Below are 144,179 nucleotides of genomic sequence, written 5' to 3' on the forward strand. Positions count from 1 at the left end.
GGATTTTAAGGATTCATTCGTGATTGGTGAGTCACTTTGAACAAGATCAAGATCAAGATAAGATAAGGAATCTTGTCGTGGATGTGTGTTGTTATCAAATGAAGATAAGTGATGTAATTTCTTAGTTGTAAATAAGTGACGTTATTGTTTTGAATGGAAAAGGAAGATATATTAGTGGATAAGGATTCGTAGCGTGATTGGTGGGACACTTTAAACCACAGGGGTAGGGTAAATGGGGGAATCGCATACATGTCGTGGATGTGTGTTGTTATCAGATGAAAATATGTGATGTAATTTGTTGGTAGTAAATAAGTGACATAATTTGTTACTTGTTAATAAGTGACATTATTGTTTTGAATGGACAAGGAAGATATATTAGTGGATAAGGATTCGATGCAGTTATGAGCCGCAGATAAGTAAATGGTTTGTGTATGGCATTATGGGTGATGGTTAGTGATAAGATACAGCTTGGAATGTTTGGAATTTTGCTCGGGAGCCTCCTTCTGTCAGCGACATCACGTAGTGTGTTTGGTACGCATTGAGCATTGTGTGTGATTTTAGAGATAAGACATTCTGACGTTATGTGTTTGGAAATTTCTGGGGAACACGTCTCTCTGCGACATCACGTGGTGTTTTGGTTTGCCTATGGAATAGTGGGCAATGTTTTCAGATAAGATATCTTGGAATTTTCCCAGGGTGACATACATTGTCATTGTCATCAAGTTTTGTCTTTGGTTGTCTATAGATGCCTGTACTAATTTTCCAATACATTTTGGGGTATCTTTTTCCTGTTAAAGGTTGGGAATTCTTAGAGTACAGTTGTGATGGTGGCAGCGTTAAGGCTTTTCTGAATAATTTAATTATAAGCTGGTGTCCCCTCAATCACACACTTTTTTTATCTCATATACATAACTCATCCGAATATATTGATTTGTCTACATTTAAGAACTTAAACTTCATTATTTTTCTAATTAATTAATTATTATTATTGTTATTGTTATTATTATTATTATTATTATTATTATTATTACAGGCAACTCCAGAAAGTCATTAGACTCATCGAGGGAGGCCCCAAATCATATTCATCACAACTATTCGACATTCATACAGCATCTATCATACCACGCCTTAAACTCATTCACTGTCACAGCATCCACCACAGACTCTGGGAGCGCATTCCACTCATTCACCACTCTAAAAGTAAAGAACCCAGCTCTAACACCTTTACTAACCACACTTTTGCCCAGTTTCCATGAATGTCCCCTAGTCCTCCCACAACCAGCCCTGTTCTCAAATATATCTTCTGAATTAATTTTAGAGAAACCCTTCGGTATTTGAATGTCTCAATCATATCTCCCCCTTCTCCGCCTATCAACCAATTTTTGCAACCCACAAATCCTCAACCTGTTCTCATAAGGTTTATTCCACAGACCTGCTATCATCTTGGTCACTCACCTCTGGATCCTCTCCACCTCCTCCCCATCAAGAAGAAACCTAGGTGACTCCAAATCTGGGCACAGTAGTCGAGATGGGGTCTTATCAAGGCTCGATACAGAGGAACAATAACCTGCTTGTCAACGTATTCTTCAGCAACCAAGTGATTTGATGAGCTGGTTTGGCCACTATTGCAATGTGCCCCCTAAACTTCAACTCCTTATCCACCAACCCTCCTAAATCTCGTGCCTCATCAATTTCCTGGAGTACAGTTCCACCAATGTAGTAAACTGCTGCTAATCTTTTCACCCCAAAATGTATAACCTTACATTTTGCCACATTAAATTGACATCCATTCTCCTTAGCTCAGACCTCCAGTCTATCCAAATTATCTTGCAAAATTTTAACGTCATCTGCATTCACTATTGCCCCAACTTTGCATCATCTGCAAACAAATGAACTGTTCCTCTCAGATCCTTTCCTATATCATTAATGAATAAATTAAACAGCAGCGGTCCAAGAACAGATCCTTGTGCCACACCACTAGTCACAGGCCGTCTTATGGACTCTACTCCTGAATAAACCATTCTCTGATATCTCTCCATCAACCACCCTCCTATCCATCTCACCAACCCTATATCCACCCCAATATGCTGCAATTTACTGATTAGAATTCCATGTGGTATCCTGTGAAAGGCCTTAGCAAGGTCCAGTAGAATCACTGTAATCCCATTACCCTTATCCAGTTCAGCCATCACTGTGTTATAATATGTGAGCAAGTTACTGAGGCATGACCTACCCTTCACAAAACCATGCTGTCCCCGATACAGTATCCCATTTTCATCTATCCAATCCTGTATTCTTTTCTTGACTAATTTCTCCAAGACCTTGATAATGATTCCTGTTATGCTGATTGGCCGGTAATTTTCAACAGCAGCCTTGGAACCACCTTTATGCAGCGGAACTATTTTCCCCTCTTTCCATCCCCTTGGGACTGACCCAGACCCGAGGCTCAAATTAAACAAAATGGTCAAGGGCAGTGACAATTCTTTAGCCGCTTCACGTACGACACGAGCTGGTATGCCATCCAATCCCACAGACGTATTGACATTGAGGTTCTGTAATAGACTACTTACCTCTACTTCATTCATCACAATTCCAGTATAAGCTGTTGGTTCTTCTATTCCTGCAATATCACCACCTGGATGATATACTCTCGCAAAGTGCTCGCTCAGTAATTCCACAATATTGACTGATTCGGTTACCTCCCTACCCTCAGCATTTTTTAAAATCATTCTACCATGAACATTTTTCCTTTTACTTGCAACATATTAAAAAAACTGTTTGGGATTCACTTTAGCCTGCATGGCCAATTTTCTTTCGTAATCCGCTTTTGCTTTTCTTACCGCCCTTGTTGCCATCCTGGCCTGAGCTTTATACTGTTCCTATGCCTGCTGGTCACCTCTCTTCTTAAATTCCCTCCACAATTGTTTCTTTTTTTGCAGCTCAAGCTTAATAGTGGGTTACAGGCAAATTCATCGAAAAACAATTAATCGAAAGACAATTCATCGAATGCAATTCATCGAACAGCAATTCATCGAAAAAGCAATTCGCAGAATAAACAATTCGCCGAACGACAATTTAACGAATGGCAATTCGTCGAAAAGGCATTTCATCGAATGATCAATTCCTCGAATGATAATTCATCGAACGACAATTCGTAGAAAATGCAATTCATCGAAAAAACAATTCACCGAAAATTGTTCGATGAATTCTTTCATAATTCATCGAAAAGTCATTTTTCTTGCAAACTATTGTTTAGAAAATGCTCAGTAACAATACGGAACGTTACTCATGATACTGACAACACATGAAAGTGGTCATTGAAACGTCATAATTATTTTCTTGCATTTTAGAGCATTCAATGTAAGTGTACACCCTGCTTCATTGAACAGTTAGCTATTTATCTGTGGGAAGACAGGAGTACCACATGCATTTATTTCCCGAATAACCTCGAAAACATGTAATTGCAGTTAATAAGGGGAGGAATAGGCTAAGAAATTCGTTCTACCAAATTTTGTCAGAATAAGTCTAGTCGATTGAAATTAAAAATTTCATTAAATTTCATCCAGCCATTGCGAAATTGCTAATATCATTTAGGAACTTCTTTACGGAAATGTCATGATAAAAGTGATCCATTACGAACTAAAACTGAACCGTGCATTCAGCTTCTTGTTCTGAAAACTTCTGCGAATTCTGCAAAGTCTGCGAGTTATTGTATACATAATTTCGACACTTTTCTTTGTATCCCCGAATATAGCTGAACTGAAAACTGGAACGGTTCGACATTTTTTTGTAAAAGTTTCAAATACGGAATCCAAATAAAATTTTTTCATTAATAAATGTAATAAATAAATAAATTTACTGAACGTAAGTTAGTAGGCCTAACACTGAGATGACTAGGCTTTTCCTCCTGGAAATAGACAAATCGGACAAGAAAGATAATACGAATCCATATTGTTCTGTAATTATTCCTTAGTAAAGCAGCATTGCTATACCAACAATCATTATATTGAGGAGGATGAGGGAAAATAGTATTAATCATTAATATTACTACTACTACTACTAATAATAATAAATTGATTATTTGATGTAAATATTTTTCACAGTATAATAATAAAATATACAGGAATTCAGAGTAAAAATATTGGAAAACTTGAAAAAAATTCATTCCTGAAGATTTTTCAATCATGTTTCACTTATTTACTCCTGTTTCTGTCACTCCTCAACGACGGGAGTGCCACATTCACTTATCTCCCGAATAACCTCGAAATCAAGTAATTGCAGTTAATAAGGGAAGGAATAGGCTCAGAATACTGAAGAGTATATGTGTGGGTATATTTCTGGGTTTTGAGGAGGTGATCGGTGCAGTTTGTTAAAAAAAAAGAGAAAATGTTAAAATATTCTCTAGGAAAGGAAAATAATAAAATAAGGAATGATGAATAAAGAGTCTTAAAAAACAAACCTGTAAACCTTTTAGAAGCATACTCATTTGGTGTTATATTTAGATGAGCAGCGGTTGGAAGTCTTATTCGACTTTTGCAGGATGCCAGTGGTCGGCAGATTACAGTTAGAAAACACAGTGCTAAAGGAAATTGGAATCGGGTTGAGTTGTTTTGAATTAAGGAAGAAGCAACTGGCCTTAAATCCCTGCGTGTTTTTCCAATTCGGTTCGCTTGTTTTTCGGCAAGGAAAAAACCAAGTTTCAGAGAGGAAAAACCTTACACCCTCGTATGAGACAGGCTAACTCACCTTCAGGTTAAACGCCCTGATAAATGCGCTTGACATCCTTGATAAACGTAGGATGCTATAAATTCTAAATGCTGCTATTTAGAATTTATGATCAGAGATGTTGAAGCCTAGATTAATATCATGACTTTTAAGACGTCATTAAAAGAGTTTTTTTAAGGGGAAGGGGCGGAAAAATATGCTACTGCACGTGGCGACAAAATTTCTAGGGCCGGCCCTGGGGACAGTCTGAGTTTTAGGATCCATATCCTAAAAGGCAATGGCAAGAACTTTCCATGCTGACTGTTTGGTTCGAAACTTCTTTGGCCATGAAGAGCCTTTGTGCCTCCACTCCATTGACTGTTTGGTCTCTGGTCATAGTGACGAAGCTATGTTTCATCAACGGTTAGAATATGAGCTAAAAATTTTCACGAGGATGAAATCTCTTTATGAAATGTTCTTTTAACATCTTAAGTATACTCGCCCCAGTGGATATCATTCACTGCAAAAAGTATGCCCCGCCAAAAAATCGCTTTCCGACGAAGTAGGATAAATAGTAGTTATAAATAGTAGGATAATAAAAAAGATATATACCTCTCAAAATAATCCAAAACAAAAAAAAAATGCACACACATCTTCGCCCCCCCCCCACATGCCTTATAATTCATTTTTCGGTGAACTGTATTTTCGATGAATTGTTGTTTTCAATCAATTGCGTTTCGATGAATTGTCTTTTCGATTAACTGCTCATCGGTGAATTGCTTTTTCGGGGAATTGTCTTTCAATGAATTGCTTTTTCGATTAATTGTTGTTCGATAAACTAATTTTCGATGAATTGTTGTTCGATGAATTGCCTTCGATGAATTGTCTTTTGGTAAACTGTTTTTCAATGAACTCTCCGGATACCTAATAGTGTTATTCATCCATTTAACCCCCTACTTGACTTATTATTCGGACTCTTGGTAAACAGTCAACCATTGCCTCCTGCAAACACTTCTTAACCACCTGCAGTTTTACATGCCATGGCACTGAGCCAAGCACACACCTAAGCTTATCATACTTACCAGCCCGGTAATTCCACATGTACCCTGTCTTAATTGTAAATTCCACTCCTTTAGCCACCTCCCAAGTCATGACCTTATGGTCGCTCTCACCAATTGGTGGCAACATGGTCATGTTCGTTACAGCCACATTCTCAGATTCTCAGTTGCAATTACTAGGTCAAGCACTCTCTACCCCCTGGTATTTTCCACTACATGCTGCCGCAGATAGTTGTCCCTTAATAACCGCATAAAATTCAATTCCTTCCTCCCATGTGCCCTCTCCTCTTTCCAGTCAATGTTACGATAATTGAAATCACCCATAATTAATGTTATGTTTTTTGCAAAATGTTTGGCTATTGGTATTTTTTAGTTTTCAGTCAAGAGAAAAACCAAACGGCATTTAAAAATTAATTAAAATAATCGCCACTTAAATGGATTACAACACCGTTTGTATGGTGTCTAGAAATTCTCATGATAATTCAAATTACTTAGTCTTTCCAGAATGGCTCTTCTAAAATAGCTGAATTTAATATCCACAGCACAATACACACTCACACATGAGTTGAAAGAATAATATTTTTGTAAATAACCAGAAAACTAGTTCTCGTTTCCGTTAGTACCAATTGACTATTGTCATCTCAGCCCAATATTTTTTTCACAGTAGGGATATTTATATAAATATATATATATATATATATATATATATATATATATTAACACAATTAGTTTTACATTTTTATTTTTTTAAATCAATACATATAATTCTAAGCAGAATAACTGAACAAAAAAATAAATAACTATTTGCCCTTCTCTGACTATTAATTTTACCTTCGATTCCTTGTGTTCTTAACTTTTTACTGAGTACGGGCGTTACAAACCCGAGGTACCTGATGCTGGACCATGCCTTACTTCATCTGTAGACTGGTCCCTCCTCTTTCCCCCCCTTGCTTCTTTCTTTCTTCTCTTCTTGCTCCTTCCCCTGAATGCTATTAGAGTATTCGATGGGAATCTTTCCTATTTTGCTGTGTCATTTCGTCTGGTGCTAACAGGACATTATCAAACACTGCAACATGATCAGGCCATCAAAAATGTTCATACCGTATCGTCCGTCGCGCTGGTTACCAAGGGATGCGTTCGGATTTTAGGCAGAGGGAACCCCTTCGAAAAATATGTTACAGTCTCCCTTAGACACCACTCCTCAGCACTCTGCTAGAGGAAACTTCATCAATGGGCCTGCTACCCGTTTGGGGAGGTGTTTAGGAACAGCACAAAGAAATGGTTCTGCGAAAGGACGGAAATGGCAATGACAACAGCACCGGCTAGACTTAGTCGGGCTTTCTTCGACCAAGAGCAGAGGCTCTGGAACTGTAGACCTGGATAAGGGGTGGAAGCTCTACTACTCTGATGTGAGCCCAACAATGTCTGCTCAGGAGGGTGTGGGGATATTCACAAGCCCCCAGCTGTAAGACTGTGTTGCTGAGTGAATCCCATTGGGGTAACGGGTATGTGTATTAAAGCTTCAGATGAAAACCACGATTTGGCTGTGGTGCAAGCCTATGCACCTAATATGGCATCAGAATACTCTGCCTTCCTAGAGGAAGTGGATTCTGCTTTTGACAGGGTGGCAGACATGGAATCAGTCCTGCTAATGGGTGACTTTAATGCACATGTTGGAACAGATGACCAGACATGGAGGGGTGTAGTTGGGAGGAACGGCGCCCCTGACCTTAACGCGAATGGGTAGAAATTATTGGACAGCAGGTTCATAATGAATGTCTTCTTCCAGCATGTGTTGGACGCTCATGTGAGAAGAGGGGTAGAACTGTCAACTGACCACCACCTTGTTGTGTGCACTCTACGGCTTCAGAAACCAGATGCCACCATCAACGCTGGTAGGCCTATGCAGCTATACTGCGTGAAATGGGAGGCACTGGAAACTGAGGCTGTGAGGAAGAATTTTGCAGATGACATTTCCTCCAGGCTTAAAGAGATTCCCAAGCATACTTCAGATGTTGAGGAGGAATGGAAGCTGTTCAGAACAGCTATGAGAGTGCCTCTGCACTCTCATGCTGTGGCAGAAAGCGGCTCGGCGTGGCAATGGGCAGTGAGAAATGACACCTTGGTGGAACCAAGAAGTCCAAACAACTGTCCGGGCAAAAAAGGAGTCCTACCTAACATGGCTTAGGGTCAGGTCACCTGAGATGCGTTTGCGGTATGCTGAGACACGAAAAGCTGCTGCTGAGCAGTAAAGACAGCAAAGCAGAAGGCTTGGGAATCCTTTGGAGAAAGATTAGACTCATCCTATGCAAATGTAAACAAAGTATTCTGGCAGACCATCCACCGCCTTCGAGGGAGGAAATCGTGCACAGCAAGGGCAATTAAGGCCTCTGATGGTGCACTTTTAACAACCGAGAAGGATATCCTCCACAGATGGAGGGAATACTTTGAGAGCCTTCTTAACCCCGGTGGCCCAGCAGTTGTGGACATTCAAGAGGTGCAGAGATCGGGATAATGACTAGTCTCACAGCAGAAGAGGTCCATTTAGCAATAAAATCGCTAAAATCGGGCAAGGCTGCTGGCGATGATGAAATTCGGCCCCAAATGCTAAAAGCCTTAAATCGAGACGGTTTTCTCTGGCTGATTCGAGTGTGCCAGGCTGCTTGGATATCTGGGCGAGCACCAAAGCAATGGCAGACAAGCATAATAATACCAGTCTTCAAGAAGGGAGACCAGAAGGATTGCAGTAACTATCGTGGCATCTCTCTGCTCAGCCTGCCTGGGAAAGTGTATGCTAGGTGCTTGGAAAGACGGTGCAGGAGTATAGTTGAGTCAAAGTTCCAGGAAGAACAATGTGACTTTCGTCCTGGTAGAAACACAACTGACCAAATCTTCACTTTAAGGCAAGTCTTTGAGAAATCTTAGGAATATGCCAAGAATGTTTACACGTTTTGTGGACTTGGAGAAGGCATATGACTAGGTTCCTCGGGATAAGCTTCGGCAAGTAGTACAGGAGTATGGAGTGGATGGCCAACTATTAGCTGCTATCAAGTCCCTGTATGAATGCCCAGAATTTTATGTCAAGGTAAACAGCACAAAGTCTGAACCTTTCACAGTCTCTGTTGACCTCTGCCAAGGGTGTGTTCTGTCACCCCTCCTTTTCATAATATTTATGGACTGGGTTGATAGGCACAGCCGAGGCAGTGAGTGTGTCAGAATTGGAAGATGTAGCATTGGACGTCTGCTTTTTGCAGATGACTAGTTCTGCTTAGCTCTTCCACAGATGAACTCCAGCGAACCCCTGGATAGGTTTGTAGGCTGTATGTGCAGATGCCGGAATGATGATCAGTGTGGCCAAAACTGAAACATTTGTGGTCTCAAGACAACCATCCCAGTGCACTCTACATGTAAGTGGAGTCCCAATGAGGCAGGTGGAGAAGTTTTAATACCTTGGGTACATATTCACGAATGATGGAAAATGCGATGTAGAGCTAGATACTCGAATTGGCTTATCAAACTCAACATTGCAGGAGCTTGGCCATTCGATAGTATTGAAGCGGGAGTTAAGCCAGAAGGAAAAGCTGGCTGTCTTCAATACAGTGTATGTCCTCATCCTCACCTATGGTCATGAGAGTTGGGTAATGACCGAAAGAATGCGGACATGAATCCGAGCAGCTGAAATGAGATTTCTTCAAGGGGTTGCATGGCTGACAAGACTCGACAGAGTCAGAAGCTCTGCAATTCGGAAAACCCTCAATACTCAACCACTGCTTCTCCGTGTTGAGAGATCACAGTTACGTTGGTACGGGCACCTGGTCAGAATGCCACAAGAGAGGCTCCCTCAACAGGCCCTCTTTGCCAAGCCAGAGGGTGGGAGGTGATGCGGAAGGCCAAGGACTCGCTGGATAGATTATATCCAAAACCTTGGATGGACACGTTTGGGAATCCAACCAGAACACCTGAGTTTTGTGGCAGAGGATCGTGACCATTGGAAGTTCCTCTTGCAGCTGTTGCCCGCACAACCCAATTAGGAAAGGTGGGCCTTGAAGATGTGTGTATGTAAACATTTTTTCTTTACAATTTTTCTTTGTTTATTTATTTTTTTATTTCATTTTTATTTTTTGATGGTTTACATTCTTGCATATTGTTGTCAAGAAATATAGTAACCCTACTTACAGACACTGGTTAAGTATGTCTTAATTTCTGTTTAGTTAGTAATACGAAAAACCTTGTTTGTCTCATTTCTGTTTCATAAACTTAATAATGCAAAAGAAAAGAAAAAAAATTAACTTGTGTTCTTAACTGGCTTGAGATGAGAAGAGGGAAATTGTAATTATCAGAGATCCCTGTTTACATCCCAGGCCACCTGCAAATGCCCATAGAGGGTGCACCATCTAAATAGGACTTTAGTTTCACTCTGAATTGTATTTGTGTGTGTTGTTACAAAATGTTTTTGTAATCCCCGAAGCTGTCACTGTAACGGAGACGAATTATTGGAAGTATTAAAATTAATTTTAATCCTTTCTCAGTGCTGTTAATATTCCATTAAACATCTAACATGAATATATTTTTATAAATATCCCTACTGTGAAAAACATGTTGGGCTGAGAGAACAACAGTCAATTGTTACTAACAGAAATGAGATAAACAAGGAGCTGATGGTAATTGTTGTCTCTCCTGTAAAAGTCATAGTGCAAATTGTATTGAAATGTCACATGAAGTAGAATCACGTGAATTACACATACTGTCTAAACTAAAGTTCTAAACATTGAGAGATGTGAAATTACCGATAGATGGCAGATATTAGTCAGGAAAAGACAGTTTGAGCTTACACTCACCACCTTGGGAATAAAAACACAGCATGACCCCAATGTGGAGGAATTAATGGAGTACCAAATGGACGGAAATCTAAAGGATGTAGTCAACTAGATTTTCTGGTTATTTACAGAAATATTGTTCTTTCAACTCATGTGTGAGTTTGTGTTGTGCTGTGGATATAAAATTCAAGTATTTTGGAATACCTTTTTTTGGAATATTCGCACTTAGAAGAGCCATTCTGAAAAGACTAAGTAATTTAAATTATCATTAGAATTTCTAGAATACATACAAAAGGTGTTGTAATCCATTTAAGTGTCGATTAATTTAATTTATTTTTTAATGCCGTTTAGTTTTTCTCTTGACTGTGAACTATAAAATACCAATAGCCAAACATTTTGTAATGTTTGTTAGTTAGATCTTAGTTAGTTAGTCATTTAATATCTTAAATGTAGACAAATCAAAATATTCGGATGAGTTATGTATATGAGATAAAAAAAGTGTGTGACTGAGGGGACACCAGCTTATAATTATATTATTCAGAAAAGCCTTAACGCTGCTACCATCACAACTGTACTCTAAGAATTCCCAACCTTTAACAGGAAAGAGATACCCCAAAATGTATTGGAAAATTAGTACAGCCATCTCTAGACAACCAAAGACAAAACTTGACGACAATGACAATGTATGTCATCCTGGGAAAATTCCAAGATATCTTATTTGAAAACATTGCCCACTATTCCATAGGCAAACCAAAACACCACGTGATGTCGCAGAGAGACGTGTTCCCCAGAAATTTCCAAACACATAACGTCAGAATGTCTTATCTCTAAAATCACACACAATGCTCAATGCGTACCAAACACACTACGTAATGTCCCTGACAGAAGGCGGCTGCCGTGCGGAATTCCAAACTAATATATCTTCCTTTTCCATTCAAAACAATAATGTCACTTATTTACAGCTAATGCATCTTCAGCAGTGTACTGTATGGATCTGAAACGTGGGTAATAAATAAAGAATCAAGAAAAAGAATTTTGGCATTTGAAAGAACTTGTTACAGGAAGATTCTAAAAATAGGATGGGTACAGAAAATCACTAATGAAGAGCTCTATCAGAAGATACAACCAGAAGAGAATCTAATGCAGAAGATTATAAATCGGAGGCTGCAATTATTTGGACACATCTGTAGAATGAGTGAGGACCATAAGATAAGACATTTATGTTTGGTATTTTGGATGGTTTAACACTTTCATTGCCAAGCTGAAAATTGGAATTTCGTGTGGTAGCCAAATTGTTTTTATTTTTTTATTTAGTTAGCGATGTCCACGTGATATCGCGTGATCGCGCGATATCGTTCGCTGCCAAGCTGAAAATTGGAATTTCGTGTGGTGGCCAATTTTTTTTAATTTTTTTATTTAGTTAGCGACTTATTGCCAACACTCACACACCATTCCGTACACGAACAAAACAAACAACGTGACGTCACACACACAGATTGCCCCGAGAAAAATTCAAAACATTCCAATCCCATGACGTCCCGATTCCTTATCTTATCTTGATCTTGACCTTGTTCAGAGTGTCCAGTATACTACTAAGCCCAACTTGAAAAGTCACTGCTCCCTAGTCAAGAGGCCACGTATTTGAATCCACCGTGGATTGGGATGCTTGTGAAGGTCTTCGGTTGATAAATGATTTTCATGGCATGGTTTGAGACCTTCGCCTACTTATCGGAGGCCTGAAGGATATGAATTAAAAGAAAGAAAATGTGATTGCTAGATCGCTTCAACAATATCGAATGACCTATTACGCAGTTCTAATGTAACATTCTGTAGGTTTAAAATTATCGTGATGTGGACTTCATTCTGTATCACAAAACCGGAAGTCTCAATTTTGAACCTGTCTAACCCTTAGATATTCTCTTTGGTGTGGTGGATCGGCCGCTTGCTTTATCTCAGCTGGATGATGCTTTAATTTTGACACATTCCGTTCACAGTGTGAAACCGAGTTGATCACTCGGTTTGGCGTCGGGGTTGGTTCCGAGGTCTTGCAAAGAAGTCGTTTACTGATTGACAACCCACTGCCAGGGAAGTAGCTGTCCGAAATCTAAAACATAAAATAACGAAGTTGCATTATTCTATTCAGCGATAAACCAAAAGGGTCATATTAACTTGTGCTCGTAAACTCCTCGGCCACTTCCGACGTGAGCGCTCCCCAAATCCCTTTCGTCACGAGAAAATCTCCGAACAAAGAATTTTTTAGACGAGCGAAACCCAACCCTTGAGTCGAGTTGCTACGCTGTTTGTTCCAGAGCACGTGAAAAGTTCTTTTTCCAAAATTTCATCTTTTTTTTGTTGCTGTCAAGTTTTATCTCAGCAACAAAGAAATGACGCATATAAGGTGAAGTTCTTCGTTTTGACCTGCGTGTTATTGCGATGATGAGGTCGCCTAATAAAATTAAGGTTTTTAGTTGGGAAAAATGCGCGTTGGTAATCAGGGATCATTTATAAAGAATGCATCCTGTTATGGGGGAACTTAAACGAATGTGTCATCTTATGGATCGGAAGGAGGACATCTTTAGAAGAATCACGGAACTGATAGGCGGCATCTCAACACATTTGAAAATTCAAAAAGATCGTTTAAAAAATTTTAAATGGCTGAACGTTAACAGCCGTTAACGGTACAAAGTTAACGAAAACTTTATATATTATTAAGGTACAAAAACAGGATAAAATTAATCTGGAGATTATAAAATTAATGAAATATCTTGAAATATTTTCATCAAACTTCTGTATGCCTTCTGTTCAGATTTTGAAAAATGATAGTTGCTCAGTTGCGTTTGTTCGAGCAGACTGATATGCCGAGTCTCAATACCGATCCACGTGTGCTAGTATAAGTGATTCTCCTTAAGTGTAACGTGTTATGCCTTTCGATCGACTGAATTGTGAAAAACAATCTAAAAAATATTGTTGTGATCTGTAAATAAACCCAAATGAAGAAGGAAAAGCTTAGTGATGAGCAAGTTGAAGTGAGTTTAGAAGTCGTCTGCTCATTGGAGTAATGGTTTGCATCCGCATGCCAGACAGACAACGCGATGGTAAATAATTTGCTAAATTATTTAGCATCGCTAAATAATTTCTAAATAAATAATTTCATTAAAAGCTGAGTGAATCTAATTAATTAATCCACGCCGCACACATCGTACGTTTCATATTGAGTTATAACGCGTCCACTATACAAAGATGCAACGAAATCATCTCTCGAACAATTTTACTCGTAATCATGGACTGATGGACATTTTGCCAACAATCGCCAGTTCAGTTCAAGGGCACATGTTGCACTCGTATCCAACAGCTACAAGCAAAAACAAAAAATAGATTTTCCTTCGGACATACACAGCGGAAATGTGTATACTGGAGATTTTGTCACCTGGTGGATGCAAGCAGAACATACAAATTTTGATTAAGACATGCTGAGGGAGGATTTGTGCTTTAAGCACCATAAATCACGTTTCCATTCGTTAGTTTCTCTTCGGGGTGGAATTCTTTCTTTAACTTAAATGTCTCCGTACCTTAACCACAAAAACGAGGTGCGCTTTACTTGAAAAGTCCTGGTTCGGAACAAGAAAAATAATTCATAAGAAATTTCAATAGGAAATGAGCTAGCGGGAAATACACAAACATAATGCAACGCCCTAAGGCCTTATTGTTCGCAGCGTTAGCGAACCAACCTGAAATAAATGTATTGTTATTCATTTTTTCAGAATTTCCACGCGCTGAAAGTTGATTGAAAATAGTATGTTACCGTGAAAGAGCCAATGCTAGAAAAGCCACAAACTATCATCTACCGGACAAATATAAGGTTTGATGCCGCTCGGACCTTCAATCAGCGTGATGGAAAACAAATTCTGAAGAAGCAATTTGCGTTTTAGCTACACATACACACACAGAGACGTTTCCATAGAGTGGAAATATCCGCTCCGACAGCTCACCCGACGCATCTTGTCCATTACAAGATTGATGAGAATGCATCAACATTATCAGGATGACGACAACAAGAAGCACAAATGAATCAAAATTGAATTTTGGCATGAATTTAGCTTTGCATCACGAAAATTCACGTCTCAATAAGGTGATCTAAAATCATGCAGAGCGTTCAGTTGACAGTAGAAATATAAGAATGGCGATCCTTGGACGCTTCGGTTATTTACAGAAATGCGACCAGAAAGCCACCCGTTCCCAGATAATCTAAAATGCATTCCAATCATCTTCACGTTTACTGAAGGAGGGCATTTATACAAACACGAAAATTCTATTTTATTGAAATATTTTTTGCTCATCCCATGAATCGGAAGGTCACGTGAATCCAGGGTGCTTTAAGTGCGCAGTCGGAACCGAATATTTCCACTCGATGGAGGAGTTTCTTCGCGTAGCTAAAACAGAAACGACTTCTTCTGAGCGCTTCTAATTTGCCGTCTCACATTGCCTGACCTTTACAAACCTGTCCAACAACTCCGCTTTCTTACGCATGCATATGCAAACACGGATGCTTATTTATTTTTCCGCCAACTACTGAAGGTCTACTCGCTCAAATAAACAGTAGAAAGTAACTTCTGCTCATATCCACTGCTTTATCCTGAACGAGAGAAAGTAACAGAAAAGTTTTACTTAAAACAATAAACTAAGGAACAGTTCTTTTCCGCTCAGAGGAGAGTCGCAAAATTCGGTTTTTCTTGATAAAACGTGGGCTATCATTGTGTACTATGCACATCTGGAAATCTTGTCTTATCATTCAGCACCGATCGCAAATATATTTTGTGTATTGCGACCGCTGCCTACGTCCAAATGACAGACTGATGATAACAGTTGCTTTGTTCTCAGATTAAACGAGCTGCAGGCATTCTCATTGTTTCTATGGCGATCATGCGAGTACAGCCCATTATCTGATCAGGAACAGATACGATAAGAGAATCACTTATACTGCATATACCGTACAGTTCTCGATCATCATTAGTGGGACACTATTGAAGACACGACGATGTCTTCAATAGAGTTATGACGATGTTTGTTTTATGCTACTTCATGTTCGAGAATGTATCAAAACGGATACATTTAATGATAAATGTGGCGCCATCTGTTGACAAGAAATATATTATAAGGATAACGGAGGAAAGAGTTCAAGCAATTTTCGCATTTGGTTTTTCGCAGTTTAATCTTATATTATTTTTTTTTAAATAATTCAAGATGCACTTTTTTTTTTTTTTTACAAAATAAGTGTTTGTTACTTATTTTTTTACATATTTTGTGGGAATCAACCCACACTGTCGCTGATTTAAAAATTGTCAACACTCCTTGATGGATTTCAAACACATTCATGTTAGTACTTCTGCATCTTGATATTGTCGCCTCATAATTTCAAAAAATAAATAATGAGGGATAACTAAATCGCATCTAAATCCAATTCGGTATACTTTTTAAGAGAATATAATTTACTAAATGTGTACAGGAACAGAACGTGAAATGGGAAGATAAACATAAACAACTCGTGCATTTCCTTTTTTCCGGATAAAATGAATGAAAAACAAAAGTGGAGAGAATGCAATCTGCAGATTGGAACGTCTTAACTTGTTTTGTGCTTTTCGAAAAACTGCTTGACGTTGAGAATAAACATAGCGCTCACATCAGAGAATATTTCATAGACAACAGCGCATAACTGTCAGCGTATATCTGCCAAAAAGGGACATTACTAGTAATTACTTGCCGGGGCAAAAAAAAAGCAATATATAACGAAAACATATCACAAACAAGATTCTTACTTCGCGATACCAGCAGCAAAAAAAAGTCTCGGAACAGAGAAAAATCGATGACATATTTTACATTGAAGACAAACAACAAGTCTGTCAACATCTGAATTATAAGACTTTAACAAAATGTTCAGAATTTAACCCCATGAATTTAGCACAAGTTCAATTTGTACATGCTGGAGTTGTTCATTTTCTTTCTCACTTGCGCAGAAGATCGGCATGAGATTTCTCTGATAATTTTAGCAATAATAAAATAGTCCATAACTTGACCTCGGTTAAGTATCCTTTCTTAGTACATTTTCTTTGTTTATTTTATGCTCTATTTTTACTGCAGATGCTTCACATGACTTTTAAATAACAAGATATAAAATTTCCAAGACTGTTGCGGAAGAGTTCAATACCTAGTCATTTAACCATATTTCTTTGCAACATTATTTTGAAAAATAAATGAAATAAAAGCAGTTTCTCGATGTTTATTACTGCGAGTGCGCGGGGCGAGTGAGCTCTTAACGGGATTGTTATTTTGCCGCTCAGAATAGAAAGCGTGAAAAACACCAAGAAAGTCCAAGAAAATTGACTCGAATAACTGAAGCAGAATAAGAAAGAAAGATTCCTCTTAACAGAACTCCCCAACCTCTCCAAAGGTTCCTTGACCTTTTGGATCACATGAAGAATTATTAGAAAGTTTACGAGTGGCATCTGCTTTCGGTGTGCTCCGGACTAATTCTGTTTTACGACTGCATGTGCTGCAGAGTTTAATTATAAGCCATCGGGCGAACACGTAAAGTAGCAAACTGTGTATAATTTGGCGCGGAGGGGAGTGAGACCTAAGATTCCTTTCGTCAACGCTAAGATTGACTTATTCTAAAACAGAAACATTAAAGTACAGATCACGTGCCAGAAATGTATTGTAAATAGCTTTAATCCCTTGAAAGCGCGACATGGCTAAAATCTAAAACACTGACGTCCACCAATAATTAACTTAGAAAATTACGTATCAATTTGTTCGTACCGTATTTATTAACCTCTGGTCTCGGTAATGAACTCGGCTACTTGTGCAAACTGCAGCTGTTATCAGAGGGAACGGACATAGTCGAACGATTAGCAATCTGTTTACTTTGGACTTTTATCAACAGACACATCACATGGCAAAAAGCTGATACTTTTGTAGGAAATGCGTCAGCTGGTGGCAGCAGTTCACGCCGCCGCGTTAACAGAATTGTGGTTTGGTTAGCTTTACCAGAGGAATTAAGAGAAAGGAGCCCTCGGAGAAAAGAATATTACAAATATGACTTCGCTTCTGCTGTTTGCATGTCTGTTCGCAACGATCGACTTAGGAACCAGCTTTCCTGCAAGTAGATGGAACGATGCCAAATGCAACTACCAGGTAGATAATTGTTTTCTGAAATAAAATGTTATTTATTATAAGTTAATTATTTGATTATGCAAAAGCTGTTGTCGACTTTCTTCCTTCTGTTTCTGGACTTTTATTTTTTAAATTTGTTTTATTGGAGCCGCCATATTTAAACTTTGAAGGACAGTTCTCCATAAAATACAGAATCGTAGACCGATTATTGTTGCTTAGACAAAGGAATAGGAATGGAATAATAATAATAATAATTAAATTTTGTGTTCAGAACACCTTGGATAGGATCTCACTTTGAGAAAATTAGAACAGAGCTTTGTGAAAGAGAGGAAAAGATTTTAACAAATCTGCTAACTTTGTAAGGACTTCCTCTGCAACCAGAGAAATAGATTGTTGTGATGTAATTGATTTGGATTTCAAGAAGGCGATTGATGGTAGTTCGCATTCGATCCTGCTGGTCAGAGTGGAAAAATCGATTATTTGGCTCTCATTCTAATCGACGATTACTTCGAAAAAGTACTCGAGTAATAAGTTGAGGCAACCAGTAACCAACCAAAAAAAAATGTTTGGAGAGGAAACTTCTATAATCAGGTGAAAAGGAGCGGATTGGCCCAGGATTCAGTTTATTGTTAACCAAGTTATTTAATATATTCACCAATGATTTAACCCAAATCATTGATGTAGAATGCGAAATCTCCAGGTACTCCGGATTTTCTTCGAAATATAAACGCCACCTCGAAAGTATTTTTGCAGTATCCGAAAAACAACAACAAATTATGTAATAACAAATTACACTTTTAGCGCTACTCCCGTTTATATAATTAAAAATTTTTTATTTATTTTTAGTGCTACTCAAAATCAGAAAGTGCAATGAAGTGTAATAAACAATTTCAGGATCGATCGTCTGAAGAAAGGTATGAAATATATAAAAACTCTAAGAAAACACACAGAAAATGATCCTATGCGATGAAGGTATTCCTGCCCTTCATGATGTTACGTAAACAAGAAGTCGGGCAAGTGTAAGAGATCTTAAAAATGATCTCGTGCGTACTAACTGAGAGAAAGCGCGATCGAATGAAAGAAACCTCTGGAATGCACCAAATGTTTAATCCTTAAAATTGCAGCCCAAACTTTTGAATCAACAAAGATCTTATTTTAGACACCTTCCCCCTGAAACCACACTAAGGAAAGTTTGAGAAATTCTAAGTCTACACTGTCAGCTGGCCTCTAGCACCAAATAAAACTGAGTCTGCTTTTGTTTCACCTCCCCTTCTGAAAAAAAAAAAAAGCTTGCTACGCCCTCAGTCCTGCCGCCGTTCTTACAAAGTGTTCATAAACAAAACTTCTCATAAAATCCACCCATCAGGATGGGACTTGAACCTACTTTTCTTGTCATCTACAAAAGATTCTGGCGAAATATTGTAAAAAAAAAAAAAAACTGCTAAAAATATCACTTTTTTATAGATCGGATGCATAAAATTCCTTAGGAAGTCATAAATCTCAAAAAAACATATGTGAAATGCTCAGAAGATATAAATAGACTCTCAAAGTGAAAACAAAGGACTTTCAACCACGTTATGAAGAAGACAGCAACGCATACCGAAAATGAGACTTAATTAGATATCAACGAAACTTTAATAAGCTGACGAATTTCTGACTCGCTCAGTGCGTGAAGCAACCTACTGATCGATTTCTGCATGAAGTGGGGAGGGGGGGGGGCTGACTATTCTGCTCGTGAACATCGGGGAAGCATTCGAAAATATTGACTTACATTACGGGCTTATCTGAAGTATTCGCTTTTCGCGTTATTGATATGTCGATTCTAATGGAGTACTCACGGTAAGGCGATTAACTGCTACATTACAAACTTCTAACTACGTAAACACTGCCGCAAGATAAACCGGGATTGCGGAACACTAATATAGCCAAAAATTAATAGCGAAGGAAATTGATTGAAGTTTGAACATGGTGGAAATATTTATATTCAAAAATAATTAGTGTCGCTAATCAAAGGCACTCTCCGATGTTAAATGCTATTTCAAGAACAAAATTTCTACTTGAAATTTTGGCTTTAATAATATTCGTTATATTAACATTAACTAAAGATATCATAATAACACTGTACTTAGACTATGTTTAACTTAATAGTGATGCAGAGTTCTTGTACAGCCCTCATAAACATTCAGTTCCCCCCCCCCCCTAAAGAGTTATACAAGAAATAATCATAAAATGTAAACTAGCAGATCGATACTTCGTTGAGCAGATGCAATACAGAACAGAATCACCATCGTTAGTGCTCTCAAAATCAGTGCCATGAAATAAAAAAGAGAAGGAGGAACAGGAAACGCTGCCGGGAAACAAATAGCATAATCGAACTCGGTAGATATTGGCTGACTGAAATATTCAAGCTCACACTACAGAAAAGTGAAAGATGTAAACAAACCAAAATACATAAACCATAATTTGAGGTATGCAAGGAATGATTACTTTATGGGAATAATTAAAGTGATACCAAATAACTTAGCTTTATAAGCTGGATATAAAAGAAAACGGTAAGAAACGGGGGGGGACAAAAAGTCACTGCCTCTAAAAGTATGAATAAAATCTTGGTAGTTGAAAGGTCACAGTAACCACCCCAATATACAATCCAGGGGAAAGAAATTCAACCGGACCGATAGCTGCACTTCCAGTCTTAAATGAAACTGTGGAGATTCTGCATAACATTACAATACATTTTTACTCAGATGACCAACGGGAATTTAGAGAAAAAATAGACCAAGCACAGATGCAATATTTCCACTAAAGGAGTTAACAGAAATTATTAGAATATTTTATATAATTAAAATTATATTAAAATCGGTTTGAAGCACTTACACACAAAAAGTATACGATTTTTGATCATCCAGTCAGTACATCAGGTGGAGTTAAAATATCCTATTTAATAAGAGGTTAAATATTGCGGAAATTCCTACAAGGGAACAATGGAGTTCATTCATAAGGAGATTTTTATCATAGCGCATAATTGACGATTCCATCTGTTCCGGATATTATCTCCCGAAGAGGACTGCAATTCGTATAAGCCACTGAAAATTGTATTATCACCCACATCGAGATCATCGCACGTTTTGGCATATAAACTGTTTAGAAAGAATCAAATCGTCACGTAAAAAGCGAAAATCAAAGAAACGCTAGGACTAATATTTAATAAGAAAGTCCAAATAAGAAGAAAATGCAGATAATTAATAATAAAAAGAAAAAAATTGATGTTGAGAAATATCCCTTTGAGGAAAGGCAACAACTCTTATACGCCAACTTAACGCACTTCAAATAAAGATACCGAAATAGACAAAAGTTTTTATTTCGTGGTTTAGTCTTTAATTCACCGAGCAGCTTCACACCTTTTCTGAACGGGGCAAGTTGATGGTTTCAATTGTTTTAAGTGTTCGCCCTTCTCTCGGGAGCGTGTGGACGGGGGGGGGGGGGGGGTTTGACAACACGGCGACTTAAATTCGTAGAATTTCTAAAGATCTTAAATGGCCATTTGGATCTCAGTAAATATGTAAATTGGACACTTTTTGGTTGATCCATGAGGAACAGTTTGGTGCAAATCGCTCCCTGGCTTGTATCATAACCATTCCACACATTTTCGCTGAAATGAAGCTGAATTGATATTATTTACGAAGTGCATTCTGGGTATCATTGAATAAATTCGCGACGTCAACAGCGAAAATTAAACATCAAAGCTAAAAACGAAACCCCTGATTTATTTATCTTACTAATATATCAAGGTTCTATTTTTTTTTTTTTTTTTTGATTTCTTCACTTTTATAGCATGAACCAACTTGTTGATACTGTCAATTACCAATCGGCTTTGCACATCTTTCTCTCTCTCTCTCTCTCTCTCTCTCTCTGCAATCATGTTAGAATAAAAGCCTGCCGCGGAAGATACGGGACTGAAAACCTCAAACTCACAAGGTGATTGCTTGAAGCTTATCGTGTTTTGCCATTGGTTTTGCGTACACGAGAGAAACGAATGTTTCATGACTGGATTTTATTTTATTTATTTTTGTAAATAGAACAAATAATCACCTTCGACCTCTATATTTCGTTCATTAATGTGTCTGGTTTCTATAGAAATCAACTGGGAATTTAGGGATGACGAATTCTTTGGGTGGTTTGTTTAAGTGACAGAGCCGTACTCATTTAGTACTTTGTGTTTAAGTATTTTTAAATCGGCGTGATTATATTTTAAAGCCATTTCATTTGCACCGATATTTTATCGAAGACCCTTGTTTCGCTTGAATAATGGATTCGTGATCTGAATCTGCTGAATAAATAACAGGTATGCCCTTATGGTAAGCACACTCGGATCATTTACACGCATTCCCAAAGTGAAATTAATCTGCTACCCGATTACAGTGAAAATCAACCCACAGGAATAACAATTCAATCCTACTCTCTGCCTTTGAACTAACTTTCTAACCCCCCCCCTTGGTCACTTAATGCAGCGTTCCTGCATTGTAAATAAGACCAGTAGCGAATATTTTACTAAAATCCAAATATATGTGCCGCCCAAACCAAGTGGCTTCGTCAATAAAAGTGTGATTGAATCTCCAGATTTCTTGCTTCCTCTGCACGGACAAAGTGATTCGAATCTTCCGTATGGTCTATTTTTTTTTAGATAATACAGTTCACAATCAGGAGTACTCATTATACGATTAATTAATACAAAACCATGTTGCGATTCGCTTATAAATTTAGAAAGAGCAAGAATGCAGGTTGAGGACAAAATTAACGTGTCCGCCTTCTATAGGAACTGATTACAATTTTGGAGAGGCGACCCAAAATATCTTCGCAGATCTCTTTATCGACATTCAGTTGAAAGTCTTTCAACGAGAATGGCAACCGTAATCGAGACCACAGATATGGACGGAATTGCATTCTACTTTGTGAAAATAAGTTCTTAAATCATCAAGTTTTCTACCGTATAATTTTTCAACTTGACGTGCATGATTATGTGCATGTATGAGTTGCCCCATCTTCATTTATTCTAAATTATATGAGAAAATATGTTGCATTTACTTTTTTTCGCTCAGGTAAAAGAGCAAAATCAGTGGATGTGTTTATAAGTGCGTTACTTACTTATGATTCCATATTAATCGATTGTTTTTAAAACATCTAGGCGCTTCTAAATGGTTTTCGATTCCTCAGCTGACCTCCCGTGAGAATTAATGCCCCAAAACAACCCGAGCATTTAGCCGAGGAGAAGTGACACTGCATGAAACCTGACACAAGCCCTGCGTGTTTGTGAACTAACTTGAGGAGTGCAATTATCAGGATGCGAGGTGAAATTTCCTCTTTAGACAGAGTGGAGTTGAAATATGCATAATTTTATCATCTCAATTTATCCACAAATTATGCCAAACCCTAGTGGCGACGAAAAAGCTGCCTTACAAATGCTCGGGATTATCAGAATCTACTTGGAGGGCTAAAGGCGCGTAGAGAAAAACCGGCAAGCAGAAGGCAGTCCATCAAAGGCAGCGAAAAACAACACGGTAAGTCACTTCCTGACTTGTTTTATGCTAGAATGCAAGATTTATTGAATTCACGCGTGGAAGAAATAAAGAAAATTTTCCAAGCACACGAAGAGTGTTTAACATGCTACAACGACAGCGTAGCCGAAGTACTAGAAACAGTTCTTGGCATAAAATGCAAACTGCAGACGCAGGAAAACATGAAACTACGAAACGAGGTAAACATCCTAAAAATACACATAAAACATATGATACAAAAAGGAAGGGAACAAAAATTATCTGCAGAGGGAATCCCAAGTGACACGACAGAAGCTTGTCAATAACATAGTCATACGAATTTCTACATTAGCGGTAGCCTAATGTGGGAATTCCTGTGACCGCAATCGATATCACTTCAGTCCGCTGTGGACCGCAACGCAACAAAGATAAACCAGCACCAATAGTCGCACGTCTCAGCAGCAAAAATCTGAGAGATCGTATTCTTATTGCATTCAAAAACTCAAGCCAACAACAGCAATCCCATACTACGAGAACCTGCTATTCCAAGCCATAAAGACGAAAAGAGGAAAAAACTACGAATCCATGTGCACTAAAGACTCGCAGTTATTTATGCGAAAAGAGAATCGGAGTCGAGCATATGTAATTGATCCGCTTCTGATCTAATCCTGTATAACTTAGTAATATCTTACCCCCATAATATAAGGCAACTGTAAGTATCTTAACACACTCTTAACGCAAACCCTGGTGAACACGTCCAGACAGAACTCACTGAGGGCACTTCAGTAGCTCACTTACGAGAGACACTGAACCCTTGGGAAGACGATCTGCATGCAGCCCCTGAACTCACCATTTTACATAACAACATAAGAAACACTGGCTTACCCTAACAACACAGATTAATGACACACACATAATAATTCTAACGGAAATTTCTATAAACGATACAGAGTCACATGTGCATGCAATATTAACAGTTTTCAATTGGTGTCAAAAACCACAAGAGGAGGTCGCATTATGGCCTTTATTAACGCGGTTGTGGAGTGTTGCCGAAATCCCCAAAAAACCTTGAACATGCGGAAACATTGCTATTAGAAGTCAGTGCTAACAAAAAAAAAAAAAAAAACACGAATATGTGTTATTAATATAATATATGGGCCTCTGACACAACCCCTCAAAATTTCCTAGGTGAACTAAAAACGTGGATAAACGTCATCACCATTCGCACAACACTTCTAATATGAAATCTGAACATTAAAATGTTTGATCTAATCTCAACAAGAGAAGAAATATTGAGAAATACTCAAAATCTTGCAGTGATGACATCATCATAAGAACGCCTACAAAGTCATACACATCATCATTAATAATGAAAAAACAGAGGATCATTACCACTTTCCACAGCACTAGAACCAGCTGCTCCATCAACACGAACAAAACAAACCAGTCGACTATCAATAGCAAAAACATTATAGACGACCTCATAAAAAAAAAAAAAAACAGAGACTAGAACAGACCGCGTAGTTTAGAGGATCTAATAACTTTGTATGAAAACTTTTCCAGCGTTTTACATAAATATAAAGAAATGTCAACACAAAGTTTTAAGAAAAGAAAGCAAAAAGACACAAATCCCCTGGATAAACAGAAATACTACATAGAATTTTCCTTAAGAAGAGATCTTTGAAGACATTAAAAACATCACCTAATCACACCCAAATACGAACACTATATTAACAGACAACAAATCAACTAACAGTCAAAATACACACTGCAAAAAAGAAACTATTACTTCCAGAAATTTTCTGCTGACAGGGGCAATATAAAAAAAAAAAAAAACATGGTCGACACTCAACGAATTGCTTAATACACGACGTAAAATATTCCCACAAGACTTCATCGCCAACAATTTTGTCAAGACAGAACCAAAACAACTAGCAGAATCCTTGAACCAAAACTTTGTAAACAGCATTACATTACTCAAGGCAGACATCCCTCCGATCATGCCCAATACCAAACCGACCTAATACAATCAGCAGCAAACTACCTTTTTTCCATCCGTCTCCAAACCCGAACTGAAAGATGCTCTCTCGCAATTAAACCCTAAATTCTAGGCTTAGTACAGCTCGTGACACTTCAGCCAATTATGCCCTCTTCGCGCGAATAAAACCAATGTGTGTTTATTGGTTTTTCCACTATGAATTTCCGCCATGCCATGGACAGATCACTCCTCACTTTCGCGGCCTCCTCTGCTTTTTATTTTTGACTGGGGTTTCTACTGGGATGATCGTCGGATCCTCACACACTTTAAGAAGTGAATATTTCAGCAACTCAGAAATGTATTTCAGAAATGAAAGCTGGTTTTATTCATAATAAATGAGGTGAAGAAGCCAAGCAACGTGGTGTAGTTTTAATAGTTCTATTGACTTGTAAAGGGTTAACTTAGCTAGCAGAAGTGTGATCGAAAAGTCATTTTGTCTGTTCTTCCAGAGGAATCCAATTACTTAAAGTACTTGCTTGATTCTGGCGATATTCAGGTTGGGGGGGGGGGGGTTCATTGCTTGAAGCGGGTCTAACTTTTAATTTCGTTTTCGGAAACGACCCTTTTAATGCAATTATGTTTCTTCCATTCTGCTATCGTGAGGACAATCGTGGAATATAAGTATGCGCGTGTTTCATTATGAAGTTTGAAAAATCAGATTGTTGCATGCTTAAGGTGACTTCTTTTTAAAAAAAAGAGAAAACAACTGAATGTGGTATTTCTATAGCCATGTTCAAATATTATGGCGATAACTGCCATTTTTTTTATCAGAAACGTCAAATGGCTTTTGTCAAAAAAGATAAGCCAAAGTTGACTTTTCTTTTAAAAGTGACTAATCTTTTAAGACGATAAATTTTAATTTATAGGTTAATTAAAATCTAATTTCAGGGGACTGTGAAAAAAAAATTTTTTTTTTTTAGTTTTGATATTAGATAGAACCTAAACGTTATATATAAACAGAATTACACACGCTTTTAAAATATACTTTTAGTTTCTACGTGATTGTACACCTTTGCCTTCTACTTGTGTTCGACGATAACCGTAATATCACCGAGTGTCAAAATACGGTTTGGCTAAACAAGTGATAGTTTGTTCATGCACTTGATTATTTTAAACACGTGCGGCTTCAGTCAAGGTTGGATGTCATATGATGGTTTGCGTTAATAAACAGTCTGGGACGAAGACACAGGTCAAGGGTTCCGTCGAGATATTATTTGCCCGGATCATCCGCACGAGCTAAAGATAAAGTGTCGCCTATTTCGAAATAGCAACACAGTTCGGAATACATCGAGGAAACGTACATTTCCTCGATGTGCAAACCTTATCCTCAATAGGAACTGCTGATATTCATCCATTCTCGCAAGCGTTTCCACTTTCTAGATTAAACATTTGTTCTGTGAAGCGAAGCGAAGGATGCGTTCTTTAAAATTTTCTTTTCCGGATAGTCGACAAATCTGAAATAGCAAAATTAAGTTTAATCGTTGTGCTTTGAAATTTTTTTTTTTATAGAAGAGAATCTCGTGAAGCCAATTTAAATCGCCACACACAACAGGTCGACTTTGGTCCAAAGTAATGCGATGGGATGTGGATGAATTTGTTTGGGAATCCAACTGCCATCATGATTGTTATTTCATCTTCTATGAAATAATAATCCCTAAAAAAGCTGTAAAGCGAAGATAGATGTCTCTGCCGGCTACTGGAAATGATTGTTCAAAGTCGAAATCTTCCGAGTAGGTATATATATCACAGCGGATTCATACTCGAGTAAAAAATAAATAAACAAAAAATAGGATAATTCTTTCCATTGAGAATTTGCCTTTTGGAGGATTATATAATCCGGAAACCGTGCTCTACGGAACAGCAAAACACGATATCTTTTCAAGCCACATCAGCTGCAGTAAACAGAGCGGATGTCGGTCTCAATCCAGGCTACGAAATCATCAATCGCCTAAAAACACATTCACAAATATCCACGCCAGGAGTAAATTTCAAACTTTTAGTCTGCTGAGTTAAGAATGGACACGCTACCCACTGCGAACCAATCAGGTTCGCAGAATAATCAAAAAGTGAGAACAATAACAATGAGTTTCAAAACAGATGCGAATCGCGTGCTACAGCTTTTGAGTTGCGTAAACGTTTTTGTTTACAAATAGTAAGGATCAAACGTTCCGAACAGTTGAGTGAGGAAATCCAGTCCTTCCGGTTGAAGTTAAGGAAGCATGATAGCTATTGGCACTCCCTCTTTCAATAAACAATACACCAGATTTTCTGGAATTTTTGTTGAGGATTGATGCAACCTCGTCTGAACAGAACGTCTGATTTGTCAAGAGTATGAGTTAAGGCAGTCCTAATGAACCTGGTAAATACTTCGGAAGGGGGGGGGGGGGGACATTCATTTTGGTAGAAGGCAACATGGAGGAGAGTGTATTGACTAAAAAGAAAGCAGATCCCAAATTTATATTTTCGAAAATCCTTCAAGTGATTTAGAGATTGCAGCATGAATGCGATTGGAACTCTTTGTAGGGATGCACTCAATCTCGGGTGTAAGTAGTTATATCGCGTAAAGAAGTCGTTTCCTGTCGTAATCAACGGTATGCATAACAGTTCTTCCTTCGTCTTTTTAATCGCTGGTTGCATTTTCCATCTCCGAGATTTTAAGGCTTTAAACTCGAAGGGAGGCAACTTCAAGTTTATTGGAATCACTCGAGAGAGGGAAATTACTCCCAGTGTTATGAAGGGAATCGAGAAAGGAAACATTTGTTTCCGTGGAAGTATGACGGCGTGTGGACATGTCGACTACCCATTTGTTCATGGCAAGGTAATCGAGTGCCAGTTTGTGCTACAAGGGAGGGGTCGAATTTGCGATCAAGTACGCGTCTGTGTTTATTAAAGAAGCGGCGGAGAAAATGTCTGGAGACACATTCAGTGGGTCAGCTACGGGACGGAAGGGAATGGTCTCTTATAGCTCAGAAATAGAACGAATGTTAAGGGAGAGAGATATCTTGTTTCGCCACTCGAAGTTGACTACGTAAGAGGAACTTACTGCGTTGAACTTACCCCCCCCCCCGGTCCTATCTAAAAATAAACAGAAGCAATTATCGAACGTTCCACTCAAATGGGGAAAAAATCGGAAGAAGCATCATGTGCGCATCGCTACTAAAAGTGGAACCTATTGTTGCCATGGAAACAAACGTCATATCCGATTGTTGCTACGAATAAAAGTTCATTATACACAACGAAATGCATATTCAGTCAAACATCATCGTGATTAAATCTCAGGAAGAATACGATACTGGAAAAGATAAAGAGGGATTATGCTAATCCTTCAGGTGGAGCTCATCTCTGAGGTTCGATGTTCGTCACACAAGTTATCTACGTCAAAATAATGCAGAGATCAGTTCCTGTGGGCGATTAGCACACAAATAAGTAATACAAAATACGTAAATAAGTATTATATACAAATAAGGCAGAAAATAAATAAATACGCTGATGACAAATGTAAGGAAGCAAGATCGCGGACAATCATTAAAAATCAATAAAACTTCATTTTGTAGTGAGTGTTTTTTGTGGGGCGACTTGAAATCGTCACAGCAATGGAACTCGGAGCTGGTTTTAGTTTTCATGTGCTAATCGCACTTTATTTATGGTCAGTTGGGAATTTCTTTTATCATTTCGAATCAATTTGACGTTTAAAATGTCTTAAACCAAAAGCGAGATGACTAATTTTAGTCGAGAAGGTGTAAAATGGGATTCAAAATAGCTGCGAGGGGTATTTAAATACTTTCCGATGGACAAGAAAAACAAACGTAATAGACGATGATTTGCATCGCCTGTTGTGCTCAACTAATGCGTTCGACCGTTGCGTTTATAACCATCAAAGTGATTACTTTTTTCCGCAGAAAATGCTTGCTCCTATTTTTCACAGGAGCGTTTTAAATATATGTCCCATCACGAAAAAATCACATTTTCCAGACTTCTCTGTCTTTCTCTTCTAATTTACGTGTGGCACCATTCATTTCGCTGCGTTATGTCATAATCACGAGGGTCTCCCTAACTTATCCTCCTGTGAAACAACCTGATGATGCTGCGGACGGTTGGTCTCCATTATAACTGATATATTAACGACTGCTTTGAAAATAATGAAGTTTTATTCGCCATTTTTCATGCACTTCGCATTGATAAACTGTGCAGCTAATTAATAACGAGAGCGCATCATTAATAAACATTCCTCTAACTGATCTGTTGGCGAAGACACAGCATGGAGCGCTGTGAGTTACCATACGGCTGATGTTATTTATAGCAGCACAGCCACTTAAAGACATTGCAGTAAACGAAATGGAAGACTTGACAGACAAGTAATAATATCGAACTACACGTTTAGCTAAGATATGAATAAAAGGTTGACTGGAAAAGATTTGCGGTGAAACTCGAGTGCAGTTATATTGTGGTTGCACTCCATCATCACTTACGAGAGATAATTCAGCGTAGTTGCGCCATCCTTTTTTTCCTCGTTGTAACCTTATAGCCCATTGGTGCAGTGGGGTAACTAACAGACCTGCTGTGAGAAACCTGCTCTACAGAGCAAACAGGTACATTTTCAAGCCACTTTAGGCTTGCGAATTTAAAGAACAGACTCTAAACTCGTCAAGAGAATGATTCCCGGGTCCCGTTTCACAGGAATAAGAGTTTCGTCCTACCTTTCACTGGAAAACCTTTTAGACGAAATCAGTGCAACTCTATCGTTGTTTTTGGCTGCTGTAATGGATAGCGGGGTGACTGACAAGCAGACATCAGAGAGTGGAATCAAGGCGAATGGGGGTGACTAGTGGAGTGTTCCAGGGCTCTGCACTAAGGCTACTACTCTAATTTTTATACCAATGTCATAGCGGAAGATTTAAGAGAGAATATTCAGTTGTTTGCTGAAGATGTAAAACCTTGGAGGGCAATAGTTGACAAAAGTGATCCTGCAGAATGATTTAAGTAACTTGACAGTGCGGGGAAAGGTTGGTAATTTAATGTTGTAAAATGTAAGGTTATGCACTTCTGGATGAAAAGATTAAACACTTTTTCTGTAATCATTTTAATGGATTACAGAAAAATTCACGATTGTAGAGATCTGAGGGAGAGTGAGAGTCGATAACGATTTGAAGTTCGGAGGGAATATTGCACAAGTTGCAGAATAGCTTGTATGATTATTTGGATGTTGAAGAACACATTAACAAGGAAAGGTTATGATCCTTCTTTTTTTAAAGCTATGGTTCGGTCACATCTTGACTTCTGTGCACATATTTGGTCGCCTCGGAGATCAGGGGGTGGTGGAGAGGATTCCGAGACGGGTGACTAAACTGGTGACAGGTTTGTGGAATGCTCTCTTTGAGGATAGATTGAAGATGTGTTGGTTGTAGAGTTTAACTGACAGGCGAAGGAGATGGGATACGGTAGAAACTTTTATACGCTACTAAAGGGATTCTATAAGATAGATACGAAAGAAATATTTCAATATATGTGTGCTAGGGTCAGAAAATGGAGTCACCCTTGGAGGTTGTGTGGTTAGTAAGGGTGTCAAGGACGTGGTTCTTTGCTTGGAGATTGGCGAATGAGTGGAATGGATTACCAGAGGCTGTTATGAGTGCACCAACGGTGAATAAGTTTGAGGAGAGGTATGATAGGTATTGTATGAATAATGGTTAGCACGGATTTCCCGTGCTAACCATTATTCCATGGAGATACCCGTATACTAATAATAATATTTTAACCAGAATGCACGTGATTATTTTGTATGCGATCTTAATTACCATGAGTGTCCGCTTTGCAAGGTTAAATTAATTTTTGCTAATTACTTAATTTTCGAAAGTCCTCAAATGTACGAACAGGTGGATGGTCAAAATTAGGTTTTTAGATCCAATTCTGAACAGGAAAAGAAGAACTAGTTTTAAGGTTGCCGACCGCAGCCTTAAAACTAAACTCCCAACGTATGTTAGGTGATTTTTCTTAGGTCATTCAGTGAATTGAAATGCATGAAACGCGATATAAGTGATTGCATTTACTTTTCATTTCAATAAAAATAACAAACACTTCGATAGATTTTCGGGATAAGACTTGCAAATTTATTCACTTCGTAGAAAGCACGACCTAAATTTTAGATAGCAGACAAAATACATCGCAATACCCATTCACCGCCACAGACGGAATACAAAACCGTAAGGGGGGGGGGGATAGGTTAATTTATTGTATTTATGGTTGTTTACAATAGTGGTGCGTTGGTAGCCGAGTCCAGTTATAACACGCAAGCCACCCAATCCTAACGAAGAACTCGTTTTTATAATAACAGCATAAAAGCAGAAGTTGAAATAAACTGCGCTTGTGGTCGATCCTGATGCTGCGTCCTCCGTTTACGGGAGGAAGCTGAGAATCATTACGCATTCGAGAACACACTTCAGTTTGACGACCGCTGGTTTACAACAGCAGAGCGAGAGGAAACATGCTATAAGGTATAAAAAAAGATTACAATTTAGAAACCCAGCGAAGACTCGAACTGCTTCATTATAATGATGCAGCGATAGTTCAGTCCGAAGAGACACATTCACCTGAATTGAATCCAGATTTTTTCTTAAGGCACTCCAATTCACGAAGGTTGTAAAGCTGCGCTATTGTAAGTGATTGTAATCTAAACACGAACTAATTAGGTAATCAGTATTGCGAAAAACCTAAGGGTAAGACAATCTGGTTTCCTTGCTCTAGAGAGGGTACACACAGAACCTTTTCAAGGCACTTCGGCTCTCAAATAAGAAGGCTCACACCGAGTGATAAAATTCATCTCCAACCAAACAGGCATTCAAGGACATCAGATGATTCGAACCGACAATCCATGCATTACTGGAGAGTGGAGGCAATATCCGTTCAGCTACCCACGTCAACAGAACATTTAGTGCGCGAGGATATAACGTCCCTTTAGTTGAATTGCTCTGCCAATTCTATACGATCTCATCGATTTCGCGTGCAGATGGTAGGACTTTCTTTCCAAGGATATTCGATCGATAGACATAACACGCTCGTCTCATGGCATTCGTTGCTTCAGCGTAATTTTAAAGAATCACTCGGTCGTACAGATCGGTCAGTGTCAAAGGTTATTGATTTATGACAAGAATCTACAAGACGTTTTTAATAAGTGTTGGTCAGATTTTTTGACCTGACAGACTGAATGTTAAATAGAACAGAAACTGCGTATTTCTACAAAAATACATTTTTATACTCAGTTATAATTAGTTACCTCCTTCCTCCTCAGGGGACTCATTCTTCGTCAGTCTTGGATTCAGACTCCTGACTCGTCAAATAATTTGCTTAATTTGTCACTAAAATGTTCAGTCAGTTTTATGTGCGAATATTTAATGAATTAACAAAACAAACTGTGGATACGACTTTATTGCATTACACGTACACAGTACAAATGGATAATGATCCATTTATAAGGACACGGGCTGCTATTTTATTCTGAGACTTATTCGATCAGTCACTTTAAATAAATTCAACTAACTGTTCTACATTTTCTCTTTCTGATGCATGTGAATAAAGTTAATAACTAGTTCAACTGAGTATCCCTTACAATTATTTCTGTGGTCATTGCCATAACAGGTATTCCGTATCCAGATGACGTTATAAACAAGGAACGTCCTTTATATCCTTTTGGTTCTTCAAGTTAGTTTCAACTATGCCGTGCAGTATCTGTAATATAAAAATTCTGAGCTATTCTTCATGAATCATTTAAATTCAAAATATTGCCATTTCGTAAGCTTTATTAGTCATTCACGAAAGATTCTCACGTGAGTTTAGTCTCCAGTTAGCCCACTGTGTTAGCAAATTAAATAAGGAGAAAGGAAGAATATCGATAAGTACCTGGATATTTTAACTTCTTGAATTACATGCGATTCACAGTCAATACAATTAATTACGCAATACATGGACAAATGTTTCTTTTTCTATTATTTTTTATTGTTATCGTAAATAAGTGGTCGTAGGCTCTTCTTTCGTAGCTCATTCGCTGTCTGCTATGCCCTTTGATCGGAACGACTTGGATTCGAACCTCGTTCTAGAAGGTGAGGTACGTTCGTTTGGGCTTTTGAGCTGACGATAAGTTAGCCAGGCTCATACGAAGGTGGAAGGCGAACTAAGTAGGAAAATCAGCAGTCATGTAGACCAGCCACCAGAACAAGTAGGTTGCGAAAATCAATCTGGGTAGGTCGTGGGCATTAAGGGTCTGTAAAAACTCCAGATTATTATTATTATACCCAGTTAATAATAATTTATTATTATTTATTTATCTTACATATTATTATTATTATTATTTATCTTAAAGTGCCGTTTGTAGCTTTTTTGTTTCTATTTATACAGGGTGGCCATAAAATAACTTTCCCTCTTTGGAGGCATCTGTAGCTAAAACCAATAAACGGAATGAGGCCAAATTTTATTTTGAGACTTCCTATCGGCGACTTTTGGTACTAAATCTGTTTTTCGCGTAAATCATCTCTCCATGCCTTCAAAACTCTCAATATAAAATTTGGTCTCATTCCGTTTATTGGATTTAACTACAGATGCCTCCAAAGAGGGAAAGTTATTTTATGGCCACCCTGTATATTCCTTTACTGACAAGATATTCATGGTTCTCTTTTCGATTCCTATAGAACTGTCCTCAAGGGAAACCTGGAATGATAAATGTCCACATAGTGAGTCACACACATAATGATGTTGGATGGCTTAAAACAGTCGACCAATACTTTTATGGAGGTAAAAGAAAGAGCCGATAGATTATGGTGCTTTAAGTAAATTATTTTGGTTTTAATTTCTGAATTCTTCTGCACTAACCTGAAGGATAAATTTAAAAATATCGCTCTATTAACATTAAATTATAGATTACTAAAGAAGAAGTGCACTCATTCAAACGTTGTCGTACTCAACCTTAATTTTCACACGCTCAATGTTCTTTCCAGCTAACCAATCAATCCAGAGAGCAGGTGTTCAATACATTTTGGATTCTGTTGTGGAAGAATTGCGTCACGACCCAAGAAAGAAGTTCATTTACGTAGAAACTGCCTTCTTTTGGAGATGGTGGAACCAGCAGCCGGATTACATCAGACATCAAGTACAAAAACTTGTATATAACGGTAAGTTCAATAACATTCAGTTCAAACAAGTTTAGTATGGTGTCAGCAACTCATAAATTATCCCTGTTATTTGGTAATGCTATGAAAAAATGACATAAGTCTCTAACCAATCGATGTTTGTTCATTCTTATACATTCTTTATTCTCAAATTCTTAATTTTCGTGTAACTTCTTTAGGTCAACTGGAATTCATAGGTGGAGGATGGAGCATGAACGACGAAGCAACAACCCACTACAGTTCCATTATTGACAACATGAGCTGGGGATTTAGGAAACTGAAAGATTCTTTTGGACAGTGCGGTGTTCCTCGTGTCGCTTGGCAGATTGATCCATTTGGCCACTCCAGGGAACAGGCGTCTCTCTTCGCACAGGTGACTTACTCTTAAACTAACCTATCTTAATCAATGTCGATAATCCTGATCAGGGATAACGATTTTTCTGATTTTAACTTGAAAATAAAAACAAAGCTTTCGCCAAAATACCCAATAAAATGTGTGTTTTGGAAGTGGCAGGAAATGAAAGGAGGAAATGCGACAGCCATTTTAAATTTAAATGTAAATTTCATAGCTCAGAACAGGATTTTAAAAGTATATTTATTCGTTCATGACACGACTTTTAAGGAAAAAGCCTTTGGAAAAAAGACGGATGAAAAGGATTAACAGTTCGTAAATATTTTAGTTGTGACAGAGTAGTGAGCCTGAAGATGGAATGGGATGGAGAAAATATTTTACAAGTGAATCGACGATGAAAGATTCTGTTTGGGAGTTGAAGTCAAAAAAGATTGCGACAATTCGATTGCAAAACGAAAAGCTGAGTGTTTTGCTCTGTATATGTTCAAGTGGAAAAAATTAAAATATTTTGAAAGAAAACTCGCAGGGAAAGGGACAAGAGTAAAACCAAAAATGACATACTTCGATGACGTAATGAGGGGGTTCAAGACCAAAATATGAGCCCTGAAAAAGAAAGTCCACGGAGAGAGCAAAGCAGAAAGCTAAGATGGAAAAACCAACTTTCCTATCGAAGATTAGTACTGATCTAGTAAGACAGTTTCTACCAGTCTTATCATATTTTCATGAAGGAATGTTGCGAGCAGCTAAATCTTCACAGGCTCAAAAATTTAATTCGGTATATCTCTGCGAAAACAAATGAGTGAATAAATCAATGATGCACAGATGAGTTCGGAAGAAAACTTCTAGGCGGTATGTGTATTATTGTTCTTTTCTTGCGCGTTTAAGTATTTCACTGTTCTTTATTATTATTTTAGAAATTTACAACTAACAAGTCAGTAAAACAATATCTTCTGCATAAGAAAGAGAGAAAGATTCTGTAGTCTGAAGATACGACATAAAGTGCTTCAAGGCTAGTTAGTACACTCTTCTTGTTGTAGAGAAGCATTTCAACTTATTTAAGAAAGAAGAAAAAATTTGGATTGATCTCGGGTTTGTAAGTAACCCATAAAGGATTATTACGCAACGATGAATCTACTATACATCATTATTTCGATCCTTATTAAGAGTCTATTTCGAGTGCATGACTATTTTTTTCTTTTTCGACATTTTGCTGGTCGTGCAATTGAACCCATGGCTGTCGTAAAGCTAATAACTGAATTTGTCAATTACGTGATTTCCCATTCCTGTTTCAAATAAAATAAAATAAGGAAAAAGAAAATCCTGCCTCCATCCTTACAAGATCAGTTAACGCTGGCATTTGAAATGTGCCTTCGTACATCGCGCACAAGACGAGATTCGAACTCAGAACTTCTTGGGAGGCGTCCTCCTTCAGAGGGTCTTAATGCCCCGCTCTGCGAGTGCACCAAAATCACTTTTCTGTCGTCGGTTTGCTTTGAAATGAAATTATTTTTGTGCTTGGTTTTGGAAAGGCTAAAAGACTCTGTTGTTTTCAGTTACTCAGCGACGTGCTTCGACACTAGCATCTTCTTAAGAAGGATCGCATCCTTAAGAACTCTTTTTTCAATGAAAGTAAGTCATTAAGGAAGTACATGTGACTTGTGCTCTCAAAGCAGTCTCGTCATTGAAATACGCTGGCGCTGTGTGTTTCAAACTGTAATATTTGGCTTCTCGATTAGTTTGTTTACGATTTCAACAAACATCGGCAATAATGAAAACGGGTTGTTGATTCAGACATCAAAGTTGAAAGTATTCGCTTCATTGAGTTTTGTATAAAAATTTTCCTCTTTCTTTGTTTGTTTTCTGTTTTCTAAAACGCCGAATACCTTGACTTTTAATATGAAGGACTGCGGTCTGCAGTTTTAACAAGATTAAATGACTGAAGGAAATCCATTTATTTCGGAGAATAACTAACGAAGAGGCATTAAAAGTACGGCATGTCCGTATGTGATGTATTTCCGCATATTTACTTAGCAAATATGGCCAAATATTGCAAATATAGTCTTATTTGTAATAGATTCGGATTTATCACCACCGTGATGAAGTTCGGAAGTGAGAATAGCATTAAAATTGTTGCAGTCAACTGTCACAGTGCGATGTTTTACATTCTATCTATCAACTACCTAACACACGATGCTTAACTTGGTCCTTTCATTCTAAAGATTAAAGATGCGCACCTGAATGAAAGCAGTTCAGCTGAGAATTATGAAGTCTGTAATATATTCGTGGGTATCTTCGTGCGTTTCGGTTCTGAGCATGAACTCACATCATCGAAATAAGCGAAATGGTTCTTCCCGACAGGGAGGAGATTTTCAGTGGTGCTAAAATTTTGAAAGTTTTTTTTTTTTCATTGGTTAGTGTAATTCGCCAAACCATTCATAACATACCCCTAATTTTGATGTAATTGATCATTTTTGTCTTTAGTTAACTAAACGAACAACCAAGCAAATAAACTTAAAAAAAAAAAAAATTGACGAACAAACTCGTTTCGAGATGTCATTCATTATTACCGGTATTAAACTCGTTTTCCTTTTTTTATTTTGTGTCCTCAGTCTAACAGTCCTGATAATCAATCTATCCATCAGCAAACTTATTTCCGGATGGATAGACTGACAAAACACACTGATCTCTACTTTTTTTGCAGCAATACTAAATATGGACTGCTTTAAACGCTAAATTGTGAGAGAAATCTTCCGCACTCAATTTCATTTGCTAGACGAGAATGCTACGCCTCATGTGCAGTTGTTGAATCCACTGAGTCTTTACAACTACAATCCACCAATGAAGGAACACTAAAAAAAAAGTGGTTTGAATTGCACAAAATCCCATCCTTTAATCATTTGAATAACCTTGATCATGTCAACATTAATGTGTTGACATGATCAAGTTGTGACATGAAATGCGTGGTATTTATGGAGATTTGCAATAATATTAATAATAAACCTTGGTATCCGCTCCGTAATCTGAGGATGAAGCGAAATTTCGATGGTAGCTCTAATCTCCCGAAGTGTAGTGCATAAAAGCCGCGCAAATAACATTCCTTCGGTGTTTACTGCATAATAAACAGTTTGAAAATGTCTGCGATTCAAACTGCAATGCTTATTGCTTGCTTCAGCAGCGTTTTTCAAGCTTCCAACTTTGCTACTTGCGTTTGAAAATTACGACCAACAAATTTAAGAAAAGACAAACTCGAGACGCCAAAGTTCTTTTGTTGAGCTGCGTTACAAGCATTAAACGTTTTCTTTCTAATTAATCCGAATCTTTCACTGACATTCGACTAATGAATCATCACCTGTAACGAAAGCAGAAATTATAGCTTAATTTTCCTTCCCTTGGAAACTGTTTCCCTTCCTTAATTAAGAAAGGAGAGATAAAAACACACAACCCTTAAAGCACAGAAGCTGCAGTGCGAACAACTTTTGAATCCTTGACTAGGAAGCGTATTTGTTCACGTACGAAGAGATGAAAAGAGCGTTTGCATCTTTTCACTGAACATAACAAAATAGAAGGTAAAGCCATTAGTTTTTTCACTATATATGTGTCCATTGCAGAAAACTTTTCGACATCAAAATGTCGGTTAGAAAGAGCTTGTAATATTCACATTCGTTTAGCCAATTCGAGTAATAATATACGAATGAGGGCTAGAAAGTTCTGATAAACACGTAGAACAAAAATTACATTAAAGCAACTGATACAACCACAAGAAAAAACATACGCGGATATAAGAACATATGTTACCTTCTTAGCTCTGCTATTAATATGTTCTTTCTTGTGGTTATATCAGTTGCTTTAATATTATTTTTTGTTCTACGTGTTTATCAGAACTTTCAGGACCTCCGCCCATGTGTGTGTGTGTGTGTGTACGTACACGTGAGTGGTTTGAAAAGTTCTCGGCCTTACACATTAAATTTAATAACTATAGTAAATCTGGCCTTTCTCAGCATGCCGTATTTTTTTTTTCAACATGATCTCGCTTAAGACTCATAAATTTATCCCAGCGATGCTCCGGCGCCATTATTCCGTAATAGGCGTAATATACCCTGTAATGATTTTCAGTAAGATCTGCAAAATACCCCTCTACAGCTGCAATCACGTCTTGATTTGAAGAAAAACGCTGACCAGCGAGGAAGATTTTTTTAGTTTTGGGAAGAGATAGAAGTCAGCGGGAGCTAAGTCTGGGGAATGGGGTGGATGTTCCAACAATTCATAGTGCAGATCCCTTAAGTTTCCCATTGGCAAAACATCTTTGTGGGCAGGTGCATTGTCCTGATGAAAGATGATTTTTTTCTTCTGCAAACCAGATCTTTTCTCACGAATGTTTTGTCTAGTCTGGTTAAAAGTTCAGAATAATATTCCTCGGTTATTGTTTAACCATTAACAAGAATAAAACTGATGATTTTGTGCCTTAATTTATTACTATGGATGAGACTTGGATTCACCATTACACACCAGAATCCAAACAACAGTCGACAGAAGTCGGTTGTTCAGCGCCAAAGAAGACAAAGTCGGTTCCATCAACAGGAAAGGTCATGGTATCTGTGTTTTGTGATACTAAAGGCATTTTGTTTATTAATTATCTTGAAAAGGGTAAAACAATAATCGGGGAATGTTATTCCGATCTTTTAACCAGACTAGACGAAAACATTCGTGAAAAAAGACTCGGTTTTCAGAAGAAAAAAATCATTTTTCATCAGGACAATGCACCTGCCCGCAAAGGTGTTTTGGCAATGGGAAAATTAAGGGATCTGCACTATGAATTGTTGGAACATTCACCCTATTCCACAGATTTGGCTCCCTCACTTGTATCTCTTCCCAAAACTAAAACTCTTCCTCGATAGTCAGCGTTTTTCTTCGAATCAAGAGGTGATTGCAGCTGTAGACGGGTATTTGGCAGATCTTACTGAGAACCACTACAGGGACGGGATAATGGGCTGGAGCATCGCTGGAATAAATGCATTAGTCTTAAGGGAGATTATGTTGAAAAATCATTTTGAAATTGTAAATTCGTTTTTTTTTTTTTTCATTGTTAGGCCGAGTACTTTTCAGGCGACTCACGTATGTATATATATGTGTGTGTGTGTGTATGTATGTATGTATGTATGTATATATATATATATATATATATATATATATATATATATATATATATATATATATATATACATACATATATATATATGTATGTATGTGTATATATATATATATATATATATATATATATTAATGTGTCTTAAATAAACATGTAAGACATTATCTATTCTGTCTCAGAATAGATAATAACCACAACCTTAAAAATATATTTTGAAGGCATCATCATTTTAAAAATATGAAACGGCATTACAGCACGGTTTGAATTAAGAGATAAGTTTATCTGCGGTTTCGTTGGAGAGGAGGTGAGTGAAAAGTGCCAAGTTCGAATTTCATTATCTCTCCTTTACAAGTTCCTTGAATTTAGAAGTTTAGACTCGGGCGAATGTGGTCGACTGTGCCCAACTTACAACAGTTCTGCAAGCGCAACAGCGGCTGCTTGCACAATACTTTACTGTAGCGAGAGGCATCGAATAAGTGCCGATATGATGGAAACATTTCTTAGTAACAGAAAGGAATTAATATCGTATCGATGTGCCTTCAGGAATCACAATGAGTCGCGAAAAAAAATTCTCAGTAATTCATTTTTGTAGATCTACCAAAGGTCTACCTAATTAGTTTGGTAAATCTATGGCGTTCTCTTTCCTCTCATCGTTTAAACCACTAGCACCTGCCAATAATGAAGCGAGCCCTCTGGGACCCCAGTCCTAATTTTGTGTTTTGTTTCATTCCACTGGTGTTCCATCAATTTCTCCAAGGGGTCTTCAAGGGTTCTGCTCTGCTCATTGAAGCAGCATTGGAAGTCAATCTGAATACCGATGTTATTCTTCTTGCGTCATATGTTTCCAATCTTGGCTCTGAAATGGGGAATTACCTAGTTGGAGGATGCACGGGCACCTGCCCAAAAATCAATTAGGAACTACCACTCATCATTTCATGGACTATAAATAGCGAATCTGATTTATACTACGGAAAGCCATATACATCTTTATACGGCCACCACCAAACCACACCGCACCCAGTTAAAAAAAAAGTTCTCTCGCATCCTCCATACCTAAACGCATCCACTAAACTGGATGAGTGTGTAGCGTTGCTTGTCACACCACAGCTCCGATCTACATTGATCTGTATGCCTTGCCCATGCGCAACGACGATATTTTGTTAACAACAACCAGTAATATGTGATTAAAGAAGAATTCATGAGAAAATTCATATGGTGAGAACACTCATGGGGGGACTGTTGTCGTCTCGCATCTTCAAACAAGATTCTGTGTGTGTGGTGGTGAGATGAGATGAATAGAAACTCTAAAATACTGAGTGACAGCATCACCATTTTAGGCTTTGCATCTGTCATTTTGGGTTATTTAAATGTGCATTCTTTCACAAAGGGTTGTAAACGTATTGTACATTATCATTTAACTAAGGTTTATTTTTCACGGTATTAACAACACCACAAACACTTTTATCCACAAGGATGTTTTATTAATGCTAATATTTCGCTGGTTTTTAACTCAGCATCATCAGAGCACAACACACATGTAAACGCGACAGTGAGTGAGTGAAACAATAAAATTGCGAAAGACAAAAGATCTAAAGTCCTATTTTTGGCGCCCTCTAACGAAAAAAAAAAAAAAAAAGGCAGCAGTTATCCAGGAGTTTTTCTTAGGATAACCGTCTCCCAAATTTTTGGCAAATTAATGCAACCATATTTGTTAAGGTTGGGAGAATTCTTCAAAGCCATTGCTGACTCAAAAAATAATCTTTCAGATCTATAACGACTCCTAAATAGCACATTCGTTTTCCTCCATCTGATCCTGTGTGAAGGAGTGTCCAAAGCGTGGTCTGCCAGTCCCGACTTGCCATAGTAATAGTAGCGAATGTATCTTTCATGTTCTTCCAGGCGGATGTTCACTGATCTTCCTGTTTGCCCATAATAGGCCAAGTCACAGTCCATGGAACTTCATACACTCCTGGGTGTACTAAAGGGTGAAGTTTATCCTTTGGCGAGCGGATCAGAGTTGCCAGCTTGACGTGAGGCTTGAAGGTGGTGCGAAGGCCATGTTTCAATAATACTTTGGCTATCTTTTCCGATGTACCTCTGATATAGGGAATGGAAATGGTCATGTTGTATTCTTGTGTATTGGGGGGGGGGGCAGAGTAATGGGCCTATGTAGTATTTTTTCTATTTTGTAGGGATTGTAGCCGTTGGCTAAGAACGTATGGCGTAGGTACTGGAGTTCAGTGGTCAGAGCTGTATCGTTAGAACAAATGGCTCTGGCTCTGTGTGTAAGTGTTTTTAAAATGCCGTACTGTTGGACTGGATGATGATGTGATTGTTTATGTAGGTATCTTCCTGTGTGTGTAGGCTTCCTGTAAATAGAAAAAGATAGTGATCCATCTGAAAGGCGGGTGACTAATGTGTCAAGAAATGGTAGACAGTTATTTGATTCTTTTTCCACTGTGAAGTGAATTTTGGGGTGTTGGCTGTTTAGGTAGGCGACAAAAGCGTCCAAAGTGTCTTGTCCATGGGGCCAGATGGCAAACACATCGTCTACGTAGCGCAACCAGACTTGTGGCTTGTACGTAGCTGTGGTAAGTACTTGGTTTTCAAAGTGTTCCATGTAAAAATTTGCTAATGGGGGGGGAGAGGGGGGAACCCATTGCAGTACCATTAATCTGTTTGTAGAATTTTCCCCCCCATGTAAAGTAACCTGCATTCATAGTAAATTGAAATAATTCAAAAATGTCTGGGGGAAATTTAGACTTGATTAAATCAAGAGTGTCTATAAGTGGTACATTGGTAAATAGGGAGGTGACATCGAAACTAACCATTATGTCTGAATTTTTTTAGGATTAGATTTTTAACCAGTGTTTTGAAATGGATTGAATTTTTAACAAAAGTAGAGGAGTTGCCAGTAAGTGGGGCAAGCGACTTAGCTAAATGCCGGGCCAGTTTATATGTGGGACTATCTATGCTATCAACTATGGGGCGTAGGGGAACGTTAGTTTTGTGGATTTTTGGTAATCCATAAATACGTGGTGTTTTAACATGAATTGGTTTTATTTTCCTGATGATTTCTTTGGGCCAAGATGTCACTTTTTTCAGTAATTTTCGGACTTTTTTCTTTTGCGACATTGTAGGGTCTCGATGTATACTTTGATACGTGGAACTGTCACATATCAGATCTTGCATTTTTTTGTTATATTCTTCTTTATTCATGATAACTGTTGCATTTCCTTTATCGGCTTTTGTAATAATAATATTTTTATTATTATATAACTTTTTTAGGGCAGTTATTTGCTTATGTGGTATATTACTTTTTGGCGGCTTAGCTTTGTTTATAATATTTGCTATGTCTAGTCGCACGTTATTGGCCATTGCTGGCGGAAGATCGTGAATACCCCGTTCTACTTTCATCATAATTTCGAGTTTGGGAATTCGTTTGGGCGCGATGGCAAAGTTATGTCCTAGACTGAGAGCGTTCTTGGCTTCTTCAGTGAGTGTTTCCGACGATAGGTTTACGACCACGTGGTCTCGTTGAAGTTGCGGTCGGGGCTTCGTATGTTGGCACTGTTGTAGTAGTTCAAATTTCTTTAGGTGCTTGCTTTTAACTTTTGTGAATTCTTTTTTTGCTGCAACTTCGGAGATCTGCTGTAGGACAGTCCATATTTCAGGATTTAATACGTTTATTAGTTCTTGTTGTAGAGCTGTGATAGAGCTGTTTAGCTTACTAAGCTCTATGCGAGTAGCGGCGATTTGTTCTCGAAGAAGCGCTAAACTCGCCCGTCGATAAATACGATGTGCCTTTGCCGATTGCAACTTTTCTTTGAATTTCAGAAACGATGGAATAATGTCGTTGTCGCGGCATCGTTTAAGGAAGGCTAACCGGTTCAATTTTCTGGACAATTTCAGTTTTAACTTACCGAACCGTCGCGCTTTGTAGACAATATCTTCTCCGTGTAGAATCATTAATCTAACTGATAAGCTTAGGCGTTGATGGTTATTCATGACTTATTTTTCACGGTATTAACAACACCACAAACACTTTTATCCACAAGGATGTTTTATTAATGCTAATATTTCGCTGGTTTTTAACTCAGCATCATCAGAGCACAACACACATGTAAACGCGACAGTGAGTGAGTGAGTGAAACAATAAAATTGCGAAAGACAAAAGATCTAAAGTCCTATTTTTGGCGCCCTCTAACGAAAAAAAAAAAAAAAAAAAAAAAAGGCAGCAGTTATCCAGGAGTTTTTCTTAGGATAACCGTCTCCCAAATTTTTGGCAAATTAATGCAACCATATTTGTTAAGGTTGGGAGAATTCTTCAAAGCCATTGCTGACTCAAAAAATAATCTTTCAGATCTATAACGACTCCTAAATAGCACATTCGTTTTCCTCCATCTAATCCTGTGTGAAGGAGTGTCTCACGCTTTGGACACTCCTTCACACAGGATTAGATGGAGGAAAACGAATGTGCTATTTAGGAGTCGTTATAGATCTGAAAGATTATTTTTTGAGTCAGCAATGGCTTTGAAGAATTCTCCCAACCTTAACAAATATGGTTGCATTAATTTGCCAAAAATTTGGGAGACGGTTATCCTAAGAAAAACTCCTGGATAACTGCTGCCTTTTTTTTTTTTTTTTTTTTTTTTCGTTAGAGGGCGCCAAAAATAGGACTTTAGATCTTTTGTCTTTCGCAATTTTATTGTTTCACTCACTCACTGTCGCGTTTACATGTGTGTTGTGCTCTGATGATGCTGAGTTAAAAACCAGCGAAATATTAGCATTAATAAAACATCCTTGTGGATAAAAGTGTTTGTGGTGTTGTTAATACCGTGAAAAATAAGTCATGAATAACCATCAACGCCTAAGCTTATCAGTTAGATTAATGATTCTACACGGAGAAGATATTGTCTACAAAGCGCGACGGTTCGGTAAGTTAAAACTGAAATTGTCCAGAAAATTGAACCGGTTAGCCTTCCTTAAACGATGCCGCGACAACGACATTATTCCATCGTTTCTGAAATTCAAAGAAAAGTTGCAATCGGCAAAGGCACATCGTATTTATCGACGGGCGAGTTTAGCGCTTCTTCGAGAACAAATCGCCGCTACTCGCATAGAGCTTAGTAAGCTAAACAGCTCTATCACAGCTCTACAACAAGAACTAATAAACGTATTAAATCCTGAAATATGGACTGTCCTACAGCAGATCTCCGAAGTTGCAGCAAAAAAAGAATTCACAAAAGTTAAAAGCAAGCACCTAAAGAAATTTGAACTACTACAACAGTGCCAACATACGAAGCCCCGACCGCAACTTCAACGAGACCACGTGGTCGTAAACCTATCGTCGGAAACACTCACTGAAGAAGCCAAGAACGCTCTCGGTCTAGGACATAACTTTGCCATCGCGCCCAAACGAATTCCCAAACTCGAAATTATGATGAAAGTAGAACGGGGTATTCACGATCTTCCGCCAGCAATGGCCAATAACGTGCGACTAGACATAGCAAATATTATAAACAAAGCTAAGCCGCCAAAAAGTAATATACCACATAAGCAAATAACTGCCCTAAAAAAGTTATATAATAATAAAAATATTATTATTACAAAAGCCGATAAAGGAAATGCAACAGTTATCATGAATAAAGAAGAATATAACAAAAAAATGCAAGATCTGATATGTGACAGTTCCACGTATCAAAGTATACATCGAGACCCTACAATGTCGCAAAAGAAAAAAGTCCGAAAATTACTGAAAAAAGTGACATCTTGGCCCAAAGAAATCATCAGGAAAATAAAACCAATTCATGTTAAAACACCACGTATTTATGGATTACCAAAAATCCACAAAACTAACGTTCCCCTACGCCCCATAGTTGATAGCATAGATAGTCCCACATATAAACTGGCCCGGCATTTAGCTAAGTCGCTTGCCCCACTTACTGGCAACTCCTCTACTTTTGTTAAAAATTCAATCCATTTCAAAACACTGGTTAAAAATCTAATCCTAAAAAATTCAGACATAATGGTTAGTTTCGATGTCACCTCCCTATTTACCAATGTACCACTTATAGACACTCTTGATTTAATCAAGTCTAAATTTCCCCCAGACATTTTTGAATTATTTCAATTTACTATGAATGCAGGTTACTTTACATGGGGGGGGAAATTCTACAAACAGATTAATGGTACTGCAATGGGTTCCCCCCTCTCCCCCCCATTAGCAAATTTTTACATGGAACACTTTGAAAACCAAGTACTTACCACAGCTACGTACAAGCCACAAGTCTGGTTGCGCTACGTAGACGATGTGTTTGCCATCTGGCCCCATGGACAAGACACTTTGGACGCTTTTGTCACCTACCTAAACAGCCAACACCCCAAAATTCACTTCACAGTGGAAAAAGAATCAAATAACTGTCTACCATTTCTTGACACATTAGTCACCCGCCTTTCAGATGGATCACTATCTTTTTCTATTTACAGGAAGCCTACACACACAGGAAGATACCTACATAAACAATCACATCATCATCCAGTCCAACAGTACGGCATTTTAAAAACACTTACACACAGAGCCAGAGCCATTTGTTCTAACGATACAGCTCTGACCACTGAACTCCAGTACCTACGCCATACGTTCTTAGCCAACGGCTACAATCCCTACAAAATAGAAAAAATACTACATAGGCCCATTACTCTGCCCCCCCCCCCCCCAATACACAAGAATACAACATGACCATTTCCATTCCCTATATCAGAGGTACATCGGAAAAGATAGCCAAAGTATTATTGAAACATGGCCTTCGCACCACCTTCAAGCCTCACGTCAAGCTGGCAACTCTGATCCGCTCGCCAAAGGATAAACTTCACCCTTTAGTACACCCAGGAGTGTATGAAGTTCCATGTGACTGTGACTTGGCCTATTATGGGCAAACAGGAAGATCAGTGAACATCCGCCTGGAAGAACATGAAAGATACATTCGCTACTATTACTATGGCAAGTCGGGACTGGCAGACCACGCTTTGGACACTCCTTCACACAGGATTAGATGGAGGAAAACGAATGTGCTATTTAGGAGTCGTTATAGATCTGAAAGATTATTTTTTGAGTCAGCAATGGCTTTGAAGAATTCTCCCAACCTTAACAAATATGGTTGCATTAATTTGCCAAAAATTTGGGAGACGGTTATCCTAAGAAAAACTCCTGGATAACTGCTGCCTTTTTTTTTTTTTTTTTTTTTTTCGTTAGAGGGCGCCAAAAATAGGACTTTAGATCTTTTGTCTTTCGCAATTTTATTGTTTCACTCACTCACTGTCGCGTTTACATGTGTGTTGTGCTCTGATGATGCTGAGTTAAAAACCAGCGAAATATTAGCATTAATAAAACATCCTTGTGGATAAAAGTGTTTGTGGTGTTGTTAATACCGTGAAAAATAAGTCATGAATAACCATCAACGCCTAAGCTTATCAGTTAGATCATTTAACTAAGGGTTAGGTTATCTTGGAGTCCTGCGGTTATAGAACAGAAAATGAACTTTTTTCGAGTCACTTCAATATGCTCACACCCTGAAGGGACAGAAATCGCCGGATAAATAAATTATGCTATTTCTTTTCTTCTATGCGGAGAGGTCTCAGATCAAAGATTGTATTACGTACATAAAGGAATCAAAAAGTATTTGCATGAGAACGAAAGTTAGCTGTTCTGTTTACTAATTCACGAAGTCAATGCCGTTGATCTGATCACTCAGGAGATTAGCGAATACTTTATTTCATTCCAATCTCGATGGAAGAGGTCAGGTTTTCCCTTCGGTCATGATGCTCTTGGAGCAGACGGCTTCTCACCTTCTATCTGAAAGGCCAGTTATTTCTTGATTGAAGAGAAGGGTTTATGCTATCATGTCTTGTATGAAAATGAAGATAGCTGCCTTGTTTATAACTAAGAAATAGTCGTTGTTGAGTTAATTAACTGTGCATGGATTAGGCTGAAGTATTCGTCTTCTATGTGCAAACAGCCTGAGTGACACTTTCAGCATCCCGAGACGAATGGATTATAGAACAAAATGGAACGTTTTTCAAGCCATGTCACGTCTCCAATAAGCAGAGACCCTGAAGGTACAGAGTGTGTTGTTATTATTATTTAACAGGGCATTTGAAGTAGATGTGCCAATGGGCTCCAGTTTTGCCAGAGAAGAGACATTGTTCGGATAATTCTGTTTTGAATTTGTTTGAGTGGGAGGTGCGTTATATCACGCGCTCCACTGAATGTCGGCATCAGGTTTGGTGGCGCTACTCCAGAAAATCAGGTTGTAATAGAATAATGATTGTTGGGATGGTCACGAAGTATTTTACTAGGGCTGTTGGATCAAGGTAATGTGGATCTTCGTATTAGAGGGAGTAAGTCTCGTCGCACCGGGTCTTCTACTATGAGAGAGAGCGATGCCCCTCTTCAGTTATAATATCGGGCATAACTGACTGAAATGCAGATTTCACAGTGTCTGTTTGTTTTAGGCCTGATTCCCAAATTCCAAGTTAGCGAATAAATTTGGAAAGTGTCATATGAGACTCGGAGAAAGGAGACACAAGATTTTCACTCGTCACCAGCGCATGCAGGAATGAAGATTTCTTCCTCGGTGATGGAGATTTTTACCATCGTCTTGTGAGTTCAAAAAGGATTTCTGCAAGAAAAATATACATACACAGAAATATTGTTTGCTTCTGATAACGTACTTCTTATCAAAACAGTATGCTGGCTTATTTTCTCTGGTTACTTAACTATTCTAAGTATTATCTTAATTAAGTTCTTAATAGTTGTTATGTTAAGACAATTTTATTAAAATTTATATTTGGGAATAAGTGGATGGATTGCATCCTGGTTTAGTGTTCTGCGCTTAACTAAGTGCTAATGTTTCGTTTTCAGATGAATTTCGATGGCTTATTTCTTGGCCGTATCGACTATCAAGACAAGGAGAAGCGAGAAAAGACGAAGAATATGGAATTCGTGTGGAAAGCAAGTGAAAATCTGGGTAACATTAAATGTTTTCCTTACTTCTCTCATTTAAAAAATGTATTAATTCTAGCAATGGTCCATGGAACTGCCAACATTTATACAACAGCAAAAAGTCGTTCATAACAGCCAGGAATTTGAAAAGGCGAACAAGAACCACAGTGAAGCCTAAACCCAAAATATCATTAACTTGTTTGGTTTTTCTCGTCAATGTTTCAGGTATTCCACGCAAAACATAACGAAAAACCCCTTCTGTATGGAATCCCCATTAAATTAAAAATGAAAGAAAATTAACTAAATTAGAGTGGCCATGAGGGATCTTAAGGCTGCTTTAGATATTCAATATTGGACTGAGTTATTACTGTAAAATAATTGCTTCATTAGTTAATGCTTATTTAATTATTGCGAAATGCATCAATTAATTTGAATCAAACTGTGAATAAAAAAACGATTTCTAAATAGTAAAACATCTAAGATTTTTGAAATTCTCGCGATCCATTTTCTTATTTCTCACCAAATATATAGTTACGATATTATCACTGTCCGTTGGCCGAGTGGTTAGAGTACCCGTTCTCCAACCAACAGGTCACGTGTTCACATCTGGGCATGGACGTTTGTGATTGTCTTTATGAAGAAGATGAATTACATCGCCCGGTGTGAGACCACCTCCCCGCTTATTGGAGGCCTGAGGTGGCTTGAAAACGTTCCATGCGGGGTCTCTAGAGCAGGGTTTCCGGATTGTGTAAAAATTAATAAAAATTACAATATATATATAATATAAAATAAAATAAAATATATAAAATAATATATATATATATATATAAAGAATTGAATAACTAGAACCGAGATTTAAGTAAAAAGGTTTTAATATAAAAACACGACTAGTTTCGGCTTGTAACAGCCTTCATAAAAATAGAAGCCTCGTCATGAAGGTTATAGATGAAAGAATGATCATTAACTCGGTTAACATACTATATTCTTTATATTTTTATAAAGAATTGAATGACTAGAACCGAGATTTAAGTAAAAAAGGTTTTAATTTAGTTAATTTAATTTTAGTTAATGATTAAAGAATAATCATTAACTCGGTTAACATACTATATTCTTTATAAAGAATTGAATGACTAGAACCGAGATTTAAGAAAGATAAGAAAGAATGATTATTGACCGAGTTAATGATCATTCTTTCATCTATAACCTTCATGACAAGGCTTCTATTATTATGAACGCTGTTAAGCCGAAACCAGTCGTGTTTTTTTATTAAAACCTTTTTACTTAAATGTCGGTTCTAGTTATTCAATTCTTTATAAAATATGTAGGTTAACCGGGTTCTTTCATATATATATATATATATATATATATATATATATATATATATATATATATATATATATTCGCTTAGACATCCAAGTTGTCAGCACTCAAAACAGATTGATAAATATGACAAAAAAAGAAAAAAAGAAAAAGAAATTCTTCTCCCACTCACGGTATAAAATATACTATATGTTTTTAATACCCCAAATGGTGTTGGTGGGAACCACACATTAAAAAAATCCATTTTCCTGCATTTACCAATGGATGGCTTTGCAGGATATAGTAGGTAAAATTCTGGTGGGTTTACTCAAGTGGAATCCGCAATGTCTTCGCACCGTCTCCCATAAGTCAAGGTGAAAGATGGACCAGCACGGTATCTCTCTAGAAGGGGAAATCACGTTGGACTGTCCAAAGTTTCATCCAGGTTTATTGACGAAGGTGCGAAGACATTGCGCCCTAAGACTCTGTCGTTTATAGGCGGCGCACTGCCTAAGCTTTTTCCCCCATTCATTTAATAAAATTTAAGCATTAGATTTTAAATACAGTATTATATTATTAATCTAATGAAGCCTCTCATGATTCCTAATCTTTAAAAAGTTTTGATGAAAATGATGAAGGCGGTAATAATATTCCGGATAGACAATCGGAGTTGGGATTAAAAGCAACTGATTCGCAGTGTTTTCTCCTTAGGGAAACAAGGACAACTGTTCACAGGAGTTCTGCCAAACGGGTACAGTCCCCCAGCTGGATTTTGTTTTGATCTTCTCTGCAACGATCAACCTATTATGGTATGATATTTTACCTCACAATCGCATAATTATTTTTGTGCAGTTAGAATTGCAACCGCGCTATACCAAAGATGTCGCTCAGCGTTTTGTACTTTCTTACCGTTTCACTTATTTCGTAGACTGATTGAATTTTATGACATTAATCAAACATGAAAGGAATAGCAGCAACAAGAACGGAAGAGAGGTTGAATTCTTTGATTAATTTTTCATCCTTAATAGGACGATCCGAGAATGCTTGACATGAACGTGAAACAGAAGGTTGAAGATTTCATTAATATCGTAGAAACCCAAGTAAGTATTCATCTAAGACATTCATAGAAATCAATACCGCATAAATCGACTTGATAGCATCGTAAGAAGTTTCCTATCGTGTAATTGTTGACGATTTAATGCTAGCTAGACAATGTTTTACAGTGGATGCTTCTGCCTTACTCGGCGTTTAAACATTGAAGGTTTCCTCCTTATCCTCCCCGCTGTTAGTTACACAAGTTTCCAGATTTGTTACTGAATTCTTCAATATGGAGGGTGAGGGGGGGGTTCACATTTGTCGCGTGCGATTTGCGTGTCATAGCTGCCGTGATTTACGCGTACAGCGTGTCTACTAAATTGCTAACACAAGTCGATGCTTTGCATTTTTCGGTCAGCCTTCAGTTTGACCCCTCCAATGAACGTAGAATTTCGAAGAGCTGTTTATTTAAAGAGAAGAAAAATCCGCATATAAAATGTGTGGCGACTACCTAATAATTCATTTTACCTTAATGCTGCGCGAAAACCTCTGATAAACTTCAAGAATGATTTTTCATGCATCAACAACTTCCTCGTGTATTTTGTTTGTTATCAGAGGAAAGAGAGAGAAAATATTTCCCACATTTTTCGCATACTTCGCGAGGTGTTTGCGATGCTGAATCGCTTTACTGATAAACGTATTTAAGGAAGTAAACCTCCTAAACATAATACACGAAGTATTCCGTAAAGTTGCGACATTGACCTTCGATGTTCAAGGCCTATCTACAATATTGCTGACCTGCTCGGCAAATTCACACTTCTCGATTATCTAACGAAGAATCTGGTGGTTAATGCCGATATTGTCTAACACTGCGCACTCAGGGGAGTTTCCCTTCCGCAATCAACGACTTTATCTTACGGCGTGCTCCTACCTGCTCGGAGAGGAAACCTGACTTCGCTAGATGCGTCGTTTTATTTGCGTTTCTTCCAACATCGGCTTGGGATGCTCTGCGGGGTGAATCACAATTCGTTTGTTTCCAAAACAGCGGAGGTCACGTATCGTTTTGTAGGAAGCATCATTAAATATTTGACTGAATGACATCAAAAAAATCAGGAAACCTTAAATAACTAAATAATAACAAAGTAAACAATAACCAATTAAAATAGTTAACAGCATATAGTACGGAAAGTATTTAAGCTCAGTTTATTTACTAATTTCGAATAGTTTTTGAAATATACTCGTAGATATTAAAGAAAACGTAAAATTGTTCCTTTGCATTGGATGACGTGACTCTGGAAACTAAAGCCAGGCTTATCATGTTCTGTTTAACGATCGGCTTTGCTAGTCAAATCCACAGCGAGTTCTTCGCACTCTCACGAGCATTCATTAATACACGGTGGGATTCGAACCTACACCCTGTTGAATGGAAAGTGAAAAGGCTATCTACAGGCTGTGGGCTCGAATCCCACTGTGGTAATGAATGCTGGTGATAGTGCGAAGTAGTAGATGGCTTCATCGAGTCGTATGGGACCGTCATCCTGCTTACTGAAGCACCTTGAATTATCTCGCAGAACTAACTGCAATTTTTCTAATTTACAAGAGATTATTTTTTCGTCATAGCTGATAATCATAAAATAGTGCAAACAATTCGAAATTCTGCTGCCTTAGTTAAACCTGACGCGTGATGAAGATAAACAAATGTCCTTAACAAGAGTTAGGATTAAATTGGATATCTGAATAAGATTTGCAATAACTGTTGTAAACAGCTTCAAAATATTATTAATCTCGAAATTATCGGATTTTCCCGATAATTCATTCCGAATCTCGTTTCAGTTAAATTAAGGCCTGATTTCCAAGTCGACTGATGCTTTTTCCCGTTTTTGTTTAGGTCCAAACTTTTGCCACCGATCACACCGTAATAACGATGGGAAATGACTTTAACTACCAAAACGCAGGCACGTGGTTCAAGAACCTGGATAAACTGATGCACCACGTTAATGCTAAGGTAGGTGGGTACATGTGAGGAATTGTAACTGTCCATTACTTATTTCAGGCGAAGAAGTACGCAACGGACCACATCGTAATGACTATGGGAGACGACTTCGAATACATGAATGCCAACATGTGGTTCAGGAATTTGGATAAACTCTTGCGTTACGTGAATTCTGAGGTGAGTACTGCTTTACATTATAATCTGTTTTATATCTCTGAAAGTCTTAATTCATCAGCACATTCACACACAATAACACCACTGGGTGGGGTGGGAATGGAAGAACTGGAAACGATTTAGCTTATTTCCAGATTCGTCTCTACGACACTTTATTCAGTGTCGCAGTTTATGTGGCGAGTAATGTCGATATGGAAACAACATATCGAAATATTTTAGGATTTTGTGCATCGGTGGGTGTTTCTCCAATGAGAGACATTCCCTTGTCCGGAATGTTCCCCGATAACTAAACGACACATTCACTTAAAGGTCCGAGAAAACTATCTTTATTATTAACGCTTTCAAATTGACAGTTTGCGTTGTCCTTAATTTCTGGTGGTGTTTATAATTCGGTATAATAGGTACCGCACGGCATGAAAAGGAATACTTTTGTCGTACAATGGAGGCGTATGAGGGAAGGATTCATTGCTGAAAAAGAAGAGAATTGAATGGACAAAAGCCAATACTTATACTAAGAAGGGAATGAAGCTCGATTGGCGTAAAAGGATTTTCAAGCTGCCAATGGAAAGGATGGATGACTCCGGTCTTCGTTGAATGTCTTCTCTGTTTTGGCATAATTACAAACACTACCTGTGGGAGTCTGATCAGCAAAATCTCTTGCATACAACACAGAATATTGCGCAGATTTTTTTTCTTGTTTATTCGTCAAGGCCTGTACACATTTCGACACGGTACCGATGTGACAATCCATGTTAAAAGACTTAATTCTAAGGTGCCTTCAAAACACACGAAGCAGTACGTGTATTAAAAGGAAATGACCATTTGATTAGCCCTTAGGGCTATTTATCCAGCTCGAGCAAGTAATTTCACACTTCGCATGTAGCACACGCTAAAACACACTGTCCTTCGTATCAGAGAATTTCTCAGAAAAGCTTTCGTTTGCTAAGTCTTCAAAGCCTTGTTTAAGTAGCATTTCCGCTCTTCTCCCGAGTAACACGGCCTTTCAGTTCTTGGAATCGATGAGAATGGAAGAGCTAAGTTTGCAATGAAGCAGAACCTCAAGGCAAACTAACTGTGTACGTCAGACATAAATACAAAACACTTAAATCATTATATGTCATTTGCGTACAAACCGCACTGTAATGATAGCGATGACTGCGCGAGAAAGTATTGCACAGCCGAAGGACACGAGAAGACAGTCACACCATTCAGCGATCAGATGAAAAATCCCAACCAAACAACTCGCAAACGAGGAAGAACATTCGCGCCATTTTATGGTCTTAAGTAACGCTTGGATGCACTTTAGTAGGTCGACTTAAGATTGGGTAGAATTCAACATCGAAATATAGTTAAAGATATTTTTGCGTTATTTTAGTAATTTCAAGTTATAAATTTAATCACAATTCAATTCACACGACTGTCGTATTCTTACTGTTAGCACCGTGATAATATATAGAATTTTTTTTCTAATTAGCAATCACAAGGCAGCAAGATTAACGTATTCTACTCGACGCCATCTTGTTATCTTTACGCTCTAAACCAGGCGAACAGGACTTGGACCACAAAATCGGATGATTTCTTACCGTACGCCAGCGATCCTCATGCATTTTGGACAGGTTACTATACCAGCAGACCCTCCATCAAAGGATTCGAACGACACACAAATAATTTCTTACAGGTGAGCGCCTTTTCCTTCGCCTCTCATTTCCAATGTAACAACTTCAGCTTTTATTTCAAACTTCTTCAATCGGATGAAGCAATGCAACTTGTCTAGGGAATAATAATTTAGTAAAAAGGAGTTTCCGGTTGCCTACGTAAGTAAGTATTTATGTCTACAGATATGTGGGTATTCACTGGGCCTGTTTGAGAAATGAACTTAAATCCGGGTGACGAAGGAACAGAAGAGAATTTTATAGCAATAAAATATACACGTAAGTTAAACTCGTCGTATGATAATTAATTATGAGAGGGAGTGGAAAGTTCTGATGGATACCTAGAACAAAAATGATATTAAAGCAAACCACCAGAGAAAAAACATAGGAGGATACAAGAATATAAGAGCATAAGTTACCTTCCTAACTCTGCTACTAGTTCGTTCTTTCTTGTAGTTGCTTTAATATCAGTTAATGTCAGTTGCTTTAATACCATTTTTTGTTCTAATTGTTTATCAGAACTTTCCAGCCCCCCCCCCCCCAACTCCCTCGTATGTCTTACGTTCCTATTCGTCAAGTTACTTCCATTTTAAACAGAAGTTCTGTTTAAAATGGAAGTAACTTGACGAATGACTTGACGAAGTAACCTGGCTTCTGCGTCATTAAATGCATTATCAGCAAATCTCATTGGGATTTACTATTAACGCAACAAACGAAGTTGATGATTTCTGAATTTCTTTTTCTATGCATTAAAAGAAAATGAAGCGTGTGTTCAACGGAGCAGGTTATAGCAGAGTTGAACAAAAATCATATCACCGATCTTGATATCATTTGCGTTCAACTTTAATGCAACTGGTGACAATGATGACCGACTCGGAATTACCTAAAGGTGTATGAACAAGAAAACGAAAAATCTTGAAAATGTAAACTTCTATTAGCTTTCAACACAATAACTTCGTCTCTTATGACGCTTGTAGTCTGGCGAAAGGAGAGACATTTTTAAACTGGAAAGACCAATAGCGATGTACTTTAGATTCAAGGACACAAAAAGCGTATCACCGTGCGATTTAAAAAAAAAAAAAAACATTAGTAGCACGCGTAGGCGGGAAAAAATGTTTCGCTGCTTTTGTCTAATTTTCATTCTGACGATGTTTATTTTAATTTTATTGCAAAATGAGGCTCTTCGCTTCCCCACACACGAGCGGTTGCGAAACGTATGGCAAAGTGATGCGCGCGCGCGCGTGTGTGTGGGTATCGCATGTTATTGCCGCTGGTTACCTCAACGAGTCATCTACGTCGTCTTAAAATTGTCGTTCATCGCCGTTGCCGTCAAGAAAATTACTTCAGCAACGGCAAAGCTGCTTGTTTACTTCTTCGACTTAACTGAAAACATTTAACGAAAATATTTTAACGCGAGTGTAGCTTTGTGTGAAGTCGGCACCAGTAACGCGGAATCTTTTTTCATTAAAAGCGCGGAACAATGTAAAATCAGAAAAATACAACCGGAAAAACATGAGAGAAAAAAAATTAAACAGTAACTTGCATTATTTCGCACGTGATAACATTTACAAAAATATTAAAATAAACCATCTTCCATTTCGTGTAGGCTCATTATTGACCTGCCACAGCCAAGAAACGTGGATTCTTGGAAACAGGTTTACTGCTTTTAACCGATTTGCCTGTTTTAGAAGAATTTAAAAGATGAATGAGGAATTAATCTTACTACCTCCTCATGAGAGCGGCTAACTCACCTTAAGTTGCAAGCCTCTTCCCCTTTGAGTTCTTCTCTCCCTACACTGGATTCAGAGGTTCTTCGAACAGGCATCGCCAATACCGATCGAACAACGCATGCTCTAAAACACTGAGATGTAATGTTTAATGAAATAAATAATCAGATTTGTATTTTACAGTTTTAAAATGTATGAGGTATCCTTGTCCATGCCGGTGTGTTTGTTTAGACGAGTGTACACATAACCGCTTCACAGCACCTGAATATCCCGGAGGTCTTCAGAGATAGACCAGATCTTGGTCATACTTCCATAGCGCCAAACACCTCGGTTTATCTCAGGCTACACGTTTACAGGATTTCTGAGAGCATAAGTCAACTCACAGAAAGCATTTCATTAATTTCTATGAAATTAAACGTCCGAAATGTTTTTCTCATTTGATGATGTTCTCGTTTTCCAATGTGGTTCAATTTTTAGTCAGCAGCGGATCTCTGCAGTGCAATGGGAGTATTTCCAAGCTTCGTTAAATTAGCAGCGAGTCTGTCTTGAGCTATTGACTATCCCTTTCCGACTTCGCTTTAATTTTCCGCCTGTTCAACTCAAGATGCAAAATAATAAAGCGTAAGCAGCCTTGTTGTCGTGGGATTCCTCCAATTTTCGTCATCCGTCCCTTAGGACCGGTTGAGCCCTCCATTGAGGGATTTTAGTATGTGTTTTGGACTGTAGATCCGTATGCGTGTTTTCAAGGGCCGGCTTGCCTGTTCTGAGGGAATAAATACCCAAGTTTCTGGGTGAATAAAAAATCCCTTACCTCCGTGTAAGACCGGCTAACTCACCTTTCGTTGAAAGAAGATGCCATGGACAGGAATCGAACGCAAGTCTTTCCGGCCAAAAGGCTTCGTCTATATCGCCTGCTACGGAGGCTCTATGAGCGGCATTCTTAATGGCATAAAAGTATCGTCGAATTTTTCGTACTTTTTTTTTAAATAAAACATCGTCCAAGTAAATTCGCTATTCTCCTGGTGTTCGTATCTTTCTTAATGGAAGAAAGGCAATTTTGATGGCGACACAATGAACCGCATCACTCCGGCTGTCCAGGAGTTATTCTGGAACACACTGCTTCGACTATTTAGCATTTGAAAGTAACTGGATCATCATGAAAGGTGTTGAGGGTCAGTCGTGAAAAATAACAGTTAGTTGACAAATGCCATTGCAGGATTTTAAGAGAAAAGTGCTCTCAATAAAAAAATTTCATAAACATTTAATTTCATAGAAAGAAAAATTGACTTTGCTCTCGATTTCACTCGAAGGATCGAGAGCAGGTCTACAAAATTAGTAGTTGACTGTTAAACAAACCAGAATACATGCAGTTAATTTAGGATGTTGATTCATTGCAATCGTAAACACGTCTAGTCAGAACGGTGACGTGCAAACTGAATAACGTGCGTGTGTACATCCAGACGTTATGAACTGAAGAGAATTAAAATATCTATTTTACTTAAGCAAGAGAAGCAAGTCAAGCATGTGTGATTTCTTGCATTTGCTAACTGTGCTGCCATCTATTGTCCAAGATCGGTAATATCAGGGTCGTGCGATAACCATTTTAAGATGAATACCAAATCGAGTGAAAGATAAACCCAAAACTATAAAGTTTCCTATATTTTAAGTAATGTAACGGTTTAACTTTTTTTTTGTGTCTTCGTTTACGAACATCACACAATTAATTATTTGTAATTGGCATATGTCGAACTAGGTCGTCATATACTTTAGGAATATGACGAGAAATTGTATAATTAAACAGAGTTTGCCTATTTCGAAACCCATTTCGTCAAGGATGATATTATGCTTGATTTTAACCATTTCATCTTTTAATATTTAACTATTATCAGAGTTAATTTTCTTTTCGCATTAACAGCCTTTCGAATTGTTTTGATTCTTTCAGATATGCAAACAGTTGGACAGCCTTGCCCAGTTGGGTCCTCTGGACATCACCGATTTGAATCCTCTTCGTAAGTGTGTACATGAAGGCTCAATAAACATTTATAATTTTTTCATAATCAGAAGTACGCTAAATCTTTCATTTTCCGTTTGTTTAATTGTTCGTTACCTCTTAATAAACCGAAAAAAAAAAATTGCCAATTTATTTCCAATTTCAAATTTTTAAAAATTAATTGAGAAAAATATTCGAACGCCTTAAAATAACGAAAGTTATAACTGATGTCTTGTGGGATAATTTGCAACTAATAATCGTATTTTTTTGTCTAATATTGCTTCAGTTATTGGATCTGCAACAACAATAATTTATTTATAGTTATTGCATGCCGGTTTACAAAATTTCATTATTTTGAAGTTTATGGATGCAGAGAACCGACAACGATGAAATTAAAACATTTTTTTATTCTCTTTGTGTAGGAGAAGCTATGGGTGTAATGCAGCATCACGATGCAGTAACGTAAGTTCAGATCTTTTCCATTTCGGTAGCATAAATTCTACCATTTTTATTTTCACAATTGTCAATAGATGGCAGCACCATGCTAAACGCTTTCTGATTTATCCTAGAATCTAGAACGCAATGTCACCTTTTATAATCGAGACGATGACAGTGCATCCTTCAACTTCTTAAAATAAAATAAAAAATAAATAAATAAATAAAAAAACACCTTTTTTTCCGCTCAAGAAGCTGTTTCATACCTGCGCATTCAGCTACTGTGTGCGGGTAATATATAGCCACTAACTCTATACAAATCCCCAATCAGTCCATCCTTCGAATAATGTTCACGCATTTCGGGTGGTCCACTTAAAACCTACTTAAAAATTCTTGATGCCGTCCAGAAGAGAGCGGTTCAGCTCACAGATGATCCTTCCTTCACAGGATCATTTCAAATGCTATCTCACAGACAATGTTTAGGCTCGGTATCTTTTCTACAGATACTTCTATGGTCATTGCTCCAGTTACCTGGCAAACATCATTCCTCCGCGTTCTGTTAATACAAGATCAGCTAAAGGGATGTCCAATATCCCTTTCAGTACAACTACAAACTCATCGAACCTACTTCTCTTCCTCATCTATTCCATCTACCTCCGGAACAACCTTCTCAACGATGTTTTTCTCAACAATTTCAACTTATAACTCTTTAAGAAGAATGTTTGTTCTTTCTCAACCCTTATCTGCACCTCACAAATGGTACTGATGGGCTATGGGTTCTTGTGCCTCTCGTATGTGGGACAGTATATATAATTTACAAATTGCTAACTGAGAACGAATTAAAACATTATTCGACCAAAAGATGCAAAATTCCCGAGTAGGCGTGATAAAGTTATTTGAAACTATTCTTCAAATGACGCGATAGGATGCAGAACTTATAGCACATTAATATCTGGAGGGAGGTTAAGAAAGAGACACAACAAACCCCATGTGCTTTTTAAAGAGCTGGATATTGTATTCCTGGAGAAGGCTTTTCCAGACAACCGTGGTACATGGAATAAAGGAATGATGCTTTATTCCATGTACATCGATCAAAAATCCGAGAACGCAAGGCGGTTCTCGGATTTTTGATCGATGATGAAGAATAATAGTGATCGATTTAACAATCAGCACCATCGTTCTTCTAAAGGAATGACTCAGCTGTGCTTTTGAAAATATGCTCAGAAAGACAGTAATGACTTCGGCCACCCGATGCTGAGCTCCACGTGATCTTGCGAATGTTCGCTGGAATCTAATTAGACAAATTAAGGGGCGTTGTTTTGCTAAGGGAGTCCAGAAGAAAGTGGTGGTAAAGAGCATGCGAAAAGGGAAAAGAAAGAGAAGGTCATCAACTTGCCAGATTTTACTCTTATGGACAAAATCATGCATGTTAAAGATTGCACTTCAGGATTACATATCTGGATTATATTTCTTCGGAATCTTTTCCCGTAGTACTTTCCGAGCGTACGCCCGGAAAGTACTACTTTCTTTGGCTGAAATAACCACTTGCATTCCTCTTAACATTGATTGCACTACATCACGAAAGATGTCTTGAAGTACTTTTAACCAACTAGTCAGAATAACGTCCCGAAGGTCAACGCCGATCGAGATAATGGCCTGGACCTGTGGAAGTTGGCTGCATACCATGTGATTCTAAGGATGTTCGCCGGGATTCAAATCAAGAGGATTAAACGACTAGTAGAGCACACATCGGATATTCTCTTCGAAGTAATGCGAGCCTCGTGACACGAGGTGTTGTCTTGGTGGAAGAATTTTGATACATCCGGCCACATTGTCACCATATAGGGCAGCGCCAGGCCCGAAACAATTCCCAGGTAAGAATCAGCGGTCAAGTTGTATTCAGTGGGGATGAAGGTGACCCAGTTGTGTCCTTGATAATAATCCCGATACCAGGATACCGCCATCACCGCCTTGTTTCCGGCCAATCGTGCTGTTTAGTTGGGCAGAAATAGGCTGGGTAGTCATAATGAAGATATATACGCAGTTGTTTTTCTCATTTTTCTAATATCAGTGTTTCTATGCCTTTCATATTGGAACAGCCACATGGGAAATTAATATTAGGTGAATGATAATTCTCACTAAAATCATTGAAGAGAAAATAATAATACTACTGAAATTTTATCTTTGTAGAGGAACGGAAAAACAGCACGTAGCCAAGGATTATGCTCTGAGACTTTCTCACGGCATCCAGACTTGCCAGGTAAAAATTACGTTCGCATCATTAACCAGGAACATTTAACATAACCTGTAATTAGTTTTGCATAATTTTCGCGTAAATGATTTATCAGAATATATTCACGATCGCTTGTGTGCGTATTTCGTTTGTCTTCTTTGAGATGTTACTTATTCTCTAAACCTGTAACTCGTTTTCAGGAGATTGCGGACGACGCGTACAGAAAGCTGATGATGAAGGACGACCTGAAACCACCGGGGCAGCAGTTCTGCAACTACCTGAACATCAGTCAGTGCACCGTTACCGAAGGTGATGGACCCGTAAGTGAATTTACTTTTTAGAGTTTTCGTGTATGTTTGGTGGTGGGGAGGCAGGATTTTTTGTCTTTACTTTTCGTTGAGAGTAAAGCGACTTAGTTTTTCCATCATTATTTCACTGTTGGGATGTTTACAATTTTGAACTTCTATTTTATCAGGAATTAGCGACCATTTTATAAGGCATTTTATCAATAATTGTGCGATGATAAAACATTCAACCAGATAAAAAGCCAACTAAATTTATTTCTGAACATTAAGAAATATGTCATACTGGTTTATTTCCAGACACTAGAGTAAGTGGTTATACTTTCCCACCTTTGAATATTTTTAACATTTTATTCCTTTTATCTACAGTACGATGACATTTATTTTGAATCTAGTTTTTAAGAAATACGCATCTGCGAACTATTAAAAGAATGCCATGCAATTGCATTTACATGAAGAGCTCCATTATGGTCAGAGGAACCGCCATTCAGATGATGGCATGCTTTGTATTTCTAGATTGCGATAACAGTTTACAACCCGATCGGTCGACCAGTGCAAACCTTCGTTCGTCTTCCAGTTTCAGGACGCGCTTACAAGGTCTCGGGACCAGACGGCAAGGTCCTTGATGCTCAGGTGAGAAAATATTTCAGTATATTTATTTTTAATTTGGTGCAGTTATTGTAAACTGTAAAACAAAAAAATGCTTCATTATATTTAGTTAATTATATTGAAATGAATTTATAATTTGAGTAGAAAAAGATAATTTCGAAAAATAATAACTGTAATTATAATCTGAATGTATTTACATTTTACGAACTATTATTCAAATAATTATGCCACTGAAATGAAGCTGTGCTCATCTTTACTATAATTTAGGTAGTTCCGATACCATTGACCATACAAAATATTCCGGGAAGAGAGAGTCGATCCAAATATGAACTTGTATTCGAAGTTAACCTTCCATCTCTTGGTTTCCGAACATATTTCATCAGAAAATCGTCAAGTAAGATTTATTTCAATCGTCTTTTACCCTTGAAAATATTTTTCGAGGACCTATTTTTGCGGAGATGTTAAATGTGACAGTTTTGTTTTATACGAGGGGAGGGGAAGGTTCTGATAAACACCTAGAACAAAAATGATATTAAAGCAACTCTTCTTATACATCCTAAAAGAAAAAGGACAGATTATAACAATTTGATGAAACATGGGGATGTGCTTTTTCTTGTGGTGACATCACTTGCTTTAATATCATTTTTGTTCTAGGTGTTCATCAGAACTTTCCAGAACCCCCTCCCTCCTCGTATTACCAATAAAACGAAAGAAAGCTAAAAGTAATCGCTGATGACATCGTTTATATAGTAGAAAATCAAGAAGATGAAGTACGGCGATTATTAAACATTCAAGAGTACAGAAATGAAGATGTTAAAAGACAATTCATGGCAGCTGCTAAAGAATTCATAAGATGTATATCAGAAATAAAAGCGATAGTTAAAGTATTAATTACGAAAGACAGGTAAATGAAGTGGAATATGGATAAGGAGAACTAAACAACTACCGAATCGTGCAAAACTAAAGAACAAACAATAAGTGGGATATCTGGATGTCTTGAAAGGCGTATCTGGGAGGAATAAGAACATAAAAAGGGGAGTCTTACGATGGAATTGTTAAACTAGTACTGCTGCGATCTTAAAGAAAATTAATAGTTAACTGAAAGAAAATTACTTAAATAATTAAAAACTGTACACATGAAACGGGAAAAACTGCACACTTTATCGTTTTACAACAATAAACGAAATTTGAAACACAAAAATTTGGATGAAAATATTGAAAAAGGAAATGGAAAATATCGTGCGGAAAGAGATGACAGATCGATGCAGGAAATGAGAAGAGAAACCGAGGGAGATCAAAGCGAAGATGCAGGGATTGTCTCAAATGCAAGCAACATAACTGATTGGTAAAAAGAAGGAAAAGAAACCTTTAGTCTACGGAGGTCAATATTCAAACTTCAGTACGCAAAAGTAACCACTTTCGTCCTTTTATTTATTTCTTAAAGAACTAAAGAAAGAAATGAAGAATGAAATCGAGTTCGTTGGATTGTGATGATTCGAAAGTCCTTTGGCTGTTAAAGATTAACCAAGTTTCAGCTAAGAAAGAAAAAGCTGAGGATGCAGTTCTTTATTTCGTTTCTGATTTTGAATAATTTGAAAGCGATTTTTCTTTTATTCTAAAGGAATAAAAGAAAACAATGAGGCAAACTGAAGTTACATAAGTAACTTCAGTTTGCCTCAAGACTTGAGACAATGAGTTCCCTTCAGAGAACTGTTGGCCTCCCTTAAAGCCATTCCTGTTTTTTTCGGCTCGAGAATATCTTCCTGTGTTATATTTCCAATCCTCATTCATCATTCTAGGCTGACTTTATCTGAACAACTTGGAAAATCCCTCTTCATTCAATCCACAAGTGAGAAGTGAAGCAAATATTTCGTTTTTAGTATTATTCTTATGATCTTTTACTCATGTTGGCCACCGAATTAGAAACCTTCGTGCAGATGTACGTAACTGTCACTTACTCATCGTCTATGCAAAATACTTGGTCACGTGCGTCACCACGTGTTCTGGCTAACTATTTAAGAATGCTCCTGGTCGGTAATCGTCAACAGTGTTGCTTACAATGGCAGAACACAAAGAATCTTTCGGAGATCGATAATGGGCTTAGTGTGGGTGCCCATCAGGCTGGAGTTTGAAAACAATAGATCTGACTGGTTTCTGAAAAGGGGAAACATCAGGGTGTTTAATTAGAAAAGAAACTTGGGTTACTTTTTTACTGAGCGGCGTAACGGTAGTCCTAAGAAAGTCTGTCGGGAACGAGATCGCGGTTGTCTGAGAAGGCTTGTCCGGACAAACAAATTTTCCAGTGGGCAGCAATTGGCAGAAGCATTTAATGAAGGCTGTTCTCGATCCACTGAACTACGCAGGGAATTGAAGAAGATCGGTATTCGCAGCCGCATGCCTTTTAGGAAACCACTGATTTCCAAGTTTCTGATTTCGTGGGCGGTACGTGCAGAGCAGGTCTTGAGAATGATCTCTAGTTCTTCGTTTATACGATAATCCTACCCATGTGGAACCTTTTCAAGCAACTTTACCAACCTTCGTACTAAAAGCAGATTAGTAACCGACTCCGTTTATGGTAAAGTGAAGATTTTCTGCTCTGCAAGCCACGAGAACCCAATGCAGTTTGTGCAGCTTTTGTGACTTGGTCAGAAATGACCGCATGTACCAGCGGTTATTCTTCAGTTACTGGCTGAATAGGTTTTATTTCTTATTTTTATTTTATTTTACTTTTTTGAAAGAACAGATTTTTATTAGAAATAATTCTTTATAATTCCGCTATCATATTCTCGAGATGAGAGTGTTGGTTATGTGAAGAGTTATTTGTGTTGTTCCCAACACCTGCAAGTAGGTTGGTATAAACGAAATTCTACCATTTGATATTTCCAATGAATTGTGTAATTTTGATATAATTTTTTTTTGTTTATTCAGCCTGAGATGATTTCTTTTGCAGACTCATACATCGTTGAGCAACAGAAGAGTCGCGTGTTCCGAGCGCAGTCAGACGTCACGATTCAAAACAAGGTAATCTTACTAAGATAGAGAGAATAACACACGTTTTTTTTAATAATAATTAATCCGGAAGAACCTTGTTATTGGTGGTAATTTACACGAAATGGCCATCTCAGCTGTACGGAGTGGTGGTGGCGGCTACTCTGACTTCGCTACCAACTCAACATTAGTTTCGCATATTGCGAAATCTTACATTGAACTCTCAGGTGTGGGCTTTAAATGGCCTTTTATTTTTGAGTAAAACAGTCTTTATTATAATCTCGGTATTGCTTATTGATCGTAAAACCCTCTTCACATTTAACTTATAAACTTTTTACGTTTTACTTATGATGAGGGCGCATGCGCACTATCTTTAAGTATGTTGTAAGCCCGACTCCGAGGCAGACTCACTGCGTGATCATTTCTGTTCCTGATGCTCCAGCACATAACAGGTAGCTAATTAGGAAAGGAAGAAATAGTTTATTACCTGCATAATTATCTGCTGGTTTCGTGTATCGTTCTGTATATTTATTCTGGAGCATTTGCAAATTAAAATTTAGTTGGCAAAAGAGATATTTACTGGTTATAACAACATCACATGTACTTCGAAAGAAGGCTACGTTTAAATAATGTCCGTCATATCCAAGGTTCGAGGGCTTAACGTTTGTTTTTAATGAACGAAGACCACATTTGACGCCTTCGCTTTTATGACACTGCGGAAGAAAAGAGTGACAGTACAAAAGGGCTTTAGTTATTTCCATTTGTTAATTCAGAGCGGAACTTTTAAGTGTCCCAATTGGGAATACACCATTGGGACAAGAAGACTTTTTGGTATCGAAGTTATTAGATTTCTCTCGTGTCTGACTGGTAGCCTGTGGAGACGTGATGCACTTGGGATATGGAAGAAGGAGACTCGCCTTGGTTATCGCTGTAGGAATTGGGGAGGTCAATTTTATCTCTTTAGGTATTGTTACACTGGTTCCATTTGGAGTGAAATTGAAACCAATTTCGTTCCATAAGTCGAACTTGAATGTCTGGAAGATGTCGCAAGCATTGCGGCTACTGCTGAACTACTTTTTCGCCTATTTCATCCTTGGCGACGTCACTTATTTATGCAGGAAAGTATTATGTCGCATGCGTCTTGAATGTCACAAACAAGTGAAACAACTTTATTACATAGCGAAAGTATGAAACGCATCCATGATACAGGTTTAATGATATCAAAACCCATATCATCCTAAACTCGTAATGCACGATGTGTATAAATTACTCTTTCAAAAGAGACTGAGAAGCACAAAAAGAGTGCAATATCCAGAGCATCACGGAAATAACATTTTATTCTCAATACAGAACGCACGAAGGCCTCGCTCTTCAAAATGAAATTCCAACCCACAATCTTAACTATGATTTCAAGGAAGCCACAAACAGTGAGTGAAGAAACTGCATTTAACTCCTGAATACAATCCGCCCTGCTTAAGTTATTCTAGGTGTAATAAAATTCTTTCCAATTCACTTGAACTGATTTTCTTATTTCTTTTCTCCTTTCTGCAGTACTTGGAAGCAGTTGTGGATGGAACAACAGGACTTCTTAAGAAAGTTCGCAAAATTAACGGACCTCAGCTAAGTCTTGGCCAGTCTTTCTTTTGGTATCCCGGAATGGCCGGAAACAACACAGAATTCCAGTTTCGTGCTTCGGGAGCTTACATCTTTAGACCGAATGGGACCACACCGAACCCGATGGACGGCAACGTCACGGTGTATGTAGTTCAGGTAAATGTGTGGAGGAATTACGATAACAGTTCTAGTGATCATTCTCTTTCTAGCTGCCTCTTTCTAGCTGCATTAATCCAAACCTCTTTGCAAGATCATCTAAAATTAAAAATAACTAAAACCCCTCAATTCTAGAGAATTCAATATTTCGATGTTCTTCACTTCCGCCCTACAATTTCTATTTCCTTCACTGGTCAGGAAGGAAATTTCAAAATTAAATTTTTAATTAATTCCATCCTACTTCGACTTCTTGCCATAAATTCTTGCGAGTGTTCAATGCATCCGCGTTGTCCTCGGGCGAAATTTATGTTTGTTATAGCTGTAAGATATAACTTTAAGAGGCCGCAGTAATGCGAGGACCTTCGCTGTAGCTTCTCTGGCTTATACGTAAATCCAGCCATGGTTGTTCCGAATACGAACAAGAACGTAATGAGATTATCATTTTGTTTTCTGGGGATATTTGGTGTGATTTCTGTCAACAACGCTTTGTGATGTTCTTCTGTTTACTTTCATTTCATCTCTCTCTCTCTCTCTTTCTCTCTCTCTTTGTGTGTGTGTGTGTGTGTGTGTGTGTGTTCATTTCTACATATTACGACGCACTTTCTTCGATTCTTTTGTTTTAGTCTAGACTGGCGATTTTTTGCCAAGATTCTCTCCCGATCCTTTATTTTTGAAGTCACTTTCACGCCAATCATCTCTCCGAGGACAAGATGCGAATCCCAATGCATACTTTCTCAGCACTTTCCTGAATGGATTAAGATGCTTTCGCATTTACAATTAGAAATACAAGTACTTACAAATAAAATACAAATTACAAATTAAATAAAATACTTACAAAACTGAAAGCCTTCGATTTCCTTGACCTGCGGATATTTTCTTCTTTATGCTAAGATTTCGAGCTTCCGTAGCTAGCGAGCGTGTCCTTTGGACAAAGCTAGGTTCGAATCTCATCTACGGCTCGAACAACCTTGACCTTCAATAAACGCTTCGAAGTCTATTAAGTTAGCCGGTGTCATATGAAAATTCTTCGCGGAAACTGGACTTTTTCCATTCCACCAAACAGGGAGTCTGGTCAGAAGAAGCAAACCATAACACCCCACCCTCACTGGGAAGGTGAGTTGCTTCTGCCGTAATTGAAACAACCGAATCCAAAATTTTCGAAAATTCCAAATTTCAGTTTATTTTAGAAATGCAATTTATCTTAAATTTTGTTATTCCGAGTAAGTTTATTTATGAACGACACTCCTTTTTTCAGGGTCCTTTAGTTGAAGAAGTTCATCAAATGTACGCACCTTGGTTGAGCCAAATTATTAGAATCTACCAGAACCAGAAACATCTAGAGTTTCAGTGGGTTGTTGGACCGATCCCCGTGGAGTAAGCAGAGTTTTTTTATAGCAGAAATATTTGATGTTTTAAATCTTAACAGTTCGTGCATTTTGGGGCAAAGTACTTCATCTGAAAATACTTGATGGCATATTTTATCTATTAAAATAATTTATTATTTTATTAGATAAAAAATATTTATTATCTACTAAAATAATTCTGTTCATTCTATGAAAACCTAAAGGTATTTTACGAAAGCATCGCCTTTTTCTTTCTAATATCGTTTTTTTTCATTCCATGAGGAAATTTCAAATGTTTTAACTCATATTTCCCTTTCTAGTGATGGCATCGGCAAAGAAATCGTAATGAAATTCGACAGCCCGTTGAAGACTAATGGAAAATTTTATACCGATTCTAATGGCAGAGAAATACTGGAAAGAGTGTACGTTGAAATTGTTTTCTGTTTTTTCTTTATTATTATTAATTGAATTCGTGTAGCGCAAATTTGATGAAGACAAATTCTTTTCTGCACAAGCAGAAAAGGATTTGTGAATTGCGAATCCCTGGGATTTAAAGAAATACAGAAAAAAAAAACAACAACTAAGAATTTAATGCGGAGAGCAGAAATAACATCTTGTCTTAATGCTGCTACTTAGGCATAGTTTTAAGCAAAGTTTTACCACCCTTCCATGTATCGGATGGATGCAACGCTCCTCCAGAAGAAGAAGAAGCGACCTCAGATTGTGAGGTTTCAAATCTCTTGATTAAATAACGAAAGAAATTAACATGGACGTTATTCCGGAACATTCTTGTTATATGAGAGCATCTCGGATAAGAGGGAAAAGTAATTGCCATTCTGAGAAACGATAAAGTGGGATGTGTGTCTTAATGAAATTTTATTTCTGAAACTTCCTTTTTCTCTCTTTTAGTCGCAACTATCGCCCAACTTGGAATTTGAATCTCTCAGAACCGGTTTCGGGAAATTATTATCCAGTTAACAGTCGGATTTATATCAGGGTAAGGAAATGAATTTGATTGCAGTTCTATTTGCTTATATTACCTTTAATAAACGATATTCGTGATGCATTTGAATAACGTACATGCGTAACGTATTGGGCTTATTACTACTGTACTAATGGTACTAATCAGCCATATGCACTGCTATTCTCAAAGTACTTGGCATCGTAATGGTGAACGAAACGGATTCCAAACAAGGAAATTATGATATTTAGACGAAGATTTACTTCCACAAATAGCAACTATCCTTCGTAGATGCGGCCATCATTTCATAGCAACAGAAGACAGAGTTTCCATCTTCGCCTCCCCCTATTTAATTGTAGTCGCTGTCGCAATTCGTTGGACACAATAAGCCCTGTGGCCATGATTCTATCTCGTTCCGAATGCATTCTAAGCGATTACAAGCTTGGCGTTGTGCAGGAATTATCATGTGCAACATGTTCAAATGCGACTGTGAAAGCGCCACCAATGCACTGATTAGGGGTGGAGAACCTTTTTATGTGCGCGTGCCAAAAGTTGACTAATCGAGTTGCTGACGTGCCGTGAAGTTTTTAATAGGGGAAAAATTAATACAAAATTAATTGCAGAATTTTATTAAGACAAGTTTAAAAATTAACATAAAAATGGGAATTTCATAAAAATTAACTCATAACTTGACATTGTCGTATACAAATCAATATCAACCTATCATCAATTTATTAATTTATCAATATATCAATTTATTAATGAGATTTTTGCTGTTGTACATTAGATGCCAAATACTTTATATCGGGTTCATATTTAGTCCCTGTTAGTAATACACACGCCGAATGAGATTCGTCAGTCATTCTATTTCTTAAACTGTCTTTTATAAAATTCATTTCGGAAAATAATGACTCACAAGCATATGTAGAGGAGAAAAGTGATAATATAGGTTTCAGGAATGGCATTCCAAGTTCTCAATATTTCCTCTTCTGCATTCTTTTTAATTGCGTCCAATAATCAGTCATTTTCCATTATTTCCAACTCATTTCTCAAATCGACAAACTTTTGTTTCCATACAGAACTAGATTGAAAATCGATTAGTTGCATTTCTACATCTTCCAAATTCAGCCACTGGAAAATCTCCAAATTGAGTTTATCTGCTGATGTTGTGTCTGGATGCAAAATAAATTTTGATGTCTCTGCAAATTGCCTGAACTGCGTATATAAACCTGCCAATGTATAATACAATGACAACCCAGAACTGGATGTCCAGTACGTTTTGATAAATAAATTGACGAACCCCTTTTCCTCTCCAGTCATGCGGCGAGCACCGTCAGCAGTTACTGATACAATTTTGGAGGGATCTATATCTCTTTCAGCAAGTGCATTTACAGCGATGCAAATATCTATTCCTTTTGTTGTTATTGTTGCTAATGGTGTTAAACTTATCAATTCTTCTTTGATATTATTCCCAACAGAATAACGAATAAAAATTGCTAAACGAGCTGATCAAGTTATGTCAGTACTCTCATCAAGACAAACCAGAAGAAATTAAACCAGAAGATTTTATATCTGTTTTTTGCTGATGAGTTATATTTTTAGCCATTTCTATGATTCTATCTTTCACCGTGTTTCTAGCCAAACGCATATCTTTTATTATTTGAATAATTTTTTTCTTGTTTTCAAAATCTTCAAAGAGAACAGTTGCACATTTTAACCATGCTTCTTTTATGTATTCCTCATCACTAAAAGTGTTTAGCAATTGCATTTGAGGCAAAAAAACTAGCAGCAGTTATATTTGAACGACTGCCGATAAATTTCATTAGGGTTGTTGACTGGATATTTCTATTTTTAATTGCCCGAGCAATAAATTCTTTCTGTTCGTCCTTGCTTTTCTCAAGGAGCGATTTATGGTTTGTCTCATAATGCCGCTTTACTGACGACGTTCTGCACACAACTGTCCCGGAACATAAAACGCATATTGCTTTATTGTCTTTATTAATCATGCAATGCTCTTCAGTCCACCAGCTTTGGAACTCTCTGCTGCTTGACTGCGATAATTTTCGTTTTCTATTTTTGCCAGCCATGTTCGGTAGAACTGTAACAAAATAATTCACAACTGAAATCAAATGCATTTTTTATAGTTTCAAAAATATCAACATTTTATTAAATGCCTAAATTAAATTATCTTTATAATTCCCATTTACAGTAGCAAAAACAAAACAGTGCACATACGCAACAATAATGCACTTGCCACTGCTTATTTATGCCTACTGGCGGATGCGCGGGGCGAAATGCACAATGAACGCACGTGCGATTAGAAAAGGGAAGAGTCAGGGAATCCTAAGGATCAGTCGTTCTCAATTCATTTTCTATAAGACTATTCCCACTGTGTTTATATTTATTCTTACTGTGTTGGACGGCCCAGTCCCAACAAACTTACTCGTAAATACCGTTCCCATTTTTTTAAAGTTCATACATTAAACTAACGTTTAATGTTGGATTTAATATCCACTTAATTTATATAATTTTGTATCGCTGATGTGAAGCCTTTCGGCTATTTATTTCAGTAAATAAGTATTAATAATTAATTAGGACATAATCATAAAGAGTATTAGTACACTTATGTATACGTTGTAGCATGTTGAGAAATATAAAAGTACGCATTTAAATTAGTTATCAGTCACAAGACTAATGCTACAATATTGTAGTTTCCTCAGGCCAACATCATTAAATTGACTTCTGGTAAGCTTCATTGACATATCCCATTCTGATCACCAAAAATTTATAATATTATTCAGTATAAAATTGATTATTGCATTATTAAATTTATTTTAATGATGCTGGTTTGAAAAAAAAAAAAAAACGGTGAGAAAAATATTTATGCATTGTAACTCACCATAGAAGTCAGCGGAGCAGGGGAAGCAGCAGAAGGATGCCGACTTGTTTGCGAACGCTTACAGTCGAATATAACTTGCCTTCGCGTATAACTGGCACCCCTGATTTCAGTTTACGAAAAAAAGACATTAAAACATTTTGCATATATACCTCCCACACAAAAACAAGACGCCTTCCCCAACAGCCATTATATACTGTAGATGCAAGAAAAAAAAAAAAGTTTTATTGTATCCCTGAATAAGGTATAGAGGCTTTTGCAGTCTGTGTAATATATTTCTCAACAAATAGTGCAATTAGAGACAGCGGGAATAAAAATGGGGCCAACTAATGAATCACATGCACCCCTCTCACAGAAATTAAACTGTATAGATGCAAATATATTGCATCTGAAACACAGTATCTAACAAAAATTCTTGTCTAATTTTTCAATTACATGAAATAAGTGTTTGTTTGAGTGCAATTGAAATTCTCAATGTCATTATGACAGATCACAAAGGCTAACTTCAAATAAAATTCTACCACGAATTGAAGCATGCCATATAATGCTTGTGTGAGTTCCCCTTCCAGCTGAAACGCAAACAAGGCAATGAAAATCAATCAAGGGTTGAAACTTTGTGTGAGTTGAGCCCACCGGCAATGAGAAGTTCTGTCGGAACGATAAACGACACCCCGTTGTGAATGTCTTAAAACTAAGAAATATATAGTGAATGTTGTTATGACAGTTGCAGCTGTTATGGAATTCAGTTAAGAGAATTAGCATCTCAACTCAAAAACTGTCAGTTCCATTTGTTTTTTGGGTCGCGTGATCTTTTGTTAATACCGCAGCAATCATATTCACGTCTTCATAGCTGCTCTCTCGTGTAAAACAAAATTTAACTTGTACGTATTGTAACAATTAAAAAAAAAAGGTTGAATAAGCGTACAAAAGGATACCATATGTAAATCTTTGACGTGCCAGCAAAATTCTCGGGGGCGTGCCATAGGTTCGCCATCCGTGGATTAGGCTACGATTCAACAGGCCTACTCTGTGCAGCAACGTGAAAGGCGAAATTGGTTTCAGTTAGCGATGGAAGAATATTTCTCCTCCTGAAAACGAATTTCAGTCTCATGAAAAAGAGAAAGGCATTCGGTCTCAGAACACATTCGTTCACTGTGGTTAATGAAGTTCGTGGCATCAGTGAATCGATTAGGAAACAAACGATGAGAGTTTTAAAGTCCCGCTTCGTGCGCAGTAAACTTGGAGTTCACTTGGTGTCACCGACTGTAACAAAGCGCTGATAAATAGATGGGATAATTCATTGCATGTTTTCGAATGGAAGTTTCATTTCGCTTTGCGTTTAATTTTAAATTTGTTTCTCAAACTTTGTAGAATTCATTTGTTCCGTACGCATATAAAAACTCCGCTAGGAATGAAAAGATACGGCTATCAATAAATATTAGACATAAAGTGCCTGAGGTCAATTTATCATGATAATGAATGTTGTCACCGTACCAGATGCTATTAGAAAAGCACGTACTTTCTCATGATTTCTCTCCAATTGTTTCTTAGTATCTCCACCCACGAGAAGGAATTGTAATGGAGAAGGAAGCTCCATTCTACACATCGAACCTGGTTTGGCAATACCACCTCCATACTTCCTAAGAAATTTTCCAAGCAGAAAAGGGCGTTATACACGTGGGATTCGAACCTGCATCTTCTTTGTGCAAACCGTCATTCTCTTCATAAACTCTATTGTGAATATAAAATAATAATAAAACGTGTCGTGGCTAAGCGTATTAGCTGTGTTATCTGCTTGTTTGTTTCTTAATTGAATCATGGCAGACATCTGAGGAAAAAATGTACCATTTGATGACAGGCACACAAAAATGCACAAACACGTTTTTAAATCTGTTCAATTGTTCAGTTTTTGTGTTCTTAAAAACCTGGTTTCTTTATGCAGAACATTTCCTAACACAATCACATATTTGAAAAACGTCTTACTCTGAAACAAGCTCAGCTATTCCATTGAGATATGAATACTATTAATTAAAACATCTCTTACAACATTTTATGAGGAAAAGTGTTCTGATCCCAATTTTAATTTATTTCTATGATAATTAGAATGGTCTGTTAGTTTTTGATAACTAAATATTTCACGAATATTTCATTTGAGACTAGATCCCAGAAAATACTATATAAATAACTGTGCTACTGTTCATTTAATAACAAATAGTTTGTGACAAATAATATATCGTTCTATTTTTCAGGATGAAACTCAAAATATACAATTGACTTTACTCACCGACCGCTCACAAGGTGGCAGCAGCATAGAAGACGGATCGATGGAAGTCATGGTATGTACGTCGTATCAAACTGGGATGTTTATTGTTTTTATATTTTTCATAAACACCAGATAAAATAAATAGTTTATAGCGAATTTTATTCCTTTCCCTAATATTCTTTCCCATGCAGTGTCAAATGAGGTATGATATTAAAATTTGTCGACAGATTTTGATTTTTAAAATTTTGAACTAAAGTTTAGAGAGAAACCGTTTTCCATTTTTGTCTCGAGCCATGTCTGTCTTTGTTTTTCTACCAAGGAAATACAGAAACAAACTCAGGAATTTATTTTTAGCTCGTCATGATGGCGATCCTTCTAGGCTCCACTGCACCTTCTAGTAGATTGCATTGGTTGTCCTATCTACAAATACTCTTCACTCTCACTTTCTTTCTTCATCAGATCAGCAAAATCTTCTTCATCTATAAAGGACAGTTTTAAAAAGAAAATAATATCGGAAAACTTCTTCTTGCTCGAATGAAAATATTGATGGCATTGTCTGTTTGTTTAGTCATCTACCTATTGAATTAACTGTGGAATTCCTTCAGCGTGATTTTCCTACTGACGTAATTCGCCCATTTAGGCTATTTTATTTGTTAGAAAAAATACCAAAAAATGGAAAGTACTAAGTACTTCGATGGTTCCCTATAATAGCTAATTCATGAAACAATCCTAAGCTTTCATTTGGTGAACACTTGCGGATTACTGCTTACTGATTCTTACCGTTTGGCGAAGTTCTACATCTGAAAACACTGAGCCTTTACTGCCAAGAATTACTCCAGAAATACAATTTGCATTAAAAATAGAAATCATAGTATTTCTCTCTCTCCCTCTCTCTCTCTTTATATATATACTCGCTCTTCAACAGCTAGATGGAGGGACAGTTATCAATTCTTCGAAAAGAAACTGGCTGTTGAATTTCCACAAATAGTTTCTAATAATTGGTATATTTTGCTGGCATAACCTATTACTTTGAAGTTCTTTCTGAGTGATAGAAAGAATAAAAAGGCATTCTCAAAATGTACAAACGCTACAGTGAATGATACGTTTTCTTTATTACTTACGTGATTGTGTGGATGTGATGTATTGCAGACAATCGTGCTCCGAAGCCTACTTGTTCAAATGGCTGCGCATCATCCACAAACATGGTGTTCCTATTTAAAGCAACGGATATAAACATTTTATACATTTCGTGATAATAAACTGATTGTCTTATATTTATTGTTATCATCTCTACCGCAATAATTAATCATTGATTTATGACACTGTTGGAATTTCTTCCGTGGTTAAAGTATCGTTGAACATAACCAGTATTATGATGATCTTCTCCATGGCATTTATTATTCTTTGTTGATTTGAAGAATTGCATTTTTTTTTTATTATGACCCGTGGCTTAGTTATCCATCTCGTCTAAATTTACTAGAGTTCGTATAGATCCCAATAAGAGTCACTGCGTATTTTCCATTATTTTTTCTGTTTTCGTTGTACTGTACTTGCTAAATTTTCTTCTTAATTTTTCTTTACTTAATTTTCAGTTTTGGAGTGCATTTTTATTCTATCTACGACCTGTCTTGTCTTTTCAGTGATTTTTCTGTTATGTTTTGTATTATTCCGATATTTTTATGATTAATATTTAACGGCTTTCTCATTTCTACAAATTCTATATTGGCTCATTTCTTAATATTTCTGTTCTTCTTTGATTAGAGAAAGATGTGTACAACAAGATTTTTATATGATCTGTTTGATGGTAGTTTTTTTTCTTAAATGTTTTATTAAATTTGATTATTGTTGAAAATATCCTTCGTTCTCTCAGATCTTTGATTTATTCGCACCTCTGTCTTTGCTTCCATTATTTTCTCAAACTTTTCTTTAGGTTTATTTCATCTTTGCCTACTGTTTCAGGCTTTTTTGATTGCTAATCTCTCTTTCTCTCTCTCTCTCTGTCGATGTTTATTTTTGGCCTTGCTTTCTCCTCCTATAATCATTATTAGCTAAACTGAGTGACAACACAGATATATCGTTTTAATATTTTATTGTTTTCCACTATTCTATTCTATTATTTCATTAAAAATTTTGCAGCTTGCAAATCTCCACACCGACTTTCATTTCTTTCGTCTTGGCTCTCTCTCTCTCTCTCTCTCTCTCTCTCATTTCTTTGAACCATGCCTTGCATTTACGATGTTACTTTTTGCCTGCTTACGGTTAGTCTTCCGTTATAGAGTGAGCTCCTGAACCCGTTGGTCAGTCTGGTTTTCATATTTTTTTTTTCAGTCAAACTTTATTATGAACACAATTGTGCATAACAGATACTTACACGAGCATAATATTTTAAAATAATAATAATAATAATTGTTTACAACATATATTATTATAGTGTATTAACAAGGATGATTATACAGATTTTTTTACATTTTTATCTATATTTACATTTTTACATTTTTATATATATATATGATAAAAATATGTGTTCAGTAATTTTAATGACTTGAACACCGAGATAATTAAGAATAAAAGTTTAATACGGACAAAACTAGTTTCGTTGGTAAGCCAACTTCGTCAGGTGTCAAAGCACGAAGATATGTACACAAAAAGACCGACAGAAACATTACACACTTACAACAACATAGCTGTAAAAAAAAAAGGCTACAGTTAAGTTCAAATTGGAGTCAGCGCTTCAGTTCAAGCTACATTTACACGCGTGCGAGTGATCTCGCGAGAACTCCAGCATTGAACAGTAGAGATATGCGAATCCGGCAAATTGTACGTATAATTGTAGGCATGTGGGTAGAATCGAGGGGGATTTCTTTTGACTCCAGAATACGTCTTGCAAGTTCTTCATAACATTTGTGAATATTAGAAGTTTAAGCCCAGTCTATTTGGTGTTGGCGGCCTTCATCAGAGTTTACAGAGAAAAAAACGTGGCTGTCAAGGGCATTGGCTCGGATTCTGTTATAAGAGATGTCTCTTTTGTGTTCTTCAAGACGGAGAAAGATTGATTTATCAATTTTTCCGTAGTAAGGTTTACCACAACTACAAATAATTCTGTATACTCCTGGGAACTGAAGATGGTGATGTTTTTTTTTAGACTGACTAAGGATAGATCGGAGTTTTGGTAAAATAGAGAAGCAAAATACGTTTTGATGTTGAACATTTTTAAAATTCTAGCCAGTTCGGGGGTAACTGATGTAAGTCAAGGAAATGTAAGCTCTGGGGAGGGGGGTAGTAGAATCTTCATTAGTTTGTTGACGACGGTGAAAAAGAAGTTTCTCGATGCTTTTTGGCGCGAAACAATTATTGACAAAGGTCTTTTTGAGGAAATTAAGTTCATTTTGAAACTCTTCGTCGTCTGATAATCAGGATCTGGCCCAGTGTGCAAGAGTGGATTTAATGCCATATTCCTGAGGAGGGTAGTGGTGAGAGGAAACGTGGAGATATATATATCTGTATGTGTTGGTTTTCTGAAGATTGAAATTTTAATATTATCAGAACTCCTGGTTAGCTTTATGCAGAGCCGGCGCTAGAGTCTTTGCCGCCCGCATTCACTGTCTATCTAAGCGCCCATGTAACGATCCGGGCTTGTGTGGTTCTTTTACGATAATAAAAATATAAATTATTTGAAATTTCTTAAATAAATTTTGACAGAACAGTCACACGTTGGTTCGCTAAATGTAACGAACCGGGGGTGTTGACTAGGCAGGATAATCGTTAAAAACCCGAATTTTCAAAAAATTCTCAAACGTTAAAGCAAATTTTGATAAAGGCACCTCACTTTAATCGTTGAATATGATGATACAGGGATTACAGCCTTCTCACTGACTAGAATCGCTAACAAAATTAAAATGAATTTTAATTAAAGTTAAAATTTATTTGAACTAAAGCTTAAAAAATTCTTGCATTTTACAAGTTACTAAATTCTTAGTAACTTGTAATAATTTTTATAAGTGGAACTATCTTTTAGGAAATTAAAAGAAACTCGAGATAGATGAGAAAATAAGAAAGGAATTCAGAAATAATTAGAACACTTAATATAAGTATTCAAAAAATAACGTCTTTACAGATTAACAGAAAATAAATTAATTACATAAATATACTTGACATTTTTTTAAATTAAAATTTTAGGCTTTTTGATTGCATATTCATAAAATTAGAAATAATGGTCTTAACTTCTAATTCCGCACATATATCATTTTCAATAGCTATTAACGCCAAACTAACAAGCCTTTTTTGTGACATACTTATTCTTAAGTAAGTTTTAAATTAAAACCTACTTTTAATCAATTCCAACTTGTCAAAGGAACGTACACTGCTCACTACACTAACAGGTAAGGTTAATAGTATTCTTAAAGCAATTGAAAAGTTAGGAAAGATAAATTATTGGACAAAATAAAATTAAGAATATCGAAAGGGCTTTTGAATATTTAAATTATCCATCCGAAAAATATCCTGCAAAGCACATAACTCGTCATATAGTTCTATTGCATTTACGTCATTATTATCGCCGTCCTTCAAGAGAATCTCTAAATCGTCACCAATTTTTCGTAAATCTTCGTTATTAATTTGTAGTAATCTATACAAGAAATTGAAATTATCATATCTTTTAGTTGTTCAAAACGTTCTATTAACGAACACATTGCAATGTCTAGAAGTGTATAAAACACATTCACTCTAAATTTATCTTCCGGCGATTGTAGCGTTTCGTAATGATGCTCGTAGTCAAATTGTCGTTTCTTCTTTCGTCGTCGAACTTCCGTACCAGTTTTAAATTCTTGTTCTCCATTCACCTCTTCACTCAGTTATTTTGCCGTTTTCAGAACTTCTTTAAAATTTGTATCTGATCGATACTCTCTTGTAAGAATATTTTTAAGTTTTCGATAGATTCTAAAGCAAGTGCAATGTTCATATTTTTGTCTTGAAGCATTTTACTCACAGGGTTTATTCTGTTAAGTAAATCATGCTCAGTTATAAGAGAGCAAATAAATTTGTCGTCCTTTATTTTAGCACATGATGTTTGTGCTTCATGCTGAGTTTCTTCATTAAAATTTTCATTATTTAAAATTTCAAAAAGTGCATCGTAAATTTCTCGTAACTGATATCGTAGAGGGCAGATTGCATTAATTTTACTTTCCCATCGCGTATCTGATAGCTGTTTCAATGTTAATTTTTTACGAACTTTAAAAGGATTGCCCAACGTTTGTAAGAGAATGAAAAGAAATTGTATATTTCTTGAATAATTGCAAAGAAACTAATTGCATCTGCATTCACTTTGGCTGCATCGTTAATAATTAAATTTAGAGTATGAGCAGCACATGGCACGTAAAAAGCTCGAGGAGTTTTGTTTAAAAGCAAATTTTGGAGCCCATATTTTTTCCCCTTTCATATTTGCCCCATTGTCATACCCTTGACCTCGCATGTCTTCAATGGGAATGTTCCATTTTTCCAGTTGTTCCATTATTGTTGCGCATAAATCACGTTCTGTGGAATCTGATATATCTGCAAAACCTAAAAAGTTTTCCCTGATCTTAACAATTCGATTGTCACAGGGAAACAAAGCGAATAATAATGGTCATTTGTTCTGTTTTATTTACATCAGGAGTGCAGTCTAAAATTATGGAATAATATTTAGATTTTGGAATTGATAATAAAATTGCATCCCTGATTGCGTTACTTAAAGTTTCCAATATTTCATTTTGGCTGTCTTTACTCAGATAGTGTACTCTATTGTTTCTTTGTAGGGTCCTTTCAACATGATTTTCCATAACGGGATCAAACTTCGCAAAACAGTTCGACTAATTTTAAAAAATTGCCGTTATTCCTTTCATATAATTTATCAGATGATCCGCGAAAAGTTAAATTTTGCTACCAAGGAATTTTATAATTTCAATCAAGCGTTCTAAAACACTCGTCCAATGTTTCTTTTCCATTGAGTCTCTCAATCAATAGTAGTTTTGTTTTTTAACTTTTTATCAACTTCCTTCCATTTTAAGAAATTTTTCATGTCAGTTAAACTAGTCTCATGTATATGCAAAGTTGTACTTACATTTCTTCAATCGTTATAGCCTTCTACAAGACTACTTGATTCGGTAGGTGCGAAAGGTTTGCAACAAAAGCAAAAAACAGAATTTAAAGTTTCGGAATAAATGAGCCATGTTCTTGGCGCGAGGTCACCATTTTTTAATTGTAATACGTGTCGCCAAATTTATGACCATATGTATCTCTGGGATATATTATATTTTTCTTTTGAACAGGCCCCATTTCAATTAAAGCAACTCGTAATTTTTCATCAATATTTCCCCATTCACCTGGATCTTCTAAATTTACAGAGACTAACAATGTGTTAGTTTCGTGGTCAACTACAACTATATCTTCTCCTAACTATTTTTCACTTAAATCATGCATCTTGTTATCTTGTTCAATAGTTGCAATAGTACTTGCATGAAAACTAGATGATGTACGCGGTTTTTCAAGTCTGATTTCTGATGTATCGAGTTGGTTATAATCTGCATCAGAATATTTTAACAAATTTATTAAGAGCCCCAGTGTGTTTCTTAACATCTGCTTCTTTCGCAGCATGACGCTTACGATTTTATGCACCGGATAACTTTTTTTAATTTTTGATTCCATTTCTATTTTATACCCACAAGAAATTATTACACAATACGACACAGAGACGAAATCATAGTCCGCACTGCACTACTGTCAGTAGCCTACTGAGATGCATACCATATGACTGGTTAACTAGCAACAAATGTTTTGTACGAAAATTCGTTTCTGCTCATAAAAACCGTTCACCCTTTCACTTTAGATAGATTGCAGTAGACACAACATTCTGTAGGCAAGCATTTAGCCTGCTCTCGCTGCAAAATTGTAAACAGCCGGCTGATCAAAGAGGCGGCAATATACAATTTTTAAAAATTTTTATTCGGTGTATCCCGCCAATATTTATTTTAATATTGATCATTCTAAGATTTTTTTGTTTTCATGATAAAAAATTTTGTTTCTTAAAAATGAAATTATGAAGGGTGCCCCGGCGGCGGCGCCCGCATGCTCTGCATGCCCGCTTCCGTAGGCCCTGGCTTTATGTCTAAAAAAGACAGACAATTGTTAACTTCTAGCTCAGAGGTGAATTTGATGTTGTGATGAAAGTTTATTTAAGTGATCTAGGAAACTTGGAGATTGTCTGGGCTGTGTTTCCATATAAGAAAAACATCATCAATATAATGGAGCCAGATTTTGGGTTTCATTGTGGCCGAAGAAATTGCTTTTTCTTCTAAGTCTTCGAGAAATAGGTTTGCTAGCACTGGGGAAAGCGGACTGCCCATTGCTAAACCGGTATTTTGTTTGTAGATCTTGTCTTCGAATCTGAAGTAACCTGAGGTGACACAATGGGTAAGTAGAGCGAAGAGTTTCTTGGATAATTTGTTCTTGAGAAGAGTGAGAACTTCCTGAGTTGGTACATTGGAGAAAAGCGAAACTACGTCGAAGCTTATTATCATGTGTGATTTGTCCAGTTTTAGGTTTGTGATATTGGACACAAAGTCAGCTGAATTCTTGAAGATGATTTATCTGTGAGATGTCTTAAGGATGAGGTGAGATATTTAGGTAAGTTGTATGTGGGCGAGTAGAAGCCTTCAACTGTGGATCTTAAGGGAGTATTTATTTTGTGAATCTTAGGAAGGCCATATAAACGTGGGATAAAAGGATGAACGGATCTCAGCGAAAGACGGATATTCCTAGATAATTCCGAAGTTGATTTAAGAAGATTGTTGGTCCTATTATGTAACTCTCTTGTGGGGTCCATATTAAGTTCAAAATAAGTATCTGCCTCTAATAATTCCAGAATTTTGTTGCTGTAGTCTGTTTTATTAAGAATTACTGTGGCATTTCCTTTGTCCGCTGGTAGGATGATAATGTCTTTGTTCTTGCTCAGTTTTTTAATAACCACTCTTTCGCTAGGAGAAACGTTGTCAGAAGGTGGTTTGGCATTTACTTATTGTAAAAATAGCTTTCCATCCGATAGATTTGCATCTTGGGTTGGAAGTAAGGAGGCAACTGTCTCTATCTTAGTGAGAAAAACCTCCTTGGGAATGAATGTAGGAGCGAGGACGAAATCGAATCCCTTTGCAAGAACACTTTCTTCGCCGTTGTGAGTATACGTGAAGATTTATTTACAACTACTTTTTTTAACAAAAGAGGATTAAATTTGTTTTATGTTTTGGGATCTGGAAGCCAAAAGTGCGCTGATTTCTTTCGTGTTGTTCCATGACATTGTCTAAGGAAGCCTCTAAGCGGTTTTGTAGAGAACTTTTCTTGGTGAAAAAAAAAAGATAGACCGCGTTTAGTATCTTCAATTTTCCGATAGAAGATCTAGTTTTACCTTGTGGTAAATTCTATGTGCCCGAGCTGTTTTGATGGATTCTTTGAAATCAAGAAAAGAAAACGAGGAATAATAGAATAGCACTTACATCTTTTTAAGAAAACCAGTCTGTTGATGATAAGTCCAATGTTCCTGAGTGTCCTTTGCTGGCCTTTGGTGAGATGTTGGGTATCCTCGTCATAAGGAATATTGCTATTTGTATGTAGATTGATTCGGTTTATGAACATGTTCATTAATTTCAATGACTACAACCATAGAGAAAATTAAGAATAAAAGATTAATAGACACAGTTTCGTTGGTAAGCCAACTTCGTCAGGTGTCAAAGTACAAAGATATATACACAAAAAAGACCTGTTATAAGAGAGAGAGAGATCTCTTATAACAGAATCCGAACCAGTGCCCTCGACAGCCACGTTTTTTTCTCTGTAAACTCTGATGAAGGCCGCCAACACCAAATAGACTGGGTTTAAACTTCTAATATTCACAAATGTTATGAAGAACTTGCAAGACGTATTCTGGAGTCAAAAGAAATCCCCCTCGATTCTACCCACATGCCTACAATTATACGTACAATTCGCATGTCTCTACTGTTCAATGCTGGCGTTCTCGCGAGATCACTCGCACGCGTGTAAATGTAGCTAGAACTGAAGCGCGGACTCCAATTTGAACTCAACTGTAGCCTTTTTTTTTGACAGCTATGTTGTTGTAAGTGTGTAATGTTTCTGTCGGTCTTTTTTGGGTACATACCTTTGTACTTTGACACCTGACGAAGTTGGCTTACCAACGAAACTAGTTTTGTCCGTATTAAATTTATTCTTAATTTTCTCGGTTATTGTAGTCATTAAAATTACTGAACATGTTCATAAACCGAGTCAATCTGCATACAAATAATATATATATATTTATAATATTTTCGAATAATATTTGTTTTCTATTATTATCATACAGAATATTTACATATATATACAATTAATACATGCTACATTTTCTGCTCTGTACTAAATTCTGTACGCAGTTTAACCGAAACATTTTTTCTTTGAATATAAATACACATAATTTTTTTTCATATCAGTATCATCATTATTAGTATACACCAGGGGGTGTTCAACCCGCCGATCGCAGAGCGATTTTTGGTCGATCTCTTGTGTATTCCTCCATACTTACAAATTTAATTAAAACTGAAAACGCCGAAGCTGTACATGGCGGCATTAGAAAGATTGTTATTGAAACTTGTATGTATGAGAAAGGCTTGCAGGCTCTAAGTGTAAACATCTCCGAAGTCAGTCAGAAAGAGTTCAAACAAGTTTCCGATGACCGGCAACTTACAATCAAAAGAAAGCTGTGGAGAATAAAAGGCGTGTCGAACTTGGAACTTAAGATGAAAGACTCATACCGATTCTTTGGGCGTTGCCAAACTTCATGCGAGGTCTCAGAGGAGGCCTAATAAAAAGGGACTGAAGCAAGCAGAAGGGGTCCCGGTTCCAGAGTCGCCGTCATCGTTTTGAGATGACGAGTTTGAGAGAGGAGATTCCCCGCTTCCAGAAAGGAGCTTCTCGGTTCGAGACGTCGCTAGAGAGAGAGACTACTAGGCCGCAGACAAGGTTTCAAATTGCCGAAAGGAAGAAGTCCAATTGCCGGAGAAAAGTTTCCAGGCCAGGTTAATGTCAGACATTCACCAGTGTGCGTTTTCATTACAATTTGATGAATATCAAATTGTATCAAACGACTTCACTGATATTTCTCAGTTAATGGTATTTATTCGCATGGTATTTCAAGATTATTCAAGTAAAGAAGAACTTTTGAAAATTATACCATTATTGGGAAGGACTAGGGGAGAAGACATTTTTTCGGCATTTGATGAATTTGTGAAAGAACATAAACTTGTGTCTATTACTACTGATGGTGCTCCTGCAATGATAGGTAATAAATCAGGCTTCATTTCATTATGTAAAAACGATGACAAATATCCAGATTTTTTAACGTACCACTGTATTACTCACCAACAAGTACTGTGTAGTAAAAGATTAAACACAAAAGATGTTTTGGATATTACATTTAAAATTATAAATTCTGTTCGCGAAAAAGACCTGCAACGGCGGTTATTTAAATTACAGTCAGATGATGACAGGGAACTTCTGTTGTACAATACTGTTCGCTGGCTCAACAGAAGTCAATTTTTAGAAATATTTCTTATATTAATTAACGATATACATTTTTTTCTTGATGAAAAAGGAGATATTGATCCATAATTGAGTGATAAAAGATGGTTGATACAGTTATTATTTTTAGTAGATTTCTGTACGAAATTAAGCAATTTAAATTTAGAGTTACGAGGTAGAAATAAAAATTTAATTGACAAGTTCAATAAAAACTTTCCAACAATACTTACTTTTATTAAAGAAAAATATAAATGACCGTGAATTTAGACAGCTTTCGTATTTATTAAATTTTTTTGAACAAAATGAAGAAATGCTTTGCTATGATTTAAAATAATTTATTCATGAAATAGAATTAGTTGAGGAAGAAATAAATTCAAGATTTAAAGATTTTAATAAAACTGAGATGATTGTATCTTTTATCAATAATCCATTTCAAGAAAACTTGAACATCACAGAAATTTCAAATAAAATTACTGGGCTGTTTGATATAAACCAAGCTGAAGTAGAACTTGAGATAATAAACATTCAGAATAGTTTACATTTAAAATCAATAAACAGTGAAGTCATTTGGAAGTATGCACATGACAAATTCCTAATATTAACTGATATTGGGCGAAAAATTCTGTCGTGTTTCGGATCGACATACTTGTCAGAATCCTCTTTTTCAAATATGACCGTCATAAAAAATCAATTAAGAAACCAAATTACAAATGATTATTTGGATGATTGTCTGCGATGGGCCTCTTCTTCATATCAACTTGACTATGAAAATATTGCGAGGTCCAAACAATGTCAAACTTTTTTTTTAATCAACCAGCATTTCCTGTAACTTGCGAGTTAGTAATCAAGCTGTTGTTTTTTCTAACTTTGGTTTTCCAAAATAGAGAAATAAATATTTTATTCCAATATATTTGTTTTTTTATTTTGTTGTATTAAAATAATTAAAAGTGATAAATAAATTTTTAAATACACAAATAAAGTGTTGTTGTTTATTTTTAGTTGTTTATTTGTGCGTAATCAGATATCAGATTGGGGGAACGTGATCAATATAAGAGAGTAGATCGCCGAATAACTTTTTCTAGAAAAGTAGCACGCGTAGGTAAAAAAGGTTGAACACCACTGTTATACACCATACTGACATATACATTACGATAATTTGCAGCCTATGATTATGAGGGTTAGTTGAATGAGGCCGGCTATCCCCCCCCCCTACTTCGAAGCTAGGGTTAGCTTTTATGAAGAGAGTACGATTAGCCTTCACTATTTATGTTGTTTGATACTATATATGGATGGAATGTAGGCGTTGGATGCTGGTGATTTGTCATGTGTACACAAGTGTTAAGGCCATATTAACTGTGTTGGTGTAGTTTCCAGAGTTCGTGTTTTAATGTTCTTTAGTTGTCTATGTGTTTTAAATTTCTTGGTAGGTTGTTGACTAGCGTGGGTATCTGATGTGATCTCACAAAAGAACCGTGTGAGTTGTTGAAGGGTCTAGGGATGTAAAGAGTTGTTGTGGGTCGTGTTATGCGATATGAGTTTCTGCTGTTACGACATTGTTGAAGTAATTCCAATACACAGCCAATATCCGATCCTGATATTGGCTGTTGTATGTGAGGCCTCCAAATCACAGTTGAAATAATTTTCCGATGCCATGTTTCTATTTTTTCTAGATGTCTGTTTGATGTGCTTGCGTAGATTGTTATGCCGTACCTAAGTAGCGATTTGCAGATACCGTGATATAGGAGTTTTCTGACGTTAGATGGAATAATGTCTTTTACTTGGAAGAGTTTTGCTGTGATGATGCGGAGTTTAGTATGTAGGTAATCTATATGTAGTTAATCTATATCTATATAGATTGCCACCATTTAAGGTAGCAATCTATGTTAATAATAATAATAATAATCTCCCCACCGAGTGCAGAGTAGGGTAACGTTTGTGTTGAAATGCGAAGTACTGTATTGTATATCAGTTTTCATCATCTTCGAGTTCGATCTCCTATCTTTCATGTATACTTTAAATCTTGTGATCTATATGTTATCGCCACGAGTGCATACTAAAGGTGTCCACTCTAAAAAGTGCCTGGATAGGTGATTAACTACACTTATATTGGATGATTAAGCAAGAGCGACTTACAAAAGCCCGAAGCAACCAACCCCTACAGTTTTTTAAATGTATTTTATAGCTGCATTAATTGCAAAAGCCATTTGCTGCCACTCATATTAGCCTCTAATAGTGTCTAAGGCAGTAACTATCGATTTTCTAATAAAAGTAGATTTTTTTGTAATTACATAAGAATATTTGGTATTTTAAATACACTAATGCATTTTCTGATTTAATTATTAGCAGTCGTGAATGATTATTGTGCATGCAGTGTACGTCATAAATGTCGTCGTGGATATTCCGCGGACTAAAAACGTGTTCTAGAATATCTCTTCTCAAACACAAGATGGCGCCACTGTTTGACTGTACTCCTTCTTTACTGTACAGCAGGGTTTCTCAAGCTTTTTCTACGATGGAACACTTCACAAACTCTGAAATTTTCACGGAACACCTTGGCTACTTTGTAATGTATTAATTAATAATTAATTGGTAATTTAGCCGATTTTTATTATGAATTAATAATTAATTAAACGTCAATTAAAGTTTGATTTAATTGATGTTTTAATTGATTTAATTAAAGTGTCCATAAACCATCATTAAATTAATTTGTGCTGATTTTCATTGACATTTCCCATTATGATCACGAAATATATTTATAATATTATTATAAGTACTTACAAGTGAATGCAGACTTTTTTCCCTGTGTGCTGGTAGTTTTCCCCTCCTTTTGTACATCCTGGAGATCTTCGTAGACTTGAGGTGGATGACTCACTATCTGCTCCGTCATAAATACCTTCAATAAGAGATTTCTTAATACCAAAATTAAACAAAGTGCCTTATCTCTTATTCATATCAGAATTTAACTCTGTATTCCTATTACTTTTAAAAAAATCACGGCACTTCGGTTTCAGAACAAGCACTTACACACTGCAATACGAACTTGCGAAGACAGTATTCAGTAGTAATAGATCTGAGAACCAGATACAGACTACCTTGATCTTCAATTTCAGTGGAAAATTTTTCTTTATATTTCCTTGCTGATTGGTCACCAATATTTGCAACGCAGGTGTTATTTCGTTCAGTTTATGCCGCCCATTGTTGTAATCGGCTTGCAGGCCATTTTTATGATCGGTCATAAACGGCGGTATTCTCTTTCCCGATTGTTAAAAGATTTCGATGTGTGAAAATTAACAATAATTCATGAATACTTCCATGTTTAAAAATATGCCGCTTGGTCACTGACATTTGCTACCACAGATGTCATTTCCTTCGGTTTTGAGAACAGAGGATATGCCACCATTGTTATAATCCGCTTGCAGGCAATTTTTATGACCCGTCATAAACAGCGGCATTCCCTTTCCCAAATGTTGAAAGGTTTTGATGTGTGAAAACTAACGATACACAGATGTTATTATGCGTTCTGGGTCTGAGTTTTTCGGCATATTCACGAATAGTATTCTCCTCAGAATATTTCTACTATAAAATATTTATTCTAATTATTTCTAATTCATGAAAAAACTAAAATGACAAATTCCAGAACTTCTCGCGGAACACCTATTCACCTTCCTCGGAACACTGGTGTTCCGCTGAACACAGTTTGAGAAACTGTGCTGTACAATAATGTCACACAATAATGTCACACACTGCCGTTACCCGCGTAGCCCTTTTACAAATTTAATAACACTGACGTATCCCGTCTCAGACAAAGGCAGTTTGAAAAAAGCTACAATAATGTTACAGTCAAACACGAATAATTATAAATGAATTTATTTCTTAACATTTGAGTTATAATAAATTAACCGGCTCGCACAATTGCTGTGTTTTGTTGTGCGTTTCTAACAACCCGTCAGTGATCCTGATTAAAGAGTTTAAGGAATACAAAACAGAGATGCTAATAATAGTTAAATATTTTATTAATTATTATTATTCCGCTGGACTTCGAGATTTAATAAGAATAAGAGTATTATCCACGTGCGTATAACCTGCACATCTATCACAAATTTTGGCCCGCGCACATGCGCACACTCTCTCTCTCTCTCTCTCTCTCTCTCTCTCTCACACACACACACACACACAAAATATATATATTTACCAGGAGTTAAACAGTTGTTGAGGACCGTTATAATTTAAGTTACGAATGATTTTGAAATTTAGTGGAGAGTTCAGTCCCCGTGATTCGAAGTATTTGAATTTAATCGTTTAATGCAAACAGTTGGAAAGCGATTGTGCCATCACCCAGACATCGCCTTAGCGAAGGTCAGTCCTGCCAAGAGACACATTTAATTTAAAACTTCCCTCATATTTTTAGTTATTGAATGATTAATTATAGAAGAGACCTGCACTTATCTGCAACATTACTGCGATAAAAATATAAAAGTTAAAAAAAAAAGTTAATCAAAATCACTTTGGCAAACAGTGGGATATGTTTGCTTCTACTTTGTGTACAGAGGTGTCTTCTCGCTCAGATCATACAGATCTTCAACATAAATAACTGTAGACGCGTATATTTTGCAGATATTGGGTAGTCTGCTACTGTTTTCAAACTTCAAAGGCAAAACCCTTCAAACATTCGCGTGCGAATGTTTGAAGTCGATTCTTCATACGACAACGTAGAGAAATAAACCAAGAAATATTCTTAAAAGTAATAGGCTGATCGCCCTTCATGCTTTCTTTGCAGTATTAGAGAGAATTACTAAAATTTGTGCTCGAAAAAATATCTAAGCACATGCATTGCTGAACTCCATAACTGAATTCATTTTTCACGAGATGAACGAGAGAAAATTTAACAGTTTCTCTGAAGCTACGGGGAGCTTTTGAAATATTATCCTCCGGCATTTTAATTCATACCCTCGGGGTATGAATTAAAATGCCGGAGGATAATATTTCAACAAGACTGGTTTAAAAGTCATTCAACGGCCACATCATAAACAGTAAAAATAAATAAAAATTATAGAAGTTTTTCCCTTCATCTAAATGACCTTAGGGTTTAATACTTGAGATAATTTCGTTCGTAATCCAGATCAACCATTTTTAAACCTACACTTATCAACCCTTTGCAGTCGGCATCGCATTCAACTTCGCTGCTGATTCTCTCAATGAAATGCAAAATACGGTAAACAAGATCCTTTCAAATTGAGAAGCACACCCCTTAGCGAAGCCATTTTGTATTATTTTTCATCTTTGTGTTCTTATATAATAACAGTTGTAAATTATTTTGCAACTGTTATTAATGTATATAATGGACTTCGACAAACCTAAATATTATTTAACTTTTAATCGTCGTCCGTTCTCCGCTCTCCAAGCAACAGACATTGTATTTCCGAATCCCGTGAGAGGATTCAGCTTGTTGAATGGAGCAAGCGTGCTCAAGCTTTCCCCATCATACTACGAAAGGCGGAAACGTCGAGTACATTTTCGTACTTTGAGTAGGCTAAGGTAGTGTTTCTCAAAGTGTGGTACGCGTACCCCCGGGGGTACGCGAAAGGTCACTAACTAATGAATCACATCCCCTCTCCAACTGCTATATAAGCCAAGCAAAACCACATGTTGCCGGTGGAACATATGGTTTTGCTTGACACCACCCCCGTCGTGAACTTGTTAAAACTAAGAAATATATAGTGAATGTGTTTCAGATATTATGGAATTCGGTTGAAGGGAATTAATATTTCAACTCAACTGTTAAAATGCTAATTTGTCTTTGGTTCGCGCGATCTTCTGTTAATACCGCACCAATCATGTGCAGTTCTTCGCTGCTCTACGTATCTCAAGTCTTGTAAATTACTGGTAATTTTTGTTTGAAATAATGGGAAAGAAGATGACGCTATTTGGGTAGATGACTTTGACGATGCACACAAAGAAACTGTTCTCGATGCCAAAAGTAGGGATAGCGAGTAGGAGCTTCTTGGTAAGTCGCACCATTTTCAGTTTTTTTCTGAAAACTTTAGTTTCCGAAAATCCCCGCACATCTCGCAAGACGATTTTTTAGCTTTAATTTTGGGGAAAAAGTTAGAGTTATATTCGAGTAAATACAGTAATTTTTTAGCTTTCAAATTCTTACGTATGGATCATTGGTTAAAGACTGGATTTATAAAATTCACAAAAGAGGGCAATATAGCAAACACAAGTAGCTGTAAGCCACAAGAAAACGTTGATATTGCATCTGGATCAAATGAAATTGATAAGGGTGTGTCGTCGGACATCTCTAGACAACCAGCTAGGAAGAAGATGAAAAATTTTCGTAAGTATGATGTGAATTACTTGAAATGTGGATTTTCATGGATCTTCATTTCATGGGAAATGAAGAGGAACCTATTCCAAATTTTGTTCTTTTAAAAATAAATCATATTTTTTGTTTACATGAACATATACATTCAAATAAAATAAACATTTAATTTTAATTAATATTTTAAAGCAATTTATTAATTTTAATTACTTTTTAATTTATTAATTTTTAATTAATTAATGATTTTTTTTAATTAATTAATTAGGGAGTACTTGGTAATAATCAAAATTTAAGAGGGGTACGTGGATATTTGAAGTGTGAGAAACACTGGGCTAAGGGATTAGATAATCCGGGTATCTCACTCTAGGCACTACTCCGGCCTCTGTTAAGCGAGGTGGTGGCTGTCTCGAACAAAAATTGCCTGTCATCTTCAACCTACTTTTTGTTTTTTTTTAAATTTTTGTTTCTTTTGAAAATAAATAATACTGAAGCAGTTGAGATTATGTGATAGGTAAGCTATTTATCTTGTGTACATTTTTAATGCATTATTTTGTAAAAACATTTACATCTGTCTAATGTTTTTTTTTTTTTTTATCTGCATGACATGCTGCTAAAATAATTTTTGAAGATGTAATATAAAATTTAAATAATAAAATTTGAATTTGAAAAAGAAAATATCGCCTGTGTCACTGTACTGGACGATATGTGACAGGGTGGAAGACTTGAGGGATGTATGAAAAATTTCCCACTAAGCTCATGTTTTTTTCTCTGTCAGATTCACCGACGTCTACTACACGATGACGCCTTCGGAGTGGGAGAAGCTCTTAATGAAACAGGAGTGAGTGGGAAGGGCCTCGTGGTGCTCGGGAAACACTATTTATTGCTTTCATCGATTGAAGATTCCTCCGCAGAACATCGCGACCTTGCTCAACGGATTTATATGGCCCCGTGGATGTCCTTTGCAGCGTTTACAGGATCGGAAGTGGAGTGGATCCACGATTTTAACACCGAGGTCAGTGCGAGCGAGATAGAGTCTTGTCCCTAACGGACGGACAAAAACATCTTGGGATAGCAGTAAATGAATTTTAGTTTTTAAATATTTTACTTTTTAATCCAAATTCTGTATGACTGCCTTACAACAAAAAATGTGTAAAGGACATTGCAGGTCAGAGAATCTTTTATTAACATTTAAACAACTTCCTGTTTATACAAATACCAAAGCAGTGCCTAATTGTTTTAAACTGGCGGTAAAGTATTGAAAACACAGAGTAATTCTGACACTGATTTGACATCTCTTTCAGATGGTTTAAAAGATAAAGGACTTGCTTGCAATTTATTCTCTCAAAACCTTCTTAGAGTGATCTGTTTATTTCTGTTTGTCCTTAGTACTCTGGACTGTTGGCTCCTCTTCCTCGAAATGTGCATCTGCTGACTCTTGAGCAATGGAAAGGTTCGCGTTTCTTACTGCGTTTAGAACATTTCTACGAATCACACGAGGACCCCAAACTTTCTAAACCAGTCACTGTAAATCTAGAGGTGAGTAGTGTTTTTAAGACGCCATTCTTTCTTACATTCTGTATTTTTTTTTTTTCTACAAGGACGGGTTATTTTGGACGTTTGATAAAAATTTATAATGCAACAGGATTCCGTCTTTTAATACGAGGAGTCCTCTGCCTTCATTCGTAAATATTGCTTAAAATATACTCCTGATGAATATTGTTTTATAACGAACTGATTTTAATAATGGAGGAACGAGAAATAACCGAAATCACCAGATTCCTCTGAAAATAACAACAAAACAAGATGAATTTATTAACGAAGACGTGAGGAAAAGAAAATGATTTTTTGTTTGTTTACAGAATTTTTTCTCCACGATGAACATCACTTCCCTCCAAGAGACAACTTTGGGAGCAAACGTTGAACTCAACTCGGCTAAACGATTAACGTGGAAAATCAACAGACCAGAACTTCAGTTATTCGATGATTACGGTAAGTGATAAGTCAGCTGTTTAATTCATTTGTGTTTCAGCTCACCACACTGTTAAGGAATAGTTTAACAGTCAGAAAGAAAAAAAAATCAACTTATTTCTTATAGTTAACAAATAATACTTAAAATTGTTGCAAGAGCCTGTGTAGCTCAGTGGATGTGGCGTTTGCACACCACCGCGCTAGGCCGCATGAAGGAAGTCTTGGTTTCGAGTCTAGTCGGCGACTAGAGGAAATTTTTCTAAGCCTTTTTTCGACCGGTTCCCGAGTTAGTCGATCTCTGGCACGGGCAAGCAGGTTTTTCCTCCCGGAAACTCGGGTTTTTCGTCCTGTAAACTCAAGAAAATCGACCGTAGAACCCACACTATTTCAGACATTAAATATATTGTGTTAGGGTTAGAGACCACGAGATGGCGGCACATTTGAGCCGTCTCTCTTCACTGCGTACCACTTAATTAGTGATAGCCTTGGGTCATCTGTCTCTGATTGGGTACCAGTGGAGATTGAACTGCCCACTCAGTCTCCAAAAGTTAGATAGGGCTAAATGGCCTCGCCTACTCCCGTGTATACGGGAATAAAAAGGCGTTAGCTGATTTTTTTTTTTTTTTTTTTTTTTAGTTGTTGCAACATAATATGAATAGCATTGGTTATGCTAAAACTGTTGAGACAAGTGATAGTAAGAAAGATGGAAAATGAGTGCCTTGTAAACAAACAAGAGAGAGAGAGAGTGAGAGATTTTATTGGGTTTATTCTCATGCAGTGTATATTTTTGTCATCAGTTTTCCAGCAAAACGCGAGGGAGTCGCAGTTCAGCATAACTCTGAAGCCAATGCAGATCAGGACTTTCCTTATCACCACTAAACCAAGACGAAGCATCTACAAATAACCTGAACATCCTTAAGGGAGTATCTTTTGAATGTATTTAACATCCTCATCATCATTAGTAGAGTAGATGAAGCAATAACGGATGAGACGATTCTCATGTGAATAACTCAAATTTTGCTGTATTTGTTTTGATCATTTAAATTGTATTTTTGCTCTCATTCAGAGTAGGATTCTCGTTGGCTGTTAACGCTATAATGTTGAATAAACGTCTTTAAATCACCTATTTTAAGTGTTTGGTGTTCGTTTTTTATAAAAATAAGTTGCATTCATTTTGTGGGCAGACCTAATGAAGCGAATTCAACTCTTGGTTGCGTGAGAGTTTATGATTCCAAATATTTTAATCTTTAATCTGCGTAAGTAAGCAAACAATGCATGGTTTGAGCCACAGACATTTGACTGATCACCTGCTTTGATCGGTTCCCCGGATATCAATAATCCTCTGGAATGGAAGTTATAAAGATTCGAGGAGTATCTTTTGATCTTTTTGGGGTTGAAAGAAGCCTTTTGATTGCACCACACTATAAGAGTCCTCGTCAGCTGTTCGTAGCACGTTTGTTGCTTGCCAAAGAACAGTCAAACATTCTTAACCTCAGTATATGTTTGAAAATTCGCAACATATTTCCACGGTCATGACACGTCCTCGTGACTAAACACGTCAAGCGTTTGAAACGGATTGGGTCCCTCTAAGTTCAGAAAATATGGTTATTGGATTATAAATGAAAAAAAAAAAAACATCATTGGCACATTCTATTAATATGGCTTTATTTTTATATAATTAAAAACGGAGACTGCCTCTGAATACTTCTTTGTCATTTCAAAGGTTTCAAAGTATTTGATTTTCGTATCTCTAAATATATATAAAAAATAGTCCAAACTCTTTTTTTTTCTTTTTTTTTTTCGTGACTTGGTTTCCTTTCAAGGCAGGCAAGAAGAATCAATTAACCTTTGTATGTTGACAAGGAGTAATGAAGGATGACATTTCAAGTGTATTATATCAGGAAGACAACCGAAACGGCTAAAAAAAAAAAAAAAAAAAAAAAAAGCCTCAATCACTTGCTGGCAAGAATAAAATTAGGCACTAAACTTAGCACTTCGGTGTCATTTATAATCCGGAAATTTAGAAGAGAATCAGTTTGCACTGAAAAAAAGGAGTAGAGAACACAATTCCAGGATACGTCACTTTGAAACCTTTGAAACGACAAGTTTTTGTCGTCAGATTTCCTGTTGTTTGCTCTGTTGCAGAGAAAGAAGCTGATGCGAGACTGTTAGCATTGAAAATGTGAAGACGTGTAATTTTATTGTTAGAAATTATCGTCTGTTCGAGCACTGTGTTGCCATCTCGTGTGCTGTTCACGAACTATACGCATCTTGCTCTATCAGAAATCCCCAAGGTACAACGGCCTGTCGAGTTCGGTTGACCGCATTTCCAAATACGTCGCTCACATAAAGCGCAACTTTCCTGCTTTCCGAGGATGTATGCCGTACATTTTCTCTCATTATGTAATTCGAATTCCGGCCTTGAGTAACAGCTTGACCTTGAAGGCGGTTAGGCGCTGATTTCAAGTTCAAGATCATCGCAGTAAAAGCACGCGCAATTAACGGTTTAATTTCGGTTAAAAAATTGATACAAAAAAATAAACGCAAGTTGCCGCAGCCAGTAGAAGGACATCAGGAATGCAGTCGTTAAATAATAATTACGAATTGCTCGTTTTCAAAAATGCAATTTCTTTTTTAAATGAAAAAAAAAAAACTTATTTTATGTAAACACACACACACACACACACAAGCGAGGGCGAAAGATGTGACTTTGAACTAATTCTACACTCCCGACATCGTACTTATTTATGATTTTTTTTTTTCATGCGAATCTCATCTACAAAAAGGTTGTAAAACTATCACAGAATAGTACCAAAGACGGATTACAACGCTGGAGAAGGGCTTCAGTAAAATAGGCGGTGGTTTCACACCGAGCAGTGAAATTCATCTACCACTTATTCATAACATCGGTCCGCAGTGAGATTCGAATTGACAGTGCAATCCAACTAGTAATCTGCAACCGATAAGCTATCCACACACCAATTTTTATGAAGCTCAAAGGGAAAATCCTCTTTTCTTTTTTTTTTTTTTTTCAGCTCTCTCTGCACCTCACCGAACAGAAACTATGCTTAGAATATGGAGGTGAGAGATACGATGAGATATTGATGAGGATATACAAAGTGAATACTTCTTAGTTTCTCCTATGCCGATTCTAATGAACCCAATCCGGATTTGAGTAAGCGGCTGGTTGTACAGAGAGAGCTTACAAATCAACTAGTACGATGACATCACTTGGGAGAAAATCGCTGAACTGTCGCAACACTTTTTTGTTTCACAAAAATAATGTTACGAGCTGATTAATAAAAGTTTAATATTTAGAAATAGCCAAATTCTTTTTTTTTTTAAAGAAAAGGCTTAAATACGGATAAAGGGTGAAATCGCTGTTTTATTAGTCTTATTAAGTTCAAATGATGCGTAGAATACTAAACTGACTTTTTACACGATTTGATGGCACGATATTAGTGTCAAGTGCCGTGGTATGTCCGGTTAAATTTTAAAGTGTCGGAAGAAACTGTGCATTACATCTTGTGGCGCACGGGACAGTGAAATACGAAGTATTCGTGTTCACCTGGAAATGTATAACTTCACGGGGAGCAAGCAATCTGAATTTGTCACATATTGTACAATTTGAACTTGTACAGTATGTCGCAAAAAAAAAAAAATACTGAATAATTACTTTTTTTGAAGAATTACAGCATTCGAAGAAACACGTGAACGGTTCTGTCTCATCAATATTAAAAGAAAATAAACGATAAAAATAACGAAACACCAGAATGTGGAAATGGTGGCTCGCACAGCTCGAGGAGTTGTCGTTCGAATATCTCGAAAAGCACAAAACATCTCTCTCCACAGGGTCACGCGTCGGATGAAATACTGTCAAGAACTGATTATTCATCACTATGAAGAAAAATTCACGAGAGAAAGAGAGAGAGATTTTGAAAACCTCGTTAAATAGAAATGAATCGATAGAAAGGAGAGAAGATGAGTTTCTCAACTGGAAAAGTGATGAGTTGAAGAGATGGATGACGAGAATGTACACCAAATAAATACCGCAGTACACACCAGTGAAGGAGAGAGAGATGATGGATGAAGACTCGTAATTCGTCGGAGAGAATGTCAGAAAAGCGACGCTAGAGTGGCAAACTTCCAAACCGTATTTTACGTTTTCTTGTCTGTAGATGTCACGTGACGAACGTTTGCGAACAAGAAAATACAGAAAACGTATGGGGATGTTAATCATATTGCGAACAGCAAAAGCGGGAGAAAAATGCAACAGAAATAACGAAGCGATCGTCGGCTTAAGTGCCTTTGTATCATTTATAAAAAAAAAAACCCTCCAAAAACTCTTTCGCACCCCCTACCCTTTTGACACCGATCGTCCAATTTTTTTCACAAACATTTTCAACAAGCCTACCGCATCAAATGCAGTAGGCTTGTTGTTCTTCAGATCCATGCGCAAAAGGCGATTTTGTTGTCTGCACATACTGTAAGTGTATCTGCTTACGATGAGAAAACGGAGAGGCTCAGAATAATTTTCACCCCGTATGAGACTGACTAACTCGCTATCAGTGAAAATTTCTCTGTAAAGTTTTCTCACATCGTTGAAGGATCTTTCAAATCGAAGTGGGGGGGGGGGGGCGCTCGACCGAGCTATGCATCTACCTCAGTTTTACTTCCGTTGCTTATAGGCTGCAAGGACCTCTGTTTCTTATGTAACCTAATTATTTGTCTCACGATCGTATCGGATATTCCGCGTATTATTCTGCGAGCAGTTCTTTCAGCAATTTGTAGGTCAGTCGTTATATCTTTTGTGAAGTCCGTGTTTCGCCGCTGATAATTCGTGGCCACAGGACACACCAGTCAATTGCCGTAGCTTGCTTTAAGGCACGTGGGAAGACCGCTTGTCTAACATGATTAAATCTTCTGAATGTGCTCGAACCGGTTTTTATTCTTCGCTGTATTTCGAGTTCTCATTTCCATTTTTTTAAAACTTTCTTAGAAATACGCGTTTCACGAACATGCTTTGTTATGTATTTTATTTTTCTAAAGAGGTGATTAATTAGTTGAATGTCGACTGTTATTATTTATTAATAATAGTGTATAATTAATAGTTAAAATGTATTTATTAATAAGCTATACAATTATAATAATTATTGCATCTTTGAAATCATTATGTATTCGGAGAAGAATTCTGAGATCGGAAAGACGTCAAAGCCAAGCGCTGCAAAATCTTCCTCTCAACATCTTCGGTACTATAATTACGATTAGACTTTCCCGAACCTTCGGGTATTTGAAGGTCCAAGTCGTTCTCCAACCAACAGGCTGCTGGTTCGAATTCCTCGGTGGGCACGGACGATTGTCTTTGGGTGGGATATGAATTTCATCGCCAGTGTGAGTCCATCGCCCCGCTTATCGGGGGCCTGAAGTGGCTTGAAAATTTTCCATGTTTGGTAACTAGAGCAGGGTTTCCGGCCTATGAAAAAAAAAATAAAAAAATCGCAAATATAAAACTTTGAAACAATAGAAAAAATATCCTTCGCTCACTCGCGGTATAAAATGTACCATCGGATTCCAAATAACCTTTCGTGAGTGGGAACAACATAAAGACCGGAATTTTTTTTAAAAAAAAGAAGGATTTAAAAGGTTGGAGGTATTTTTATTTCCAGAAAGCTCTTTATGAGATGGGATTCTGTGTTAGTGAAGCAGAAGAATTCAATGATTCATAAAGGGGACTGGCGAGAACTTAGTCAGAGGACTTGACTCCGGACCCCGATCCACTTGGGCCACTCATGGACAAACTAATCATTTACTAAATATGCCTAACTGACCTGATTTAATGCGGAAGCTTAAATCACTGCATGATTCCTTGAAGATACATAAAATGACATCCCACTAAGATCGACTGTGACCACAATCGCAGCTCATTTCTTCATTCACAGAGCAGAGCAAGGACTCATTTGCAATATCAGGAAATCTCTTATTAATAATTCTCTTGGCAATTCGGATTTCAATTTCTTCAACAATAATCCGTAAACTCTACCATGTGGCGGCAGACTCGTGCCACGTGACGTTACATTCGTGTTCATATGATTGGTTTATTTCTCTTCTAAACATTTATTTAGTGTTAAAACGATCTCCCGGCGAAACCGTTTGGTCTTGTTTCAAAATTACTAAACGACTAATAAAATACTTGAACAATTAATTGAAATTCTCTTCTTGCTCAGTGATTACAGCAGAGGGCGCTTTTAGATGTTCGGTACGAGAAGTGGTTCGTTGCTTGCTACTAATGAATCGAGATGGTTGTTAGTAGCGCAGATGTTTTTTTATTGGATGTGAATTTACGTGATAATCTCTCAGTTTGGTTCGTGTTTGTAACATCGATTTTATTCTGAATTGTTGAATTAATATCAAGTTGTTTCTCGTACTCATATTTGGTGTTTCCGTTTATTCTTACGAAAATATTCGTGCTGAAAGAAATGAGATTTAGACTTTGCTTCTGCAAAATAACCTTCAACCCTGCAGTCTCAGGTGAGCCACTTTTGGGATTTTAACTTCGATTATCCCTGAATATTTGGAGGAGGTGATATTTAGTGATAATAAAGAAATTCCTCCATTCTTCAGATCAGCAGTTATTTTCTAAAGTTATAACTATGAAAATATGAATCTCATTCAATAATTTGTAATCATACACATTGAAGGAAATTATAAATTAAGATAGAATCCAATTAAGCATCCTCGCTTCTAATTTCAGAAGCTACGGCGAAGAATTGAGCTCGATTAATATGCCCAAATTTCCTTCCGTATTTTTTTAAAATAATTTTAATAAGATAAGGAAGGAAATTTGGTACAATACATAATAAAATCAAGTACAATATTCATCAAAAATCCGGTATTCGGTAAAGAAAAGGGGAGAGAAATAATTCTCGGATACACAACGTTGTTCATCTCCCCCACCCCTCCAATTGCCGCCATCACAAAAAAAAAAAAAGAAAGAAATTTAGCTATAGTGACCAGTTTTCATTTGATTATTGGAATCAAATAAGGGTTGGAGAAAAATGCGTGATATCTCTCATCCCTAGCAGTGCCCGAAGACCTTTTCGAAGATGCCCACCTTTAAAAATTCAAATGACAGCACAAAATGGACAACTTTTTTAAACTGCTGTTGTTCGCTATGTTTGTTTGATAAAGTGGTTGAAATTGCTTAAAATGGTACACTTTTGTACCATTCTAAGCTGAGTTTTACTGATGTAAATTTCTGATGCAAACTATTTTATAATAAATTCGCAATTCCGAATAAATTCTTTGCACTTTCTGTGAATTTGGCGCCTCCGTCATGCAGTGTTTTGTACACTGATATCAATGGATGCGTTGTCTTCTGTTTTAGGGGGGGGAATCGTTCAGCCAAAGTGTATTACGCAGTGATATTTTCGGCTGCGAATTCCAATTTTACGGAGATCGCGCCGAGACAGACTAAACCAGGCATGTCAAATATGCGGCTCGCCAAACTTTGTAACCAGTATGGTTACTTAACTTTTGACAACACCGAACTAAATAAACATATTTAAAACATTAACATTTTCACTTAAGATTATTTTATACGCCAAACTACTCTGCAATTTCTAAAGGAAATAATGTTCTATTTGTCATTTCAAAAAATCTTGTTACGCCACTGAATAAATATCCAATTTTAACGTGCAGCTACATCCGCTTACCACAGCAATTGGAGGCTAGCCGTTAGCAATTTCCAAGAAACTGTAGTGATCTCTTTATAATTAATAAAGAATTTATAAAAATAATATCGACGCCTTCAACCAGTATGAGTAAAAAACGATTAATTGAAGAATAACATCGTAGTCTTCAAGAAAAATGGGAGAGACAATATTTTTGTATTCAAGGAAAAAAATATGTCCGATATGTAGAAACTCTATTGCAGTTTACAAAGAATATAATATTAAAAGGCATTACAATACAAATCATAAAGAAAACTACGACAAATACGTTGCGAAACTTCGTGAAGATAAATTGTCAGAATTAAAGTTGACACTTCCAAATCAACAAAGTGCATTTGCCAAACCTATTGAAGATAACAGAGCTACGGTAAAAACCAGCTATTTGTTATCACATTTAATTGCAAGCAAGTGGAAACCATTGGCCGAAGGGGAATTTATTCGCAAATGTATTACTAAAGCAGTTGAAGTGCTGTGTCCTGATCAATTAAAGAAATTTAAATAATAAGCTTATCTCGAAATACCACTGCTAGCAGAATCGATGATACAGCCGGAAACTTAAGGAATCAACTAAAATCAATAATTCCAACATTTCAGACCTATTCCCTTGCAATTGACGAAAGTACAGATGTACGGGTTATCGCTCAGCTGGCTGTTTTTATTCGTGGATGTGATATGAACTTAAAAGGAAGTGAAGAACTTCTAGAAATTATTCCTATGCACGATACAATCACCGGAGTTGATATTTTTGACGCCCTTATGGAAGTTTTGAATGAATACAATTTACCGTTAAAAAGCTAGTTTGTCTTGCAACCAGGCGAGGCAAGGGCGGAATGGGCGAATGCCGCGGGCGAAAAAGGAAAAGGACGAAAAAACTACAAAACTTACAAAGAGTTTGTTACAATTATGCTGGAGGCAGAAAAAATTAAAAAAAGAAAGATTAAATTGGATATATCATTATTTAAAAATATTAAATTTATATATACATATTTATAAAGATAATTATTTTTATTTTGATAATTCCCGGGATATTTAGATTCAAATTCATTGAGAAAATTTTATTCTCTTATAAATACAATATTTTTATTTAAGAAACAAAATTAATTGGAAATTTTTATTTAGTAATTTAATATTTTAATATGAAATTGATATATTAATAAATAATATAAATATGAAACTTTTTGAATATATTTTTTAAAACTATATTATAATCGTATAAGATGTCATTATCTATAATTATAAATCGTTCACATATCTGCAAAATTTTCTTACAAGTTCGCTATCTCATTAGTGTGTATTATATTATTATTTTCTGAGACCTCCAGGGGGTCAAGGATTCATCGAGGAAGGCTGTAAATTATCCAACCCAGTTATCATACTTTCCCTTAAATTCATTCACACTAGATGCACTCACTACCCGTAAAGGCAAATTATTCCACTCCCTCACTGCTCTCTGAGGGAAAACCTAGCTCTTACTCTTTCTTGATTATGAACAAACTAATAACGAAAAATTTCATCATTTGAAATGCTATAACACCCATTCAAAAGTTTATAGACCTCTATCATATCACCCCCGCTTTCTCCTTTTAATAAGCGTCTGCAATCCACATCTCGCAGTCTGTCCTCATAATCTAAATCCCATAATCCGGATAAAAGCTTTATAACTCTTCTTTGCACCCTTTCCATAGATTCTTTATCCCCTTGGAACCAGAGGATCAAATCTGCGCACAGATTTGATAAAGAGGCAAAATTACTCCCTTATCCTTACATGTCACGGTTCTCTTCAACATAGCAATTATCCTCTGCGTCGAATTTGCAACTTTTGCTATGTGACTTTGAACTTTAAATTCTTATCTACCAATACACCAAGATCCCTTGCCTCTTCAGTTTCTTGTAGCATAACCTCACTAATATAATATGCCGCTGGAATTCTAATCACGCAAAGTGCATAACTTTACACTTACTAACATTAAACTGACAGCCATTTTCGTTTGTCCAGATTTCCAGTCTATTCAAATCATTTTGTAATTGCTAAATATCAATAGCATCCCTGATTGCCCTGCCTATCTTCGCATCATCAGCAAACAATTGCGAATCTGATGATAGACCCTGCTTGAAGTCATTAATGTATAGATTGAACAATAATGGCCCAAGGACTGAACCCTGATGTACACCACTAGTCATCTTAAATCTGGCAGATTCACACCCACTATATACCACTTTTTGATATCTGTCTGTTAACCATCCCCTCATCCAAGTCAATAGATTATGTTCCAATCCCATATTCTCCAGTTTACGCAACAGCCTCTCGTGTGGTATCCTATCAAATGCCTTAGAAAAATCCAATATTATCATAGTGTATCCATTTCCTTTATCCAACTCGACCGTAACTTTGTTATAAAATATGAGCAAATTGCTAAAACATTTCCTTTCTTTAGTAAACCCATGCTGTTCCCTGCAGAGTATAGAATGATTGTCTACCCATTTCTGTATGCGAGTTCTTACTAACTTCTCTAAAATCTTTACTACCACTCCAGAAATACTAATAGGTCGGTAGTTAGACACATCAGTTTTTGCACCATTCTTGTACAATGGAAATATCAGCATTCCTTCCATTCCTGAGGTATCATCCTGAGCTGACACTCAAGTTATACAAATGTGTGAAAGGCCTAGCCAATTCAGCTGAACATTCCTTTAACAAACGGGCAGATATTCCATCTGTCCCTTTTGACAAATTCTTATCCAGGTTATGCAAAAGCTCTTCAACCTCATTTTCATGAACCTCTCACTCTTCATCCAACGTAGCAGTAGCACTGTGCACCATACTACATACACCTGGCTGATATATCTTTGCAAAGTGAGCACTCATTAACTGAACAACCTCATTAGCTTCCGACATCGACATTAGTACCATCTGCATTCAATAAAGTTATTCTTCAGCATTCATTCTTTCTTTTGCTTGCGGCATAATGATAAAATTCTTTTGGATTGCATGGCCAATTTCTTTTCTCACAATACTCGTTACTTTTCTGGCCTGAGTTTTATATATTTCATAACTTCTCTCACTCTTATGCTCACGATACTCTTTCCACATAATCTTATTCTTGCGGATTTCTTGCTTAATAACGCTGCACATCCATTTCACACCAAACCAATTTACTCTTCGAACATTCAGATACCGCCTCATTCAAGCACTTTTTCAAAGATTCCCATGCATTGCTGACTGTATTATAATGTTATGTTGCATGTATTATATTGTTAGCTTGCTGAATGAATTTTGTTACCTCGTATTTATGAAGGTAAGTTTGTACTTAAATATCTGATTTATCTTAATGATTTTTTAAATAAATTATTTTCATTTTCTTTGTAACTACAGCCGTGGTTGTTTTTAACTAGAGCTCAATGCATCCAGCAACACTTGCAAAATATCTCTTGCAATAGCATGAAAGCCTTGAAATCACTAGATGTCACGAAAAAATTCTTGACGTCATACTGAAGCGAAAATAATGTTTTGAAAGTTAAGCACCAAGCCCATAACTTTGCTCTAAATATTGGGTTAAATGCTGATTTACCAACTACCGTCAGCACACGAACTCGACCTGTAAAAACTCAATTTGATTGTTCGTCCTGACGAATCAATTACTAATTTTGAGCTACATTTTTAAATTAATTTTTTAATGTAATTCTTGATTCAGCAATAACATCAATTACTGAAGGATTTGAACAGCTAAATAAATATGAATCAATTTTTGGGTTTCTCTTTAACATTGGTAACTTAAAAGTTGAAAATGATACAGTAAAACGAAGCTTGCTTCGACTTAGAAATTGTTCTAGCGGATGGTGATCAAAAAGATATTTCAGCAATGGATTTATTAGATGAGTTAAAAATATTGTCTCGGAGGATATCAAATAATTATATCTAGATGCAATTTCGGCCGAAGGGCGGGAAAAAAAAATCTTGCACACACTCAAAAATTTGCTCGAGCCGGCGCTTCTTGCAGCTGATGGTGCTCCTGCGATGACTGGTGTTGTTGTTAAAGGAGTTGTTACACATTTAAAAGAAAAAAAATACTTGTTTTTCTTGCCTCTGCAGTATATAGTGGCTACTAGGGAGGGAGTGTTGTTTACTGAGGAGCAAGTTACTATTGCCCGCTCTGAACGTGTTCCAGCTTTTTTTCATTTGCGAGGTATATGGGAAAGTAAAATCAGGGGTGCAAGTTACATGTGAGGGCCAGTTATATTCGAGTAAATGCGGTATTTCAATTATGGATAAGTACATTGGTACCTTCTTTAAACGGAAAAATAGCTCGCATGGCAGTGATAATATAAAACGGGTTTGTAATGACAGTTTGGGTGTAGTTTCTGAAGAGAAAGAGGTCTGTAACGAAACACAGAATTCTCATCAATTGCAATGCGATAATATTAATACGCTGAACGAAAGGAAAGATTTGCTGAGTTGCTGGACACTCGACCAGTGGATCGCATTCAAAAGGTAAATACAATTGGTTATTTTGTAGGAACATTTTTCTGTTTTGTGACTTTTCTCCCTTTACGGTAATTACGCCTACATTACTATGTTATTATTCAACAATTGTTTACAGTTTTGAATGTGTATATAAATCAATATCAACAGTAGCCTGTTACGAACGCGTGATGAAGGGGACAGGGAGATTTGGAGCTTCCCCGGATAGTATTCAAAAGGTAAACACAATTGGTTATTTTGTATAGGTCCCCGAAACTTATTAGTTTAGAATTTAACCACTAGGAGAGCGTTTTGTCCACCTCAAAACTCTGAAACAGAATTTGGAAACATTTTCCGAATTACTTTTATAAGAAATTTCTGTGGGTTCGCGATCCATTTCAGACTTGCAGTCACGAGAACGACCTTTCGTTATCGGAAAAAGAGCAGCTAATTGAGCTTTCAAGTGACAGTGGGCTTAAAATGCAATTCCGTGATCTTGGTTTTGCTCGATTCTGGATCTCGCCTTCAGTGAGAAGTGAATTTCCCGAATTTTCTGAAGAAGCATGAAATCGTCATGCAGTTTTCTACAACCTATCTTTCTGAGAAAAGATTTTTATCGCTCCTTCAAAAAAAAACAAAAACAAAATACAGAAATCGTCTTAGTGTGAGTGCCGATCTTCGACTGAAGTTGACCAATATTGAGCCAGATATCCAGCAACTCTGCAAGGCCGAGAATCTCATCCATCTCATTAAAAATAAATAGTAACATAATAAAAATTAAAACTTTGTTTTAATTTTTATTCACAAAATTTAATTTTTTACCTATATATATCCGGCCTGGTTGGCCGAGTGGTTAGCGTATCCGTTCTCCAGCCAAAAGACTGCCGGTTCGAATCCCGCCGTGGGCATAGATGTTTGTGAATGTCTGTGAAAATACTAGTGGTAGTGGTTGGCGGTAGATAGCGTTGGTGTAGATGATGATTGTAGTTGTGGTTGGTGGAGACAGAGTTTTAGAATAGGTGCCCTTCCTCGATGTGTCTTTGGACTACTTGGAGGTGTTATGTAATAATAATAATAATATCCACAAGCTTTATATGTTCGTTGTGCATCACATAGTTTGTATTTGGCACTTAAAAATGCTTTATCTTAAATGCTGACAAATAAGAAATTGCATTGGCATAATTGAAAAGGTACACAATTTCTTCAATACCCCTAAGAGACAGGACGTCCTTGTTGTTTATAATATTAATATCTTTTAAGATTTATAATATCTTTATTTAGCTTGCAAAAAAGATTTGCGTACACCTTACCATTGTCTAAAATAATGCAAAAATCTGGCAGTGGCCTCTTAATTGCCCTAAATTTTGTTGATGATGTTGTGGCTCAATTAAGTACCGTTCGTGAAACACCACATTCTTCATTTAAAGATATTTACGATGAAGCCAATAATTTTAATATTGACATTAAAAAGCCAAGAACTACATCAAAACAAACATTAAGGTCCAATGTTCCAGCCGATTCTGTAGAAGGATATTTCAGGAGAACTATTTCATTCCATTTATTGACCAAATGTTAACTCAACTTCCAGAACGTTTAACTCGGCAACGCAATATTTTGAAATATAATTTTTCTCTTCTACCAAATGGAAAAGATGCTCCAACAGCAAGTGCAATGGAAGATTTTCGTCAGTTGTGTGAATTTTATGCCGGTGATTTGCCTTATACAAATCCAGCAATTTTGAACGCCGAATTCAAATTGTGGTATAAGAAATTTGACAAACCGTTTACAATAGCGCCATGCAAAAATGCTGTTGATGCAGTTTCAAAGTGTGACAAAAGGATATATCCTAACATTTTTAACTTATTAAAAATATTTGCAACGCTTCCGGTAACAACATGCGTCAGTGAAAGGTCATTTTCTAACTTACGCCTTTTAAAAACCTATTTAAGGTCTACCATGACACAATCACGATTTAACGGACTGGCTTTGCTGTATATATACACACACACACACACACGGAGAGATAATTGTAACCACCACGACTGAAATAATCCAAGAGCTTTGTAAAAAGAAAACTGGATTTTATTCTTTAAATGAATTTTTATAATCACCTAATGAATTTTACTGAATGAATGAAATTTAACGAATTTTAGTTAAATGGATAAATATATTTTTAATTTTTATTTCATTGCATTAATATATTTTTATCTCTTCAACTCCCCCCCCCCCCCCGCCAAGATTAAATCCTGGGTGCTCCACTGGATGACAGCCTAATCCTTTCCTGCTGTAACTACGTAATGGTTTGAAATAGGTAGCGCCCTCTATGAAACAACAGTAATATAATATTTCATATTATATTATACAATATAATACGAAAGCAAAAATATGATTCCTTTCGTGTAATGAGCAACGATTGCTGGGTGGATAACACGAGGAGAAGCTTTTTTTTTTTTTTCACAGTTTTTTTCGCCCAGGCTGCTATCACAGATTTAAAGGAAGGTGGTGCTTAACATCCCCGGAATTATTTTTAGGAGCGTTACTGTACGAGTCAGAAATTTCACTGAACACAAATAACGGGTGCCTGCGGAACCCCCCCCCCCCCATGAATTCTTTTGCGCGGTGACATCTCTGTTTCGGTTAACGAAAAATGTTGCAGCGTCTACCGCATTATTAGGTTTGTCGATCTGCTGTTGTCTTCAAAGCTGAATGGGGAGAGAAAAAGAAACAGAATTCTACATGTCCAAATCGGTTGACAGTTCCCCCCCCCCCGATCACCGGGACATTTGTTATCCAGGCCTTTGTATTAGCCATCCAATGTCCCGGTAGCTGTTTTAGATCTTTGCCTTTTAGAGCACGTTGTCTTAGAGATCGATTTACTAGGAGGGGTTTCAACATTCGATCTCCTAATGCATTGCTACAAAGTAACAACGCTTCTCTATCTTTGCTTGCTTTAAACCCACTTGCTTTTTTCTCAGACTTTGCGATATAAGTTCGACTAGGCATTTTCTTCCAAAACAATCCTGTTTCGTCAGCGTTAAACACTTGATCGGGACAATATCCGCCATCTTCAATAATTTTAGGTAACTTCTCTTGAAAAATTTTGGCTGCTGCTTCATCTTCTGCTGCAACCTCGCCTGTAATCTTCACATTACGAAGTGCATTCCTTTTTAAAAACCCGGTTTACCATCCTTTGCTAGCCCAAAATTCTTTATCAGCCTGGGAAGCGGAAGTAGACGGCTCCAATTGCTTCATCTGTTCATAAAAACCGAAGAGCTTTTTGTTTAATTAAATAACCACTTACAGGAATTCCCCTTTGAGTTAATTCCTCAATCCAAATTACGAGCGCTCGTTCCGTGTTTTCTAATAAAGCATCTCTTGAATACGATAATAATTTGGTTTTGTGCCAGAAATAACAGATTTTCTTATTGCGACTTCATTCTTTTTAATTGCTCTTATAGTAGATTCGCCTAAATTAAAATGTTTACCAATCACCGTAGATCTCTCTCTCTCTCCTTTTGCTAAGCGATCAAAAATTGCAATTTTCATTTCCAAAGACACACAGGGATACAGCCAAGAATACCTTGAGGCATAGGAGTGACCATTCTATCCTCGTATTTCGGTTACGAAATCCAAGCATGCTTGGAAGGTTGTGGGCCTTAAAGGCCTGTAAAAGCCATTGGGATAGATAGATTTCCAAAGAAAAGAAATTTTTTGGTGCTTTTTTTCCTCCACTGGGCCAAATTTAATTAATTAATAATAATAAATCAGCTAAATTAGAAAGTAAGTATTAATGAATACATTGCAAAATAACCAAGGTGTTCTATGAAAATTTCAGCATTTGTGAAGTGTTTCCGTTGTAGGAAAAGTTTGGGAAACGCTGGATTACCCCTCTGTTATCGGAATGGGTTCTCCTTCTGTTGACATGCGCAGAAATGTCGAAAGGTCTCGTATCTGTGGGCGTGCACAGCATAACTTCAAATCCGCATAAAAACAGACCCCGGTGCCTGTGTGTGTGTATATATATATATATATATATTAGGGGGCTCTGACGCCTACGGCACCCCCCCTGAGTTCCGGACTGGTAGGCCGGATCTCCTTGAATTCTGATAACTCGAAAGGGAGATTCCTTCCCCCGGTGCGTATGGCGTCCAACCCCCCGAGTTGCTGACTGGTAGGCTGGCTCTCCTCGAATTCTGATGACTCGAATTTTGAAGACTCGACACTCAGGGTAGCCTCTGAGTGTCGAAACGTTTCAAATAACTTGACAAAAAACGTGACACAATAAAGTTACAAAAAGCTTATTTTATATTATAGAGTATATATATACACACACACATACACACGTAGGCTGTTCAATAAGTTATAAGACTATATTTATACAGAAAACAGATTACCTTTAATCGTCATATTTACATGGTCTTTTTCGAAGTAACTACCGTGAGACGCGATGCATTTGTCCCAATGTTACGTCCACTTCTTAAACACATGTGAAAGTCCATTTTTTGAGAGTGGTTTCTTGAGCTGAGGAAACAGCCAGAAATCGCACTGTGCGAGATCAGGACTGTATGGAGGGTGTGGTAGGATATCTAAGTTGTTCTTCTACACAACCGGCAATATGTGGCCTTGCATTATCTTGGTGCAATAAGAAGCCATTCTTCAGCAATGGACGCTTCCTTTTGACGTGCTGTACCATTGTCCGTAAAACATCCGCATAGTATGAGCCGTTTACAGTATTCCCGGGTTCTACAGCGTGTTGGTAAACAATGCCTTCGTAGTCAAAAAACATTATGGTGATAACTTTACCAGCCGATTTTACAGTTTTTGCTTTCTTGGGAGTAGGCGAAGACGGATGCTTCCATTCACTGCTTTGTTTCGTTGTAGGATCATAGTGATACAACCAAGCTTCATCTGCTGTAATGATGCTTGTTCCAGTTTTCTTTCCATTCTGTGCACACACCCACTCGATGTTGCATTTGCTCCGGTGTCAAGAATTTGGGAATCCATCAGACGCAAACACGTTTCAGTCCCAAATGTTCAGCCATGATTGAGTGAACACTTCCCACAGAAATATTCAGGACAACATGCAGCTGGCATACTGTAATTCTGCGATCCTCCTTGATGATAACCGCTGCTGTGTTGATCATTGTCTCTGTGATGGACATTCAAGGTCTTCCCTCACGTTCAAGATCTACCACATATTGCCTTCCTTCCTTAAAAATTTTATGCCAGCGAAAAACACTTGCCCTCGACATTGCTTCATCGTGGAAAGCTTCGCGTATCACGTTAAAAGTGTCCGAGGCCGATTTTTGCAAACGCACACAAAATTTAATCGCATAACGCTGTTCCAAGGACGCTTCCTTTTCGACGACTGGTCGCGGCTCGTAGTCGCGCCGAAACAAGCTTGCGTTTAATCACGCGAGACTCTGGCACATCAGCCCATAAACGCCATCTATCAACCTCTTTTGTGGTTGAACTCTTCTGTGTGTGTGTGTATACCTTCAGATGCCTTCAGGCTTCTTCCCATCACTACCTTCCGCAAAAATTTGGTATTATTTCTACCTTAGCACACCGGGCCAAATCTTTACTAACAGAAGAAACAGAAATTGAAAATGAACTCCTCCTTTTTCTTAAAAAGACTTTTATCAATAATTATTTCTCTCCTAATAAGATTGACAAATTTCTCTCTCTCCGTCACTCAACTGCTTCTGAAGATCCCTCGTCCCCTCTCAGAGCCTTCATCTCTTTGCCTTACATCAGCTCTCTTTCACCCACACTAGCTAAAATTCTCAAGAAATTTAACTTCAGAGCTTGCTTCACCTACGCTTCCAAAACTTCGCTCCATACTTTGTAAACCTAAAGAGAAACATCTTCCAACTCAGTTTCCAGGTGTCTACAAGATCTTATGTGATTGTGGAAAGCCAAACTGCTAAATCCATCCTTCTACATTTGGAAGAACGCCGCAGAGATATTTCCTACAACAGGACTAGAGCCAGCGCTCTCTCTAGCCGCGTTCTTTTCTCCGTTAACTCAGATGAAGGCCGCCAACACATTGTGGACTGGATGCAAACTTTTAATATCCATGTGCGCTATGATGAACTTTAAAGATTGTCGAATCCAGAGAAATTGCCTTAGATTCTTCCCATATAAATAACTCCCCAAGTTTCAATCTTTCTGACGCACACATTGCCTCTGTTCAATACTGACGCACTCGTGACGGCCGTAGTCAACTTTTATTTGGAACTCAAGCTAACATTACTGTTTTCAAAATGTACTACTCTTTTTTTGGACTAGTACTGTTAATGCAATTTTTAAGTCTCTGTTATTGTTTGTATATTTCTTTGATTGTGATACCTGAAGAAGTTGATCCATTCAACGAAACGAGTAAACTAGTATCTTTTTAAATAAACCATGTCATCTCTTTATCTCTCGGTATCAGTCATTTAAAATAATTTATACTATTTTCTACCGAGTAAAAATGAATAATCACTATATATATATATATATATATATATATATACAGTATATATATATACAGTATATACTGTATATAGAGAGAGAGAGTGAGAGATGCAAACCAGCAGAACGTTTGTTTTCTCGCTGATGAGTTGAAGTTATCTTTCAAATTTATCCCACATTTTTTATGTTGCCAAGAAAGATTACTGCTAACCCACAGTACGAAATATACTGTGGGCGGGCTAAGGCTCAGGTGAAATGGCTAACGAATAAATGACAAATGAAAACCTCAGATGGTTTATAATTCCATTTCGAGGAAAGTGATTCGCTGGATGCTTTTGCTGCAAAGAAAACTCGAAGCTTTTAATGAGATTGTCACCCCTAAGTGAAGGTTAATGCCTTACTTTCAGGATGCTAATTTTCACGTGAAAATGAACTTCTCGGTGGCTCTCAAAGAGCGCATTTCAAAATGTTTCCGGAGTGCTGAAGAGGTTAACACTAGAGTTTTTGCCATTAAGCCAATATTGGTTAAGGAAAACATCCACAGGAGAAAAACGTTTATGGCAAGGCTCGGATGGGCATTTGTTAAAAATAACAGGAAATGATATCAGCGAATGTGCCAACCTGATTTGCGAAATCCGCAGATGTGCTGCAGTCCAAAGAAATACTGAGAAAGCAACACGTTAAGTAATTATTATTTTTAATCTTCCATGTTGCTGTGTGCTTAATGTTGAGTCGGTACTGCTCGCTCTTGTGGAAAGCCCACGAGTTGCATTGATTCAGTTTTTGCTTCAGGAAAACATTGGTGTTGTGGTTGTGCACATAAAGCATTTTTATTTCTAACCTTATTTTCTGAAGAAGTTACTCGATTGCCTTTAAGATAACCTTTGCTCTTCCAAAACGATCACCCACTCGTAGACATGCGCCGAGCAGAACTAATCAGGATGTACACTCCGCATATCATCATTACAGAGAAAAAAACTCATTTCTCTGCCTTCAGTATTTCAGCGCGCTCACCCCCCCCCCCCCAAAGTTAGATCGGTAAACATCGGAAAACAGGAGAAAAAGTATAATCTTACTCGAAGTGGGAGATTTACCACTTCTGCTTTTCGATTTTCAAATGAGGCCATTCGATTAGACTCGGGACATTCGAGTCGTGATCCGCAAGTGTAACTGCTTTTAAGCAAACATCATCAGGAGGTCGTTGCCATTCGATTCATGCACGTAACCCAACTATGCTAATGGTGTCTTAACAACCCTCCGTAGAATTAAACAATATGAATACGTTTGCTTAGCCTATTTCCTGTCTACAAACCGTAATTATTCTTGTACGGTCATAAACTGTTTTCATCTTATGCCAGCTCACGGGAATGCAGAATCGGGAACGTGCAGAACTGGTTAACATTCGTTCGCGGTGATCATTAAATTCCATCCATAAATTTATTTATAAACGAAAAATAATTCGTATTAACAGAGGAGGAAATTTTGGTTTCTCTATTCAAGAAAAGCGTCAACGCATCGCGTTTATTTTTCATCCAGTTCACACACGTCCGATGTTGGATCATTGAAGACAACGGGGTCAGATCACACACTTCGGCCATTGCTTCTACGCTTGTTATAAGCGCATCAAAGCAAACTGACTTCTATGTTGCCGCGTTAACAAACGGAAAATTTTATAAATAAAATAGCAAAATACTAGGAATAAGCGGTAAATACGGAACCATACGAAAATGCGCGTGAAAACTTTAAAGGACTTCTGGAATTATACAAGGTTTCCATCACTGAAAATGCTCCAAACCTCTCTGGGTGGGGGGAGCATTGGTTATTGGTTAAAAAAAAAAGGAAACAAAGGCAATAAGTATAGGGGAATTAGCCTACTTAATGCAGGCTACGCAATGTGTGTGTGTGTGTAAAGAAAACAAAACGAAAGAGTCCAAACTATTATGAGAACAAAATGGATTCCGAAAAGGCTGATCTTGTGTAGACTCAGTTTTTACTTTAAAATTAATAATTGAAACCGAATTTCAAAATGAAAGTAAACAACGTGTCCTAAAAATATGATTATGAGAAACCATTTCGATGACAAAATCAGAAGACAAAAATTGTTTAAGATATTAGCTGATTTAAATATACCTAACTGAGTCTTGCACTCTATTCGGGAAATAAAAATAGCAATCAAATTGGACTCAATTCACCACGGTGGACCGGATTGAGGACAGTTTCTGTCGATTCAACCATTTTGTAGTCAAGCTCATCCTAACATCTGAAAGCGTTTTCTGATTTATTCCAAAATTAAGTGTTTTGAAGTGTAATGAAAGTGTTTTCTGATTTATTCAAGTGTTAAAAAGGTTATTTAATCCCGTTCTTAATCTGTTAACAGTGGTGATGGAGACTATCACTAACCCACTTATCTGGAATAAATCGGAAACATTTTTAGATGATATGATGGGCTTGGGAGAAGAATTATTGGAAGGACAGAAATTGTTCTCAATCAGGTCCAGCTTAATGTTAACCTCAACTGTGACCTCACTCTTCAGCTATCCAGTTGTGGCGCACTCGAGATCATACGCGCACTCAAGAACATACTCAACAATACCGTGGTGTTTCCGAACGCTTTCAGCACTCCGTCTGAAGTTGATTTATAGCTGTTGTTTCTCTAATGATGCGTAGCTTTGTATTTCGCTTTTCACGGTATGCACCCGATGAAGTCTTCTAAGATGGCGAAACTAGTTTTGCGTTCAAATAACAGTTTGTTGGGTTTTTTTAATCAAAGGATTTTAGTCATTTAAGTTTCTTCAGTTATATCATATGGCCGAGTAAATCTGCTACGTGAAATATATACAATTTAGAAAAAGTAGAACTCATCTGGTGTACAAACAAATACAGAAACAAAGATACTCGTTAAGATTTGTGGTAATGAAATTGTATTAATTACATCAAAAGGCGATTTAAAAGAAATCATTAAATGAAATTAAACTCAGAACAGTATAACAAGAAAACATCTGAAGTATAAAGAAAAGTAATAGATTTATTTCGCTGGAGAAGATCTCATAAGAAGCAAAGTAGTGATAAATAATAAACTGTTAGAACAAGACGTTATCCAAGTAAACGACTTAATAAATGATATCTTTAAGCCATCCCTACTACAAAACAGCTAAGATGCGGGACCATAAAACAAATGAAGACATTTGTTAATCTCTGAAAATTAAAATTAAAAAAAGAAATATTACGAAGAAAGCGATGACGTGAGAATGAAAGAGCCAAAATTGGCCTTCGACTATCTTAGGAAGAAAAAGGAGAATGTAAGTAATTTAAATACGCGCTTTTCTTTCTTGCACATTAAACGGAATCAGCAGATGTTTACATACAAAATGCTGCAAGTATTTTGTATGTAAACATTGCCAATCACGTGTGCATATTTGGTGTGATGCAACAGCTTTGTCCACCGAGATGCAAATGATTGCTTCCAAAAGTAATACAATTTTGAAGAAAAGTCAAAACACAGTTGAATTAATTGACTGAAAAAGTGTCAAAATTCTCAATATTTGATTGCATGGCTTGAGTGACTCAACCCTGGACTTAAGGGTTTAAGACCACTTGATAACACGCTGTTTTAAATCAGTCAACAGGGAAAGATGAATTTTAGAATTTAAAACACGCAATGGGAGTTCTTGGAACTTGAATGGGGAAATCTTTGAAGTGCATAAGAAAAGAAAGTTTGGTTATGTAGAAGAAAATAGTTTTTACTTTCTTGCTCACTCGGCCAATTTTCAGACATCTCTTTATAAGCATGTAATTGCTTTTTTTTTTTTTTTTTTGGTATTTAATTTCACTTGTCGATATTTTCAATAGCGGGCCCTTTTCGGTTCAAAATTGTCATTTCAGAGCAAACAATCCTTTTAACGCACTTTAACGATAATTTTGTACTCTCCATGCTTGTGAAGTCTTCTTAACCCTGCGGAGTTCGCAGCTGATGTGAAAGATGCAAGCAAAATGTTTAATATAAATATTCTTACACAATTCAGTGCATACCTTGGTGGTCATGAGGCTGTGCATTCATGTTACGAGTGACATTCCGCACCGTTTTTTTGCTGTCAGTTTGTGCTAACCCATGTTATGTAAAGGTTTGTGATATTTGACAGCAAATTGTATCTGAGAGATACCGCGATGTCAGTATAGTACCGTTTACTTTTTTTTTTTAATTCTTTGTTCAATAATTTCTAGATTGTAACTGAAAATAAATACACTATCGTGTATTATTGAAATAGAGAGCCAAAGGCTTATTTATCATACATATCCTCTAGAAGATGTGCTTTACATTATGAAAAATATATAAGGAAAGGGATCTGGAGCTTCCCCCACCTTCACTACGAGTTGCCCATAAGGTTGCTTATGCTTGCATCCGCCGAAACTTCTAGTTTCTATATATTCGGCACAAAACTCTTGTAGTTTCTATATTCGGCTATGGAATAATGTTGGATTCAATATCCACTTAATTTGTATTATATTATAATATACTATATTATATTTTCATTGTTTTTTCTTTGTTTTATTGCATTTTAGCGCATACTAGTAATGAATGTATCTCTCCGCAATTTTTACCACTGCGAGCTCCGTAGGGTCAATTCGCCGGTTATCATCGTCTTAGTTTAATAACAAATGTAAGATTGACAACGTCAGCCTCTGGGTGTTTTTCATAACATTAGTTATGATGCTGAAAATATGGGGAAAAGAATGAATGGAGAAGTACCAATTTAACACAGGAGTCCACATACGGGAGGCTTTGGTAGAATGTACCGAAGGAAGCAACGGACCTTTTGCGCAATGCAACGCTTCATGCTCGGATAACGATTCCCGATTATCAAACCGTGGGCGGTATCAACGCACTGTAGGTTAGCAGCCTCTCGTGGGCAGAATTCGCATACTCTAAGCTGCCGAAAAGCATTTATTTACCGGACGAAAACGGACAGATTTTCAAACGGTGTGGAACATCGGACGAGAGATCACCTCTGTAGTAAGAGCGCTGCCCGATGTGAATTTGAATTTTATTATGCATTAGCTGGTGTCCAAGGCGGACCTCCTCCGATGAATTTTACGACTCCGTGAAGACCCTTTGATAATAAATTTAACCGCAGTAAAATAGCCAGTCGGACTTTTCCTCTGCTGGAAGTGGAGTGCGGAGTTTCCTGAGCACCGACTTCAGTAACCGATGTGTTAATGTGCGCCTTGCTCCCGAATGAAGCAAACTGTACTAGCTGCGTGGTATTTCGGTTGAAAGCGGCGCAGTCTCCTGCAGTGCCGATAATCCAGTACACTTGACATGATATTTTCACGTTTTGAAACTAAGAATCTGTATTACAATATCTAAAACAGTCGGTTCTGCGATGTCCTGTTTCCTGGCAGCCCCGATGTAACCCATGATCGTCAGTCTTTCTCTCAAACGCTGAATCCTGAATTTCTATAGCGAGCCAAAATTCGACCTGATTTAAATCCGATTCTAAGATGAGTATTGTTAGTCATGTTTATTCCTTAGACGCTCCCTCTGTGGGATAAAAGTGGCCAACCCTTGCTATGCATGGTCCAGTAGCGTGCTAAATTACATCCAATTAACAATAAAACTAGATTGCGTTAAAATAGTGAAAAGTGCCTTCAAAAAAAAAAAAAAAAAAAAACAGTCCCCTCCCTGCTCAAACACAAATCGCGTACTTTAACGGATTCCGATTAAACTCGACACAGTTTTTTTTTTTTTTTATGTTGGCGAGAGTTCTTTGATAAATTCAGCCTGTTCTGATTAAAATGGTGGCGACGCCTTCTGCAGCGCATCAACGATTTCGTTCGAGAATTTATTCCTCAGCTAGTTTATCTAAAAAGCGATCTCATAGAAAAGCGTCTAATTTCTTTAAAGTGTAGCAGGTATTTGAGGAAGCAGATTTGTTTGCTCTCATAATTAAACGAGGTAGTTAAATGGGGTATGGGGGGGGGGCTCAGTCACGTTCAGTTAGTTGTATGTTTCCAGCCGCACGTTGTTGTATTCTATGTGTTTTATTCATAGCTGTTGAATTTTTATTCATCGATGTTGCCTTTATTTTGGGTGGCATTTCCACAGGTCAATCATCCAACTGCTTTTTTATCTTAATGTGACATGTTTTTGAGACAAATTTCAGCACGTAGTATAAATATGTCAAATTATAAAACATTTCGAGTAGATAGCAACGGTACATAGTATACGGTAACTCGCCGTATTTTAGAAGTTTGAACGAGGAAGTTTTTCTGTCCATACTACGTGGATGCGGGTCTCCTTCCAAAATTTGCAAGCGTTCATGCACTTGTTAACTGAATGTTTCTTCCTCCTGAATCTATCATGATAACATACATTATGTTTTCCCCGGTCATTGTGAACTCTTATAACGGACTTCGTGTGTATTTTGTTAGCGCTGATCTAATTTGAAACATTCATCGTCAAAACGGTACGTTCATGAGTTGTTCTCGATATTAAAAAAATAAAAGGGGGGGAGGGCTGCCTTGTTCAAACTTATAATTTCTTTCCTTGATCAGTACAAATGGCAATTCTTCGTAGTTGCTTTCACTGGCAAACGATTCAATAACTTCTTAATGCACCGTCTGCACCGTACAGTTAGTTCCCTTAGGCGAGTTTCAGGGAGCGATTAAAGATCGACTGAATAATCGCAAAGAACCAACTAGGACTGCTTTCATCTGTTATATCCTGCAACTCCTGTTACAAAATAATATCTTGGATCCTCTTGAAGAAACCGGATAATGCATAGTTGTGCATTTACTGTAGCAGAAGTAATGAAAAAAAAAAATATCCAAAAAATCTTAAATTCCCATTCATGAAATCGCTGTTTTAATTTTAACCAGAAAATAAAATAAAATTGACAACTATTCGCAAATATCGCAATAAATTTAGGAAGAAGGAGTGCTTGCTTGTAAAAATTGCGCATAGTAAAAAAAAAACTTTTCGAACTCTCTTAAAACTCAAACCTCCATGTTAGCGATATTTAGCAGGCGATCTTTTTTTTTTCCTTTATTTAAATGAGGACAGCACAAAATGAAAAAAAAAATGAAGGTTTTTTTTTTTTTGCATTGAATTCGTTTCGGACACATTGATTAACCTCGGACGATGAACTTATTTTTTTTACTCGCCGATTATTACTTTTTTAAGATTGCCATTGGCGGTTATTGATATAATTCCTCATTTCAACTCTTAATGTTCGATTTTAAATGGCCCATAGCATTCCATGCTTTGGGAGAACCAGGTGTTTTACCGATGTTAAACGGCTTAACTCGGTGCGTGTGGCGTGCTAATCAGGCCAAACAAACACGAAGTTCAAAATTGCGTCATAATTTCCTAAAGCAGAATCATCGCATCGCGTGGTTCTCACACCACAGTTTTCCCTAACATTACCACCGCATCGGCTTTGTGGAAGCGCGAACGCAGGTTTGAAAATGGTCTGAGGCATAGCAGGTATTAACCGAGCTGTGTTCTAAATCGAGAACGCTGAAACGGGATTTAAGACCGGACCGGTTCTTTTACCCTTTACATTCGGGAATTACATCACTTTATTTTAATGTCCCCCCCCTCCCCCCGAAGTATCAGTCAGTGATAGTCGAACGATCTAAAGTTTATATGAAGGAAGTGTGGATTCAATCTCTAGTGACGCTTCTGGCATTTGTACCATTCTTAGAGCAAAACATACCACTTCATTATCTAATTTGTCTGGATTTCGCGAAATTCCGTGGGCGACTGACTACTGCGGTCTGTTGTGTTATTAAATTAACAGGTTTATGAGTTTGAACCGTTGCGACTGACTACTGCGGTCTGTTGTGTTATTATTTTATGCTTTTGTTTCATTAATATCGCAAACTGAACCCCCCCCCCCCTTCAAATTGACAGCAGACTTAAAACGACTACAATTTAGCTGATTAAAGTAATTCTTAACGTGCAAAAACATCTCTAAAAATAGCGATGAAGGAATTTAAAAAAATGAACAAAAACTCAAACATGTTGAACATGGCTTCACTTCAAAACAATTACATCTAAATTAATTAAATTTTATAATGTGAAGAAATTTTTCGTTTTATGGAAACACTGAACATCCAACGGAATACCTAAAAGTGCATTTTTCTATCGAGGATAAACGACGGGTTCGTTTAAAACTGCGTTAATGCTCTCGGATTTTTATTTGAAAAAAAATTACCACTCATTGACCCAATCCAGGCAGAATAAGCATTTCTCTTGTGAATAAAATAAATAGGAAATATATATATATAATCTTAGGCCACACTACGCTTCAAGTATATGCGATCCCATCCTTGTTTTCGAACTCGCACAGGGCGAATACTCACCGACTACAACAGAGTGGAATTAAAGCAGGAATAGCTGTTAACTTCACTTGAGCAAAAGTAAAGCGGAGCTTACAGGCTTCCTTCATTTTCAGATGTATCGCAAATTTACTTCTTGGAAATAATGAGATTTTCGAAGTAGGTTCAACTTGTTGGGAAATATCTCTATAATTCGACGAACTTCTGGTCTTCATTACCGTAATTGTGCAACGTTCTTATACGTATATCAGTGGCGTCGCGTGACTATTTCGGTTGGGTGTGCTGTCGAAGTTTAAGCAACACGCTACAAAATTCACGTCATTTTGACCGCATTTTTATCGATGTATGAAAGTTTAAGAGTGTTCAGTGCTCATCTTAATTGGTCCAATGCAATGAATTATGGGATAACTTTGCATAGTTTATTTTATCAATTAATTGTAACCAAACCTGTGCAGTGTTTAAGATACCGTATATTAGAAAACAATAATGAAGGAGAATGCAATATTTAGTTGATATATTTGAATTACTCAAAGGTGTAAAATTTGGAAGAGGCCGACGACGCTTACCTCATTCTACTACAATACTGTCAAAAACATGGGCAAAAACGTTATAAATTTATCGAAAATTAAGTACTAAAAACTTGCCTCCCACGTCAGTCAGTTCACACTTCACGCACGCAAAGCAGATGAAACTCAGAAAACAAAAACGTCAGCTCATCAAATGACAAAGTTTAATTGGATTAGTTGACACAATAACCAATCACAGCCTCTAGGTGCAAATATCTCAGAGCTCATCTTGCCTCGCTTTCTGAGCGGCTTAAAACTATTAGAACGCTAAGAATTTGACCCTCTGCGCTATCTATACATCTTTTCAAAGGGCTCAAAGTCGTGCATATTTTGAACGCACACCCAAGATATTAACGCAAATGTGATGCGATGTTTACGTCGAAAAGTGAATCAATACTATATTGTGTTTAACTTTGGGAATCACGCGAAGTCTGGAAACAATTACGGGAGTCTTTGACGGCAATAAATGCAAAAATATAATATTGACATTGCTGTTCGGTGGATGAGCACCACACCCGGAATATTCGCCCCTGATAAATATGACATCATGCGTGAAGCATTGGATAAACTCAGGACAGGAATTACGATAGGAGGTAGATTGATCAGTAATCTGAGGTACGCTGATGATACAGTACTCCTTTGTAATGACATGGAAGAACTAGAACTAATTCTTGACAAAGTTAACAAGATTAGTGAAAACAGAGGACTTCAACTCATTTCTAGCAAGACAAAGATCATGGTTCTCAAAGGAAAAACAAACAGAGAAGCTCTTGAAAAACAAGTGTATATTAATGAAGAAAGAATTGAGGAAGTCAACAAGTTTGAGTACCTGCGATCCATTATTAATGGGAAGAATTGCTGTTCAGAAGACATCAGAAAAAGGTCAGGAATGGCTAAAACAATCAGAGACCTGTCTAAAATCTGGAAAGATGGATCTATCTCCATGGGAACAAAGTTGAGAATTTTAGATGCAGTTGTTTTTCCAACAGCGACTTATGGATGCGAGACTTGGAACCTAAAGAAGTCAGATAAGAAACGGATATTTGCTTTTGAGATGTGGTGTTACAGAAGGCTGTTGAGGATATCATATACTGAAAGGCGTACAAATGAATGGGGGAGTTAGAAAAGATTAATAGAACTTTAAGGCTCCTTAAGGATATTGACAGAAGAAAGTTAAAATATTTTGGACACATAGAAAGGATGGAAGGAGAACTTCTCAAAACAGTAATAGAAGGTAAAGTTCCTGGAAAAAGAGGAAGGGGTAGACCATCAATGAGATGGATGGATGGATGGCGTATGTGGAGTGACTGATCTTCAGAGAGTTGAGGCTGCCAGAAAAGCAAACAAAAGGACTACATCGCGAGGCCTGGTGTGGAACATCACCGAGCATCGGAGTGACTATACGGCATCTGTAGATGCCCAGTGAACATAGAAAGAGAGAGAGAGAGAGATTGAAATATGATTTTGGAATAGAAATGCAACATTTATCCTCAGTACAAAGTAAATTTTAGAAATGCGCAGTAAAAGCCATTTAGATCCGTTGAACTTGTTAACAGAGTACAGACTTCGTGACTTGTTTCCAAATATTTGTGTTAGCCGAAGAATACTATTAACACTTCCGGCAACAGCAGCTTCTGGAGAGCGGTGTGTGTGTGGGGGGGAGATCATTTAGCGAACTTAAGCTAATTAAGAATTATTTGAGGTGTACAATATCTCAGGAACGTCTTGTGGATTTGGCCAGGCAAGTATTGAAGCAAAACAGAACAATTAATTTTCACGCTCGATTCGAAATTTTTTTAAAAGTAAATAGAACATTTATCTACTTTTTTTTTTTTTTACTTCTGATAATCTGATCTGCATTGCAATATTCGTCCGTTCTCGATTTCCTTTTTCTCAGCCGATTAGTAATATTAAAGATAAACACGCAATCATTTTATATTCTGCACAACAGTTTGAAAGGGTGATATTCAATTTGCACCTTCTTTCTCTTATAATACTTTTTCGCTCACCTAACTCACTTGAGCCCCTAGGCTCGGATGGCATGCGCATATTTCATATACGTCAACAATAATTATTCAAGAGTTACTTTTCTAGAGACAGTTATTCGAGTACAGCAATCCCTCGATTAATGCGTTCTTTAAAACGGGCGAATTAATCGAAAACGCACTAATCAAATATAATAACTCGGCAAAAAATGTTTTAAGTCAGTAACTAAATTATTGTGTCCTGGTGAGTGCTTTTTTTTAAATAGTTAGCCATAAGAAATGTATAGATCGAAAATTTTTAAAATCTGTAACATTTATTTTTAAGATGGGTGCACTAATCGAATTGAGGTGTAGAATGAAAAATGACGCACTAATCGGAGGCGCATTAATCAATGGATTTCTGTACTAAATTACTGTTTTAAATATTGTGTATATCTTGAAACCGGCAGCAGAAACGTACCAATCATAACATATCGACGCAGTAGTTCTTAAAAGTTTATTTGCACAAAATTGTTAGTCAAGTTAAAAACAATAAAATAAAGCAAAATAATAAATAAAGAAAAATGAACTAAAATAAAATACAGAAAAATAAACAAATAAAATAAATTGTTAGTGAGGTACAATAATCTGGTTTTCAAAGCAATTTTACATCCTTTGCTCGAACTGGAATAAAAAAATATATTTTAAAGTTATCGACTGTACGGTAGATTTCTTCTTTTCAAGGATCAGTCTCCCTTTAGTTCCTCCTCGTGCGGGTCGGTCCAAGTACGCAGTGTCCAAATAAAGAAACTATTCTTAATGTCCGATTTTTAATTCTGTTCCATATATTTCGAAGACCACCTGGGAAAGAAGCAAAAGCGATATTCAGTACGCACACAGTTCAACTCAAAAAAAAAAAAAAAAAGTATGTTGTCGTTTCATCTCAGTTGCTGTTTGTGTGTGTGTGTCTCTCTCTCTCTCTCTCCTAAGCCTAAAAAGCAATTAAACAGCATGCTTCATTCAAGTAACCCAAGTTAAACGAACTGGAGCTTTTAATCCATGGAATCGCTATTTCGAAGCCCCTGCCCCCGCTGGAAGACGTAAGAATTGTACCAGAATATTCTCTCAATAAATGATCTAGAAACTTCGGAGACCCCCCCCCTACAATATCATATTATAGCACACCTCATGATTAGTTCAGAAATATGTTATTGAGCATATTTCCGAACTCGCATTCTCTCGTCGCAAAAGAAAATGTATTAAATGACATAAGATAATGCTTTCATTGCAGATATCAAAATTATGCTACAAATAGTAACAACGAATTCTGGTTTATTTATTATTATTATCATCACTTTCACAAAGTCGAAAACCAGGTGTTTGCTTATTTACTAAATTTTTTGGTGGTCTCATAGAAAAACCAAACTGTAACAAGAAGACAATCTTCAGTCGATTTGCAAGCATCCGATCGCATTAAATTTCATCCAGTCAGAGAAGAGGTATGAAATTACAATTTTGAACTATTTGCCAAATTTTTTCTCATACAAATGTTGTCCAATATAAACCAAACTCGAGATCCATGGACAAAGTTTAGTAAACAAACAAAACACCAGAACTGAATAAAAAAAAAAAAAAAAAAAAAAGTGCTAGGTCAGAGAGAAGCATACCTAAAAATGGTTAGGTCCTAGTGTCTTAAATGTGTGGACTGCAAACTACTTGGAAATCTTAAAGTTATTCACCAATAATAACAAAACACGTGTCGCACTATTTAAATTTATTCAGGTACCCTAAAGTATGCTGATCGCTACATTACATTTTACCATACCTCATTCTCTTTCGTTAATTCATGCCGATTGGAGATCGCATTAAAACTGGCGTTAATAACAAAGGGGAAGAATAGCTGTTAGGCCAGCCGATTTCCAAGGCGTTTCGTTCGGTTAGATGCAGTGTATTATATACTGCATGGAAAGAAGTCAACAGACACCCCATGGGCAAGGTGCATCGTGCGTTATGTAAAGAGGTACGTGTTTTAGCCGGTATAAATTGGAGGAATATGATGCTCTAAAGTCAATGCAGCTGAGTCGTGAAGTGGCTGTATGCATTCTTCTCTCTGGATACAGAGGCGAGTAGCAGGTCTGCTTTTTCCTTTCCTCAGCATCTCCGACCACAAACTAATTCCGCTCAAATACCATCATCTCGAAAAAGTGGAAATTGGTCAGGGCCTCTAGAAGTTACCATCAGACTTCCTGTCCCTTTTCTCGGCTCAGCTTCGCCTTCCACCTACGTTCCACCTGGACGAATGCTAACTGGCATTGTGGCACTTGGGTGCAATTTAAATCTACCATCAAGAAAACAATCATAGAATGGGACCAAGAACGTGCCTACCCCCACAGATCTCGGCTCCGAGACCTCTACAAAGAAAGAAGCTGGTTCACAGATAGCTAACGCCAAGGAATACCATGTGAGAACATCATCCGGGAAATTAACATCGAAATAGACGCTGAAAAGCCAAGGCAATGGGAGGAAAGAAACTTCAAGATCAGAACACATTTGCGCTCGGAAGACAGGCCGTCGACCGCCTTTTACAACAGGCGCTTCACGAAGTTCAGAGAGGAGAGAACCGTCCTTTCCATCACAGACGGCAGCAACATCCTAAATACAACTTCGAAAATTCTGCAAGCCTTCCAGAGGCATTACAGTGAACTCTACTCAGATAACAGTGTCTCTCCAGACTCTCTTGGAATATCGCTGCCCTCCCTGCGCACATTCAAGCAGGGTTGGATTCTCCTTTTACGGCGGACGAAATAACAACAGCCTTTAAGCAATGCCGAGCGAAGAAAGCGCTTGGTCCAGGCGGACTGGCAGCAGAGTTCTATCGTCAGGCATGGGACTTCACATTCCTGGCTCTCTCTCTCCTGGCGCTTTGCAACATCTTCCTTACCACCGGAATCGTGCCAGGCGAGTTCGTCGTGTGCCATACGGTTTTGATTCCCAAGGCCAACAGGGATCCTTTCCTGATTAAGAACTGGTGGCCAATTAGTCTTTCCAACATTGACTACAAAATCCTGGCCCGAGTCATTAACAACAGACTCAAAGTGGGGATGAAATACTTCATCAATGGCACCCAAGTGTATGGCATCCCAGGCCGATCGATAGAATTTAATCTGTGCCTCATCAGAGATCTGCTCTGTCTGGTATCTATCAAGAAACATCCAATGGCATTGCTTTCAATAGATCTCCACCGAGCATTTGACAGCGTCAGACACTCATATTTGTTTTACATTCTTCAAGGAGTCCACGTCAGCAGGGGCCTTCTTTCCATTCTCAGCGAATGCTATAACAACAGCTCCACTCGTCTCCAAATCAACGGATATCTATCTGACCCATTATCATCCAAAAAGGGGTTAAACAAGGATGGTCGCTCATCCCCCTTCTTTTTGCTCTGGTCCTTGAGACTCTTCTTCAGGCAGTCAACAACTCTCGTGCCGTTAGAGGAATACCACTCCCGCTCACCACGGAGGAATTCAAAATAACAGCCTATGGGGCCGTGGTGGGCACCCTTAGGGACAACGACTCCATAAGGAATCTCTTTAATATCCTCGAGGGGTTCAAAGTTTCGGGACTAAGAACAAATTCCTACAAAACTCAGCTAAAGACACATGGAGTTTGAGACCCAGTTAACATCCCACTGGGTCTGGTTCTTGAGGAAGACCCCATTACCATCTTAGGGGTATCTTTCACGGTGCAGCCTGTTGTCGACGAAGATCATCTCATCCCCACGATTCGACAGTCTCAAGGACTGGAAAATCGGACATCCAAGCAGGATGTCCGATTACCATGATAAAGACAATGGTCTTTATCTGAGCCACAGTGATAAAGACCATGGTCTGCCCAGCGTACTAGTATGTCATCAACATTACAGCATCTCTGAATATCAAGAGAGCCTGCTCTACTGGAAACCCTTAAAGTTCTTCTGGGGCAACTTACGTACGGAAGTTGATACCAAGATCCTTCAACTTCCAGGGAAGCGAGGTGCTTTGGCCTCCCAGTTTCTCCGAATAAGATACCTGAGTAATGCTGCATTCCATCTGAACAAGGTACTGTAATCTAACCATCTTAGCAGTTATCTTGTTCGGTATTACTTGGGTTTCAAGCTTCCTCTCTTTGGAATTCCAGTCCACCAAGGATCCAAGGTGGAAATTGTCCCAGAATACTACAACCAACTTTGTCAACTCCACTCTTCGGGTATAGACATCCAAAACATCCGAAGAAGCAAAACATGGTACTTCATCTTTGATCATCTTCGTACCGACGTTCCGGATCTAGGGATCGACAACAACATCCTCTTGACATCGTGGCTAAACGACGAGAAAGGGCCTGGCATGGAGAATAGCATACCGCAGCCTTTCGGTTAATTGCAACATCTTGGGGTTCCACAACCAGGGCCGAACCGCGCGGTTGTGCAGATTGTGCGCTATACAAGGGCGCATGAAGATAGGGGCGCCATTTCACGACGTGAAATAATAATACTAATAATATATATATACATTTTCTTATTCTTGAATTATATCGTACTATATAAATATCACAATTACAAATTATAGTTAATGCAATAAAAATAAAAATTTTAATCAGTCAAATTATTATGAATTCTATGTAATCTAACAACATTTTTAACTTAATACATCACCAGTTTTATTATAATTTGTTTGAAGTGAAACGTTATCAATATTACCACAGATTTTATTTCACAGAGTAAGCATCGACTCAGCGAAAATTGTATAAATATTCTCGATTGTTTATTATATTTTTAGTGGAAATTATTAGTTTAAGACAGACAGTGAATTCATACCGTCGACAGGATGTAGCATAGAGGCAGCCTGCCTAACGGCGCTGCTTAATAAGGGCGCTCGTTCAGCCGTATTACGGCAACATAATATTTTACAAAAATACAGCGTTTAGTTTAGCAAATAAAAAAGGCGCCATTTCCCCTTTGACAGTTAAATATGTGCTTATTATATTTTATTAATAATTACAGTCATACATACTAAAACTAAACATTTTAGAACCCACTTATTAGATACTTAAGGAAACAACCCATAAAGTATCATACGATGGGAATTTCATAAACTTTTATAGTCTCTTTTATATATTAAATTATAGTATGCATGAATTCTCCTACTCAAATTGCGAATCACTATCGATCCGACTTTCACATTTTACTCCCTGCAGTAAACAATACACCTTCCACAACAGCAACTGTACTGCAGAAACACGAAAAACAATTCGTTTTATCATGTCACTGAATAAGGTTCACAGACATTTGCAGACTGTGTAATATATTTCTCAACAAACAGTGCAATTAGAGACAACTGGGAATATATAAACACTAATTAATAATCACATCTCCTCTGCTGTATAGACTGGAGCAAACCACATGTTGCAGGTGCAACGTGTGGTTTTGCTTGACACTACCCCGTCATGAGCGTGTTAAAACTAAGAAATATATAGGGAATGCATTTCAGATATTATGGAAATCGGTTTAAGAGAATTAGCAATTGTCAGCTTATTTTGTTTGGGTCGCGCGATCTTTTGTGAATACCGCACCAATCATACGCACTTCTTAATAGCTGCTTTTTCTCTACTGGCCTACAATCACGCACCTCTTTCACTTCTCATTAGTAATTTGTCAAGGATTGTTCATTACGTATCTCAAGTTTTAAATTACTGGTAATTTTTGCTTGATATAATGGGAAAGAAGATGATTCTATTTCGGTAGATAACTTTGATTGCACACAAAGAAACTGCTCTCCAGGACAGAAGAAGTGATGGAGAATATAAGTTTCTTGGTAAGTGATACCCATTTTCAGTTTTTTTCCCTGAAAACTTTAGTTTCCGAAAATCCCCTCATATATCTCGCAGCACGATTTTTTAGCTTTAATTTTGGGAAAAAAGTGCGAGTTATAGTCGAGTAAATACGATAATTTTTTTAGCTTTCAAATTCTTAAGTATGGATCATTGATTAAAGATAAGATTTATAAAATGCACAAAAGAGAGCAACATAGCAGATATAGAAATAGGCAATTTCACTTGTCTCATTGATGAAGTAAAAATGTAAAGTATCTTTTTAAATTTTGTTCTTTTAAAAATAAATATTTTTTTTCTTTGTGTTAATGTATATCTAAATTTAAATAAAACAGACATTTAAAATGAAATATATTTTATTTATTTATTATTATTTTGATAAGGGTATTTTGAAAAGGTATTTGGTAATAATGAAAATTAAAGAAGGGTTACACAGATATCTGAAGTTTCAGAAACACTGATCTATCCAAATATTTAGTCTGAAACATGAGTGTATAGTACGATGTTCGTTTTCTTAAATTCAGCTTCGAATTTGGATAGACGAAATAGCGTCCATCCAAATATGGACTTCTTACATTTTTTGCAGCGTCATTTCAATGTTGAATGTAAAACGTATTGAGTGTATTGTGTATTCTGTGTTTAAGTGACTTTGGACAATTTTTGACTTGTTTTTGTGAATTTGGATTATTATTCACGTAAAGTAAGTACATCTATTATATTTTTCCAAGTTTGAAAATCAGTTTCATTGTTTCATTTTAGTTAATTATCTTATTTTTAAAACAAAAGATTTTTATCTTATGTTGGGTAGACGTCTAGAAAATAAATAATTTTCAATAAGACATTTATTTATATATTTGTGCTTGTTCTTGTTGGAAGACATTGGGGTTGGGGTCCTTTTACTAATTTCTTTAATAAATAATTTTAATATTCTAGAAATTTCTTAATTAATAAAAAATTACCAGAATATAAAAAATATTAAATAAATATCATTGAGAAATCAATCAATGCCTAATATCTCTAATTGTTAATTTTCAAAAAAATACCTAAAATGTAAGCATATTTATTATTCAAAACATCTGAAAAATCAAATTCTGTATTAAAAAAAAATAGTAAGCTTTGGGTCATTCACCTTAAAAATAATAGGGGTTAAAAATATTTAATGGAAAATTTCAGCAATTATTATTTATTTTGTTGGAGAACTTTTAACCATCTTCTTATTTTAAAGTCTAACCAAGTATGTTAATCCCCAGATATCGGGAAAAAAGCCAAAGAAGTTATCTGGTGCACAAAACAGGAAAAGACAATTGCAACGAGCACAACTGGAACATAAATTGTCTGGATCGTTGAATAAATTTCTAACTTCAGGACCACATAAAAAAAGGAAGAACAGAAAGTTCTGTCGAAGCAAGTACTCCGTGTAGCTCTACTACAGAAAAAGAGCGGACACAAGATAAATATGAAGAAACAAATGTTACATGCGAAAATGAAACTGGCCTGACAGGACTGTCTACAGAAGTTGCAGCAGAAGAAATATTGGATTCCGATTCCGCGAAACACGAAACTTCAAATTTTACTTTAAATTTTAATGTTAATGATCCACGTACTAGGTCGAATCATATAACTACCAAAGTTAGAGATTGTTTATTTAAGCATTACCCGCATCAAGTAGTTAATAAATAATTTCCCAAAGATGAATCTGGCCGCAAGTTTTCCGATTCATACTATTATCGAACTTTAGCAAATGGAGAAAAACTTTTACGAAGTTATTTAATTTATTCAGAATCGCGAAATTCGGTTTTCTGTTATTATTGCAAAATATTGGGTAGTCAAAATTCCCAACTTACTAACGAATACGGTTGTAACGATAGGCAACATTTGAGTCATTTACTAAAAATACACGATACAAGTTCCGCGTACAATAAAAACTGTTCAAAATACAGCGAACTTAAAATGTCGTTGATTAAGAAATGCATTATTGATTGCACACAACAAAGATTATACTAAACTGAGAAAAAATATTGGCAATCTGTTATAGAACGGTTAATCTACATAATACAATATTTATCAAGACAGTGTATAGCTTTTAGAGGTTCTTCACAAAAACGTTTTGAAAATGATAACGGCAATTTTTTAAAGTTAGTAGAAACTGATTTGATTCGCTAAATTTGATTCGATAATTGGCAGAACACTTGCATCGCATCCAAACATCACAAAAAAGGAACATCGCTCATTATTTAAGTGATAAAATACAAAATGAAATCATCCGTATAATTTCTGAAGCTTTAAAACAAAAAAGTTTAGAAATGGTTAAAGAGGCGAAATATTATTCATTAATTCTTGACACTACTCCGGATATAAGCCACAAGAGAACAATTATCTATTGTTATTAGACTTGTTAATCAAAATAAAGATACAAGTATAGCAGAAATTCATGAACATTTTTTGGGTTTTCAATCTGTAGAAGATACCACTGGGCAAGGACTATTTCAATTTATAAAAAATTATTTAAAATTATTGAATATTAACATTTCGTATTTACGCGACCAAGCTTATGTTAAGTATTCAAATATGCGAGGCAAACATAATGTACTGCAGAAAAAAATCCTTGAAATAAATTCCAGGGCTTTTTCTATTCCGTGTGCTGCTCTTTCATTAAATTTGGTAGTTAATAATGCAGCTAAGATATCTGTATTATTAAACTGTAAAACTGTAAATTTTTTGGGGCTAATGCAGAAATTATATAATTATTTTTCAATATCTGTGAAGCGTTGAGCTATATTAAAAAAAACATATTCGTGTTTTAAATTTTAAACCACTTTCTGCTACTAGGTGGGAAAGTAGAGTAGAAGCAATAAAGCCACTTAAAAATAATATCAAGGAAATTTACCAGGCTCTTTTGATATTACGGAAGATGAAACTAAAGATATCGAATCTAGAGTTCCGGCAGACAACTTAATTTCAAAGATTTATTCGTTTAAATTTATTTGCTCTGTTCATGTTTGGTACGAAATCTTACGTCTCGTAAATGTTGCAAGCAAAATAATGCAGATCCGACATTTGATATAGGAAAATTTTTTACAGAAAATCTTAATTATGTTATACAAGAATTAAATACTCGCCGAACAGACCAGTATTTTGAAAATATTATTAGAACTACAAAAGAAGTAGCAAACTATCTTAATATTGATCCAATTTTTCCAGACATTCGCAAAAGAACAAAAACAAAAATGTTTGGTTACGAAGCATCAGATGAGCTAACGCATGATCCTAAACAAAATTTTAAAAGAAATTTTTTCTTCGCGATTTTAGCCACGATGATAACTTAAGTCACGGAAAGATTCATACTCTTAAAACGACATAGCGAGGACTTTAAAGTTACAAGAGACATTAGCAAATTAAAAGATTGGAGCGATGAAGATTTAATGAAACATTGTAAAGATTTGCACTTAAAACTGAGGGACAATCAAGATTCCGACAATCGCGATATTGATGGGATGACTTTATTTGAGGAATTAAAAACTTTGCAATGTTTTATTAATAGGGTTGAATCCTGAGGATGTTTTAAATTATATATACGAAAATTAATTAACTGACACGTTTCCGAACACTGCGATTGTAATGCGTATTTATTTAACATTACCAATACCGTAGCATCAGGGGAAAGAAGTTTTTCAAAACTGAAATTAATAAAAAATTATTTGCGGTCAACAATGTCTGGAGACCGTTTAACGAATTTATCAATTATATCAATTGAAAATAATATTATGAATTCATTAGACATTAAAGATATCATTATGAATTTTGTGGCGGCTAAAGCAAGACGGATAAATATGTAAAATAAATCTACATTTATCCTAATTGTTATATTGATAAAAGCATATCTCCAAATGAACTTTGTTGTGTAATATTTCTTTTTATATTAAAATAAAAGTAATGTTTGTTTATATATATATGTATATATATATGGGAATAAATTTTTAACTTGGGTATATTGTATATTAGGATAACCAAGCAATTTTATATGCTTGGTTATTTTAGCTCCTAATCCCAAGTATGCAAACAATATATATATATATATATATATATATATAAAATAAGTTTAATGACTATTACCGAGAGAAAAGATGGCAAGATATATTTAACAATATACTACTAGTTTACTAGTTTCGTTACAAGAACATCATCAGGTATCATACTCAAAGAAGTATATAAAAAACTACAGAGACTTAACATTGTACTAACAGAACAAGTGAAAAACAGTAGCATGTTTGAAAAAATGCAAGTATGAGTTCCATACAAACGAATACTACGCGCTGTCGCGAGTGCGCCAGTACTGAACAGAAGCAACGTGTGCGTCCGAGAGATTGTAACTTAGGCTGTTATTGATATGAGAGGAATCTAGAGAAATTTCTCTTGATTCAACAATCTTTCTTTCCAGTTCATCGTAGCACACATGGATATTAGCAGTTTGAGTTCAGTTTACAATGTGCTGGCGGCCTTCGTCTGAGTTAGCAGAAAAGAGAACGTGGCTAGAGAGAGCGCTCTTAAGGCTTCTAAGGCTCATTAGAAAATATGATTCTCTTAAATATAATCAGGATAGCAAAACTTCTCATTTTGACCCTACCTATCTAAAAAAAAAGTTGTCATCAATAAGTCTTCCCATCAATTATCTTTGGCAGAAGAAAGCATACTTGCTAAAGGTCTCAACTTTGTCACTGCTCCTACATCCATCCCTAGAGAACATCTCTTAACAAAGATAGAAAAGGCAGCTTCTTTATTACCAAACAAAGACGCTAACCTCCTCCGTATAGAAGCAATTTTCTGTATAAATAAAGCTAGACCTCCACCTGACAACATTTCTTACTCTGAAAGGAAAGCTATCAAGTCCTTAAAAGATAATAGTAACATAGTTATCATTCCGGCAGACAAAGGGAATGCAACTGTCATCTTAAACAAGTCTGATTACCATAATAAAATCTTGGAACTTTTAAATAGTGATACCTACTCAGAAATTGCTAATGACCCTACGATGGAACTACACAATAGAACTAATAATTTATTAAAAACCACCTTAGAGTCACAAAGAAACATTCGGCTTTCTCTTCGGTCACTTCATCCCTTGATACCTCGACTGTATGGTCTCGCCAAGATTCACAAAAATAACTGCCCACTCAGACCTATAGTTGAGGGCATACACTCTCCCACTTATAATCTCTCCAAATTTCTAGCGAGTTTTCTAAGAAATCTTTCTGGAATTTCTTCTTCACATATTAAAAACTCTGCAGATTTTTGTTTCTAAAATCAAGGACATCAAACTTAAAAAAACAGATTTAATGGTCAGTGTTGATATTGTTTCTCTCTTTACAAATGTTCCTGTTCAAGAAGTCCTCGATCCTCTCAAGAACAAATTATCAAAAAAACTTTGCTCTTCTCTCCCATTTCATAAAGTCAGGATACTTCAAATATGATAACAAGATCAATTTACAAAACTCAGGTCTGGCTATGGGCAGCCCACTCTCTCCGATTCTTGCGGATATATTTCTCAACGAATTTGAAGGAAAAGCTATTAACTCCTTTCACTTTAAACCAAAAGTCTGGTACCGCTATATTGATGATATTTTCCTCATCTGGGAAGACGGTTTCAATAACCTCTATTTATTTTTGGACGACCTAAACAAGTGCCATGAAAAAATCTCTTTCACCCTCGAACTGGAATCAGATGACTGCTTTCCCTTTTTAGACCTCAAACTTACCAGATGTGCTGAGAGCATTAAAATTAGAAAGCCTACTCATACTGACAGATACCTTCATGCTTCCTCCCATCATTATCGCCCATAAAAATGTGGTATTATTTCCACTTTAGCCCACCGAGCCAAATCATTACTTACAGAAGAAACAGAAATTGAAAATGAACTCCGTTTTCTTAAAAAAACGTTTATTAACAATGGTTTCTCTCCAAAGAAAATTGAAAAATTTCTTTCCCCCAGGCAGTCAACTACTTCTGAAGATCCCTCTTCCCCAAGAGCCTTCATCTCCTTGCCTTACATCAGCTCTCTTTCACCAAAACTGGCAAAGATTCTCAAGAAATTCAACTTCAAAACGTGCTTCACTACGCTTCCAAAACTTCGTTCATTACTTAGCAAACATAAACAGAAACATCTTCCTACTCAGTTTCCAGGAGTATACAAGATTTTATGCGATTGCGGAAAACCATACTATGGACAGACTGCTAAATCCATCCTTCTACGTTTGGATGAACACCGTAGAGATATCTCCTATAACAGGACTAGAGCTAGCGCTCTCTCTAGCCACGTTCTCTTTTCAGCTAACTCAGACGAAGGCCGCCAGCACATTGTAAACTGGACTCAAACTGCTAACATCCATGTGTGCTACGATGAACTCGAAAGAAAGATTGTTGAATCTAGGGAAATTTCTCTAGATTCCTCTCATATCGACAACAGCCTGAGTTACAATCTCTCTGACGCACACGTTGCTTCTGTTCAGTACTGGCGCACTCGCGACAGCGCGTAGTATTCGTTTGTTTGGAACTCATACTTGCATTTTTTTTCAAACACGCTACTGTTTTTTATACTTGTTCTGTTAGTACAATTTTAAGTCTCTGTAATTTTTTATATACTTCTTTGAATGTGATACCTGAGGATGTTCATGTAACGAAACTAGTAAACCAGTAGTATCTTTTTTAAATATATCTTGTCATCTTTTCTCTCGGTAATAGTCATTAAACCTTTTTTATAATATTCCGAGTAAAATGAATTTTGAAAAAAAAAAAAATATATATATATTTATTTATTTATTAAATATTTATATTTATTTGTGTGTGTGTGTGTGTGTGTGTGTGTGTGTGTGTGTGTATATATATATATATATATATATATATATATATAATATTCATTAAATTTGGTAGTTATTGATGCAGCTAAGATATCATGTGAAACTGTAAATTTTTTTGGGCGAATCCAGGAATTATATAATTATTTTTCAATATCTGTGAAGCGTTGGGCTATATTAAAAAAAAAACATATTCGTGTTTTAAATTTTAATCTTATATATATATTCTGTTGTATTTATCTATCAAGGAATAAATATTTAAAAAAAAATTATTATTAAAAATTCCTTACTAATGAATTTCAGTGATTACAATGTTCTACTACTGTTAAATAACATTTTTATGTATGCGTATAAACTGTTTTGTACTTTTAACAAAGTAAAATTTTTCGCAAACTTTTTCATGGAAACTTATTTTTTGGGGGCAATGAAAAACGTTTTGCACAAGGGCGCCTTCTATCCGCGGCGCGGCACTGTCCACAACACCAGGAACTCCTTCTGTGACTTCTGCCTGAGTGTGGACAATGTGGAGTATGCCTTCTATCAGTGCCCAGTTTCCCATGACATCTGGAGGAGGCTTTGTGGTGTGCTCCGCATCCCACTTTTACCGCAGGATCAAGTCATGTTCCTGCAGTTCCCACCACCAGCAAATTTATGAACATCTGGTACACGCCTCCCATCCTGTGCACCCCTAAGCAAGGAGTCCTTTAGTTTACTCCTCCTACTATAAGATCCCTAATGGAGGGTATAATATCTGTTGTCTACCTATTTGAGGTTCTCGTTCTAGGTCTTCCACGGTGGATAACTTGGTTGCGAACCCGGTCAGGGATGGCAACTCTAGGCGGTCGACCGGGTTGGGTTGATCTTCCGGGCGCCGGTTATTCCCAGGGTTATGGTCGCCCAGCTGACTTGTGAAACAGCTCGTTAAAGAGATAACCATCTGAGAACACACTGCTTGTTAGATGAGAATTATTAACTGAGGCCTATTTTTTTTTTCTTCCCTTCACCCACTCCTATTCCTCTACTACCCCTCCCACCCACATCTCAACCTCACCATCAGTTCCTTGCCCTTCTTTTCTTCTCTTCTTGGGCATTCTGGCCACCCCTTTTATTTTTCAGTTGGCCGGTGATGAGCTTTCTGTAGTCTTTCACGGATCTGACGGAGTCTCAAAGAGATGTTGATAGGATGTCATATTGTAGACCTATCTATTCGGCAAATTGGGCCATTCAAACTCAAAAATCAGTCATACTATGCTGAGATGGAATCGCAGAGAGTGAAATGCTACCCACAGTGGATGACCCACCGCACTGTCCATCGTAGCACGATACAGTGTCGTCCGGTGTAACTGCTGTGGTAGCATGCAAACCTCATATTCTCCAAACCAACATCTTCAGTAGTCATCTGAGACAGTGGGACGTGGAAGTTTGGAAAGCTGTGCCATTCAGCAACAAATCACGCTACATCCTCCGAGCATGTGGAGGACGCCCAGTGAACGTCTTCCCAAGTGCGTAAGCCAAACTTTGAAATTCGGAGGTGGCAGTGTGATGGGATGGTCCTGTTTTCACTGGTTTGGCCTATTACCTCTGTTTGTGGTGCTATGTACATAGAACTCCGAGAGGTATCTGACAAATAAGAAGGAACCCAGCATTTCCAAAGGTAAATCTGTGGAATAAGTAGTATTAATAAGTCATCTATTCAGTCACAATTTTAGTTACGAGACCGTATTAAATATAGAAATATATAATAGAATAAGCAAAACTGAATAATTTTCAGTTCTGCGTCATAGTATTCCACACTGTCCATTGACGATACATATTACCAACTGATGATTACGATTTGCCAAATTGACAAATCAACCGTTTCCTACAATATTTTCTAGAGTCACAAATCCTTTTTGCTTTGTTCGAGATCGGCACTGGTAACGGCTGCCTTCAGACCTACTTGTTTTCGATTCCAGTTCTTTTCAGCTAAACGCAAATCTCGCGAGCTCCGCATGTTTGCTCTATGAAGGTGCGACTTGCACGTGGTCAGATTAAAAAGAAAATCGATAGAGCCTAACAAATTCTTGTACGGGTTACAAATATCTAATCTTGGGAAACATTTTGAAATACCAAATTTCGACGACGAATTCCAGCGAGAGATAAGAAATAGCTGGATCATACGAGTATGAACGGACAAATTATTGCAAAAGGTGCATGCAAAATGAATCTAATAAAACAGTATAAAAGAGTATCTACCTGTTGACTTCAACTTCAGATGGACGATGCTTGTTTCCTGTTCACATTCTATAGATGATGACTCGGAATGTGAAGACTCTCCGGAAGACAAATTCTCATTACTTTGTGAGGATACTGTGTCCTTTGATGGGGCATTTGCGGAATCATCTTCAACATCTTCAACTGAACTCTCTAAATCAGCAATATCATATTACTATTAGTTTAAACTATAAACGATAGCTATTCATTAACTAATAACAGCAAAATATCAATTTTCGACATTTTATTTGTATTTATTTTTACAGCAGTAGCCTTATGGTTGTTGCTGCTGTAACCGTGTAGTTTGTGGACATGAAGTCAAAGTGACATGACCTTTGCGAAGGCCAGTCACCTTGACTGGCCTTCGCAAAGCGTTGATCTCAACCTAATTGTATATCTGTGGGATGAACCGGGTCGTCGGATGAATTCAAGGGACATCCGCCCCACAACAGTCCAGGACCTTATCACGTGCCTCCAGGAATGGGTCCAAAATTCCCATTGATCGCTATCGTACGACTGTAGAAAGTATGCTCCGTAGGGTTGCAGTCTTCGCATCGAAAGGAGGTCCTACATCTTATTAAGGTGGGAGATCGGTAATGGTAATGACTATTCGAACCTACTTGTTTTCGATTCCAGCTAAACGTAAAATCTTGCGAGCTCCTCATGGTGCGACTTGCACATGTTTAGATTTAAAAGAAAACTGATAGAGTCTGATAAATTTTTATACTAATTACAAATATCTAACTTTCAAAAATTTTAAAATACCAAATTTCGGACGACAATTCTATCAGCAAGAGATAAGGACTGCCTGGAACACACAGGTATGAACGGACAAAATTATTGCAAAAGTTGCATGCAAGATGAATCTAATAAGAAAAATTACAAAGAGTATCTACCTGTTGACTCCAACTTCGGATGGACGATGCTTGTTTCCTGTTCTATTTCTTCAGATGATGAATCGGACTGTGAAGACTCTCCAGAAGTCAAATTCTCACTACTTTGTGACGACATTGTGTCCTTTGATGGGGCATTTGCGGAATCATCTTCATCATCTTCAACTGAACTCTCTAAATCAGCAATATCATTTTACTATTAGTTTAAACTATAAACGATAGCTATTCATTAACTAATAACAACAAAATATCAATTTTCGACATTTTATTTGTATTTATTTTTAAAGGCATTTCTGCCAGAGGAAAAAAGTTTCAAACTTATTTTGTGATCCATTTTTCAATCTCTCTACTCCTCCTTCCCCCACCCTTCATCTCCCATAATCAGATCGGCGACACTTTCGCAAATATCTACGTCATGCCAATATTCGAACTCACGAGATGTTCGCGTCAAATGGCTGGTCGATCCGCTTGGCAGTCAAGGCCTAAACAAAAATCACCTTTATGATCACCTTTATTCTTATTAAATATTTCGAGATTTTCATTTAAGTAATCTGTAGCTTTTTGTTTCGAAAATTGTACTGCAACTTTAATATCCGAAAGTGACTTACGTAACTACTGCGTAGCCTCGTGGAATAGATGGCAAGCATCAAACATAGCATGCGAAAATGAGAATAGATCTCCTCTAAACAGCAAAGTGTATATTTAGGATAAAATAGAATTGGAAACGTACCATTAAGCAGCGTCCTGCTGAAGGACTCTTTCTCTGGAATGTCTGTCAGAAAATCATGGGACAGCGCCGCTTCACAAGACGGGCGATGCTCGCTGTTCTCGCAAATGAACTTTCCGACGAAGTCAGTCGCCCACAGAACATCCTGTCTGCAGGGTGCACTTGCTAAATGCGCTTCCGAAATCATGTTCTCCAGGACTGTAAATTCAGTACGAATTTGGTTAATGAAAGGCGCCATCACCACTTTCCATACTTCCAGCTTGCTGGAGACCTCGCAGTTACGACAGCACTCGTTGTACTGTTTTAGGAGGGGTGTTCCTGCAAGTGTTTCTAAACTCATGAGACCAAATCCCCAAACATCGATCTTATCCGCTAAATAACTTGCCACTTCTTCGGGAATAGCATTATTGATTTCCGGTGGCCGGAGAACAATCGGCAGTCCAATCATCTCTACGTCAACATACGACAAGGACGTAAGAAAGGTAAAGTCGCAAAGTTTTGCCTTTGTAGATTCGGTTATGAGCACGTTATCGGTTTTCAGATCCAAGTGGTAGAGTTCTCTCTGGTGAAGGTAAGACAATCCCGAGAGTGCCTCTTTAATCCACTTCCTGGACAAGTCGAAACTGCTCGCACTCTTACGAAAATTAGGCGAGCAAATAATTTTGTTCAAAGCCACGGTTGCCTTCGGCATAACAAAAGCGTGCAAACCGCAGTCGTACGTAATGATGCAGTAGATGGGCAGGATGTTTTCATGCTTTACACGAGGCCATAGTTCAAGTTCGCCATTTAAGGGATTGCGCGCAAGTTTTACAGCCATTTCATTAAATTCGTTGTCTATAATTTTAATTACTTTACCAAACGAACCGGTTCCCAGATCTCCAACATACGTCATCCCGTGGTTAATTTTTAGATCCCGTATAACTGCCCTGATAAGGGTTTCCTCTTCGTCGTCACTGTCATCCAGTTCTGCAAGTTGCTCTTCATATTCATTTCTGCTCGTTTTCTCTTCTTTCTTCTTTTCATTTCTATCATCGGGTAGATTTTCTTTAATCATAAACTCACTGCTTGACGGTAACTTATCGGCCATGATAAAACTCATAATGTGCATTTACTAATAGCTTTACAAATCGCGTCGTAAACAACTACTTTTCCCAGAACAATCACTTTATCTGTACGTATTGCATTTGTTTTATACAATGGACACTAATTAAGTTAACAATGTAAATCCTTGGCTTACATTGTTACGTAATATCATTGTTACGGTTTATATTGAAATACTGAATACATTCTTGTAGACGAAAACACAATCAAAAAGAAAAAATAAAAACCACCGAACTTGAAGAAAATACAAACAGAAAAACTTTTTAATGAGCAACATTAAGTTCGTTTCGCAATACAAATGAATGCATCGTGTATGAATACATGCTTCAGGTGCGTTTCGCCTGATTATTAGTCACCTAGCGATACGTTTCGATCGTCCATTCGAACAGATCAGTTAGTTCTGGGCTGCAGTGGAACGGAGTTTAAAATTCGAAGACGAAATATTTGCTGCAACATCGCAGTTTGTTTTACGATCCCAGCATTTGCAGGGAGGGTGGAACAGGATTGCGTTCTTCCCAAACACTGTTGCGATTCGTGTTACGAGCCAGATTTGTTACTCGACTGTTCCTTTTCCCCTTTGAAATTCGAGTATCCCATCACTCGACGAGGCGCCATAGATCAGTCCGCAGTGACGAGGCGCTAGATTAGAACCGTCCGAGTCCTGTCAAACAGTTTCAGGGCTTATTTACAACAAATAAATATATTGAAAATTCTTCTGGTTATGTTCAAATTTATTTAAAGGATTCTTATTTATGTTGATAGCGTTTTAACCTCATTAGTTTCGAATTTTGATAATTGGTTGGTTTCTTCGGCATTTTGATAAGTTTCGCATTTTGATAATTGGCGGTAGTACAGGATGGCCATAATTAAACTTTCTACTATTCAGTGCCTCGTGTAGCTCGATCTGACTATCAGAATGTCACCAAATTTAGCAAGGGAACTAATCAAGACATGGGAAGAAGGATTCCGTGAAAAAAAAAAAGTTCGAAAAGTCGCAATAGGGAGAATGTGGCGCTGTTGTAGCCAAGAAAGCCGAAAATTTGCATAAAACGAAGTTGCTAGTATCATAAGAGCTATAAGGTGAAGGGAAAACTTCACGAACGCATTCTTATTGACAGTCGTGTTCAACGTGCGCCCCACTTTACCTTATCGCGCGCGTTATTTTACCTTAACGAGCGCAATGCATCAGCCGCTCTTCGTGAGTTCAGAACCCGCCAAAACTTGCATAAAGGTCCTCTGTCAGCTAATCGGTGATTCGGAAGTTTGAAGAAACACGGTCTTTGCAAGTTTGACCTGGCAGAGGACGGAAACCAGTGCCGCCACCATAAATGAAGATGACACCGCGATTGTCGACAGATCACGCAAAATGTTGCCGGTAGCATCACTCGGGAAGTAACGCGACAATTGGATGTGCCTTATTCCACGGAATATTCTGTGGGGAGATGAGGCGTATTTTTATCTGAACGGGGCTGCAAAACACCCGAAATAGTCGAATTTGAGGTTCACTATCACCCCGTGCGCTCCAGCAACTCCCGTTACATTCACCGAAAATTACCGTTTGGTGTGGCTTCACAGCAGAGTTCACAAGAGGGCCATTCTCCACAGATATTACTCCATGCGAGTTTTGGCTGTGGGGTTACCTACCGTGGCGGTGTCTCGAACTTGGCAGCCTTAAAGGAAAGCATATCACGGACTGTGATGAATTAGAAATCTTTATGCAGATATACGTAAACGCAATACTTGGTCACGTGTTCTAGGCAACTTTAAGAATGCTGCTGGTTTGTAATCGTCAATGGTGTCGATCACAACGGGAAAGAAAATGATCTTCTGGAGTTCGATAAAGGGCTTATTGTAGGCGCCCGTCTGGTTGCAGCCGCGATTTTGGAAACAGCAGAGCGGACTGGTTTCTCAAAAAATGAGATATCCCAGGTGCATAATCAGTGGAAAAACAATCCTCACTGCTTGTCTAAGAGGAGTAACTGTGGTCTGTCAGGAAAGAGATCGCCGCTGTCTGAGAAGGCTTGGACAAACAGAATTCCCTATGTGCAGCAACTGGTCGAAGCATGTAACGAAATCTGTTCCCACCCCATGTCTCACCGAACTATACGCAAGGAACTGAAGAGGATCTATACGTAGAATAAAAGTTTTCCATTCAATGCAGCCCTTATGGACGAGCTGCCACTGCCAGCATGTGCATAAACCTACCAGGATGGAAGGCTATCACAGTTGTTCGCAGTGGCAGCTCTTCCATAAAGGCTGCATTGATTGCAAAACGTTCATTCTGTGATCTGAAGAGCGTGCATAATCTCTGTCAAGCACACCAAAGGAATGAATGGTAGTCAGGTGAATTTCCCAATATAGTGAAAAGCATTGGGCCAAATAGTATGGTAAAACAGGGATTTTATTTTTAGAGAGAAGTGACAACTGATCCATGAAAGTGAGAGAGCAGGTGAATATATAGTTGCTATTCATATTTTCTGAGGTGGGGAATCTAAATTTCGTAGGAGACTTTTCTTTGCAGAAGCAAAGGAGACCAACTTGTGACCCATAATTAAACCTTGAGCAGACAAATGCATGGTATTGAGGAAGTAAATATCACATGGATTTATATCTCATGTTATAGAAGACAGGGTATAGAGAGCGTTCAATGATCTTGTAACCTTTTTTCTCTTTAGCTGAGGAATGTGTACAAGCTTCTTGTTTAAAATAAGTTTGGAGAAAGCTCTCTTGTCACTACTAGCATATTACTTTAAAGCGACTTTAATTCCAGGTGGGGAAAAGATTTCATAGTCGGCAAAAATGCAGTTAATTAACAATTGTTAAATTAAGATGGATCGTTGGAAAACACCCATCCTCTTGACAGTAAACCTAAGGAAGTGTGGTCCTCACTGAGACTGGAAGTTCTAGCTGAAGAAAACGTTTTTAATGAGAGAGGGATGTTCTCTGAGACCAAAGTTATGAAAGGACTTTTATATACCATGCCTCCTTTCAAACATCACTTGAGCAGTTTACATTTCATAACAGCATATTTGGTGTTTTTTCGAGAAAAACCAAGTTGACTAACGATGAGTGATTTTTAAAGCCAACAGAAGTTAGGCTGTTTTGTACACTATTTAAAAAATACAACTAGTTAGAGTTTGGGACAATAATTGTTTTTCAAGTTTCAGACAATTTCTTGCCCTTTTTTTTATGTATCTTCCGCCGACGAAAGTTTCTAAACCTGATTAAATTATACTAAACAAGAAATTATATACTTTCAATAATTCGCAAATTGCTTCCATATGTTCTTCACCTTCTCATTGCTAGTATTTCATCAGGCAAGAAATGCAATCCCAGTTGTCTCTTTTGTGAGGAATCTGAAGCTGCTCCACTGTAATCATTCTACTGTAAAGTAAGATAGTGAATAGATACATGGAAGATGGTTAGAGCTATTTCAAAATGGAGATAATCAGGC

General features: G+C 37.1%; 1 protein-coding gene across 2 annotated transcripts; it reads left to right on the plus strand.

Moving 5' to 3' along the window:
* Window positions 1-17,544: 17,544 nt before the first annotated feature.
* Window positions 17,545-94,648, plus strand: LManII (Lysosomal alpha-mannosidase II). Of its 2 annotated transcripts, none has more exons than XM_090408954.1 (25): window positions 17,545-17,767; window positions 33,994-34,096; window positions 34,300-34,473; window positions 34,650-34,843; window positions 48,892-48,997; window positions 50,983-51,080; window positions 51,300-51,371; window positions 53,360-53,476; window positions 54,948-55,151; window positions 58,795-58,861; window positions 59,265-59,304; window positions 61,468-61,537; window positions 61,711-61,830; window positions 62,329-62,445; window positions 62,689-62,815; window positions 65,372-65,442; window positions 66,961-67,179; window positions 68,435-68,553; window positions 68,843-68,944; window positions 69,432-69,519; window positions 74,629-74,715; window positions 92,330-92,566; window positions 92,941-93,090; window positions 93,414-93,543; window positions 94,320-94,648. In XM_090408954.1, the coding sequence occupies exons 1-25, from the start codon at window positions 17,669-17,671 to the stop codon at window positions 94,424-94,426; spliced, it is 3,018 nt and encodes a 1,005-aa protein (XP_090265080.1). In that variant the 5' UTR covers window positions 17,545-17,668; the 3' UTR covers window positions 94,427-94,648. The 2 variants fall into 2 exon arrangements, with proteins under 2 accessions (XP_090265080.1, XP_090265078.1); XM_090408952.1 differs by lacking the exon at window positions 53,360-53,476 and adding an exon at window positions 53,195-53,311 and having other exon boundaries at window positions 17,546-17,767.
* Window positions 94,649-144,179: the final 49,531 nt, after the last annotated feature.

Source organism: Typopeltis vanoorti, chromosome 19 (assembly GCF_054136105.1).
Source record: "Typopeltis vanoorti isolate ZY-2024b chromosome 19, IOZ_Tvanoo_1.0, whole genome shotgun sequence".
NCBI classification, from domain to species: Eukaryota; Metazoa; Arthropoda; class Arachnida; order Uropygi; family Thelyphonidae; genus Typopeltis; species Typopeltis vanoorti.

Coding starts and splice junctions, on each gene's coding strand:
- LManII (XM_090408954.1), top strand. CDS start 17,669: ATGACTTCGCTTCTGCTGTTTGCATGTCTGTTCGCAACGATCGACTTA. Junction 68,554..68,842: donor GTTGGACCGATCCCCGTGGA/GTAAGCAGAGTT, acceptor TTCCCTTTCTAG/TGATGGCATCGGCAAAGAAA. Junction 69,520..74,628: donor ACAGTCGGATTTATATCAGG/GTAAGGAAATGA, acceptor TCTATTTTTCAG/GATGAAACTCAAAATATACA.